The sequence below is a fragment of the Saimiri boliviensis genome, chromosome 19, assembly GCF_048565385.1.
Source record: "Saimiri boliviensis isolate mSaiBol1 chromosome 19, mSaiBol1.pri, whole genome shotgun sequence".
Taxonomy (NCBI): domain Eukaryota; kingdom Metazoa; phylum Chordata; class Mammalia; order Primates; family Cebidae; genus Saimiri; species Saimiri boliviensis.
The window spans coordinates 38,550,706-38,691,345 of record NC_133467.1 but is presented as its reverse complement, the minus strand read 5'-3'; the positions used below and the strand labels follow the sequence as shown (position 1 = coordinate 38,691,345).

The 140,640-nt window shown below is 47.4% G+C and overlaps 4 protein-coding genes and 2 non-coding genes across 10 annotated transcripts; 3 read left to right on the top strand and 3 right to left on the bottom strand.

Moving 5' to 3' along the window:
* Nucleotides 1-19,669: 19,669 nt before the first annotated feature.
* On the bottom strand, nt 19,670-21,376 carry LOC120360180 (spliceosome RNA helicase DDX39B-like). The gene is given in 3 exon segments (XM_039460195.2): nt 19,670-19,900; nt 20,210-20,675; nt 20,677-21,376. Coding segments are annotated over 3 exon segments (1,272 nt in total). The 5' UTR covers nt 21,285-21,376; the 3' UTR covers nt 19,670-19,702.
* Nucleotides 21,363-21,500, top strand: LOC120360302 (U4 spliceosomal RNA). The gene has a single exon (XR_005576858.1). It is a non-coding gene; the product is annotated as a U4 spliceosomal RNA (small nuclear RNA).
* A 17,527-nt stretch (nt 21,501-39,027) lies between these two features.
* CGN (cingulin) lies at nt 39,028-71,282 on the top strand. Of its 3 annotated transcripts, none has more exons than XM_074390202.1 (21): nt 39,028-39,226; nt 47,491-48,413; nt 49,812-49,912; nt 50,060-50,129; nt 50,241-50,336; nt 53,001-53,128; nt 54,701-54,833; nt 55,158-55,370; nt 56,105-56,253; nt 57,439-57,571; nt 61,162-61,371; nt 61,709-61,915; nt 62,301-62,558; nt 64,622-64,792; nt 66,006-66,167; nt 67,095-67,184; nt 67,635-67,718; nt 67,814-67,932; nt 68,833-68,941; nt 69,325-69,488; nt 69,802-71,282. In XM_074390202.1, the coding sequence occupies exons 2-21, from the start codon at nt 47,505-47,507 to the stop codon at nt 69,941-69,943; spliced, it is 3,648 nt and encodes a 1,215-aa protein (XP_074246303.1). In that variant the 5' UTR covers nt 39,028-39,226; nt 47,491-47,504; the 3' UTR covers nt 69,944-71,282. The 3 variants fall into 3 exon arrangements, with proteins under 3 accessions (XP_074246303.1, XP_039315999.2, XP_074246304.1); XM_039460065.2 differs by lacking the exon at nt 39,028-39,226 and adding an exon at nt 39,588-39,715; XM_074390203.1 differs by lacking the exon at nt 39,028-39,226 and adding an exon at nt 39,733-39,825.
* LOC120360250 (small nucleolar RNA SNORA44) lies at nt 59,392-59,516 on the bottom strand. The gene has a single exon (XR_005576823.1). It is a non-coding gene; the product is annotated as a small nucleolar RNA SNORA44 (small nucleolar RNA).
* Nucleotides 71,283-72,579: 1,297 nt separating the features above from the next.
* On the top strand, nt 72,580-114,535 carry TUFT1 (tuftelin 1). Of its 3 annotated transcripts, none has more exons than XM_003941926.4 (13): nt 72,580-72,697; nt 92,185-92,259; nt 92,650-92,751; nt 94,271-94,357; nt 94,889-94,978; nt 97,130-97,195; nt 100,936-101,049; nt 105,388-105,516; nt 106,032-106,126; nt 110,541-110,646; nt 111,439-111,522; nt 112,708-112,808; nt 113,609-114,535. In XM_003941926.4, exons 1-13 carry the CDS (start codon nt 72,638-72,640, stop codon nt 113,670-113,672), a joined length of 1,173 nt encoding a protein of 390 aa, XP_003941975.3. In that variant the 5' UTR covers nt 72,580-72,637; the 3' UTR covers nt 113,673-114,535. The 3 variants fall into 3 exon arrangements, with proteins under 3 accessions (XP_003941975.3, XP_003941976.3, XP_010327989.3); XM_010329687.3 differs by lacking the exon at nt 72,580-72,697 and adding an exon at nt 91,136-91,989 and having other exon boundaries at nt 113,609-113,688; XM_003941927.4 differs by lacking the exon at nt 92,185-92,259.
* Nucleotides 114,536-126,201: 11,666 nt separating this feature from the next.
* LOC101035751 (small ribosomal subunit protein uS9-like) lies at nt 126,202-126,785 on the bottom strand. The gene has a single exon (XM_039460037.2). The coding sequence runs from the start codon at nt 126,723-126,725 to the stop codon at nt 126,285-126,287; it is 441 nt and encodes a 146-aa protein (XP_039315971.2). The 5' UTR covers nt 126,726-126,785; the 3' UTR covers nt 126,202-126,284.
* Nucleotides 126,786-140,640: the final 13,855 nt, after the last annotated feature.

Here is a 140,640-nt window from a genome sequence, read left to right as displayed (position 1 = left end):
TGAGCCGAGATCACGCCATTGCACTCCAGCCTGGGTAACAAGAGTGAAACTCCGTCTCAAAAACAAAACAAAAAAAAAAATGCAAAAAATTAGCTGGGTGTAATGGCAGGTGCCTGTAATCCCAGCTACTCAGGAGGCTGAGGCAGGAGAATCGCTTGAAGCCAGGAGGCGGAGGTTGCAGTGAGCTGAGATTGCGCTGTGGTTCTCTAGCCCGGGAGACAGTGCAAGACTCTGTCTGAAAAAAAAAAAAAGAAGAAGAAGAAGAAGGTGTAAAATGTAGATAAGTGAGAGAAAAGAAGAAAGGCATTCCAGATGGGCAACAGATTGGTGAAGTTACTGATAAAACCCACCCACAAAGGGGCCAGGCACAGTAGCTCCCGCCTGTAATCCCAGCTGAGATGGGCAGATACATGTCTAGCACTTTTCCCTTTCTCCCTTTTTCTTTTCTTTTCTTTCTTTCTTTCTTTTTTTTTTTTTTTTTTTTTGAGATGGAGTTTCGCTCTTGTTACCCAGGCTGGAGTGCAATGGTGCGATCTCGGCTCACCGCAACCTCCACCTCCTGGGTTCAGGCAATTCTCCCGCCTCAGCCTCCTGAGTAGCTGGGATTACAGGCACGTGCCACCACGCCCAGCTAATTTTTTGTATTTTTAGTAGAGACGGGGTTTCACCATGTTGACCAGGATGGTCTCGATCTCTTGACTTCGTGATCCGCCCGCCTCGGCCTCCCAAAGTGCTGGGATTACAGGCTTGAGCCACCGCGCCCGGCCCCTTTCTCCCTTTTTCTCTTACCCCTTCAACTTCCCACTATCCCCCAGGCTCAGAAAACACAGACTTTCCCTCCTCTGCCTACCATGTTCCTCTACTGTTGAGTGACAGGCATCCTGGCAATCACATGTAGATAGCGTAACTTCTCTACCTTTTGGGAGAACTCAGTGAGAAATCCCATTTCTACTAAAAATACAAAAATTAGCCAGATGTGGTTGCAGACACCTATAATTCCAGCTACTCAGAAGTCTGAGACAGGAGAATAGCTTGAACCCTGGAGGCAGAGGTTGCAGTGAGCCAAGATTGCTCTGCTGGACTCCAGCCTGGGCGACAGAGAGAGACTCTATCTCAGAAAAAAAAAAAAAAAAAAAAAACAAAAAAACCTTCAGGTTTTCATATAACCTATGTGGGAGGATAAAATTTTAGAAATAAATAATAAGGCAGCCGGGCATGGTGGCTCACGCCTGTAATCCCAAAACTTTGGGAGGCCGCAGTGGGTGGGTCACTTGAGGCCAGGAGTTCCAGACCAGCTTGGCCAACATGGTGAAACCCTATCTCTATTAAAAAAAAAAAAAAAAAAAAAAAAAAAAAAAAAAAAAAAAAACAATAAAAAAAAAGGCCAGGTGTGGTAGCTCACACCTGTAATCCAGGCACTTTGGAGGCCAAGGCGGGCAGATCACCTCAGGTCGGGAGTTTAAGACCAGCCTGACCAACATGGTGAAACCCCGTCTTAAAAAAATAATAGTAATAAGGGAAAAAAAGATAAAGAAAAATTAAAAGTTTTAATTAAAGTAAAATAGATCCATGGGGATATCTAATGACATGATAGTCCAGCAACCCACATTTTTCTGAGACTGCACTGGAGGCAGATCTTTCAGGCACATTTGTAATATGTCCACTGTCCAGGGGACAGGATAGAAGAAGAGCCATAGAAAAAAGGGGAACTTGGCAGAATTGCCTTCATATTTCAAGTTATAGCTTTCTTTACTGAAATAATAGCTTTAAAGAGACAAATTAAGGCCGGGCGCGGTGGCTCAAGCCTGTAATCCCAGCACTTTGGGAGGCCGAGGCGGGTGGATCACGAGGTCGAAAGATCGAGACCATCCTGGTCAACATGGTGAAACACCGTCTCTACTAAAAATACAAAAAACTAGCTGGGCGTGGTGGTGCATGCCTGTAATCCCAGCTACTTAGGAGGCTGAGGCAGGAGAATTGCCTGAGCCCAGGAGGCGGAGGTTGCAGTGAGCCGAGATCGCGCCATTGCACTCCAGCCTGGGTAACAAGAGCGAAACTCCGTCTCAAAAAAAAAAAAAAAAAAAAAAAAAAGAGACAAATTATTCACAAATCATTAGTATCAAATGTTGAGATGGGAAGATGATAAGCAAGAAAGGTAATTAAAGTCTGTACTATTCTTAAAATGAAATCCTGTCTAAGCATAGATGAATAAATTAGATGACTTTTCAACCTTTCCAATGTAAGCATCCTTAAAAAAGTTCCACTGTCTAGCACAGTGGTTTTTAAACATATTTTGACAGCCACCCACAGTAAAAAGTATATTCTACAGATTGACTGGTTCACACACAAACACACAGTACTTTTTCATAATTCAGGTTTCATGAAAGACTGCCGATCCTCACTGTGTGATAGCTTTCTATTCTCCTTTATTATACTTTTTTTTTTTCTTTTTTTTTTTTTTGAGACAGTGTCTTCCTCCGTTGCCCAGGCTGAAGTGCAGTGGCTTAAACATGGCTCAGTGCAGCCTCGAACTCCTGGGCTCAAGCAATCCTCCTGCCTCAGCCTCTGGAGTAGCTGTAGCACAGAAGTGCAACACCATACCCGGCCTATTTTATTTTTTATTTGCAGAGATGGAATGTCCCTATGTTGCTCAGTCTGGTCTCCAACCTGGGGCCTCAAGTGATTCCCCCTGCCTCGACCTCCCAAAATGCTGGGATTACTGGAGTGGGCCACTATGCCCAGCCCTTTTTGCCTTCATTCCATCCTATTCCTTCCTAATATTCCTTGTCACACTAATTTTGCCACCCACAATTTGAAAAATATGGGTCTAGTGGATTATCCCAATCATTATTTCTGCGGGTTAGCTTCCTTTTACAGAATACAATAAAATTCAGCAAACTGCCTGAAAGAGCAGTTTCTAGATTTGACTTTTACCTCTAGGGTTTATGAAGTCATTCTCAGGTGACCTGAATTTCCCTATACGTGAACCTCAGGACGTGGGATCCCGGGGTGGGGAAGAATAGATAACATGAGAACAGAAAGAACTGCAGGGTCTGAAGACAAGAATCATTTGTCTAATGGAGTCTATTTCATATCCATTTTTTTAAAATCTCCATTTAAGAGATTTAGCTTCAACGTGCACTTTGACCGATTAATCCAACAAACCAAACTCTGGCTTGGGGGCCCAGTTAGTCATTCTCAGGGAAGGAGACCTCTGTTTGCAGAACCAGGGCTCTGGTGGGTCCCTCCCACGTCCCCAGCCTTCTCTGGCCTCGGGTAACTTTTCCCTCCAGTTTGGTGGAAGGTTACATTAGAAGAAAATAGTCCCTACCGTCTAGAAACTTTTCAGGGAGAAAGAGGGCGTTGGACGTGCGGGTGGGTGGGTCTACCGCGAAGGGACAGCAGGAGCCGCGAACGCGCTGGGCCCTCGGCGCGTGGGTGCGGAGGGCGCGGGGCGGCAGGGGGCACTGGGGAGCAGGGGGTGCAGAGCCCCGAAGTCCAGAAAAGGGCTGCGTCCGCCCTGCGCTCTTCTGCCAGCGCCCGCAGCCCGGGAGGGAGCGGCGAGGTGGGATCCGAGGTCTGCTGAACCCTCGAGCGGGCTTGGGTTTCCAGGAGCCGCCTTTTCTTACTGAGCATTTCTCTTTGTCATCATGATCTCTTGGCCTCAGACTGCGTTAAGGGAGCTATAGTAGGAGTGCAGAAATTAAAGTGACCTGGAGGAAAAAGAAAAAAAAAATGTGATGTTTAAAATACAGTTTTTTCCTACCTCCTTTTTCTATCTCAAATTAATTTAGATGTAAATAACCTTTTAACAGGCTGCAAGGTCAGGCTCCCAGGCCCTGTCTTCTGCTCTCAGTTGACACTAGAGTAAGATTTTGTTGTGGTAATTTTGCCAGATGGAGGCCTGCTCCCCAAAACATCATCCTGGTGAGTGATGAAGATTTCTGTAGGTGATGAATTTTGAGTTTTTGTTTTACTTCATTCTAATCTAATACACGTCCCTGCTTCAAGTGGATAAGATTATATACCTGGTCCAGTCCAGGTTTAATTCAGATTCTTTAAAAAATTTCAAAAAGAAAGAAACAAACAAACAAACAAAAATTGCAGTGGCAAGTCATTTACGAGCTTCTCTTTATTGAGATTTAGGAAATTTTGCTTTATTGTTCAAGCATTTTCAGTATTTTTTTGCTGTGTTCTTAGTGTAGATAGAAAACAACCTCTCACTGTCTACCAGTTGGCCCTGTCAACAAGCATTTGGGAAGTGCTTAGATCAGAATGATGTTGAGTACTACAAATTAAACAATCCGATGTACTTGTTAATTTCATTACAAACAGCAATTAGAATTTCATATACATATAGTTGGTACCATGCTGTCTACCAGAAATCTTTGTAAATATAAATTCCTTAAATGTAGGGACACAGTTGTATTCTTCAGTGAAAGGAAGCTAATCTCCTTTTGGTGCTGTGCATTTAAAAGGATCTGGGATGTAAGAGGCTCATCAAATGATAGCTGTTAGTGTTATTTATCTTGATATCTTCCAAAGGGCTTTGCACATAGGGAACACTAGTGAATATTGGTTGAATGAATGAAGGTGCCATGGCCCTTACGGCACTATACCGAGAGAAAAGACCAGGCCGGGGACTCTGGCACGGTGATTTCGTTTCATCAGTGAAGCTTTGTGTAGAGGTGTCCCTCCTGCAGCCCTTTTATCAGATGTAGGCTCCCTTGACCTTGGATTGTGGACCACTTAAATTTTTCAGGGGAAAAAAGTGTGCCTCATTAGCTAGTAGGGCCTAACCTCTTGTCAAGATGGAACTTGAGAAGTTTGTCTAAGTATGGAAAAGCTAAGCTCACTTGACACAGATCACGGGAGGAAAGATTTCTACATGTTATTCAAGTTATTCACGTCAAAAGCGATTAGGGGGCCCCAGCTTCCATTACATCATTCATTAGGAAAATGTGTGCTGGGAGCTCTACAAATCACGTGATTTGATGGAGGCATTAAGACTGCATTTCTTGTGTGTCTGCCCTTGGCCATATTCAGTTTTCAGTATGCCTGGAAAAGACTGAAGCAGGACATGGAAATCTAGTTTATTTTAATGCTGTCAGACGGCTAAATGGTGGAAACTTGTTGAAGAGATTTACTGAACTGTTTCCTTAGATTGAAGACTTTAGTGAATTAATTAACAGGGTTCTGAGAGATACAACATGCCAGACCCCTACTGACTCATGAGTGTACGTTCTCACTGATGCGATGTGACAGCTGAGCACGGTATATGTAAAGCTGCAGGGGAGTAATACAGGAGCAGTGCTGATGTGTTCTAAAGAGACATGCAGGTGTTCAGATGAGAACTGGCCGTGACAGCTGAATCAGCCAGGTACTGGACTCATTTCCTTTTGCTTAGGCACCGTGAGCTCAGTAGAAGCACAGACTTTGACAAGGTGCTGAACCGTTTGGTAAAAATGAAGTCACAATTTTGGAAGAGCTTCACTGATTTTGATGTGTAGGTATTGTTTCATGTTTTAGCTGTTGTGTTTAGAATGCTCACCTTAAGATGGTTCTCAGTTACCATGCTATATCTGTGCCACGCCATTTCTAGAGCAATTATCTTAGCTGAAAGTGAACTACACCTATAAGAAGACAAATATCCCTGTAGAGACATTTGTAGATGAATTGTGGAAGTATTTTAAAACTTTTGGCCAGATTTTGGAGAACGTTTGGGTCTAGCTGGTACAGAAAGCACATTCTGTTTTATGAAAATAGCAACACTGAAGTGAAATGATATCGTTAATATATACCTGTAGTCAGAAGCTCAATGTGCCCTGGCAGATTACAATTTATTTATTCACTCAATGCATGTTAGTTGAGTACTACGCCTTGGAGATTCCTCACTTCCTGTAGTCTGTAACAGTGCCTTCCATAGGAAGATAATGAGAGCCACATATGTAATTTAAAATTTTCTACTAGCCACATTAAAAAATTAAAAAGAAACTGATAAAATTAATGTTAATAATATTAATATATTTTATTTCACCAAATATATCTAAAATATTATCCTAATATGTAATCAATATAGATTTATTGTTGCTTTTTTTGTTTTGTTTCTTTTTTTTTTTTTTTTTTTTTGAGACGGAGTTTCGCTCTTGTTACCCAGGCTGGAGTGCAATGGCGCGATCTCGGCTCACCGCAGCCTCCGCCTCCTGGGTTCAGGCAATTCTCCTGCCTCAGCCTCCTGAGTAGCTGGGATTACAGGCACGCGCCACCATGCCCAGCTCATGTTTTGTATTTTTAGTAGAGACGGGGTTTCACCATGTTGACCAGGATGGTCTCGATCTCTTGACCTCATGATCCACCCGCCTCGGCCTCCCAAAGTGCTGGGATTACAGGCTTGAGCCACCGCGCCCAGCCTTTTTTTTTTTTTTGAGACAGAGTTTCGTTCTTGTTACCCAGGCTGGTGTGCAATGGCGTGATCTCGGCTCACTGCAACCTCCGCCTCCTGGGTTCAAGCAATTTTCCTGCGTCAGCCTCCTGAGTAGCTGGGATTACAGGCACACGCCACCATGCCTAATTTTTTTTTTTTTTTTTTGTATTTTTAGTAGAGATGGGGTTTCACCATGTTGACCAGGATGGTCTCGATCTCTTGACCTCATGATCCACCTGCCTCGGCCTCCCAAAGTACTGGGATTACAGGCACGTGCCACCATGCCCAGCTAATGTTTTGTATTTTTAGTAGAGACGGGGTTTCACCATGTTGACCAGGATGGTCTCGATCTCTCGACCTCGTGATCCACCCGCCTCAGCCTCCCAAAGTGCTGGGATTACAGGCTTGAGCCACCGCGCCCGGCTGATTCTCCCTTTCACTCTCTTCTTTCTGCCTCTTACTTTCCTCCCCAGCTCCTTCCTCTTATCACCGATCATTCGTTTATCTGAATTTCTTTTTTTTTCTTGCCTTTCATTTGCTTTCCATTTTCTTTTCTTCCATCTTTACTTTCTCTCCTTCCTGCTTTAGTTTATTTTAATATAGAATTAAAATAGATTTAAAAATTCATTCTTTAGTTATTTCCTTCTGAGTTCCAAGTTTTTCATTTAAAAATTAAAAGAGCTTGTCAGGAAATAGGTGTAAAACAAAACAAAACAAAATTAAAAGAACTTGGCCAGGCGTGGTGGCACACACCTAGAATTCCAGCACTTTGGGAGGCCAAGGTGACGGATCACTTGAGGTCAGGAGTTCGAGACCAGCCTGGCCAACATTGTGAAATGCTGTCTCTACTAAAAATACAAAAAATTAGCTGGGTGTGGTGGTGCACGCCTGTAGTCACAGCTACTGGGGAGGCTGAGGCAGGAGAATCGCTTGAACTTGGGAGGCCAAGGTAGCAGTGAGCTGAGATCACGCCAGTGGACTCCAGCCTGGGCGACAGAGTGAGACTCTCAAAAAAAAAAAAAAAAAAAAAATAAATAAATAAATAAATAAATAAAAAGAGCCTGACCTTTTATCAGGATTAAGTTGAGATGCTTTTTACTTCAGCATGGTCTTCAGTTAACTTTTTTTTGTAGTTTGGAGAGCTTCTTTGGAAAAATGTGTATAGTCTCCTAGAAGGAGGAAAACAATCCCCTTCACATTTTATAGGGGGAAAATGGTGCAGTCACCTCCAAAGGGTCATGTGATGATTTGAAACTAGTCAGGAGAACCCAGTCTCTCACCACAGCCCTTCCTCTCTTAGGCAAATTTCTACCTCCTGGCAGTAGAGCAGTGAGGCAAGTTAATTATTCAGTGTCTGTGGAGGTCAAAAAATAAATGAAATATCTAATTAAATAAACTTTTGGAGTGCTGAGAGCAGGCAGGTTCCTTAACTTTACACATTTCCCTTCAGAGGACCAGTTCTCTTCCTTGAAACAACAGCCAATCTAGCCATACGGGCTGTTTCCTTTAAGTTCTGAGAAGGTGGATTTATGACCCTCTGTGTACTCATCTTTCTGTTTCTGTCTCTGACATAGACAACTCTGCCAGGTGCCAGCACTCCTTCCACCTCCGCTGAAAGCAAGGAGACATCCTGAAATCACAGAAGGAAGAAAGGAAGCTACAATTCGAGGACCTCTTGCTGCCAAGGCACAGTAGACGCAAATACAAAACAAACGAGGGAGGATTTTAGCCTAGAAAATAAATCTCACGCTGGCACGGTACTCATGCCTCTAATCCCAGCACTTTGGGAGACCGAGGCCGGCGGATCATGATATCAAGAGTTCAAGACCAAGGCCGGGCGCGGTGGCTCAAGCCTGTAATCCCAGCACTTTGGGAGGCCGAGGCGGGTGGATCACAAGATCGAGAGATCGAGACCAACCTGGTCAACATGGTGAAACCCCGTCTCTACTAAAAATACAAAAAATTAGCTGGGCATGGTGGCGCGTGCCTGTAATCCCAGCTACTCAGGAGGCTGAGGCAGGAGAATTGCCTGAACTCAGGAGGCGGAGGTTGCGGTGAGCCGAGATCTTGCCATTGCACTCCAACCTGGGTAACAAGAGCGAAACTCCATCTCAAAACAAACAAACAAAAAAGAACAGCTTATCTCTAGGCTGGGCACAGTGGCTCATGCCTATAATCCTAGCACTTCGGGAGGCTGGGGCAGGAGGATCGCTTGAGCTCAGGCATTTGAGAGAAGCCTGGAAAACAAAGTAAGACCCTGTCTCTACCAAAAAAAAAAAAAAAAAAAGGTGAAAAAAAAAAGAAAGCCAGGCAAGGTGGTATATACCTGTTGTCCCAGCCACAGGGGAGGCCAAGGCAGAAGGATCCCTTGAGCCTAGGAGGTCGAAGCTGTTTGCACCACTTTACTCCAGCTTAGGTGACAGAGCCAGGCCAACCAAAAAAAAAAAAAAAAAGAATAGCTTTATCTCCAAGCAATCTATTTTTCACTGTTAAACGATGAGCTAAATGAGGCCTGAGAACATTTTTTTTTAATTTTTATTTTTTTTATAAGAAAAAGAATAATGAAGAGGAAGAAAGAGAAAGAGGAAGAGGGAGAGAGGTTGGGGGTATTGCTTTATTGCCCGGGCTAGAATGCAATCTAAATATGGGTATGCCTATAATTGTCCTTAATAATGGAGACATAAAAGAAAATGAGGGAAGAGAATAACAAACAAGGAGCCAACCAACATTTCGTTTAAACTTCTAAGTTGATATGATGTGGTACTGATCTATGTATTCCTGTTTTGGGTGCGTATATATTTAGGATCTTTAGCTCTTCTTGTTGTTGCATTGATACCCTTTTATCATTATATAATGTCTTTCTTTGCTTCTTTTGATCTTTGTTGCTTAATTGTAACTTCTGCTTTTCATTTATTTATTTTAGCTCTCTGTTTTGTTGGTAAATCCTTCTCCATCCCTTGTTTTGAGTCTTTGTGTATCGAATGTGAGATGGGTCTGGATGCAGCATACTGATGGGTTTTAGTTTTTTATTCAAATTGCCTGTCTGTCTTTGGATCGGGGGATTTAGTCAATTTAAATTTAGAATTAATAATAATATATATAAGTTTAATACTGCCATTTAATATTAGCTGGCTATTTTGCCCATTAGTTGATGTAAATTCTTCATTATATTGATGTTCTTTTTGGTATTTTTTTTAGAAAGGCTGATACTGTTTGTTCCTTTCTATGTGTAGTGGTTCTTTCAGAAGCTCTTGTAAAGCAGGCCTGGTGGTGATGAAATCTCTGAGTGCTTGCTTGTTCACAAAAAACTTTATTTTTCCTTCACTTGTGAAGCTTAGTTTGGCTGGATGTGAAATTCTGGGTTGAAAGTTCTTTTCTTTAAGGATGTTGAATATTGGTCCCCACTCTCTTCTGGCTTGTAGGGTTTCTGCTGAGAGATCTGCTGTAAGTCTGATAGGCTTCCCTTTGTGGGTAACCTGACCTTTCTCTCTGGTTGCCTTTAGTGTTTTCTCCTTCATTTCAACCCTGGTGAATCTGACGATTATGTGCCTTGGAGTTGCTCTTCTTGAGGAATATCTCTGTGGTGTTCTCTGGAGTTGAATGTTATCCTGCCTTACTAGGTTGGGAAAATTTTCCTGAATAATATCCTAAGCATATTTTCCAGCTTGGATTCATTCTCTCCATCACATTTGGGTACACCTATCAAGCGTAGATTAGGTCTTTTCACATAGTCCCATATTTCTTGGAGACTTTGCTCGTTCCTTTTTATCCTTTTTTCTCTGATCTTGTCTTCTTGTTTTATTTCATTGAGTTGGTCTTCGACCTCTGATATCCTTTCTTCTGCTTGATCGATTCGGCTGTTAAAACTTGTGCATACTTCACGAAGTTCTCGTATTGTGTTTTTCAGCTCCATCAATTCACTTATATTCCTCTCTAAATTGTGTATTCTTGTTAACATTTCGTCAAATCTTTTTTCAAAGTTCTTAGTTTCTTTAGATTGTGTTAGAACAAGTTCTTTTAATTCACAGAAGTTTCTCATTTTCCACATTTTGAAGCCTGCTTCTGTAATTGGAACACACTGGTTCTCCATCAAGCCTTGTTCCGTTGCTGATGAGGAACTGTGATCCCCCACTGAGGGAGAGGCGTTCTGATCTTGGGTATTCTCAGCCTTTTTTGGCTGTTTTCTTCCCTTCGTTATAAATTTATCCATCTGTGGTCTTTGTATTTACCGCCTTTGTAATTGGGTTTCTGAGTGGACGTCCAACTTATTGATTCTCAGCCCCGAAATCTGAGCAACCCACTGCGCCGACTCAATCAGCGGCGTTAAGATTGATGGTGCTTTTCTGACTGCATCAAGAACCGACGCTCTGAGGCGCTGGCAAAACTGCCTCGCCGGTCACAAGAGTCGCGCTGGCGACCCGTGGGGCTCCTCCGCTGGGAATCTCCTGGTAGGTGAGCAACAAAAATTCATGTGAAGGTGTGGCGTCCTCTCGTTCTTTGCACTTTCACTGGGAGCTACAATCCCGAGCTGCTAGTGATCAGCCATCTTGGATCTCTCCCGAGAACATTGTTTTCTGTTTTTTGGAGACAGAATCTCTGTTGCCCAGGCTGGAGTGGAATGGTGGTGCTATCACTGCAACCTCTGCTTCCCAGGTTCAAGAGATTCTTGTACCTCAGCCTCCCGAGTGGCTGGGATTACAGGCATGCACCACCACATTCAGCTAATTTTTTGCATTTTTAGTAGAGATAGGGTTTCGCCATGTTGAACAGGATGGTCTAGATCTCTGGACCCCATGATCTGCCTGCCTTGGCCTCCCAAAGTGCTGGAATTACAAGCGTGAGCGACGGCGCCCGGCCTAAGGACCTTTTTTTTTTTTTTTTTTTTTTTATTGTTGTGTCTCAGTGCCTCGTGTTTCTGGCCAATAACGGATACTCAGTGAATCATTGTCAGGTAATAAATGAATTGTTTTCAACTTTTGGACTGTCGAAAGAGTAGAGCCTCTCTTTCTTGTCTGTCCCCTGTCTAACAATAAAAGGTTTGAGAAAGAGAGGACAGGAGGTTGAGATGACAACAGGAGAAACTAAAGATTAGACTGAAAAAGGCTCTAGAGCCGGGCGCAGTGGCTCAAGCCTGTAATCCCAGCACTTTGGGAGGCCGAGGCGGGTGCATCACGAGGTCAAGAGATCGAGACCATCCTGGTCAACATGGTGAAACCCCGTCTCTACTAAAAATACAAAAAATTAGCTGGGCATGGTGGCACGTGCCTGTAATCCCAGCTACTCAGGAGGCTGAGGCAGGAGAATTGCCTGAACCCAGGAGGCGGAGGTTGCGGTGAGCCGAGATGGCGCCATTGCACTCCAGCCTGGGTAACAAGAGCGAAACTCCGTCTCAAAAAAAAAAAAAAAAAGAAAAAAAAAGAAAAAAGAAAAAAAGAAAAAGGCTCTAGAATGTAGGCGTGTCAGACAGACTGTGCCATCTCCGCGCCTAGAGAGGGGCGACTGCTAGCAGCCTACTCAGCATCCAATCTTTCATGCTTCCTTACTCACCGAACCTTAACTTATTAAGGGTGGCAATGGTCCCAGCTGAAAAACTGGACAGAGTCCTCCCTTATCCATAGTCTCGATTTCCATGGTTTCAATTACCCATGGTCAACCACGATCCAAAAATGTTAAATGGAAAATTTCAGAAATGAGCAATGCGTACGTTTTAAATGGCTGCCATTCTGAATAGTATGCTGAAGTCTCTTGCTGTCCTACTGTCTCCTGCAGGGACATGAGTCACTCCTTTGTCCTTCGCATCCACACCGTGTATACTACTCACCCATTCATCACTTAATAGCCATCTAGGTTACCAGCTGGATTGTCACAGTAGTGATATCACAGTGCTTGCACGCAAGTAACCTTTATCTTACTTAATAATGGCCCCAACATGCAAGAGTACTGATGCTGGCATATTGCCATAATTGTTCTATTTTATTGTTAGCTATTGTTAATCGCTTACTATGCCTAATTTATAAATTAAACTTTATCATAGGTATGTGTGTATAGGAAAATGAGTTTATATAGGGTTCAGTACTATCTGTGGTTTTAGGCATCCACTGGGGGTCTCGAAATGTATCCCTGTGGATAAAGGGACACTGTATCCTCAGAGTCCACTGTAGATAGGAGTAGCAATACAATGTAGATAGAAGTATTCAGGTGGAGCTTCTCGGACAGGTTTGAAATGGCTGGCTTAGCTGAGAGACCTCCCTTTTTACTTTTGTCTCTTCTTCATTCCTGCTTCCTGGAACCTGATGTGGCATCTAGAGTTTGCAAATCTTGCTACCAGGAAGCAATTCCAAGGATAGAAGCCATGAGTTTGGGATGGCAGAGAGTTAGCAGGAACTTGAGTCTTTCATGAGATGTAGCCATCCCATCAGCCCTGGATTGCCTATTTTGACCTTCGTCCACGTAAGAGTAAAATAAACTTTCAGTTTCTTTAAGCTGCTCTTAAATAGATTTTCTGTTTTTGTTTGTTTGCTTGTTTTTAAAACAGAGTCACACTCTGTTACCCAGGCTGGAGTACAGCGGTGCGATCTTGGCTCACTGCAATCCTCACCTCCTGGGCTCAAGTGATTCTCTTGCCCCAGCCTCCTAAGTAGTTGGGATTACAGGTGTCTACCACCACGCCTGTCTACTTCCTTGTGTGTGTGTGTGTGTGTGTGTGTGTGTGTGTGTGTGTGTATGTATATATGTGTACTTTTTTTTTTAGTAGAGATGGGGTTTCACCATGTTGGTCAGGCTGGTCTCGAAGTCCTGACCTCAAGTGATCCACCCACCATAGTCTCCCAAAGTGCTGGGATTACAGACAGAGCCCCCGCACCCAGCCAGATTTTCCGTTTTACGAAGCCAAACTGAATCCTAATACAACAGAATTTTTTTTTTTTTTTTTTTGAGACAGAGTTTTGCTCTTGTTACCCAGGCTGGAGTGCAATGGCGCGATCTCGGCTCACTGCAACCTCCTCTTCCTGGGTTCAGGCAATTCTCCTGCCTCAGCCTCCTGATTAGTTGGGATTACAGGCACGCGCCACCATACCCAGCTAATGTTTTGTATTTTTAGTAGAGACGGGGTTTCACCATGTTGACCAAGATGGTCTCGATCTCTTGACCTCATGATCCACCCGCCTCGGCCTCCCAAAGTGCTAAGATTACAGGCTTGAGCCACCGCGCCTGGCCCACAACAGAAATATTAGTAGCGTATCTCCATATGTTAGGTATTTTATGCGTATTACTTCTTTTTATCTTCATGAAAGTGCTACCAATGTTGGCCAGATTACACCTTGCTAGCTATGTGTCATTAGGTAAGTTACTTCACCTTTCTGTGCCTCAACTTCCCCATCTGTAAAATGAAGACGATATAGCACTTCCTCTAGAGCTGTGAAGATTGGACAATTCATGTAGGTAAAGTATTTAGAATTGTGTTTGGCACATAGTAAGTTCTCAGTGTTAGCCATTAGTGTATTTGCAATAACACAATCATATTCAGAGGCCTTTTATAGCTCAAAAAGCTTTAGTAATTTGTTTAAGCGGTGACATATAAGTGGTAGGGCCAAGATTCAAACTCAGAGCTGTCTGACTTTTAAAACCATGCATTTCCCCATTGTACCTGGGAAGGACCCAATGTGGGTGAGCTACAGCGTGGAGGGACTAGAGCAAGGATGGGTAAAGGAAATCCTGTCTTTTCCCCTTGTGAGTCTTCCCAATGGAGGTGCTGAAGTCCATTTCGCCCTCTCGTGGCCATAGGACTCACCGTGAGCTCCTGGCAATCAGTGAGGGAAGCCAGAGGGGAGGACTCAAGTCAGCAAAGGGTTTCGCTTGGCCCGTCTATGGAAGAAAGATGGGGAATTCAAATAGAAAGGAGACAGCTAGCAAGGTCAAAGGAACCCTGCTTAGCTTAATGCTCAGCATCCTAACTGCAAATCCATTCCCAGGGCTATAAATATCAGCCTCCCATAAAAATGAAACCTAGAAAACTCCAGGCAGTTGATAAGACTTTTTTTTTTGAAACAGAGTTTCGCTCTTGTTACCCAGGCTGGAGTGCAATGGCGCGATCTCGGCTCACCGCAACCTCCGCCTCCTGGGCTCAGGCAATTCTCCTGCCTCAGCCTCCTGAGTAGCTGGGATTACAGGCACACGTCACCATGCCCAGCTAATTTTTTGTATTTTCGGTAGAGACGGGGTTTCACCATGTTGACCAGGATGGTCTCGATCTCTTGACCTCGTGATTCACCTGCCTCGGCCTCCCAAAGTGCTGGGATTACAGGCTTGAGCCACCGCGCGGCGTGTGTGTGTATGTTCAATCATGATAGGACATGGTTGTCCATACTTTAATCACATCTATTCAATGAAGTCTTTGTAAAAGGCCCAAGAGGACAAGGTTGGGAGCCGAATGCGTGGTGGTTCCTGGAGGCTGGCTCACCCTGAAAGGACATGGAAGCGCTGCACCCCTCCCCTGACACCTTTGCCTATCCATCTCTCCATTCGTATCCTTTGTCATATCCTTTCTAACAAACTGGTAAACCTAAGTGTCTCCCTGAGTTCTGTGAGCCGCTGTAACAAATGAATTAAACCTAAAGAGTGGGCTGTAGGATCCCCAACTTGAAGCAGGTTGACCATAAGTTCTGGAGGCTTGGGTTTTTTGGTTTTTTTGTTGTTGTTGTTTTGGAGACAGAGTTTCATTCTCGTTCCCCAGGCTAGAGTGCAATGGCAAGATCTTGGCTCAGTGCAACCTCTACCTCCCAAGTTCAAGTGGTTCTCCTGTCTCAGCCTCCTGAGTAGCTGGGATTACAGTTGTCCACTACCACGCCCAGCTAATTTTTGTATTTTTAGTAGAGATGGGGTTTTACCATGTTTGAGAGGCTGGTCTCGAACTCCTGACCTCAGGTGATCCTCCCACTTCAGCCTCCCAAAGTACTGGGATTACAGGCGGGAGCACCCACTGCCGGCCTAGGCTTGGGTTTTGACTGGTGTCTGAACAAGGTGGGTGGAGGCAGTTTGGGGGCTTGAGCCCTCAACCTGTGGCCTCCCGGTAGATGGTGTCACAATCAAATTAGAGCACTGATTGTCTGTTTGCTCGTAGGGAGAAATCCTCCGTATTTGGTCACAGAAGTCTTCTCTCTGTGTTGATTGTTGCTGTTGAGTGAGATAACAAGAACAAACACTCTTGAGTGTGTGTGTTTTCCCACACACAAGATCCCTATCTCCATTCTTCCTCCTACTCCAATCTCCCTTCTCTGAGGCTCTTAGACGCCCTCCCTTGCCCATATCCCCTCGGTGTCCTGCATTCCCCTTCTTTGCCCTCTGGCTGGAACCTAACAATGCTAAGTCTTCTTTGAAGTCAGATGCTACTTCTTAGCCTTCCTTTCCGAAGCTTGAGATTACTCCACTTAACGGCCATAGACTTGCTTTGTATTTATTAATGTATTTAAATTTATTTCCTATTTAGGGTAGCTGGCAGGTTTTTTTTTTTTTTTTTTTTTTTTTTTTTTTTTTTTTGGTGACGGAGTTTCACTCTTGTTACCCAGGCTGGAGTGCAATGGCGCGATCTCGGCTCACCGCAACCTCCGCCTCCTGGGTTCAGGCAATTCTCCTGCCTCAGCCTCCTGAGTAGCTGGGACTACAGGCACGCGCCACCATGCCCAGCTAATTTTTTGTATTTTTAGTAGAGACGGGGTTTCACCATGTTGACCAGGATGGTCTCGATCTCTTGACCTCGTGATCCACCCGCCTCGGCCTCCCAAAGTGCTGGGATTACAGGCTTGAGCCACCGCACCCGGTGCCTTTTTTTTTTTTTTTTTTTTAAGACGGAGTTTCACCATGTTGGTCAGGCTGGTCATGAACTCCTGAACTCAGGTGATCCGCCCGCCTTGGCTTCCAAAGTGCTTGGATTACAGGCGTGAGCCACCGTGCCTGGCTGGCAGGTATTATTAGTACCAGGTCTCCAGTACAATTCTAAGTAAGAAGTTGCTCCTTCTAATATTGGGGGCTACAAAAAGTAAAGACAGGCAGGTTGAGAAGGAGTGTTGGTATACCGGGGAAGTTAATTTGCTTGGTTCGTCTGTGTCCTAAGTAAAGATGAGACGCACAAGTGTAGAAATTCTGAGAAAGCTGGAAATACTGATTCAGTACATGGATGAGAGGTCAGTGTTTAAAGTAGAGATTTGAAAGTTGTTTGCTTGCAGTGGCTCAAGTGTGTAATCTCAGCACTTTGGGAGACCGAGGTGGGCAGATCATCTGAGGTCGAGAGTTCAAGACCAACCTGACCAACACGGAGAAACCCCATCTCTACTAAAAATACAAAAATTGGCTGGGCTTGGTGGCACATGCCTGTAATCCCAGACAATTGCCTGAACTCAGGAGGCAGAGGTTGCGGTGAGCAGAGAGTGTGCCATTGCACTCCAGCCTGGGCAACAAGAGCAAAACTCTGTCTCAAAAAAAGAAAGAAAGAGAGAGAGAAAGGAAGGAAAGAAGGAGAAAAGGAAGAAAGGAAGAAGAAGAAAGAAAAAGAAAAGAAAAGAAACAACAAAGAAAGAAAAAGAAAAAGAAAGTTGTCTGTTTTTGGAGGTGGCAGGAGAAAGCATGAGAATTAATGAGCCACTGAGGGGGAAGTGTGCAGGGCAAAGGAAAGGACAGACCTTTTTCACAGCTATCCAGGATAGCTGGGAAAGGCAAGAAGTACCCACAGGGACACGGGAGGGCTAGAGCTGTAGAAGATAATAGACAGAGATAGAAATCCAAGGAAAAAGAGTGAACAAGTAGAGAGCAGAAGCACAAGAGACATCCAGTAGAAGGAAGACTCAGAAAAGCCTTCAGTTTCCAAAGGGGGTCTTGGAATTACTGGGTATACTTGGAGATGGTGAACAGAAAGCAAAGAAATATGGCTGGGTGCGGGGGCTCACGGCTGTAATTCCAGCACTTTGGGAGACTGAGGATCTCCTGAGGTCAGGAGTTTGAGACCAGCCTGGCCAACATGGTGAAACACCATCTTTACTAAAAATACAAAAATTAGCCAGGTGTGGTGGCACATGCCTGTAGTCCCAGTGCCTTGTACTTGGTAGGTGTTCAATAAATATTGCTGAATGATAGAGATCAGGAATTAAGTCTAGACACTAGGAAGAGAGGCTGGCTGCAGAATGAAGGATACACTGGGTGTGGTGGTTCGCACCTATAATCCTAGTGCTTTGGGAGGCCGAGGTGAGGTGAGAAGATCACTTGAGGACAGGAGTTCAGGATCAGCCTGGGCAACATCATGAGCCCCCATCTATACAAAACATTAAAAAAAGGCCAGGCACGGTGGCTCAAGACTGTAATCCCAGCACTTTGGGAGGCCAAGGCGGGTGGATCACAAGGTCGAGAGATCGAGACCATCCTGGTCAACATGGTGAAACCCCGTCTCTACTAAAAATACAAAAAATTAGCTGGGCATGGTGGCGCGTGCCTGTAATCCCAGCTACTCAGGAGGCTGAGGCAGGAGAATTGCCTGAACCCAGGAGGCGGAGGTTGCGGTGAGCCGAGATGGCGCCATTGCACTCCAGCCTGGGTAACAAGAGCGAAACTCCGTCTCAAAAAAAAATTATCTATATAATTTTTTTTTTTAACAGAGTCTCTCTCTGTTGCCCAGGCTGAAGTGCAGTGGTGCAGTCTCAGCTCACTGCAACCTCTGCCTCTGGGTTCAAGCAATTCTGCCACCTCAGCCTCCTGAGTGGCTGGGATTACAGGTGCCTGCCACCATGTCCGGCTAATTTTTGTATTTTTAGTAGACAGGGTTTCACCACGTTGGCCAGGCTGGTCTTGAACTCCTGACCTCAAATGATCCACCTGCCTCAGCCTCCAAAATTGCTGAGATTACAGACATGAGCCACCATGCCTGCAAATATAATTTTAAAAAATAGAATTAGGGATAAGTATCTCTTTCTGTTAGACCAGAGGGAAGATTTATGAGCTAGAGATAAGGAAGAAACTCAGGCCTGCTAGCCCTTGGCGGAATGCTATGGTACACAGTGAAGACAGACTGCTGGTGGGCAGGCCTGTTAGGGGACTGAGGGCAGAAATCCCCTCCTGCTTCCATATAGGCAGCCAAGAGCTGGCCTGGGACACCAGCTGGGAGCTTTTCCCAGCCCTTTGCATCCCAACTCAGCCCTGTATACAATGAAGAAAGACATGACAGTGTGGTGACATGATTTAGGTTAATGAGCTACTACTGATCACCTGCCAAGTGGGTGGGAATTTTTTTTTCCTGCCTACTTTTGTAGAAAAATTTTTTATGAATGACTCATCTTGTCTCATTACTGTGAAGTACAAATTTGTGAGCTGGTAATAAGAGGTCAAAACCTAGGGAGAACATATCCACCCCCGCTCCCCAACACCCAGTTTCTGGTGGGTGGATATGCTCATTATCTTGATTGTGGTAAAAATTTCATGAATGTATACATATGTCAAAACTGTCAAATTGCACACTTTACATTTGTGCAGTTTACTGTTTGTCAATTATACCTCCGTGAGGCTGTTTATGAAAAGGAAGAATCTTATAGGTAAACTTTTTATAATCACAGTTCGGATATTTAATTTACTAACTTCCATATACAAATTTATCTAATTCATCTTTGCAGTCAAAGAGAAAGTCATTTCTATTTTTTTTACTATCACTTTTTTTTTTTTTTTTTTTTTTTTTTTTGAGACGGAGTTTCGCCCTTGTTACCCAGGCTGGAGTGCAATGGCACGATCTCAGCTCACTGCAACCTCCGCCTCCTGGGTTCAGGCAATTCTCCTGCCTCAGCCTCCTGAGTAGCTGGGATTACAGGCACGCACCACCATGCCCAGCTAATTTTTGTATTTTAGTAGAGACGGGGTTTCACTATGTTGACCAGGATGGCCTTGATCTCTTGACCTCGTGATCCACCCGCCTCGGCCTCCCAAAGTGCTGGGATTACAGGCTTGAGCCATCGGGCCCGGCCCACTTTTTTTTTTTTAACGAGAAAGTCATTTCTAAAAAAACTGAACAGCTTTGCGCAGTGGCGGTATCATAGCCAATGAGTTTTTTTTGTTTTTTTTTTTTCATTTTTAGTTTTGTTAAAAAAAAATTCTGACAAATCAGAAATGGGGGTTCAGGAGTGGTGGTGATGCAAAAGATGGAAGCCATGGGGTGGGGGCTGTCAGGGATGGGGGCAGTAGTGTCTCCTTCACCCCCACCCTGATAATCCTCTCCTGAAGGCCAATCACATTCCAGAATTGGCGAGTCCTCTACCATGTCTGTTCAGTGTAGGAGGAGATGTCTATCTCATCAGGCAGCTCACTAATATTGACCTCAAAGTGATCCTGCACATCATTGAGAATCTTGGCCTCATTCTCATCAGACACAAATGTGATCGCCAAGCCCCTGATGCCAAACCGGCCTGCTCTGGCCACCCGATGCAGGTAAGTGTCAGAATCCTCAGGCATGTCATAATTTTTTTTTTTTTTTTGAGACGGGGTTTCGCTCTTGTTACCCAGGCTGGAGTGCAATGGCGCGATCTTGGCTCACCGCAACCTCCGCCTCCTGGGTTCAAGCAATTCTCCTGCCTCAGCCTCCCGAGTAGCTGGGACTACAGGCGTGCACCACCATGCCCAGCTAATTTTTGTATTTTTAGTAGAGACGGGGTTTCACCATGTTGACCAGGATGGTCTCGATCTCTTGACCTCATGATCCACCCGCCTCGGCCTCCCAAAGTGCTGGGATTACAGGCTTGAGCCACCGCGCCCGGCTGGCATGTCATAATTAAAAGCAATGTTCACCCGCTCAATGTCCATGCCTCGGCCAAATAGGTTGGTAGCCACAAGAATTCGTCGTTGAAAATCTTTAAACTGCTGATACCGAGAAAGCCTCTCCTCCTGAGGCATCCCACGGTGGATGGCTGGGAAGTTCTGCTCCACCAGTAGCTGGGCCAAGGCAATGCACCGCTGCACAGACTTCACAAAGATCACCACCTGGTTGAACTCAAGAACATCCAGAAGATCAAAGAGCTTCCGGTTCTTCTCGTTGTCCTTCAGTTTCACGTAGTACTGCTGCAATCCATGCAGCGTCAACTTCGTCTCATCATCCACGAAGATCTCCATTGGATCTTGCATGAACTTGCGGCAGACTGGTCGGATCTCTTTGCTCAAGGTAGCACTGAACATCATGACCTGCTTCTCGTGGGGGGTCATGCGAAAAATTTCCTGGACATCCCGACGCATGTTCAAGCATTTTATCTCATTCATCCAAAATAAAGTGTTTAATGTGTTTGAGGTTGAGGCTCTTATTTCGAGCCAGGGCGAGGATACGGCCTGGAGTCCCCACGACGATAGGCGGGCAGTTCTTCTTCAGCACCTCTTCATCCTTCTTGATAGACAGACCACCAAAAAACACAGCAACCTTGACATTGGGCATATATTTAGAGCAGCGCTCATATTCCTTGCTGATCTGAAAAGCCAACTCCCGAGTGTGACACATCACCAGCACAGACACCTGCCCAGTAACTGGCTCCAGCTGTTGCAGTGTGGCCAACACAAACACTGCTGTCTTTCCCATGCCCGACTTGGCCTGGCACAGGACGTCCATTCCCAGAATGGCCTGAAGGATGTACTCATGCTGGAATTCTGATGGATGCTCAAAGCCACAGTCGACAATGGCCCGGAGCAACTCTGGCTTGAGCAGGAAGTCACGAAAGCCAGAGCTGTGGATGGAGACATAGGAGCCCTTGACATCCTTCTTGGCAGGGGCCTCAGCCCCATCTCCCCCAGCTGCTGTCTCCGCCTCATCATCTTCATAGTCCCAGAGCTCATTGTCTACGTCGTTCTCTGCCATAACTGGGCCGGCAGGGGAAAAAGGGAAGGGGCCTCTGGATGGGTTCTAAGCAGGGAGAGCACGTATGGCGGCAGCAACAGCGACGAAGGAGGGAAATCTCGCCAATGAGGTTTATCCAAGGTGCGATTATTGCTAATTGAAAACTTTTCCCAATACCCCGCCATGATGACTTGAAATGCAGTTGGCATTGGCAATTTTTGACAGTCTCTATGGAGACTGAATAAAAAAATAAAATTAAATTAAAAAACTGAACAATGATTTGGGGGAGAACAAAGGACAGCCCAGGAGACTAAATACAGAGAGTGTCATTGTAGAATGTGTAACCACACACCGGATAAACTAGCCTCTCCCACTCCTGACGGGAGAAATGAGGAAAAAGCGTTTGCTTAGCTGGGGTGAGAATGTTGCATTCTTTTGTAAGCTTTTTGTAATTCTTTATCTGGTCGACTTTCTCGAGACCAGACTTTCCTTGTCCTCTTCAATCTACAGGAAATCCTCCCTTTCCTGTAGAGAGAAAGATAACTTTCTCCAACTGTTCTGCCACTCCGCTGGCCTCAGGGTTCTATTTCTTAGTCCCCCTGATGTGCTACAGAACTTGAGAGACACAAGTCTATCAAGTCTCTCAACCCCCTTATTATAAAAGGATACAGGCACACATCACCATGTGCGGCTACTTTTTGTAGAGAAGGGCTCTTGCTACGTTGCCCAGGCTGGTCTTGAACTCCTGATATCAAGCAATCCGCCCGACCTTGACTTCCCAAAGTACTGGGATTACAGGCTTGAGCCACTACACCCAGACATAAATTTGTGTTTTATAAGCCACTAAATTTGTGGTAATTTGTTATAGCAGCCGTAGAAACTAATGTAAATGGTACCTGACACACAGTAGAGGTTCAACAAGCATTTGTTACTTGACCGACTTCTACCTGGTACTTGAGCCAGTAATAAAAATAATACTTCACAATTTTTACTGTTGTACAATAGCAAAGTGTGTTCACAGTCTTAATCTTATTTTGTTGTCACACTTATTAGTCTTTATACTTTATAAAAATAAATATATATAGGCCGGGCGCGGTGGCTCAAGCCTGTAATCCCAGCACTTTGGGAGGCTGAGGCGGGTGGATCACGAGGTCAAGAGATCGAGACCATCCTGGTCAACACGGTGAAACCCCGTCTCTACTAAAAATACAAAAAATTAGCTGGGCATGGTGGCACGTGCCTGTAATCCCAGCTACTCAGGAGGCTGAGGCAGGAGAATTGCCTGAACCCAGGAGGCGGAGGTTGCGGTGAGCCGAGATTGCGCCATTGCACTCCAGCCTGGTTAACAAGAGCGAAACTCCATCTCAAAAAAAAAAAAAAAATAAATAAATAAATAAATATATAAATATGTATGTGGGACTTTGGGCTATTGGGCAAAAAAAATATATTTTATACATATATTTTGTCTATATATATAATTTATATATATTTATATATAATTTATATATATTTATATATTTTATATATATATATATATATATATATATAAATAAAATTTTGAGAAAGAGTCTTGCTGTGTTGCCCAGGCTGGAGTGAAGTGGTGAAATCTTGGAAGTGGCGTGATCTTGGCTCACTGCAACCTCTGCTTCCTGGGTTTAAGTGATTCTCCTGCCTCAGCCTGTGAAGTAGCTGGGATTACAGGTGTCAGCCACCACGCCCAACTACATTTTGTTATTTTCAGTAGAGACGGGGTTCCACCATGTTGCCCAGGCTGATCTCAATCTCCTGACCTCAGGTGATGCACCGGCCTCCCAAAGTGCTGGGATGATAGATGTGAGCCACCGCTCTCAGCCACCACTCCCAAGTCCCATATATTTTCAAGCAAAAAGTAGATTTAGAACCAATATCCTTGTTTTCTCTTTAAATGACATTGTGTCAACAATAAATGACATGTAAAAAAAATCATTCATAATCCTTTTACTCCACTTAGTAGATGAACCAGTTTTATTTTTCCATGTCTTCAAGGTCTCATCTATACAAATACACATTAAAAATATTTATAACTGTATTGTGTATGTGTAAATATGTGCATATATTAAAAACTATATATAAACTACATAAACCATGTATGTGCATATATGTGTAGTTTTTATTTTTTCTGTTCAATATTATTTTATCACCCAGTGCATTGGTTTGAATTCTCTGGGAAGGAAATGCTCCAAGTTAGGAGCAGAAGAGGTTTACTGTGGATAATGGCTGTGAAAGATAAAGGGAGAGGAAGCAGGATGGCTAGGGAGAGCCTCAAGTCAGGATGTACATCTGACAAAGTCTCAGCCAACTCTGTGGGGAGACCTGGGACAAAGCTGGGCAGAAATGGCCAGGCTTCGGGATGCGCACCATGCTCAGTCATCGCCTGAGGCTGCCTGGGAAGAGTGTGGTCTTAAGATGCGCCTGATCGTGAATCCTGAAGTTGCCGCGGCTGGAAGCTGTGTTCACTCCTACAGCTGAACAGAAAGTTCTTCTGTGAAAGGAATCCAAGTGGCGTATCTCCATGGCTGCTCCAGTCCGCCCCTTGTATCATGTGGATTCACTTCTCCAAACATAACTGGGAAGGGCTTCTCTTCCTGTGAAAAACGTAGATGAGCGTGATTAGTGGAATAATATACAGTCCCCATTGCTGCAGGTGTTCTTGAAGCTGCACTGGGTACTCATTGTTTCCTTCCTCTACTCTAAGTCCCTCCTCCCTCAGCTATCACTTCTACTAGTCTCAGTGGCTTACTGATGCTGTGGCCCAAACTAATCCCTCATGTGTCTGTGGCCCCCTTCTCAGGCCAGGGTTGCTGCATTTATTCATTCATAGTCACAACTAAGCAAAATAATACCAAGAAATGCCTATGCCAGTAATCCCAGCACTTTGGGAGGGTGAGTCGGGGTGGATCACCTGAGGTCAGGCGTTCAAGACCTGCCTGACCAACATGGTGAAACCCTGTCTCTACTAAATACAAAACATTAGCTGGATGTAGTAGCGCATGCCTGTAATCCCAGTTACTTGGGAGGCTGAGGCAGGAGAATCGTTTGAACCCGGGAGGAGGAGGTTGTAGTAAGCCGAGATCATGCCATTGCACTGAAGCCTGGGCAACAAGAGCAAAACTCCATTTAAAAAATTTTTAAAAAGAGGCCAGGCACTGTGGCTCACACCTGTAATCCTAGGACTTTGGGAGGCCAAGGTGGGTGGATCACCTGAGGTCAGGAGTTCAAGACCAGCTTGGCCATCATGGTGAAACCCCATCTTTAAAAAAAAAAGAAGAAATGCCCAAGTGAGTCACCACACATATTCTTCCCTGCCCTGATTGTGTAACAGCAGCCTCACCTCTTCCCTGATCCAGGTCAGTTACACTGGCAGTATGATAGTGATAATTTCTCTTCTTGGTGATTCCTGAATACAAGGAGTTCAAAGTGCCCAAGTGATAGCCATACCATGTAACGCAATGTGACCTTTGCAGGAAGAATATGGCCCTTTGGGGATCAGAATGTCTCACCCTGCAGACCCCAGAGCTGCAGGAATAGGAGGCATAAAGTCCCTCAGTGGGTCACTGAGGGTGATGATAAGCAAGGCTATTCTTTTTCTGCTCCAGGTGTCACTCAGAGCTGGCAGTCTTTTGTGCCATCTAGTATATCAGTCTGAGCAATGTTTCTAGTGTGGAAAGTGTTGCCTTCAGAACCTGAAGAGACATGCCAGGTACTCTGATTCCTTCTTTGTGGTAGGGGATGCAAATTGCGAAATTTGTCTTTTTTTTTTTTTTTTTTTTTTTGAGACGGAGTTTTGCTCTTGTTACCCAGGCTGGAGTGCAATGGCGCAATCTCGGCTCACTGCAACCTCCGCCTCCTGGGTTCAGGCAATTCTCCTGTCTCAGCCTCCTGAGTAGCTGGGATTACAGGCACGCAGAACCATGCCCAGCTAATTTTTTGTATTTTTTAGTAGAGACGGGGTTTCACCATGTTGACCAGGATGGTCTCGATCTCTTGACCTCATGATCCACCCACCTCGGCCTCCCAAAGTGCTGGGATTACAGGCTTGAGCCACCGCGCCCGGCGCAATTTGTCTTTTACTTTAGAAAAGATGTCCTGGCATATCCCTAAAACACCAGACTCCTAAAACACTAAATGAGGTGGTAGTCCTCTGAATCTTAGAGATATCTTCCATAATCTGGAGAACATGTGTCCTTTTTTTTTTTTTTTTTTTTTTTTTAGATGGAGTCTCTGTCACCCAGGCTGGAGTGCAGTGGCGCCATCTCGGCTCACTGCAACCTCCACCTCCAGAGTTCAAGTGATTCTCCTGCCTCAGCCTCCTGAGTAGCTGAGATTACAAGTGCTTGCCACCGCCTCTGGCTAATTTTTGTATTTTTAGTAGAGACAGGGTTTCACCATGTTGGTCAGGCTGGTCTCAGTCTCCTGTCCTCAGGTGATCCGCCCTCCCTGGCCTCCCAAAGTGTAGGGATTACAGGCGTGAGCCACCATGCCTGGCCGGACGCATGTCTTACCAAAGCCTCTATCTAGTATGCCAGCTACTCTTGCTCATCCTGACTAACCGGCATGATGTCATTGATGTAATGGATCAAAGTGATGTTCTGCAGGATGTCTGAACAATCTCGATTGCTTCTGACTAGATGGGATGGATCCACTGTAAGCTGGACTTTGGCTGGTACTTTTTTTTTTTTTTTTTTGAGACGGAGTTTGGCTCTTGTTACCCAGGCTGGAGTGCAATGGCGTGATCTTGGCTCACTGCAACCTCCGCCTCCTGGGTTCAAGCAATTCTCCTGCCTCAGCCTCCTGAGTGGCTGGGATTACAGGCACGCGTCACCATGCCCAGCTAATGTTTTGTATTTTTAGTAGAGACGGGGTTTCACCATGTTGACCAGGATGGTCTCGATCTCTCGACCTCGTGATCCACCCGCCTCGGCCTCTCAAAGTGCTGGGATTACAGGCGTGAGCCACCGCGCCCGGCCGGCTGGAACTTTTTTACCCAGCCTTTATAAGCTCCCACTCCAGTAGGGGAGCAAAGGTGTTACTTTGGGACTATGTGTCAATGTCAGTTAAGATGCTGTGTCCAACAGTCCTCTGTGCACAGTCACCTGAGTAAATACTTACAAGTCCCCTTTTGAAAGGGCTGGAGAATCATCACAGTATATACTTACCACGGTGTTGCCAAGTCTTGAGGGACCTGTGTATCTCTATAGTCAATGAGTTTGGGGTCTGAAAAGGGACTTAGATTCTGGAAGCGGACAAAGGAGCATGCTTTTTTACTGAGATCTCCATCCTCAGGTTCCTGCTCATCCATTCTTGCTCTCTGTTGATTACACATCTTCAGCAGGACCCTCGTTTTGCCCCGTAAGGATACCATGTCCTATTAACCAGCAATACAACTCTTAACGTCAAGCCCCTTGCCGGTCTCTCTGATAATTGTAAGCCTTATCCCCCGGCTTCTGGCAGTTAAGTGCTGCCACCAGCTTCTACCACTTCTGTACCCCCATCATCCTTGTCGCCATAAAAGAGCCAAGTTTGTGACATTGTTTCCTCCTTTTAGCGCTGGCTTGCAGAAGAAAACCACCACTAAACTTCTGTATGATGCTGGCACTTTCATCAGCACACTTTTGATGGCCTTGGTAAATGGGATTCCTGGCCAGTGCGGTGGCTCATGCCTGTAATCCCAGCACTTTGAAAGCCAAGGCAGGCAGATTACCTGAGGTCAGGAGTTTGAGTCCAGCCTGACCAACATGATGAAACCCCCTGTCTACTAAAAATACAAAATTAAGCTGAGTATGGTGGCTCATGCCGGTAATGCCAGCACTTTGGGAGGCCGAGGCAGGCAGATCACGAAGTCAGGAGATTGAGAGCATCCTGGCTAACATGGTGAAATCCCGTCTCTACTAAAAACACAAAAAATTAACCAGCTGGGGTGGCATGTGCCTCTAGTCCCAGCTTCCCAGAAGGCTGAAGTAGGAGAATCACTTGAACCTGGGAGGCAGAGGTTGCAGTGAGCCGAGATCGTGGCATTGCACTCCAGCCTGGGCAATAGAGTGAGACTCTGTCTCAGGAAAAAAAATATATAAAAATTAGCCGGGCATGGTGGTGTACATCTGTAATGCCAGCTACTGGGGAGGGTGAAGGAGGAGAATCGCTAGAACCCAGGAGGCGGAGGTTGCAGTAAGCTGAGATTGCACACTGCACTCCAGCCTGGGTGACAGAGCAAGACCCTATCTCAAAAAAAAAAAAAAAAAGGAAAAAAAAAGGGGATTATTCTGGGCCTTCTATGAAGCATCCTTTGCTGGGGCTCTGGCCTCTTAAAATTCACTCCATCATGCCTACTTTGCTGAGCCATTTAATCTTTTCGTCCCCCCGTTGCTATGGCAATACAGACATTTGACCTTCACTCAGCAGGAATTATCATTTCCTCCATGCTTCTAGGAGCCACTAGGGGCAGGTCCCTACCAGGAAGTTAAATTCTTCTTCTTCTTTTTTTTTTTGGAGACTTAGTCTTGTTCTTGTTGCCCAGGCTGGAGTGCAGTGGCACGATCTTGGCTCACTGCAACCTCTACCTCCCGGGTTCAAGCGATTCTCCTGCCTCAACCTCCCCAGTAGCTGGGATTACAGGCATGTGCAACCATGTGTGGTTAATTTTGTATTTTTAGTAGAGATGGGGTTTATCCATGTTGGTCAGGGTGGTCTCGATCTCCCAATCTCAGGTTATCCACCAGTCTTGGCCTCCCAAAGAGCTGGGATTACAGGTGTGAGCCACCATGCCTGGCCAGGAAGTTAAATTCTATCCCAAGAAAGTGGTCCCCAAGTAAAAAAACTCACTCTTGACCCACTTTTTTCTTCCGTTCTTCCTTCCTTCCTTCCTTTCTTTCTGGGAGAGTCCCACTCTGTTGCCCAGGCTGGAGTGCAATGGTGCCATCTCTGCTCACTGCACCCTCTGACTCCCAGGTTTAAGCAATTCTCTTGCCTCAGTCTCCCGAGTAGCTGGGATTACAGATAACTGCCACAATGCCTGGCTAATTTTTTTGCATTTTTAGTAGAGACGGGGTTTCTCCATGTCGGCCAGGCTGGTCTCGAACTCCTGACCTCAGGTGATCTGCCCACCTCGGCCTCCCGAAGTGCTGGGATTACAGGCATGAGCCACTGGGCCCAGCCCCCACTTTCATATTTCATCCCCTTGATTAAGCACCATCAAAATCCAATCCCACAGGTACTTCCCTACTCTTACCACTAAATGTTGGCCAGTTCTAGCAGGATGCTTTGGGTTATAGTCCCTTTCCTTCCTTATCAGGCCTAGCATGTTCTTGCCTACCAGACTGTGCTGTAACTTAACCCATGAGAGTTTAAGATTAAGATCTGGCCGGGCGCGGTGGCTCAAGCCTGTAATCCCAGCACTTTGGGAGGCCGAGGCGGGTGGATCACGAGGTCGAGAGATCGAGACCGTCCTGGTCAACATAGTGAAACCCCGTCTCTACTAAAAATACTAAAAAAAAATTAGCTGGGCATGGTGGCGCGTGCCTGTAATCCCACCCACTCAGGAGGCTGAGGCAGGAGAATTGCCTGAACCCAGGAGGCGGAGGTTGCGGTGAGCCGAGATCGCGCCATTGCACTCCAGCCTGGGTAACAAGAGCGAAACTCCGTCTCAAAAAAAAAAAAAAAAAAAAAAAAAAGATTAAGATCTTTATAGTCATGAGATTCTGGGAGGGGAGAGGCCTCTGCATTGTCTTCTCACACTGAGGGAGCTCCAGCTCTTAACAGGGAGGGGTGGGCTCCCTTTTAATGCTGTGAGGGTTCAGAGGAGTGCAGAAAGCCAGAATCTTTGGGGGGTACCCACCCAGTAATTTCCATTGCTTTTGTTAGGGTCCCAAGTTTTCCCAACCAGAGCCCTGACCTTGATTGCAAATCTGCCTCTGGGAGCTCCATTAAAGTCCTGGAGTTCTGTATTTAGATTTTTTTGCTCTCCCACTGCTGTAGATAAGGGCCTCTTTGTAAGCCATCAAAAAGGCCCTCTGACCTTCACAGTTAATTTTCAGTGTTTGTTAACTACTCTCAGCTTTTCATTATCTCTTGGCAAGGCCCAATGCAACTTAATAACAGCCAGCCAATTCCACTGTCCCTGTACTCACTGCTGTCCTGCCTGCCCACATGCCTGAACTGTTCCACCATAGGAACGTTCTCCCATTTCACCATCAGTGAAAATTTTAGCAACTTGGCTACCATCTTGTTCCAGGGACTATTTGTACCCCATACCATCCAGGAGGGGTTCTTGTTGCCAGCCAGGCAGTGAGTGCTGCAGTTGCCTAAACCTATCTCACTGCTCGCTTTTTCAGACCACTCCTGGGGTGGTCACCTGAGTCAATTCAGGTGGTCTGGGGAGCAGATGCTGAGGCAAAGGAGTGCGAGAGGCTTGGCTGGGCGCAGTGTCTCGTGCCTGTAATCCCAGCACTTTGGGAGACTGAGGTGGGCAGATCACGAGGTCATGAGATTGAGACTATCCTGGCTAACACTGTGAAACACCCTCTCTACTGAAAATACAAAAAAATTAGCTGGATGAGGTGGCACGTGCCTGTAATCCCAGCTACTCGGGAGGCTGAGGCAGGAGAATTGCTTGAACCTGGGAGGCGGAGGTTGCAGTGAGTTGAGATCACACCACTGTACTTCAGCTTGGGCTACAGAGTGAGACTCTTATCAAAAAATAAAAAAGGAGTGCAAGAGGCTTACTGGCTGGTAACACCTGTGATAGATAAAGAAGAAAGCAGGAATGGGCAGAGAAAGCCTTTGGATAGAGTTCCCTATCCTGATGACGTAAAGGAAGCCAGAAGCAAAATCGGGCAAGAAAAGCCTCAAGCCATGGTGCAAATCCTTCCAAGTTGCAGACTACTCAGGGCAAAGCTCCGGGGCAAAGGTTATCACATAGAGAAATCAACAGAGGGCAGGAATGGCCAGGCTCCAGTAACCACACGGACAGCCGTTGGCTTGGGGCTGTTCAGGAAGAGTGCAGGCTGAGCTCTGATAGGGTAGTGGATCCCAAAGGTGATGCAGCTGCAGGCCGACCGGGAATTGCTTTCTGGCAGTCTAAGGGGTGTGATGGCTGCCGTGTCAGGCATTTTGTCTTGGAGTTCAGTGCTATTCCCACATGTCACGTGGCCTCTGTATTATGAGACTTATACTTTGAAAAAGATTCAGATAGCCGGGCGCGGTGGCTCAAGCCTGTAATCCCAGCACTTTGGGAGGCCGAGGCGGGTGGATCACGAGGTCAAGAGATCGAGACCATCCTGGTCAACATGGTGAAACCCCGTCTCTACTAAAAATACAAAAAGTTAGCTGGGCATGGTGGCGCGTGCCTGTAATCCCAGCTACTCAGGAGGCTGAGGCAGGAGAATTGCCTGAACGCAGGAGGCAGAGGTTGCAGTGAGCCGAGATCACGCCATTGCACTCCAGCCTGGGTAACAAGAGGGAAACTCCGTCTCAAAAAAAAAAAATAATAATAATAATAATAATAAGATTCAGATAAAGAACCTGAGCAAATCAGGCAATAAGTGGGATTCTGCTAAAACTCTGTCACAATGGACTGGGAGAGAACTGGAGGAGTCTCAGGGCTTGCAGGATGTGTGTATAGGTTTGAGCTGCCAAGCTTCTGTCCCCTTCATTGACGAGAGGAGGAAAGCGAGATGGGAGGTAGAATCAGCTGTTGTTTGGGTGTGTGGAGGAAAACTGGCTCTCTCCTCAGAACAGCGTTTAACAACCCAGAAAAAGAATTATGCGGAAGGAATCTGTTCTTTTTAATTTCATGGGAATTGGAACTATGTGGCCTGTCTTGCTTTTTTTTTTTTTTTTTTTCTTTTAAATGATACTCTTATTTTGAATATACACTGAAGGCCTGGAGCGGTGGCTTACGCCTGTAATCCTAGCATTTTAGGAGGCCAAGGCGGGTGGATTGCTTGATGCCAGGAGTTCAAGAGCAGCCCGGGCAATGCAGGGAAACCCCATCTCTACTATTTAAAAATCAACAACACCTGTAATCCCAGCACTTTGGGAGGCCGAGGCAGGTGGATCACGAGGTCAAGAGATCGAGACCATCCTGGTCAACATGGTGAAACCCCGTCTCTACTAAAAATACAAAACATTAGCTGGGCATGGTGGCGCGTGCCTATAATCCCAGCTACTCAGGAGGCTGAGGCAGGAGAATTGCCTGAACCCAGGAGGCGGAGGTTGCGGTGAGCCGAGATCGCGCCATTGCACTCCAGCCTGGGTAACAAGAGCGAAAACTCTGTCTCAAAATAAATAAATAAATAAATAGATAGATAAAATAAAATAAAATAAAAATCAACAATAACAAAACAATGAATGTATGCTGGAGACTTTGAACCCACTGGAATTTAGCTGTTCAGAGCATGAGAGGTGGGCAGCTGGGACAAATAGTGGCCAGAGACTGTGGGGAGACGTGAGGAATCTGGAGATGAGTCTTTCCCATGTCGGGAGTGACTCTGATTAAGCTGAAAAAAGTTGCTTGGAATGCTTTGTCCCAAACAATCACCCTTTATGTACCAGATTTGGTTACACTTACTCACGTTCCCGACTGATAACAAAAGGAAAAGGTGGCAGGCAGAAGACGACTTTTTCCTCTTTGAGAAACCCAAAGGAAATAATACAGTTATGAAATCTGGGATCGGCAGGGCGTGGTGGCTCACGCCTGTAATCTAAGCACCTTGGAGGCCAAGGCGGGAGGATCACCTGAGGTCGGGAGTTCAAGACCAGCCTAACCAACATGGTGAAAACCCGTCTTTTTTTTTTTTTTTAATTTTAATTAATTAATTAATTTATTTATTTTTTGAGACGGAGTTTCGCTCTTGTTACCCAGGCTGGAGTGCAATGGCGCGATCTCGGCTCACCACAACCTCTGCCTCCTGGGTTCAAGCAATTCTCCTGCCTCAGCCTCCTGAGTAGCTGGGATTACAGGCACGCACCACCACGCTCAGCTAATTTTTGTATTTTCAGTAGAGACGGGGTTTCACCATGTTGACCAGGATGGTCTCCATCTCTTGACCTCATGATCCACCCGCTTTGGCCTCCCAAAGTGCTGGGATTATAGGCGTGAGCCACCGTGCCTGGTCCCCAGTCTTTATTTAAAAAAAAGAAAAGAAAAGAAAAGAAATCTGGGATAATCTTCACAATTCTCAGAGAAAAGAGAGTCCCAAATATTTCTGAAGACTTGGCTAGGAGTACAGCTTTCCCAGAAGTAAAATTAGAACACAGGTCTTTTGACTCCTGACTTGGTACTCTGCCTCAGTGACGTCCATTCATGAAATCTCTGCAACTCTGCCTCCCTAGTCAAACTGAGAGAAGAGTGCATGACATGGGTCAGAAAGAATGAAATATCTTTTGGAGACTCTTGGAAGTTGTGTACCCAATGACTGGACATGTATATAAAGTGAGTGTAAACAGTGACCATTTCTTATTATCTTCCTTAATCATAACCAGAATAGAAATTGTGCTCAGCCAGGAAAAGCCCCAAGTGTTAGTGTAATTACGTATTGTTGTTGAAAAGCAAAGTATTTGCAAACAAAGCTCAAGAGAGACATGAGTAATATGCTAAAGGAGCAACAGGGCGAGTGGTCCCTGATTTTCCCTCCTTTTGCTAACACTGTGGTTTTAGGGTTTACTTTGATCAAGCCTTACCATTGCATTGATCATACAGACCTAGATTAACCTTCTGAAGTGCTGCCTCTTTCCTGCTCAAGAACCTTTAATAGCTCTCCATTGCCTACCAATAAAGCCCACATTTCTTTTTCCTTGTTTTTAGAAATAGGGTCTAGCTCTGTCACTCAGGCTAGAATACCGTGGAAGCCCACATTTCTTATCCTGATATTCAAGGCCTTATAAAATCTACCCTATCTGTAAGTAAGCAACCATGTTGTGAGAAAAAAAAATCAGCCGGGCGCGGTGGCTCAAGCCTGTAATCCCAGCACTTTGGGAGGCCGAGGCGGGTGGATCACAAGGTCGAGAGATCGAGACCATCCTGGTCAACATGGTGAAACCCCGTCTCTACTAAAAATACAAAAAAATTAGCTGGGCATGGTGGCACGTGCCTGTAATCCCAGCTACTCAGGAGGCTGAGGCAGGAGAATTGCCTGAGCCCAGGAGGCGGAGGTTGCGGTGAGCCGAGATCGCGCCATTGCACTCCAGCCTGGGTAACAAAAGCGAAACTCCGTCTCAAAAAAAAAAAAAAAAAAAAAAAAAAAAAAAAAAATTAAAAAAAAAATCAACCTCAGAATTTCCTTTTCATCTTATTTACCGATATTCTCTGTCCCTTCGCTCTGCAAGCTAACCTTCCAGTTCACTCAACTGACATGATGCTTTTCTGCTCCTAGGGCCTTTTGCACATTTTCTCACTCTTTCTTCCTCCCTTTCCCCTGCCTGCTTTTCCAAGTGATTTATAAAATCACTCTATTCTAGTTGAAAGGGAGGCTTCCCGGTAACAACTTCATTTGTGCCACTGATCTGGCATTTATCATATTCTTCCTTAGGCTTGTAGCTAATACCAACAGTTCCAAAACCTTTTAACAAATTCTCCAGCCCTGAGAATCACTTCTCTTTGGCAGGTCCAGTAATCTGGTGAACTGAAGTTACCTGCTGCAACTTTCTCAACTCCCCACTCTTTCATATCTGTTCTTCCAGTTTAGGTTCCAGAACAGAGACTTAACCTTCTCCTCTAAGTTCCAGGCTTTGACTATTTGACTGTTCTCTTTTTCTCTTTTCCTGTCTCTCCCATCTAAACTTAGTTCTTGAATCTTGTCTCCTTTCCTAGCTTCTTTTTTTTTTTTCTTTTTTTTTTTGAGACGGAGTTTCGCACTTGTTACCCAGGCTGGACTGCAATGGCGCGATCTCAGCTCACCGCAACCTCCGCCTCCTGGGTTCCGGCAATTCTCCTGCCTCAGCCTCCTGAGTAGCTGGGATTACAGGCACGTGCCACCATGCCCAGCTCATGTTTTGTATTTTTAGTAGAGACACGTTGTTGTTTAGTAGAGTCACTTTGTTGACCAGGATGGTCTCAATCTCTTGACCTCGTGATCCACCCGCCTTGGCCTCCCAAAGTGCTGGAATTACAGGCTTGAGCCACCGCGCCCGGCTACCAGGCTGGTCTTGAACTCCTGACCTTGTGATCTACCCATCTCGGCCTCGCAAAGTGCTGGGATTACAGGGTTTAGCCACCGCGCCCGGCCTTCTAGCTTCTGATTAAAACATAACCAAGTTTTTTTTTTTTTTTTTTTTTTTTCCAGACAGAGTTTGGCTCTTGTCGCCCAGGCTGCAGTGCCATGGCACAATCCTGGCTCACTGCAACCTCCCAGGTTCAAGCGATTCTCCAGCCTCAGCCTCTCAAGTAGCTCGGATTACAGGCACGTGCCACCATACCTGCTAATTTCTGTATTTTTAATAGAGGCAGGGTTTCTCCATGTTGGACAGGCTCATCTCAAATTCTTACCTCACGTGATCCACCCATCTCAGCCTCCCAAAATGCTGGGATTACAGGCATGAGCCACTGTGCCCCACCAGTCTCTCCTTAAAAACAAAACCAGCTGAGCACAGTGACACACACCTGTAATCCCAAAACTTTGGAGGCTGAAGTGGGTGGATCACTTGAGCTTAGGAGTTTGAGACCAGCCTAGACAACATGGCAAAACCCTGTCTCTACAAAAAATACAAAAATTAGCTGGGCGTGATGATGTGCACCTGTAGTCCCTGCTACTCAGGAGGCTGAGGTGGGAGGATCCCTTCACTCTAAGGGGTTGAGGCTGCAGTGAGCCGTGATTGGGTGACAGTGAGACCCTGTCTCAAACAAACACCCCCCGCCACCCGGCTCCCATAAACCCCAAAACCAAATATAGCCTTTTATTTTACCCTGTTTTCCTTTAAGTTAAGGTACTCTCTTTTTTTTTTTTTTTGAGACAGGGTTTTCACTCTTGTTGCCCAGGCTGGAGTGCAATGGCGTGAACTTGGCTCACCCCAACCTCTGCTTCCTGGGTTCAAGTGATTCTCCTGCCTCAGCCTCCTGAGTAGCTGGGATTACAGGCATTCGCCACCAGGCCTGACTAATTTGTATTTTTTTGAGATGTACTCTTGTTCTGTCGCCAGGCTGGAATGCAGTGGTGCAAACTGGGCTCACTGAAACCTCCCCCTCCGGGTTTCAAGCGATCCTTCCGCCTCAGCCTCCTGTGTAGCTGGGACCGCAGGCGCGTGCCACCACGAGACTCGCTAATTTTAGTTTCTTTTTTTTTTTTTTTTTTGAGACGGAGTTTTTCGCTTGTTACCCAGGCTGGAGTGCAATTGTGCGATCTCAGCTCACTGCAACCTCCGCCTCCTGGGTTCAGGCAATTCTCCTGCCTTAGCCTCCTGAGTAGCTGGGATTACAAGCATGCATCACCATGTCCAGCTAATTTTTTGTATTTTGAGTAGAGACGGGGTTTCACCATGTTGACCAGGATGGTCTCGATCTCGTGATCTGCCTACCTCAGCCTCCCAAAGTGCTGGGATTACAGGCATGAGCCGCCATGCCCCGCCTCATTCCATTATTAACAGGTGGTCTTTGAGAGAACAATTCAGTACAGTTGTTAGTGGTATGAGTGAGTCTTGGAGAACTCAGGAAAAAACTGCAGGAGAGGAATCTGGTTCCAAATCCACTTCTGTGAAACCTCCGATTTACCCCAAACTTTCCCTATTATCCTATTTCACAAAATAAAACAACTCTCTTGAACATCTATCAGTGTTATTTAGTTCTGCTTTCTGGATATTATATTTGCTGTAATTTCTGCTTTTGCTGTATTTATAAACAGGCCAATTTTGCTATCTGTTTTTGGAAAACATTTTTTAAAATAGAGATGGGGCCTCAATCTGTTGCCCAGGCTGGTCTTGAATTACTGGGTTCAAGCAATTCAGCTACAGGGATAAAGTCATCCTCCTGTTTTGGCCTTCCAAAGTGCTGAGATTAGAGGTGTGAGTCATCACGACCAGCCCTGTAGCATTTCTTAAGGAGAAGGATCACCTCTCTTCTGAACTCTGGAAAAAGACCAGGGTGTTGCCTTTGTCACCTGTGCCTGGGTGTCCCTTTCAGACTGAGTGCTTCCTTGAGGAAGAGATGACGAAGGCAGTGACTCAGAGGCTCCCACTTACCCTTGTAATCCATGTTCATGGTGCCAGGAACCACCCAAGTTGGTATTTTTTTTTTTTTTTTTGAGACGGAGTTTCGCTCTTGTTACCCAGGCTGGAGTGCAATGGCGCGATCTCGGCTCACCGCAACCTCCGCCTCCTGGGTTCAGGCAATTCTCCTGCCTCAGCCTCCTGAGTAGCTGGGATTACAGGCATGCGCCACCACACCCAGCTAATTTTTTGTATTTTTAGTAGAGATGGGGTTTCACCATGTTGACCAGGATGGTCTCGATCTCTTGACCTCGTGATCCACCCGCCTCGGCCTCCCAAAGTGCTGGGATTACAGGCTTGAGCCACCGCGCCCGGCCCCAAGTTGGTATTTACTACAAATACACTAAGTATCCTAATTGCTAAGGTTTTATCTAGGAGAGTTTAGGAGCTTCCGCCTTTCCAATATCTGGGTCAATTAAACATCCCACATTAAAAGAAAAAAAAACTTACCAAAACTTGGGTGGGCATGGTGGCTAACGCCTGTAATCCCGGTATCTTGAGAGGTCGAGGCAGGCAGATGGCTTGAGGTCAGGAGTTCAATACCAGCCTGGGCAACACGGAAACCCATCTCTACTAAAAATACAAAAATTAGCCTGGTGTGGTGGTGTGTGTCTGAAGTCCCAGCCACTCAGGAGGCTGAGGTGGGAGGATTGCTCGAGCCTGTGAGACGGAGGCTGCAGTGAGCTGGGATTGTATCACTGGACTCCAGCCTGAGTGGCAGAGTGAGGCTCTTTCTCAATTAAAAAAAAAAAAAAAAGGCCAGGCGCGGTGGCTCAAGCCTGTAATCCCAGCGCTTTGGAAGGCCGAGGCAGGTGGATCACGAGGTCAAGAGATCGAGACCATCCTGGTCAACACGGTGAAACCCCGTCTCTACTAAAAATACAAAAACATTAGCTGGGCATGGTGGCACGTGCCTGTAATCCCAGCTACTCAGGAGGCTGAGGCAGGAGAATTGCCTGAACCCAGGAGGCGGAGGTTGCAGTGAGCCGAGATCGCGCCATTGCACGCCAGCCTGGGTAACGAGAATGAAACTCCGTCTCAAAAAAAAAAAAAAAAAGCAAAAACAAAAAACCCAAAACAGGCCAGGCCTGGTGGCTCACGCCTGAAATCCTAGTACTTTGTGAGGCCGAGGCAGGAGGATCACTGGAGGACAGGAGTTTGAGAGGAGACTGGTGAAACCCTGTCTCTACTTAAAAAAAAAAAAAAAAAAAATTAAAAAAAACAAAAAGCCGGAAATCGCTTGAACTTGGGAGGCTGAGGTTGCAGTGAGCTGAGATCACAACACTGCACTCCATACAATAAAAACAAACAAACAAAAATACTATGCCATGGGAGTGTCTCTGAACCTATTCTGGTTCAGGGGGATGCCCAATTAAAAAAAAATAGTATTTTGAAAGCCACCCCAGTGTTCAGGAGGTGCCATCCTCGAAGGACATTTCCTCTTCTGTCCCCACACCCACCACATTTTTTTTTCCCGTTCCTTCCCAGGGCAAGGGCTGGTTTGATGGCCCTAATCCTTATATACAGCTTCCTCTGGAATGCAGAGACTTTGCATCCCAGCTAAGGAGTTGGTAAGTGGACTTTACCCTGTAGGACCCCACCTAGCTTCTGAAGGCTGGGGGAGGGGCGGAAATGAGCTCCCGAGAACACACCGGACTTGGCGGCTGCCTGGAAGATTCCTCTTCTACTTCGAAACGGTACAGGGTAAATATTTGTTGTAACTAAATGAAAATAAAATCCCGAGCCCAGCAACGTAAACTAAGTTAATCTCTTTTTTACATATCTCAACGGTTAACAGCTAAGAAGCCAGCTTTCATGTTGTTTTAACTGCCGTTAAAACTATTGTTTTAACCCCTGCATGAGCGGGGTTCCTGAATTTTGCAGAGCCCCTAGGCTTTACTCTTCTCAGCAAACTGGGATCAGCATCCTGCTTCTCCAGGGGCTAACTCTAAGGTGGATTTACAATTCGGGGGTTGAGTCTTTTTCAGCTTAGAACGAAGGTCATTCTTATTCAGGTATAGTTTGCGTCCCCGGTTCCCATTCATTCAGTCAATAAATGTTTATGAAGCACGAAGTATGTGCCAGTCCCAGTTGCAGGCGTTTGGGAGGAAGCAGGGCACAGAACAAGAGATCCTTGCTCTGGTGGAGCTCATCGTAGGACGGGAGGCAAAATGATAAAAATGATTTTTAAAATTCTGTGTTATTAACCAGAAAGTGATAAATATTCATAGAAGAAGATGTCAGGCTGTTAAATGACTGTGGAGGCCATGAGATAAAAGAGAATCCAGGCCGGGCGCGGTGGCTGATACCTGTAATCCCAGCACTTTGGGAGGCCGAGGCGGTGGATCACATGAGGTCAGGAGTTCGAGACCAGCCTGGCCAAAAGAGTGAAACCCCGTCTCTACTAAAAATACGAAAATTAGCCGGACATGGTGGCTGCGAGCTTGTAATCCCAGCTACTAAGGAGGCTAAAGTGAGAGAATCGCTTGAACCCGGGAGGCGGAGGTTGCAGGGAGCCGAGATCGCGCCATTTGCACTCCAGCCTGGGTAACAAGGACGAAACTCAGTCTCAAAAAAAAAAAAAAAAAAAAAAAAAAAAAATCCAAAATCAGGGTTCTGGTGCAGGACAGATAAAAAGGAGACCAGCTGAGGTGCAGGAGGCTCTGATGTCGGCGAACAACGGAGATACTTTCTGCAGAAAGTGACGAAAGAACATTCTGGTTCCTGCAGAGGTAAGTGAAGGACAGAAAGGTCCCTGGGCGGCGATTGCCGTGGAGTAAACCCGGGGCTGGAGGCTGCTTTCCAGCAGAGCCCAGAAGATGCTCTGGCCCGCGACTCCGCGGTCTGGACCGGCGGTCACTGGCGGCCCACCGCGACGCCCCCAAAATGGCCTCCGCGCCCCTCACCGCCCGCGCGGGCCCTCCGCAGCCCGCCGCTCCACGTGACCCGGCCCGCCCCTCGCGGCTGGAGACCCCGGGTCCGGGTCCCCGCGGTTGAAGCCCCGCCCCCTGCGGGAAGCGGACCAACCGGAGCGGGGGAGGGCGGAGCAGCCGCTGACGGCCCGCGGGGGCGGAGCTCCGCAGCGGAGCAACAGGTTGGTGGGAGGGGGAGAAAGGAGGGAGCGCCGAGGACAAGGGGGAGGGCCGCAGCCGCGCGTGCTGTTCTGCCCGAGCTCGAGCCCGAGCCTGAGCGCAAGCCTGGGAGCGCCGAGCCCGGCCAGGGTGAGTGGGCCCGGCGGGGGCCAAGGCACCCGAAAGGAAAGCGGGCCTTCAGGGCTACCTGTGAGGGGCTGGCATCCAGGCGATGTGAGATGCCCCTCTCCAGGGCACAGGTGCCGAGTGGGAGACGGGAGGAGGGGAGGTTGGGGCGGGGTGGGGTACTACGAGCCGGCCCCTACCCTGAGGTTCCAGATGCAGGTGGCTGGGAAGATGCCAGGCGAGGGGCACCTAGGGCGAAGGCTGTTCCCAGGGCATGAAAGCGTTTCAGCGCCAGATCTCTCTGGAGGTCAGACGCCAGCCCTAGGGGCAGAATTTCTCTCGGAGACCGCGGGGCCTGGGGGAAGGAGTTAGTCCCAGCTGAGCCCGTGAACTGCTGCTGCCCGAGGTGCAGGCTCGTCGGGGCGGGCATCTGCAGGTGCTGTTTGCCTGAGGTTCTTTCCTGCGTCCTCCGGTCTCAGCTGGCCGCTGTCACCTTCCCGATGGCTTTCAGATGGCTCTGAGGTGTGGGATCTTTCCCCCAGCTCTTCACCTCCAGCCGTAGGCAGTTGCGAATCAGAGACACCGAGGGGCAGATGGGAGGGCACCCTCATCTCTTTGCCAGGTATACAACCATTAGGCTTTCGCTTTCTGTCCTTTGCTTTCGTGCCAGGGAGAATCGTTCCTTCTTCCTCTTCAGAGGGGGAGTACTCCCCAAGAGAGGGTTATGAGGAAGCATAGACCCCTGGGCCTGCGAAATGTTGAGAAATATTAATACTTCTTTCTCAGGAGGTCACTTTCTGGGGGCGGATGTCAAACCCTTCCTCCAAGTACTCATATTTTTCTGTGGTTCTAGATGGGGACCATTGGATGAGGGTTGGGAGCCCAATCACAATTTTCTTGATGTGTGGACGAATCTCCATTACTCCCCGAACGCCCCCAGGCATCCCTGAGTCCTGAATTGTGGCGGTCAGAAAGGCAGCAGGCACTAGGTGCAGGAAATAGGCAGGACTCATCAGGAGACCACCAGACTAGGGGAATTGTAACTCCAAATCCCCAGGACAGATGCAAGGTGCACCTTCGGGCCCAGACAAGACTGAAGGCAAATTTCTTTGCCTTAGGCAGGTAAGGGAACTAGAGTCAACCTTAGCTTGACCCCTTTGAAGCCCTGCCTGAGGAAGGTTGTTGTAATTGGGAAATAATTAGCAACCGCTATGTTCGTAGCCGGGCTGCCTACACATACCTCTGCATCTCTTCTTTCATCCTGGATGTTTGGGAGTCTGGGGGCTGGCTCTGGGGGACTGCTAATCCAGAGATTTGCCTGACTCTAAGAGGATTCTGGCTTCCTAGAACCCTTCCTGTGTTTCCCAGGCTGGCCTGCATGCCATTTCCCTTGTGGGAGGTGAGCGGGGTGTAGAGCTCTTCTCTTTGTGCCAGGGAGGGGCAAACTGAGGGCCAGGGAGGCGGCCAAGACAAGTGTGGGATCAGGAATGCAACTTTGGGAACTCGAAAGGGAGGGGTGGAGGGAGACAAAGTCTCCCTGTCACACACTGGCCTGTCACCAGGTTCTTGTTCATCTGCTCCTCCTGCCTGTTCCCTCCCCGCCCTCTGTCCTCTCCTTCAGGGCTTTGGCTTTGCCATCCAGGCCAGAGAGCCCCTGCCCATGGTCTTGCCCCTGTGCCTCCTCCGTGATACGGAATTTCTCTGGTCTGCTTTACAAGCGGCCAGTGTAGTCTCCCTGGGCCTCCCCTTTCCCTCGCCTCTCAAACCAGTCCAGCCAGTTTGCAGGGGCCCCGTTCCTCCTTGTGTTTTTTTCCTACTGGCCAAGCAGCTCTAGCCTGGCTCTCAGGTTTCTGCTTTTTCAGTGGACCTAGCCAGGAGTCCACCTGGGGGATTTTTTTTTTTTTTTGGATCTACAGGGAACCTTCGTGTCTCTGTGACTATGAGAAAAAGGGTACCGAGTGATCAAGGTCACTGAGCTGGCCTTTTCTATTTCGACCATTTGCTTTCCTTGTTTCCTCTGAGGGGATTCTAATCTCTATACCTCCAGTTCTCCCATTTTCTAAATCTGCCAGCATCTAGCCTATTGCCTGGCCCTGTGTGAATCAGTCCTTCCTCCAAACACCTGAAACCACCCCACCCCCACTTCCTGCTAGGAGTCCAGAGACCCTGTCACTCCTAGTTGGAAACCAGATGCGTATGGCTGGGCCAGAGGTGATGGAATTGGGGCAGGGCAGGCTAATGAGTAACTCAGGGAGAAGTGGCTATCTGGTACAGGTGGAGTGTTCTCCCTCTCCTTGCAGGCTGGAAAGACAGAGGCAGACAGATGCAGCTGAATTAGCTGGTGGTCTGGTCTCTTCCCGGAGTGCAGTTGGTGCAGAGAGCCCTGGGCATGTGATGGGAGAGAGAAAAGCAGGGTCAGGCATCTGGTGAGGGCGCAGGCCCTGGACTCCACGTTGCCTGGCCCTTGATCACTGTTTACCTGCCTGCCTCTGGGGCTTACGCAAGGCCTCAGAGCTGCCCTGCTGCCTTGGTCCCGCCCCACTGTCCTCTGTAACCGAAGGCGGGTAGGTTTCGGGTTTTCCATGTTGAATCATTTAGAGCCCTGCTTTCTGACCCACCCCGAAGATCCCTTTAGCCCTCCTGGTCCCTGATCCACATGTCCTTGGACTGAAGGTGATTGAGGCTGGGGAACTAACCTAACCTGGGACTTGGGAGTGCTCAACACTGCCTCTGAGCAATTTAATGCTGTTGTCCAAGGGGCTGTGCCCTCTGCTGGGCCTAGGCTGGAAACTCCTTGACCTGGATCTGGAAGATCAGTAGACGGACTGACAGGGTAGACTGCATCATGAATAAATCATGTGGCTTCTGAGAGCTGGCCATCTAGGCACATCTGGTTCTAAGATCACAACTACATAGGGCAGCAAGTCTGAATCAGGAGGAGGTCCTGTTACTAAGAGGTGCTGTTACTAAGGCAAAGTAGATTTGTCTTGGGCAAATCTCCCCACGGCTGCGCAAGTGGGCTTTAGTTCAGGATACAGCCTTTAACAAGTATCTGTTGGTATCTGCTACGTGCCCAAACACCCGGAGACACAGTGGTTAGCTGATAGCCATGGTCTTTGCCCTCCAGGAGCTTATTGCAAGTAGGGGAGACCGACAGGAAATAATTACTCCAGTAAATGTGTAAATATAAACTGGAGTAAATCTACTGAAGGACAACTGTATAGCGTGTAGCATGGATCCGACCTGGTTTGTGGGAGGCTGATTTGTGAGAAGTGACCTGGTTTGTGGGATGGGTGTTCAGGGAAGGCTTCTCTGAAGAAGTGACATCTTTCTTTCTTTTTTTTTTTTTTTTTTTTTTTTTGAGACAGGGTCTCTGTTGCCAGGCTGGAGTGCAGTGGTGCAATCTCGGCTCACTGCAACCTCTGCTTCCTAGGCAAACGCTTCTTCCTCAGCCTCCCAAGTAGCTGAGATTACAGGCATGAACCACCACACCCAGCTAATTTTTGTATTTTTAGTAGAGACGAGGTTTCACCATGTTGGCCAGGATGGTCTCAATCTCTCGACCTCGTGATCCACCTGTCCTGGCCTCCCAAAGTGCTGGGATTACAGGCGTGAGCCACCACGTCCGGCCGAAGTGACATCTTTCTGTGAACCAGATGAAGCCAGAAAGTGCCTGTTGGACGAAGTGCCATGTGTGAAGGATGCTATTTGTTGTCAGCCTTGTGACAGTCACACTGCTAGATGTTTTTATGCTTAATATCTTGTCTTTTATCTCCTTTTTATTAAATTAGAACCCAAGTTCAATAAAGTTTAAAAATTTTTTTTTTCTTTTTTTGAGATGGAGTCCTGCTCTGTCACCAGGCTGGAGTGCAGTGGCACAATCTCAGCTCACTGCAACCTCTGCCTCCTGGGTTCAAGCAATTCTCCTGCCTTGGCCTCCCCAGTAGCTGGGATTACAGGCATCTGCCACCATGCCCAGCTAATTTTTGTATTTTTGGTGGAGACGGGGTTTCACCATGTTGGCCAGGCTGTTGTCTAACTCCTGACTTCAGGTGATCTGCCTGCTTCCCATGGTCCTGGGATTACAGGCATGAGCCACCCTGCCTGGCCTAAATAAAGTACAAAGATCTTTTTTTTTTTTTTTTGAGACGGAGTTTCACTCTTGTTACCCAGGCTGGAGTGCAATAGCGTGATCTCGGCTCACCGCAACCTCCGCCTCCTGGGTTCAAGCAATTCTCCTGCCTCAGCCTCCTGAGTAGCTGGGATTACAGGCACGTGCCACCATGCCCAGCTCATTTTTTTGTATCTTTAGTAGAGACGGGGTTTCACCATGTTGACCAGGATGGTCTCGATCTCTTGACCTCGTGATCCACCCGCCTCAGCCTCCCAAAGTGCTGGGATTACAGGCTTGAGCCACCGCACCCGGCTGTTTTTTTTTTTTTTTGAGACGGAGTTTTGCTCTTGTTACCCAGGCTGGAGTGCAATGGCACGATCTCGGCTCACCGCAACCTCCGCCTCCTGGGTTCAGGCAATTCTCCTGCCTCAGCCTCATGAGTAGCTGGGATTACAGGCATGCACCACCACGCCCAGCTAATTTTTTATATTTTTAGTAGAGACGGGGTTTCACCATGTTGACCAGGATGGTCTCGATCTCTTGACCTCGTGATCCACCCGCCTTGGCCTCCCAAAGTGCTGGGATTACAGGCTTGAGCCACCGCGCCCGGCCCTAAGTACAAAGATCTTAAATGTATAACTTGATTAATTTTTTTATTGTTGTGTATACCCATATAATTGTTTATTATCTCATTTTTTTTTTTTTTAAAGACCCAGGGTTTCACCATGTTGGTCAGGCTGGTCTTGACCTCCTGACCTCAGGTGATCTGCTCACCTTGGCCTCCAAAGTGCTTGGATTACAGGCGTGAGCCACCACACCTGGCCTTATTATCTCAGTCTGACAGATAATAACCTTGCTGCGGTATTATATCTATTTTACAGATGAGGAAACTGAGGCACAGAAAAGTTGTGGGGTTTTTGTTGTCGTTGTGTTTGAGACAGGGTTTCACTCTGTCACCCCACCTGGAGTGCAGTGGTGTGATTACAGCTCACGGCAGCCTTGACTTCCTGGACTCAGGTGATCCTCCTGCTTCAGCCTCCCTTGTAGCTGGGACTACAGGTGTGTCCACCAAACCCTGCTAATTTTTTTGTATTTTTTGTAGAGCTGGGGTTTTGCCATGTTGCTCAGGCTGATCTCAAACCCCTGAGTTCAAGTGATCCGCCCACCTTGGCCTCCCAAATTGCTGGGATTACAGGCATGAGCCACCACACCAGAAAAGTTATGATTTGCCTGAGGTTGGATACGTCAAGTGAGGAACAGAGATAGGATTCCAAACCAGATCCTGACTCTAGTCCGTTGCATTTTCTACTGGATGAGTGGCTTGGAGAATTATTCTACCCTTCTGCCTTCACACACCTTTTAAGATGGGGTGGTAAAAGTTTGTGTGTGCTGTCTCCTGGGAGAGGGTGCATCACTTTCATCATTTTCTCATGGAGTTCTAGGGCCAAAAAGATGAAGAATTATTTCTAATAAAGGGATCTTCCCTCCCCATTCTTTTCTCTTGAAAATTGCTGGGAATTCTAAGAATGCTCTTTAGATAGGAGACCTTCCCCACCAAGCCCTTTGTCACCTGTAGCTCTGCCTCTCCCATCCCTTCCCCTCCCTTCTCATCTCACCCTGGTTTCCTGGCTTGCTAGCTCTTTACAGTCTCTGAAAGGGGCCTTGCCAAGTTTCCTTGGCCCAGAACTCCATGGGGAGGTTGGGGGAGGTTGAGTTGGGTATGTTTGTGTTTCTGTCTGGCACGTTAGAGGCTCCTCCTCCAGTTTGGTGCTAGGCTCTGGTAGAGCCTAGCGGAAGGGGTGGGGAAGCTGAATTTTTTTATTTGCTTGGAAGATAATCTCTCCCCTAACTTCCTGGAGCCAGAGCATACCTGGAATACATTCCATTTGCTGACTCTGAGCTTGAGCAATATGGACCTGGGAAGCTGGCCCATGGCTAGTGTTGGCTCTGGCTCTTAGCTGAGACAAGTTTACTTGACCTGCGGCTCCTTGGAGTGGCACAGTTTTTAAACCATATTTAAATCTTTTCTCGGCCGGGCGCGGTGGCTCAAGCCTGTAATCCCAGCACTTTGGGAGGCCGAGGCGGGTGGATCACGAGGTCAAGAGATCGAGACCATCCTGGTCAACATGGTGAAACCCCGTCTCTACTAAAAATACAAAAAATGAGCTGGGCATGGTGGTGCGTGCCTGTAATCCCAGCTACTCGGGAGGCTGAGGCAGGAGAATTGCCTGAACCCAGGAGGCGGAGGTTGCGGTGAGCCGAGATCGTGCCATTGCACTCCAGCCTGGGTAACAAGAGCGAAACTCCGTCTCAAAAAAAAAAAAAAAAAAAAAAAAATCTTTTCTTGAATAGATAATACATCCACATGGTTCCAAATTCAAAAGGGACAAAGAGATACACAGTAAGAAAGTCCACTCCTTTCTGTTCTTCCAGAGAATAGAAACTCTTCCGTCCCTGTTCCTAGTCCTTACTTCCTCCACCTCAAAGGTATCACTGCTGTCAGTTTTTTTAAGTCCCTTTCCAGAAGTGGGATGATAAACTTTGAGGTCTTCTATATTTTAAGTGAGCTCTGGGAGAGAAGGTCCCCATATGAGATGAAGGTATCTGTTCAGCAGGGTGTGGGTTCTGTCTTCACTTGAAGGGGAGGTGGGAAGGGAGGCACATGGTAGTGTTATTTGTACATATGGAGATCAAGCAAAATCTTTTTTGAGACAGTGTCTCACTGTGTCACCCAGGCTGGAGTGCAATGGCATAGTCACTGCTCACTGCAGCCTCTCCCAAATTCAAGTGATCCTCCCACCTCAGCCTCCCAAGTAGCTGGGATTACAGCAGCACGCCACCAGGCACGGCTAACTTTTGTATTTTGTGTAGAGATGCGGTTTCACCATGTTGCCCAAACTGGTCTTGAACTCCTGAGCTCAAGCAGTCTGCCTGCCTTGGCCTTCCAAACTGGTGAGATTACAGGTCACTGCTCCTGGCCATCAAGCAAAATCTTTTTTTTTTTTTTTTTTTTTGGAGACGGAGTTTCCGCTCATTACCCAGGCTGGAGTGCAATGGCGCGATCTTGGCTCACCGCAACCTCCGCCTCCTGGGTTCGGGCAATTCTCCTGCCTCAGCCTCCTGAGTAGCTGGGATTACAGGCACGCACCACCATGCCCAGCTAATTTTTTGTATTTTTAGTAGAGACAGAGTTTCACCATGTTGACCAGGCTGGTCTCGATCTCTTGACCTCGTGATCCACCCGCCTCAGCCTCCCAAAGTGCTGGGATTACAGGCTTGAGCCACCGCGCCCGGCTGCAAAATCTTTAAACTTTTAACAAAGCCTAGCTCCCCAGGGCTGTATCAGAGGAAATGGATTCTTTAGGTGAGTGAGTCTCAAAGTGTGGTATCTGGACCAGTAGCATCAGTATCACCTGGGGAACTTGGTTAGAAATGCAAATTCTTAGTTCCCAACCCAGTCCTACTGAATCAGAAGCTCTGGAAGTTAGGTCCAGCAACCTGCATGTTAAAAGGCTCTCCAGGGGCTTCCTGTCAGTCTGAGAATCAGTGGTTTATCCGGTAGGAACTGACAGGGCAGTCAGCCCCACTAAAGCTGGACAAACTAAAGTTTCTACTATGAGACAAGTAGAAGTTTCATAGTTTCTGGTTAAGTCTCTCAGCCTAAACTCATTTCTTCATCTTCTAGGACTCCTCCTATTCATGGAGCAGGCACCCAACATGGCTGAGCCCCGGGGCCCTGTAGATCATGGAGTGCAGATTCGCTTCATCACAGAGCCAGTGAGTGGTGCAGAGATGGGCACCCTACGTCGTGGTGGACGACGCCCAGCTAAGGATGCAAGAGCCAGTACCTACGGGGTTGCTGTGCGTGTCCAGGGCATCGCCGGACAGCCCTTTGTGGTTCTCAACAGTGGGGAGAAAGGTGGCGACTCCTTTGGGGTCCAAATTAAGGGGGCCAATGACCAAGGGGCCTCGGGAGCTCTGAGCTCAGATTCAGAACTCCCTGAGAACCCCTACTCTCAGGTCCGGGGATTTCCTGCCCCCTCGCAGAGCAGCACATCTGATGAGGATCCTGGGGCCCAGTGGAATGGAAAGCTACTCCGTTCCCAGTCTCAGGCCTCGCTGGCAGGCCCTGGCCCAATGGATCCTAGTAACAGAAGCACCAGCATGCTGGACCTAGCCCCGAAAGTGGCTTCCCCGGGCAGCACCATTGACACTGCTCCCCTGTCTTCAGTGGACTCGCTCATCAACAAGTTTGACAGTCAACTTGGGGGCCAGGCCCGGGGCCGGACCGGCCGCCGAACACGGATGCTACCCCCTGAACAGCGCAAACGGAGCAAGAGCCTGGACAGCCGCCTCCCACGGGACACCCTGGAGGAACGGGAGCGCCAGTCCACCAACCACTGGAACCCCAACACAAAATATGACAGCCACGTGGGCAGTTCCCAGCAGGCAGCCCAGAGCCCGAGCCCGAGCCTGAGCCCGAGCCCGAGCCCGAGCCCGAGCCCGAGCCCTCTCGGTGGCTTTAGCCGTGCCCGTCAGACTCAGGACTGGGTCCTTCAGAGTTTTGAGGAGCCTCGGGGGAGAGCACAGGACCCTACCATGCTGCAGGTCAGACCCGGCCCTTCCCTGGCTTCCACCTGTCAGCCTCTTCTCCCTTCTCATCAGCCTTTACCCACCAGCCAAAGGCCTCCTTGCTAGTGCAGGTAGCCTAGGCAGAAACTCTCCTTTTGTTCTCCACTGTATCTGTCCAAAAAATAGGTGATATTCACATGCACAAGATATTTCCATGGGTAAAATTCTAAAGAAAATGGAGCGAGCTAAAAAATCATTATTCACAAGTTTGGATGTAGTTGTCATTGCCACAACCATGAACTATGCTCAGTCTCCAGCATTTGCTAGGTCTGCGGTGTCCGTAAGGCAGGCTTGGAGGACGGGGCGGTTTCCTTGGTGCTCTGGCTAAAATTCCACACCTTTCTCTCCTACTCAGGAACGTAAGTGAGGGAGCCACTTTACTTTGAGAGAAATTTAAGTTCATTTTTTTTTTCCTGTTTGTTATTTTTATCTGCAGAGCTTGCACATAAAAAGTATGTTTTTCTTTTTCTTTCTTTTCTTTTCTTTTTTTTTTTTTTTTTTGAGGCGGAGTCTTGCTCTGTGGCCTGGCTGGAGTGCAGTGGCGCAATCTCGGCTCACTGCAACCTCTGCCTCCTGGGTTCAAGCGATTTTTGTGCCTCAGCCTCCCGAGTAGCTGGGACCACAGGTGCATGCCGCCACGCCGGCTAATTTTTGTATTTTTTTTTTTTTTTTTTTTTTTTTGAGACGGAGTTTCGCTCTTGTTACCCAGGCTGGAGTGCAATGGCGCGATCTCGGCTCACCGCAACCTCCGCCTCCTGGGTTCAGGCAATTCTCCTGCCTCAGCCTCCTGAGTAGCTGGGATTACAGGCACGCGCCACCATGCCCAGCTAATTTTTTGTATTTTTAATAGAGACGGGGTTTCACCATGTTGACCAGGTTGGTCTCGATCTCTCGACCTTGTGATCCGCCCGCCTCGGCCTCCCAAAGTGCTGGGATTACAGGCTTGAGCCACCGCGCCCGGCCTTAATTTTTGTATTTTTAATAGAGATGGTGTTTCACCATGTTGGCCAGGATGGTCTGGATCTCTTGACCTTGTGATCCACCCGCCTCAGCCTCCCGAGTAGCTGGGACCACAGGCGTGTGCCTAAGTTCATTTTAAGAGTAAATTATTTATGAGCTCTAGCATGCTAACTGCCATGAGTGACAAATCACTTGTGGCACAGCTGGTTGAAATGTTTGTTGGGGAGAATCTGGTTTGCAGCGATAGTGTGGAAGTGCATCTGCGCTGGCCTCTCTGCTGCACTTCAGAGTCGTTCATCATGCTTGAGGGGCCTTGACCCGACACTGCCACTTTACTGCATCTGAACCCCATGCATGTTTCTGGCCTGATCTTCCTGTTTCTTTCTTTCTTTCTTTCTTTTTTTTTTAAAACAGTTTAAATCAACTCCAGACCTCCTCCGGGACCAGCAGGAGGCAGCCCCACCAGGCAGCGTGGACCATATGAAGGCTACCATCTATGGCATCCTGAGGGAGGGGTGAGTGGGGCCCCCCCACCAGCAGCAGAGGCACATCCCTCCCTTTTTCTTCTAGCTTTGTTCCCCATCTTCCTTGATTTTACCCTTTCCCGATGTCTGCTACCTCTTCCCTCCCCTAAACCTTGCTTCTACCCTTTTATCCTCTAGAAGCTCAGAAAGTGAAGCCTCTGTGAGGAGGAAGGTTAGTTTGGTGCTGGAGAAGATGCAGCCTCTAGTGGTGAGTGGTCTTCTCTGGATGGGGGCAAGGGTCAAGGTTAGGGCTTTGAGGGCCTCAGGGGATCCGACTTGGACTCACTCCTTTCCCCCCCACCCCCCATATTTCTGGCAGATGATTTCTTCCGGTTCTTCGAAGGCCGTGGCAGGGCAGGGCGAGCTTATCCGAAAAGTGGAGGAGCTACAGCGAAAGCTGGATGAAGAGGTGAAGGTGAGGAAAGGTTAGAGGTGCCGGAGGTGAAGGAACCCGGGAAGAAAGCCTTGGCCTGGAGATGGGCTGGGCTGACTCTTCCAAGCAATGGAACAAGCGTGCTTATGTCTTATGAGACAAGAGACAAGAGTGTGTGCTAGTTCCAGCAAGGACTTCTGGGGTTCTCTGGGGCTTAGGGAGGTGGAGCACGTGAGGAGTCTACCCATCTTCCATTCCACTCCCCTTTGGGAGTTCCCATCCTGGCTCTGCCCCTTAGTAGCTGTATAAAACTTAAGAAAATTACTTAACCTTCTCTGTGCCTCATTTCTTTTTAATCATCATCAAAATAATGGCAATAGGAGTAGCTATCATTCATTGAGTATAACTTTGGTAGTATGTGTTGTCCTGGGTACTGTAATTATCTTAGTGACCCTGTGAATGCCTATTCTGGACCCTTTTCTGATGAGAAAACAGAAGATCAGAGAGGCTAAGTAAATTGCCTCAGTAAGTTGCAGAGAGGAATGAAAAAATCCAGGTCAGTTTTATTCTAAAGTTAGTGTACCCTTTTTAAAAACATGTCTTCTGCCTTTCACAGTATTGCTTTGTGTGTGGTCCTCAGTAAATGTTGGATTGTAACTTCCTTTGTCTCTTGGCAAGCACTGTAGTGTAATGGTTAAGTGGTTGGCTGTGGAGCGAAACTAACTGGGTTCAAATCCTGGTTCTGTTACTTATTGGCTGTGTAACCGACCTTGGGCAAGTTCTTTAAATGTTCTAAGCCTCTGTTCCTTAAAGTGGGGATTATGATAGTACTATATTAATTATCTATTGCTGTGTAACAAATTTCTTAAACATCTCCTGGCCAAGCGCGGTGGCTCATGGCTGTAATCCCAGCACTTTGGGAGGCCAAGGTGGGTGGATCACCTGAGGTGGGGAGTTCAAGACCAGCCTGACCAACATAGAGAAACCCCCGCCTCTACTAAAAATACAAAATTAGCCGGGTGTGGTGGCCCATGCCTGTAATCTCAGCTACTCAGGAACTGAGGCAGGATAATCGCTCGAACCCAAGAGGCGGAGGTTGCAGGGAGCCGAGATTGTGATACTGCACTCCAGCCTGGGCAACAAGGGCGAAACTCTGTCTGAAACAAACAAGCAAACAAGCAAACATTTCCCAGTGTCTGAGGACCAAGAACCAGGGATCAGCTTCATAGCGTAATTCTGGCTCTGAGTCTGTTATAAGGTTCCAGTCAAGTTTCTGGCTGTGGCCAAAAGAAGTAAATTGGAGGATCTGCTTCTAAAATGGCTTACTCAGGGCCAGGCATGGTGGCTCACGCCTATAATCTCAGCACCTTGGGAAGTCAAGGTGGGAGGACCACTTGAGCCCAGGAGTTTGGGACCAGGCTGGGCAACACAGTGAGACCCTGCCTCTACAAAAATAAAAAATTAGCCAGTTGTGATGGCATACATCTGTAGTTCCAGCTACTTGGGAGGCTGAGGTGGGAGGATTGCTTGAGCCGAGGAAGTTGACGCTGCAGTGAGCTATGATTGCCCTGCTGCCCTCCAGCCTGGGTGCCAGAGCAAGTCCCTGTCTCAAAACTGCACCCAGCATTTTGGGAGGCTGAGGCAGGCGGATCACCTGAGGTCAGGAGTTCAAGACCGTCCTGGCCAACATGGTAAAAACCCTTCTCTACTAAAAATACAAAAATCAGCCAGGCGTGGAGGCGGGTGTCTGTAATCCCAGCTACTTGGGAGGCTGAGGCAGGGAGAATTGCTTAAACCTGGGAGGCAGAGGTTGCAGCAAGCTGAGATAGTGCCACTGCATTCCAGCCTGGGCGACAGAGCTAGACTCTGTCTCAAAAAACAAACAAACAAACAAACAAACAGACAAACACTGGCTTAATCAAATGCTGTTGGTCATAGACCTCAGTTCCTGGCAGCTTGGCCTTCTTCACAGAGCTGCTTTTGAGTATTGTCACAATGTAACAGCTATTTTTTCCCAGAGTGAGGGATCCGAGAGAAAAGCTGCAATGTCTTTTTATGACCTAATGTCAGAACTTACGCATCATATCCTCCTTTTTCTGTTTGTTAGAAGGAAGTCTCTACATCAAGCCCATGCTTGAGGCAAACAGATTTAGGCTTTGTCTTTTGAAAGAAATGTCAGATAATTTGTGGGCATATTTTACATCATTACAAGTACCACGGCTAGTTATGAGGATTAAATGTGGCTAATATACATAAGGTCCCAAGTACAGTGTCTCTCATACAGCAAGTGTCCAATGAGTGTTAGATATTCCCATTATTCTGAGTCTTTTTTTTTCTTTTTTCTTTTTTCTTTTTTTTTTTTGAGACAATCTTGCCCTGTCGCCCAAGCTGGCATGCAGTGGGCGCGATCTCGGCTTACTGCAATCTCTGCCTCCTGCATTCAAGTGATTCTCCTGCCTCAGCCTCCTGAATAGCTGGGATTACAGGCATCTGCCACCTTGCCCAGCTAATTTTTGTATTTTTAGTAGAAGCAGTGTTTCATCACGTTGGCCAGGCTGGTCTCTAACTCCTGATATTGTTATCTGCCCGCCTTGGCTTCCCAAAGTGCTGGGATTACAGGCGTGAGCCACTGCCTGGTCCTATCCTGAGTCTTTCTGAGAGGCTTTCCCCACCCTCCACCTGCTATACTCTCATTCCCTTTTTCAGAAGCGGCAGAAGCTAGAGCCATCCCGAGCTGGGCTGGAGCGGCAGCTGGAGGAGAAAACAGAAGAGTGCAGCCAGTTGCAGGAGCTGTTGGAGAGGAGGAAGGGGGAGGCCCAGCAGAGCAACAAGGAGTGAGTGCAGCTGGTGGGGGCCTAGGCCCGGCTTAGAGGCCACTCCCACTTTGCCCTCAAGGTTGAAGGAGACAGAAGGAAATCTCCAGAAGCTCAAAGGGGCAGTGTTGGTTTAAGGACAGGATAGGACTTTTCTCTCTACCTTCTTTTTTATTTATTTATTTATTTTTTTTGAGACGGAGTTTTCACTCTTGTTACCCAGGCTGGAGTGCAATGGCGCAATCTCGGCGCAACCTCCGCCTCCTGGGTTCAGGCGATTCTCCTGCCTCAGCCTCCTGAGTAGCTGGGATGACAGGCACGCGCCACCATGCCCAGCTAATGTTTTGTATTTTTAGTAGAGACGGGGTTTTACCATGTTGACCAGGATGGTCTCGACCTCTTGACCTTGTGATCCACCCACCTCCGCCTCCCAAAGTGCTGGGATTCCAGGCATGAGCCACCGCGCCCGGCCTCTCTCTACCTTCTTTATCAGTAGTGGTAGCGCATGATTTAGAGTTAAGCTACCTGGGTTTGCCTGTGTCAGCTTTTTTTTTTTTCTTGAGACGGAGTTTCGCTCTTGTTACCCAGGCTGGAGTGCAATGGCGCGATCTCGGCTCACCGCAACCTCCGCCTCCTGGGTTCAGGCAATTCTCCTGCCTCACCCTCCTGAGTAGCTGGGATTACAGGCATGTGCCACCATGCCCAGCTAATTTTTTGTATTTTTAGTAGAGACGGGGTTTCACCATGTTGACCAGGATGGTCTCGATCTCTTGACCTTGTGATCCACCCGCCTTGGCCTCCCAAAGTGCTGGGATTATAGGCGTGAAACACCGCGCCCCGCCTTTTTTTTTTTTTTTTTTTTTTTTTTTGAGGGAGTTTCACTCTTGTTACCCAGGCTGGAGTGCAATGGCGCGATCTCGGCTCACCGCAACCTCCGCCTCCCGGGTTCAGGCAATTCTCCTGCCTCAGCCTCCTGAGTAGCTGGATTACAGGCATGCGCCACCATGCCCAGCTACTTTTTTTGTATTTTTTTTAGTAGAGAAGTGGTTTCACCATGTTGACCAGGATGGTCTCGATCTCTTGACCTCGTGATCCACCCGCCTCGGCCTCCCAAAGTGCTGGGATTACAGGCTTGAGCCACCGCGCCCGGCCTGTGTCAGCTTCTTAAACTGTAAAATAGAATTAATAATAGTACCTACCTCACAGGATCATTGTAAGGATTAATTCATCCATTCAGCAGATGTTTCATCAGGAAGGCTGTGACAGGCATTAATTTAGGTACCCAAGGCACATCAGTGAACCCTACAGATGAAGGGCTCGCTCTCCAGAAGTTTAGTTTCTGCTGAGAGGGAACAGACAGTAAACAAACATATCATGCAGGTAAATTTGTAACTGTGAGAAGGCAGGAAATACAGCAGGGTAAGGCAGAGCAGGAGGGCCAGGTTGTAGGGAGCAGGTTGTAAAGGTCAGGGGCAGCCTCTTCAAGACCTGAACAAAGCAAGTTTAGATGAATTAATAAATATGAATTAAAGCATATGATGTGCTTAGAAAGCTGCCTGACACATAGTGTGCAATCACGTTATCTATTATTAGGCTCCAGAACCTGAAGCGCCTCTTGGACCAGGGTGAAAGTTTACGACATGGACTGGAGACCCAGGTGGTGGAGCTGCAGAACAAGCTGAAACAGGTCCAGGGTCCTGAGCCTGCTAAGGAGGTGTTACTGAAGGTAACTGGGGTCCTGTGCCCCAGCCTCTGCTTTTTCTCAGCTGGATCATCCTCGAGTCTGCTCATCCGTGGTTTCCCCAAAGTGTGAGGAGCGGGTGGCTGATTGCAGGTACTCCTTAGTGTGCTTTCAGGCAGATTCGGGGGTGGGTTGGGAATAGAGTTGGGATAAAGGAAATCGATCATGCCGCGCTCTCGTACTGGTACTAGAGCCTCTGGTACTGTGCGTAACACAAAGGTGCTCAATAAATATTTTTGGCTCAGTGAATTGGTGAATAGATGGATCCTAATATAGTCACCCTTGCACTTCTGCCTTTACTTTCTCCAGGACCTGTTAGAGACCCGGGAACTTCTGGAAGAGGTCTTGGAGGGGAAACAGCGGGTAGAGGAGCAGCTGAGGCTGCGGGAGCGGGAGCTGACAGCCCTGAAGGGGGCCCTGAAAGAGGAGGTGGCCTCCCGTGACCAGGAGGTGGAACACGTGCGACAGCAGTGCCAGCGAGACACGGAGCAGCTCCGCAGGAGCATGCAGGACGCGACCCAGGCATGTGACCAGAGCAGGGTCTGAGAGAGAAGGGCGCTGCTGGGGAGCAAGGCTGCCTGGGGATCTGGTACTTTCGGACTTCTCATGGTTGCAACCGGAACCCCCTAAAGGACACGTGTGAGATCTGCTGAAAACCTTGGCCAGAAAAACTCTCAGGGCACAGTAAAGGAGTACAGGCCAGAATTACCAGGAGATTGTGTGACAAAAGTCCCGGGGAGGCTGGGGTGGTAGCTCACGCCTGTAATCCCAGCACTTTGGGAGGCGGATGAATTGCTTGACCTCAGAAAGTTAGAGAGCAGCCTGGGCAACACGGAGAAACCCCGACTCCACCAAAAATACGAAAACTTAGCTGGATGTAGTGCGTGCTTGTAGTCCCAGCTACTTGGGAGGCTGAGGCAGGAGAATCACTTGAAGCCGGGAGGTGGAGGTTGCAGTGAGCTGATTTTGTGCCATAGTACTCCAGCCTGGGCGACAGAGCAAGACTCTGTCCCCCCCAGAATAAAAAGTCTCAAGGGGAAATAACTGGGGGAGGTGTCCTGTAGATGATAGAAGGGGGACTGTGGCTTGAGGAGAGAACCTCTGCTAGCATTGTACCACGTGCCACAAAGGTGTCAGGGGGTGTAGCTGGCATGGTGCCCTCTGGGTCTACGCCTTTCCTTCTACACACCCACACTTCGCTTTGAAGTGACCACTTCCCTCTGAGCCTTCTGGTGTCCAACTCTCCCCTTCTCTAGGACCATGCAGTGCTGGAGGCTGAGAGGCAGAAGATGTCAGCCCTTGTGCGAGGGCTGCAGAGGGAGCTGGAGGAGACCTCAGAGGAGACGGGGCATTGGCAGAGCATGTTCCAGAAGAACAAGGAGGACCTTAGAGCCACCAAGCAGGAGTAAGGAGCTTGGTCCTCTCAGAAATACTTGCCCATGGTTCATATCCCACTTCCTTTCTCTTTTTAATGTTTAATTTTAATTGATTAATTAATTTGAGACAGAGTTTCACTATTGTGGTCCAGGCAGGAGTGCCATGGCACGATCTCGGCTCACTGCAACCTCTGTCTCCTGAGTTCAAGCAATTCTCCTGCCTCAGCCCACCAAGTAGCTGGGATTATAGGCGCATACTACCACGCCCAGCTAATTTTTGTATTTTAAGTAGAGATGGGATTTTTGCTATGTTGGCCAGGCTGGTCTTGAACTCCTGACCTCACCCACTTTGGCTTCTCAAAGTGCTAGGATTACAGGTGCCAGCCACTGTGCCCAGCCCTTTCTCTTTTTTTTTTTTTTTTTTTTTTTTTTTGAGACAAGGTCTGGCTTTCCAGGCTGGAGTGTAGTGGCATAGTCTGGGCTCACTGCTACCTCCACCTCCCAGGCTCAGGCCATCCTCCCACCTCAGCCTTCTGAGTAGCTGGGACTACAGACATGCGCCACCATACATGGCTAATTTTTGAATTTTTTTGTAGACAGGGTTTCATGATGTTGCCCAGACTGATCTTGAACTCCTGGGCTCAAGTGATCCATCTGCCTTGGCCTCCCAAAGTGCTAGGATTACAGGTGTGAGTCACCACACCCGGCTCACTTCCTTTGAATCCGCGCTATGCTCTTACTATCCCACTTCTCAGACTACTCTTTTCCGTGTTCACCTTCCTTCCTCTTAAGAGTGGGTGCTGGCCGGGCGCGGTGGCTCAAGCCTGTAATCCCAGCACTTTGGGAGGCCGAGGCGGGTGGATGACGAGGTCAAGAGATCGAGACCATCCCGGTCAACATGGTGAAACCCCGTCTCTCCTAAAAATACAAAAAAATTAGCTGGGCATGGTGGCGCGTGCCTGTCATCCCAGCTACTCAGGAGGCTGAGGCAGGAGAATTGCCTGAGCCCAGGAGGCGGAGGTTGCGGTGAGCCGAGATCGCGCCCTTGCACTCCAGCCTGGGTAACGAGCGAAACTCCATCTCAAAAAAAAAAAAAGAGTGGGTGCCCAGCATTTTCGCCTCCAGAGAGGTGGGTTTCATTGCCATGTTAACCTCCCCCAGGCATGTGGCCTCACTCTGTTCCCGTCCCCCTTTATTTTACCTTGCCCACTCAGACTCCTGCAGCTGCGAATGGAGAAGGAGGAGATGGAAGAGGAGCTTGCAGAGAAGATAGAGGTCTTGCAGAGGGAATTGGAGCAGGCCCGAGCTAGTGCTGGAGATACTCGCCAGGTTGAGGTGCTCAAGAAGGTATTTGGGAATTGGGGGGCAGAATGGGAGGTAGGGGTGATCAACACCTGCCTTACCTTTCCATGAAGGCCTCCACGCTAGTGGGGCCGTCTCCTGTGTTCTTGGTTTCCAGGCCTCTTCCTGCTTGCTCAGCTTGATCTCTTTCCAACACAGCAGCATAGGGTTTCTCCCATCCAAGTACTAACCAGGCCTGACCCTGCTTAGCTTCCAAGATCACATGAGATGAGGCGTGTTCAAGGTGGTATGGCCGTAGATTGAGCAAAGAGGTTTCTAATGGAAAGTGCTCTCAGAAGCCAGGTTGGGGTATAGCCAAAGGCGAGACGTCATGGGTAGCAGCATTTAGGTGGATTTGTGAAACTCCAGGGTCATTTTTGCAGGCTCAGAAATCTAATTTGGTCAGCATGGCAAACGCTGCTTTGTCTTTCAGAGGGGACTCTTACCTACATTTATGAAGAAATGTTTACCATTAGAATTTCAGTTTATTAATTTACACTGAGAAATCATCACATGGACTGGAATACTTGTGTTGGCATGGCCTGGTTGCTAATGTAACAAAACTTATTAGAAAGAAAAAGTGGCTGGGTGAGGTGGCTTATGCCTGTAATCCCAGCACTTTGGGAGGCTGAGGTGGGCGGTTCACCTGAGGCTGGGAGTTGGTGACCAGCCTGGCCAACGTGGAGAAACCCCTTCTCTACTAAAAATTCAAAAAATTAGCTGGGCATGGTGGTATGTGTCTGTAATCCTAGCTACTTGGGAGGCTGAGGCAGGAGAATTGCTTGAATCCAGGAAATGGAGGTTGTGATGAGCTGAGATCGTGCCACTGTACTCCAGCCTGGGCAGCAAGAGCGAAACTCCACCCCGCCCCCCAACCAAAAAAAAAAAAAAAAAAGAAAAGAAAGAAAGATAAATAGCAGAGTATACGGTCTTACATTGCCCAGGCTGGTCTCTAACTTTCTGAGGTCAGGTATATGGACCATATACCAGAGTATATGGTCTTTTTTTTTTTTTTGAGACGGAGTTTCGCTCTTGTTACCCAGGCTGGAGTGCAATGGCGCGATCTCGGCTCACCGCAACCTCCGCCTCCTGGGTTCAGGCAATTCTCCTGCCTCAGCTTCCTGAGTATCTGGGATTACAGGCACGTGCCACCATGCCCAGCTAATTTTTTGTATTTTTAGTAGAGACAGGGTTTCACCATGTTGACCAGGATGGTCTCGATCTCTTGACCTCGTGATCCACCCGCCTCAGCCTCCCAAAGTGCTGGGATTACAGGCTTGAGCCACCGCGCCCGGCTCCTTATGGTCTTACATATAAAGGTTACATATAACCCTTTAGCCTAATTATGGTACTTTCTGAATTTCAGAAGTAGCTAATAATTAGAACCAGAACTCATATTTTAATTTTCTTTTCTTTTTTTTTTTTTTTTTTCCTTTTTTTTGAGACGGAGTTTCGCCCTTGTTACCCAGGCTGGAGTGCAATGGCGCGATCTCGGCTCACCGCAACCTCCGCCTCCTGGGCTCAGGCAATTCTCCTGCCTCAGCCTCCTGAGTAGCTGGGATTACAGGCACGTGCCACCATGCCCAGCTAATTTTTTGCACTTTTAGTAGAGACGGGGTTTCACCATGTTGACCAGGATGGTCTCGATCTCTCGACCTTGTGATCCACCCGCCTCGGCCTCCCAAAGTGCTGGGATTACAGGCTTGAGCCACCGCGCCCGGCTAATTTTCTTTTTAAAAGAAATCAGTGCTGTGCCAGTATTTATTGTGTCACATATTTTGGTTTTATATTATATATGTGTATGTGTCTGTGTGTTTTTCCTGAAGCATTGTAGGAAAGGCGACAGGCAGCTGCAGGCATTGATCTGACCTGTGCTGTCAATGTCTCTCCAGGTTGCTCTTGCATGCAGCTGGAGATCCCACGGCCACACTATATTTTTTTAAACAACCAGTCTTACTAGCCATACCTTCATGTACTCTCCCTTCATGTTTTTTTTTTTTTTTTTTTTGAGATGGGGTCTTGCTCTTTTGCCCAGGCTGGAGTGCAATGGCACAATCTCGGTTCACTACAACCTCTACCTCCTGGATTCAAGTGATTCTACTGTCTTAGCCTCCCGAGTAGCTGGGACTATAGGCACATGCCACCATGCCCGGGTAATTTTTGTATTTTTAGTAGAGGTTAGGTTTCACTGTATTGGCCAGGATGGTCTCGATCGCCTGACCTCGTGATCTGCCCACCTTGGCCTCCCAAAATGCTGGGATTACAAGTGTGAGCCACCACGCTATGTTTTACATGGTATAAAAGTCATCTTTGCCCTGCGTGGTGGCTCAAGCCTGTAATCCCAGCACTTTGGGAGGCCGAGGTGGGTGGATCACGAGGTCGAGAGATCGAGACCATCCTGGTCAACAAGGTGAAATCCCGTCTCTACTAAAAATACAAAAAATTAGCTGGGCATGGTGGCACGTGCCTGTAATCCCAGCTACTCGGGAGGCTGAGGCAGGAGAATTGCCTGAACCCAGGAGGCGGAGGTTGCGGTGAGCCGAGATGATCACGCCATTGCACTGCAGCCTGGGTAACAAGAGTGAAACTCTGTCTCAAAAAAAAAAAAAAAAAAAAAAAAAAAAAAAAAAAAAAGTCATCTTTGTTTACAATCTAGTGGTTTTTATTATATTAACAAAGTTGTACAACCATCACCACTATTTAATTGCAGAACTTTTTTTTTAACCCGCAAAAGGCCCCATACCCATTAGCAATAATTCCTCCCACCCAATGGCAACCACTCATCTACTTTTTGTCTCTAGATTTACCTATTCTGGATATATCTTTTTCTTTCTTTTTTTCTTTGAGATGGAGTCTCACTCTGTTGGCCAGGCTGGAGTGCAATGGCAGCATCTCGGCTCACTGCAACCTCCACCTCCAAGGTTCAAGCAATTCTTCTGCCTCAGCCTCCCAAATAGCTGAGATTATAGGCACCCGCCACCATGCCCCACTAATTTTTTTTTTAATTTTTACTAGAGACAGGGTTTCACCATCTTGGCCAGGCTGGTCTTGAACTCCTGACCTCGGGATCCACCTGCCTTGGCCTCCCAAAGTGCTGAGATTACAGGCTTGAGCCACCGCACCCGGCTTATTCGGGATATTTCATGTAATAGATGGCCTTAGGGGTCTGGCTTCTTTTACCTAGCCTAGCGTTTTCAAGGTTTGTCCCTGTGGTAGCAAGTATGAGTACTTCTTTACTTTTTATGGCTGAATAACATTCTCCTCTGTGGTATAACATATTTAGTCCAGTCATCAATTCATTGACATCTGCGTTGTTTATACGTTTGGGCTGTAATGAATAATGCTAATATGAACATTCACTTTTAACTTTTTGTGTGAACACATTTTCAATTCTCTTGGGTTACCTAAGAGTGGAATTGCTGGTGATATAAACAGTAAATCCCTATTTAACTTTTTGAGAAACTGTCAAACTGCTTTCCAAAGTGGCCACGTCGTTTTTCATTCCCCCTGGCAATGTATGAGAGTTTCAGCTTCTCCACATTCAGGTATCCTGGTCTGGCTCTAGGTGCCCCATCACCATTCCCCTTTCCTTCCAGGAGCTGCGCCAGACACAGGAGGAGCTTAAGGAACTGCAAGCAGAACGGCAGAGCCAGGAGGTGGCTGGGCGACACCGGGACCGGGAGTTGGAGAAACAGCTGGCGGTCCTGAGGGTCGAGGCTGATCGAGGTCGGGAGCTGGAAGAACAGAACTTCCAGCTACAAAAGACCCTCCAGCAACTGCGACAGAACTGTGAAGAGGCTTCCAAGGCAAGGGGAGTGGGCCCAGGGCTTAGGAAGTGGAGGGTGTCTGGAGGGCTGAGGACCCAGAGGGTGTGGAGAGTTACCTGTCGTGGGTATGTACTGACCAGCTCCTGGGTCCTAGGCGTGTGGTTCAAAGCAGCCAGGATTTGGTAGGGGAGGCTGCTGTACCTGCTGAAACCCATTGCATCTCTGTAGGGGTGGGACCTCAGGGAAGCGTCTGGCTGGTGGCAGCCCCTCTCTTTAAGCCTCATTCTTATGGGCTGTCTTTGGGACGGCTTTCCTGGGTGCGGTCAATGGCCCCAAGCCCTGGGGTCTGAGCCGCCACCCCCGGAACCGTCCTTAGGCTAAGATGGTGGCCGAGGCAGAGGCAGCAGTGCTGGGGCAGCGGCGAGCCGCAATGGAGACAACGCTTCGGGAGACCCAGGAGGAAAATGACGAGTTCCGCCGGTGCATCCTGGGTTTGGAGCAGCAGCTGAAGGAGACTCGAGGCCTGGTGGATGGTGGGGAAGCGGTGGAGGCGCGGCTTCGGGACAAGCTGCAGCGGCTGGAGGTCGGTGCCTCCGCCCACCGGGTCGGCTTCCTCCCGGCCCTCTCTGCTCAGCCCTGGTGCAATACTCCTATGCTAAATACTCAGCCATCAGTTTTATTTTGCCGTAGCGGGCATCTGTTTTGCCTTCCCAAACCCTCTGTGAACCTTGGGTTTATTTCCTGGAGTATACTTTGGCGCCAATGTTCCCGTCTCTGCATTGGTAGTTTTGTCTCTTCTCTCCCACCCTTTGCTTGCCCTCTGTGTCCTGATTTCTTTGCTAGGAGCCTGTTTTCATTGCGCACCATTTTCATAAATACCTCATTTCTCCTGCCCAGCTATCTACCTCCAAACGACTGAACCCAAGTTTTGCCTTCTCTCAGTCCAACCCTGCTTCCCTACCTCTCAGGCAGAGAAGCAGCAGCTAGAGGAGGCCCTGAATGCATCCCAGGAAGAGGAGGGGAGTCTGGCAGCAGCCAAGCGGGCACTGGAGGCACGCCTCGAGGAGGCTCAGCGGGGGCTGGCCCGCCTGGGGCAGGAGCAGCAGACACTGAACCGGGCCCTGGAGGAGGAAGGGAAGCAGAGGGAGGCGCTCAGGCGCAGCAAGGCTGAGCTGGAGGAGCAGAAGCGTTTGCTGGACAGGACTGTGGACCGACTGAACAAGGAGGTGGGGCATGGGGTATTCTGGGCCTTTAGGAAGAGGCCCAGCTCATCCAGAAGCTGGCCTGAGGGGACAGGGGATTGTGAGAGGGGGATATATCAGAATATATGATGTTTACAGCTGGGCGCAGTGACTCACGCTTGTAATTCCAGCACTTTGGGACGCCGAGGTGGGCAGACACCTGAGGTCAGGAGTTCGAGACCAGCCTGACCAACATAGCAAAACCCTGTTTCTACTAAAAAAAAAAAAAAAAAAAAAAAAATTAGCTGGCCGTAGTAGCTCGTTCCTGTAGTCCCAGCTACTTGGGAGGCTGAGGCAGGAGAATCACTCGAGCCTGGAAGGCTGAGGTTGCAGTGAGCCGAGGTTGCACCCCTGTACTCTAGCCTGGGTGACAGAGCAAGACTCTGTCTCAAGGAAAAAAAAAATGTGTGATGTTTGCTTTCCTCAAGAACATTTTTGGGAAGACCAAGACCAAATCTTCTGGAAGGGGCATCCTTCCTATGGCCCCTCCATGTTTTTACCCTTTCCCTCACATCCTATTTCTTTATGGTCTTCATTCTTGGAGAGCATCTCCTGAGATTCTCCCTTTGGAGTCTACAAAACCTAAATACAGGAATCTTCATTGGCTAGTTTGTACAACATAATGAGGCTCTACCGCTACTTAGAAAAAAAAAAAAAAAAAAAAAAAAAAAAAAGCCGGGCACGATGGATCATGCCTATAATCCCAGCACTTTGGGAGGCCCAGGTGGGTGGATCACAAGGTCAGGAGATCAAGACCATCCTAGCCAACGTGATGAAACCCCGTCTCTACTAAAAATACAAAAATTAGCTGGGTGTAGTGGCGCACGTCTGTAGTCCCAGCTATTCAGAAGGCTGAGGCAGGAGATTCACTTGAACCTGGGAAGCAGAGGTTGCAGTGAGCCAAGATCGTGCCACTGCACTCCAGCCTGGGCAATAGAGCGAGACTGTCTAAAAAAAAAAAAAAAATTAGCCAGGTGTGGTGGCTTGTGCCTCAGTTTCTCTTTATATGTGGGGAATTGAGATCTAGAGAAGGTAAGTAACTTGCCTGTGGTTGCTAATTAGTGGTAGAGCCAGGATTTAAATGAGACATCTGTATTCCCAGCTACTTGTAAGGCTGAAGTAGAAGGATTGCTTGAGCCCAGGAGGTTGAGGCTGCAGTGAGCTGTGATTGCCCCACTACACTACAGCAAGACCCTGTCTTAAAAAAAAAAAAAAAACAAAAAAAAAAACTGCACTGGTAGAATTTTTTTTTTTTTTTTTTTTTTTTTTTTTTTTTTTTTGAGACGGAGTTTTGCTCTTGTTACCCAGGCTGGAGTGCAATGGCGCGATCTCGGCTCACCGCAACCTCCGCCTCCTGGGTTCAGGCAATTCTCCTGCCTCAGCCTCCTGAGTAGCTGGGATTACAGGCACGCGCCACCATGCCCAGCTAATTTTTTGTATTTTTAGTAGAGACGGGGTTTCACCTTGTTGACCAGGATGGTCTCGATCTCTTGTTCTCGTGATCCACCCGCCTCGGCCTCCCAAAGTGCTGGGATTACAGGCTTGAGCCACCGCGCCCGGCGCACATTTTACATTTCTGAAATTGAGTTGTGTCTTATAACTTACAGTATGTTATAGTTCACTTGGCAGATTTTTCTTACTGGTACATGTTATGATCATTGGTACCTTGAGTTGTGCTGAAATGGTCATTTAAGGCTTATTTTGTATCAGGCACTGTGGTAAATACAGAACTTCACATAATTAACTAACATTAATTCTCACAACACCTTGTGATATAGTTACTATTCTTACCCCATTTCACAGATGGGGAACTGAGACCCAGAGAAGGTAAGTAACTTGTGTATGATCACTAGTAAGTGATAGAGCCAGGATTTGAACCCAGACATCTGTATGTAACTATTAGCCATACTGGGAATCTAGGCCCAGGAAAGAGCAAGAGAGGGCTGCCTTGTCAGGAAGGAGATTCTTGGGGGAGAGTCTTCGGAGTCTGGGCCTGCAGAGGGACATTTATTAAAGAGGTGCTGAAGACCCTTTTCTCTTTGTTTTAGTTGGAGCAGATCGGGGGGTCCTCTAAGCAAGCCCTGCAGCAGCTCCAGGCCCAGCTGGAGGATTATAAGGAAAAGGCCCGGCGGGAGGTGGCAGATGCCCAGCGCCAAGCCAAGGATTGGGCCAGTGAGGCTGAGAAGACCTCTGGGGGACTGAACCGGCTTCAGGATGAGGTAGAAACCTAATATCCTTAGTTTGAAGGTCCTTGCCTTTTAAGTGAACCTGTGGCCAAGGGTCCCCGAGCCCCAGGTTTAGGTCTAATGACTTGCAGGGTGAAGGAACATATTGTCTGTAGAGCAGTGATTTTCAAATTTTGCTGTACCTTAGAGCCACCTGGGGGGGATTTTTAAAAATCCCAAAAACCCAAGCTGTATCCCATACCACTTAAATCATCATCTCTGGGGATGCGATCTAGGATCAGTATTTTTAAAACTCCGCAGATAATTCTAAGTTGTGTAGACTTTAAAAACAATAGGCCGAGTGCAGTGGCTCATGCCTGTGATCTCAGCATTTTGGGAGGCTGAGTCAGGTGGATCACCTGAGGCTAACAGTTCTAGACCAGCCTGGCCAACATAGTGAAAACCCATCTCTACTAAAAATATGAAAATTGCCAGTCGTGGTGGCTCACGCCTGTAATCCAAGCACTTTGGAGGCCAAAGCGGGCAGATCACCTTAGGTCAGGAGTTCAAGACCAGCCTGACCAACATGGTGAAACCCCATCTTTAAAGAAAAAAAAATACAAAAATTAGCTGGGTATGATGGCACACACCTGTAGTCCCAGCTACTTGGGAGGCTAAGGCAGGAGAATCACTTGAACCCAGGAAATGGAGGTTGCAGTGAGCTGAGATCACGCCACTGCACTCCAGCCTGGGCAACAGAGCAAGACTCTGTCTCAAAAATAAAGAAAGAAAATGCATAAAAGTCTGTCTGCTTCTTATTGTCACCATGCTACTGGTAATTCTTCTAAAGAGTGACAGTGATGGTGTGTTGCTCCCCACTGGGCTGCACTGCTCCTGCCCCTCAACCCTCACCTTCTTTTTTTTTTTTTTTTGAGACGGAGTTTCGCTCTTGTTACCCAGGCTGGAGTGCAATGGCGCGATATTGGCTCACCGCAACCTCCGCCTCCTGGGCTCAGGCAATTCTCCTGCCTCAGCCTCCTAAGTAGCTGGGATTACAGGCACGCGCCACCACGCCCAGCTAGTTTTTTGTATTTTTAGTAGAGACGGGGTTTCAAAATGTTGACCAGGATGGTCTCGATCTCTCGACCTCGTGATCCACCCGCCTCGGACTCCCAAAGTGCTGGGATTACAGGCTTGAGCCACTGCGCCTGGCCAACCCTCACCTTCTTACTACACTGAGCTGTGGCGTTTTTACCCCCGTGGCCAGATCCAGAGGCTGCGGCAGGCCCTGCAAGCGTGCCAGGCTGAGCGAGACACAGCCCGGCTGGACAAAGAGCTTCTGGCCCAGCGACTGCAGGGGCTGGAGCAGGAGGCAGAGAACAAGAAGCGCTCCCAGGACGACAGGGCCCGGCAGCTGAAGGGCCTCGAGGTGAGGGCACTGGGGGGGGTGACCTGTGGAACAGGATTTCGAAATCCTGGCATAGGTGGGACTTCCAAGCCTCTTTCTGTACTAGCAGCCAAAACCGGCAGCCCGCTGCGGATGGGTTTTGTCTGGCTGCCGTATTTTAAACAACTTTGAATCAATTGCTGTTGTTCTGAAATGTATAGATGTCACCTAAAAATCTGGATTTCTAGCTTCTTTTGTATTTGGCAGATATGGTCACACTGAGTGTCTTGTCCTGAATCTGCATGGCAACAATTGGCTGGGGCTGAGCGGTGGCTTTCCCCTTTAGAGTGAAGAGTGTTCTTTAGTTTGCTATATTTGGTAATAACAGCAGCAGCAAACATATATGGTGCTATGTGATAGGCACTTAAGACTTATTTAATCCTCAGAATAACCCTGTGGGGTAGGTAGTCTTGTTTTCTCCATTTTAAAGATGAGGGAAACTGAGGCACAGAGAGATGAACTTGTCCGTGGTCTACTGCTGGGAAGTGGTAGATCTGATTTTCAGACTGGGCAGTCTGGTCCCATGTACATACTCAGCCTCTGGAGGTTACTGCCTCCGGTGCCTCAGTTTCTTGAGTCTCCTCGTCTCAGTCTTGGCCCAGGTACTTGGGTTTCTCTCTGTTTTCCCATTAGAGAAATAGGGTTTTCCAATGAAGAGTGGATTCTGGGGTTCGCCTTTCTGTCATTGGGCTGTGACCAGAGCACGGTCCCAACCTGCCCGTGATGCCACACCTGGTCAGCAGAGGGCGCTGGCTCCATGGTGGCTCTGGGCCCTGGCAAGTACCTAAAGGTTCCTGGGATGTGCAAGAGAGAAGTCTGTGAAGGCTGGCGTTGGAGAGGCTCCTGGTCTGAGTTTGGCATTCTGGTGTCCAGCGTTTGGGACAGAATTAACCTGTTCTTCTGGTATAGGAAAAAGTCTCACGGCTGGAAGCAGAGTTAGATGAGGAGAAGAACACTGTGGAGCTGCTAACAGACCGGGTGAATCGTGGCCGGGACCAGGTAGCCTCCTTCACGCCCCAGCTCTGTACCATAGCACCTCTTGGTTCCCTCAGAAACAACTCTACCCTTCCATCTTTCATCATCTGCAGAGTTCTGCCTTCTGAATCTGTGCATGGCTGGGTTTACTTCAGGGTCTTGCCTGCCTCGGGAAGGGCTGGCCAGTTTCCTGGGGTGGAAAGAAGCCAATAATTTGCGTGGAGGAAGGGATCCTCGTGGCCTGGGCTGCTCTCTGACCTGAATTGGGGCTTCTTTACTTCACAAGGGAGACTAGTTCCTGGTGGGATGAAGGAGGCCCTGTTTACATTCTCTGGCTCCTCCCGTTTGAACAGGCTGTGATTTTTTAGTTGCCTGGGAATTTCTGGATTGAGGGTTCAGAGGCCTCACTTGGTTCAGCTTGCTAGAGCATCCTTAGCCCTCTCCAAGTCGGGTCCTTTCACCCCTCCCCACTAGGTGGATCAGCTGAGGACAGAGCTCATGCAGGAGAGGACTGCTCGGCAGGACCTAGAGTGTGACAAAATCTCCTTGGAGAGACAGGTGAGGGGGAAGGGAGGAGGCTCAGGGATGGACTCCAGGAGGTGGGTAAAATGGCCTGTGGGGTACTGACTGTGGAGGCTTCCTGTCCCTCTCAGAACAAGGACCTGAAGACCCGGTTGGCCAGCTCAGAAGGCTTCCAGAAACCCAGTGCCAGCATCTCTCAGCTTGAGTCTCAGAATCAGTTGTTGCAGGAGCGGCTGCAGGCTGAAGAGAGGTGACATAAGCCTGTCCTCCCTCCCTCCCGCCCTCCCTCCTTACTGTTCTCCTCTGCAGCTCCTTCCATCTTCCACCTCAGATATGGCCAACCTGGCCTGATGTTTAGGGAACCTTTTCTCCTGATAGAGCAGAGAGTTGTAGAAATTCTGAAATGTGAATGACCTCACTCTCCCTTATTCTTTGAATTTGCCCTAGATCCTGCCTAGTCTAATGGTGGGCTCATGATTAAGAGAAGTCCTCGGGGGCAGCACGGGGCCAAGTTAGGATTCCCTTAGAAATGGGGACTCTTAGGCCGGGCGCGGTGGCTCAAGCCTGTAATCCCAGCACTTTGGGAGGCCGAGGCGGGTGGATCACGAGGTCAAGAGATCGAGACCATCCTGGTCAACATGGTGAAACCCCGTCTCTACTAAACATACAAAAATTAGCTGGGCATGGTGGCGCACGCCTGTAGTCCCAGATACTAGGGAGGCTGAGGCAGGAGAATTGCTTGAACCCAGGGGGCGGAGGTTGCGGTGAGCCGAGATCGTGCCATTGCACTCCAGCCTGGGTAACAAGAGCGAAACTCCGTCTCAAAAAAAAAAAAAAAAAAAAGAAATGGGGACTCTTGGCCGGGCGTGGTGGCTTAAGCTTGTAATCCCAGCACTTTGGGATGTGGAGGTGGGCGGATCTTGAGGTCAGGAGTTTAAGACCAGCCTGGCCAATACAGTGAAACCCCCCATCTCTACTGAAAATACAAAAATTAGCTGGGCATGGTGGTGGGCACCTATAATCCCAGCTACTCAGAAGGCTGAGGCAGGAGAATCACTTGGACCCAGGAGGTGGAGGTTGCAGACAGAGCTCAACTCTGTAAAAAAAAAGAAATAGGGACACTCATAGACATTCTTCGGCCTCATCTTAGGGAGAAGACAGTTCTGCAGTCTACCAACAGAAAACTGGAGCGGAAAGTTAAAGAGCTATCCATCCAGATTGAAGACGAGCGGCAGCATGTCAATGATCAGAAAGACCAGGTGAGGACATGGCACCCTGGGGCCAAGCAACTGTGGGGCAAGTGTATATTGTGTTTTCCTGAAAGCCAAAGGAGGCCCTTGCCTCCCTTAGGCCTTCCAAACTTAGACTTTCCTTGTGTAAGGACAGAGATTAGATGGAGAGGATGATACTAGAGCAGTCATTGTGAGCCTATCTATTGAGTGCTTATGATGTGCTAGGTTCTGTAAGTATGACACATATGTAAATACATTTTATCCCTAAGACAACCCTGTGAGGCTAAGGAACTTGCCCATGGCCACATTTTTCCAGGGGCAATTATCTCTAGTCAAGATAGTTACAGGGGAGGGTCCCAGGCCATGGTAGTAGATGCCGTTCCAATGTGGGGACTTGCTATCCTGCCCAGCTAAGCCTGAGGGTGAAGGCTTTGAAGCGTCAGGTGGATGAAGCAGAGGAGGAAATTGAGCGACTGGATGGCCTGAGGAAGAAGGCCCAGCGTGAGCTGGAGGAGCAGCATGAGGTCAATGAACAGCTCCAGGCCCGGATCAAGTCTCTGGAGAAGGACTCCTGGTATGAGCTGCCCTTTTGCCCCTTGCTCCATAGGGACAGTAGAGCAGAGAGGGAATGGTCTCTCCTGAGCTGGATAAGGAGGAGAATATCTAAGATGGGACTGTGCAGTCACTTGTTTCTGGTTGGAAGCCAGTATATTTACTTGTTAATATCTCAGCCATCATCCTATACCTCATCTCCCTAAATCTGATTAGTTGGGGATCTTGTAACTTTAGGCCTTAGAGAAGAATTGGGGTTTCTTTAGCACAAAAAGGGTGGCTGTCTCAATATTTCTATTTCCCCTCCCTAACCAGTATTATTCTCTCTGAGTCAGGCGCAAAGCTTCCCGCTCAGCTGCTGAGTCAACTCTCAAACACGAAGGGCTGAGCTCAGATGAGGAATTTGACGGTGTCTACGATCCCTCATCCATTGCATCGCTGCTTACGGAGAGCAACCTACAGACCAGCTCTTGTTAGCTCGTGGTCCTCACGGGCCCAGAAACCAGGCTCAAGGCCTACCCCAGTCAGTGCTGCTCTGCTTTGCTCACCCTGGATTCTGCATTCCTGTGGGTGACCCAGTTGTTCAGACCTAAGACAGGGAGGGGTCTGAGTGATGGTGATAAAAGACATCAGCAATAAGGTGATGGATGGACTTTCCACTGGAGGAGTGGATATTTCAAGCCAACTGAGCCCTTTCCTCAAATGCTGACACCTCCCTAATCTCTCTCCTAACTGGAAGGATGATCAGCATCAGGCCGATGGGGACTGAGCATGATAGGAAGGAATAGAAATTGCCATGTGTATAAAGCTTTATTCTTTAGCCCGTAACCCTAAGGCTCAGGGAAATATCCTATGCTCTTGTGCTCCCTGGATTCCTGCAACTCATTTTCCTTCCACTCTGGAGCAGGGTGAGGGGAACGTTATGGGTAATGGACACGCAGGCGTGGCTCCACCCGTTTCTTTGCACAAGTATGGGGCTCATGTGGTAGTCCCCATACCCCTCCCGTTCCTATATTTTTGTCTTCTTCCCTTCCCCTCTTCGCCATTCTTCCTCGCATTTTTCCTCTCAGTGCCTTAGCCAGGGTAAGGAGATAAGGATGCTCTTCTTGCCTTTTATATCTGCACATTCATACCTCTCCAAAGACCAGCTTTTCCCCAGCCAGGGCCCTCAGCCTTCCCTGCTGCCCCAGTGATTGATGGAGAGAGCTGTTGGTTTTTCTGCCGATGAGCCCCTGGGAGAGGGACTTTGGGAGGACCATGATAAAGTGGCGGGGGTCTGGTGCTGCTCAGGGTTCCCATCCTTCCTCCTCTCTCTCCTCTGTGACTGTGGATATGGTTATAAGGTGGTTGCACCTGGGAGCCCTGACAACTGTCTGTACACGTTCCAAAGGTAAAGGTCTCAGTCCCTGTGACTTGGGGCTTCTCTGACCAGATGTGCCCAACTTCAATAAGAGAACCAAGGGACCCTCATTTTCTGAGGTGCTTGGTCTGGATTCAGGGCTTTGCAAGGGGTCAGAAGCTGACTGTAAAAATGGGAAGAGGCAACAGAAGACATTTATTTCTCCTTTGGATTTTAGGGAAAGCCATGTCCTGGTAGGGAAGAGGTAAGGGGAATGATTCACCTCTCATGTTTCCTAAGCAGGTTCTATAGGGAGCCGAAGGGAGGAAGAAGGCTCTTTTCACGAATGACTTGTAATGTCGCGATTAAAAAAAAAAAATTCCTATATTCTTCTGCAAATCAGACATCCTTTCCCAATCCAATTCAGCCTTGGTTTTATTTTAAATTAAATATTAAAATGATACATTTATATTGAAATCCTTGGTTTGTCTTCTCATTCTTTTTCCTGGCTTATTTGGAGGTCTAGGTTTTATGAAGTCATATTAACCGTATAGCTTAGGGGCCGAAGCTAGAGTTTTCTTCACTTGCATTTCAGAGGCCCTTTACAGCACAGATGGGACCTAGGAAACCTGGATATGTTTATAGCAGTCCCGTTCTCTCCTGAACAACCTCTGGGAAGAGCAAGGCCAGTAAATGCCTTTTTCAGAATTAGAGTAGAACAGACCAGAACTGGGTTTCATTCCCTTGGATCGTAGGGATAACCCCAGCATTCCTTTCCCAGATACAAAAATCCTCATTCATTCCTAACTGGCATAGGACCCAGTCCCTACCTGAGAAGTAGGGACATTTCTGCTGTTCCTGCCCTAATGTTGCCTTGAAAGGGAGCTGGTCCTTCACTAGAGCCTATTGCCAGGCATAGGGGTACTAAGCCACTCAGGAGTGGGTCAGACCTCCTCCTGAAGTTTTCTGTTTGCATTCTGTGTGAGCCATAGTCAAGCGGAGCAGCCATCTGCTAAGAGCAGCTGGGCAGGGAGGAGGCTCCAGGGTCCTGCTTGTCCAACCCTCTCTTCTAGGCCTTCAAGATCCCAGCCTAGGACTGGGGAGCAAATGCAACCGGAGACGGCAAGGCTCATCCTTTCTCACGAACACAAATTCCTTTTAAGGCAATGTGTCCCGCCTCTCCCAACCATATAAGGGCAGCATCAGTATAAGAGCTTCTGCAAAACAAGCCCCACCCAGAGCCCAGCTGGCTTTGACTGGGCCTCCTGGGCCTCTTGCCAAAGAAGTGCACCTGCCAGACTGGCTTGGGCCAGTCTGAGTGAGCTGGCCCTTGGTGCCTGCCTTTCTGCGGTGGAGGAAGGGTTTACTCAGCTCTATAAAGCCTACAGGCTGGCTTACGTATAGGGAGAAGAACATGTATGGAAGGAAGCTTTTGCAGCTTCCAAATTCTCATCGTCTAGGAGCAGGCAGGGTGATTCCCTCTGACCAACACTGATCTTGGAGAGATGGAAGGAGAAAAGATTAGTGACGACTGTTGAGCTGCAACCACATATGCTAAATACAGCTGTTCAGTTAAAGCAGCCCCATGTCGCTCCCAAGCCCTATCTTTGTGTGAATCTGTGCGAGCCCGGGTGAGGCAAGTCTCAACCCCCTCGGCCCCGCCCACCTCGCTTATCGCGCGTTCTCGGCGAAACCACGAGCTGGGGGCGTGGCCTATATTCAGCCCCGCCCCTAGCGAGCCTATACAAGGGGGCGGTTCCGCGCGCGCCCGCCTAGTTGGAGCGGGACCGCTGGGTGGAGAGGTGGTGCGTGTGCTGCGACCCCGCGGGAAGATGAACGGGACGCGGAACTGGTGTACCCTGGTGGACTTGCACCCAGAGGACCAGGCCGCGGTAAGAAAAAGCGCCCTCGCCGTCTTCCCGGTTTTGTATTCCCGGTTTCCAAGCCCGCCGCTCCCGTACCCTGCGCCGAGTTCGCTGACCTCACCTGGTGCCCGGCTGGCGCGGTCAGCCCTGCGCGGCGCTTCTCTCTTTTTATTCTGCTGCCTGCGACGGGCAGTAGGAGTCGCGGGGTGAAGACTCCTTTGAGGCTCCGAAGCTCGGGGCGTCCCTGCCCTTTGGTAGGACACTGCGGCTCCTGGCTGGAACTCGGCGCCGGCGAGCCCGAGCTTGCTCCGGCGTCCCGTGGGCAGCCAGACTGGGTCCCTGAGCGCTTTTGGACGTTGTGTCCCGCCGAGGAGGCTTAGGCTTTCCCGTGGGTTGCGGGTCCTGGTGACCTCAGAGGCCCTTCAAAGAATTTCATCGTGGTGCTTGGGATGTTCAGTAACAAGAAAAAGGGTAGAGTCAGTTCCAGGACAGGGTCAGGGGCGAGTGGGGGGGACGGTAGGACTCAGGCTGTAACGAGATTGTCCAGGGACTCTACCTTTCGCTAAAAGGGATATGGCTTTCCCGCCCGGGGGTCACCTCTCATCTTGGATTTCTCGTCTTCCCGCTTGTAGTTCTGTTTTCCTCCCCCTGTCGGCCTATCAGTCGCTTCCTGGGACGGTGTGTCGGTTTTGCTTCCGTCCCCAGCCGCCAGGCCCGGGGATGGTGGAGGAAGGGGATGCAGAGCCCGGGCTGAGAAGGGGAGAGAAGTGACCCAAGGAAGGGCTTTGCGACGGGGAGAGGGTTGAGGAGGTAGGAGGCGTTGTCCAGTGCAGGCTGGTCTACCTCGCTGTACTCTTTCTCTGGCTCCCAGTCCCTGTTCTCCCCACCCTAGCTTGACCATATGGTTTTTCCTCTCCAGAGGCTGAGGAGGGTAATTTGTGGCTGAGCGTTTCTAGGCTCTGTTGGGGAACTTAACCCAGATCAGGTGTGTACTATTACATCAGTTTCCAAGCTATTGTGAGTGAGAGTGAAATGAAAATCCAGGTGATGGGGAGTTTGTGTATCATCCCCAGTGCCCCATCTGATTCCCTTACTCCCTGCTTGCCTCAGCCTGCCCTTGAGGTAGAGATAACCCAACTGAAGCTAGATTATGGCTGTTCTTCAAGCCACATTTGTAAAATAGGTACTCATTTCAAGTTTAGAATACAGGTGGTCATTTAGTTCTGTTCCCAGCCCCTCCTCTCCGTTTCTGCCTGGGCTATGAGTGTTTTTGCCATAGTACAATACAGATGTTGTTATTGGCCAACCCCAGTTGCCCAAACCCCACTCTTCTCTAGCTTGTCACATCCGCAGTTGTGAGACTCTGAGGAGGTGGAAGAAATCCATCCATTTTGTGTCAGCTGCAAGTCCTACTCCATGCTCTTTGTTTTTAAATGAAGAGAGTCTTGCGATGTTGCCAAAGCTGGAGTACAGTGGCTCTTCGGGGGTGCAATCATAGCACAGCACAGCCTTGAACTCCTGGCTTCAAGCAATCCTCCTGCCTCAGCCTCCTGAGTAGCTTGGACTTCCGGTGCACACGACCAATAGCTTCTCCTCCATGCTCTTGCTCACACTTTTGGAATAGTTGAGGGAAAGGGTGTGAGATAAATAAAAGAGAGGGATTTTGGGGCTGCTTTTCGCTTGCCAAAGAATAGTGATAAGTTTAAGACAAAGGCATCGGCAGTATTAATGAAAAGTTAATCTCTACTGTTTCTTTTTGTTTTCTTTTTGGAGACAGGGACTTGCTCTGTCGCCCAGGCTGTAGTGCAATGGCACAGTCTCAGCTCACTGCAACCTCCACCTCCTGGTAGAGATGGGGTTTCACCGTGTTGCCCAGGCTAGTCTCAAACTCCTGGGCTCAAGCAGTCTGCCCACCTTGACCTCCCAAAGGTTTGGGATTACAGGCGTGAGCCACTACATCTGGCCCCTTATACTACTTCTCGATGTTTTTGCTGCTTGTCTGGTGGAGGGGAATAAATCATTAGGTGGACAAAGAATTCAGATGGTCCCTAGTTGTAGGTTAGTTTGAAGCTAACCAGACACCTTTAGAGCAAGGGAGAGACAGAAATTCCCTTTTTTTCCTTTTTTCTAGGCTGAACTTGAGACTTATTTTACTCCAGAGCTGAGAATGAAGTAATCATTGTCCAGATCTGATCTTGGAGACATTCCCGGGCCCTTAAGGGAGGGGAGGAGATGGTAAACAGTCAGGACACAGGCCTTGTCCTGGATTCCTCTTCTCTGAGCCAACTTGCAGATAGAGTTTATGGCTCTGGACACTCTCCAGGAATCTGTCATATATTCACACCACTGAATGGGTGCTCAATGAGTGTGCAAAGTGATTAAATAATCAAATGTTTTTTCCAGAGTCAGAGTGTAGACAGTTAAACTGATTAGAGTATCCTCATGGGAGTGTGGGCCCTGGGACTCTGTTGGTGTTTCCCCACTAGCCGGGCTGCATGCCTCAGTGTATCACATATGGACATGGACATAGGGCTAATACACCCTCTGGGATTTTTTATTGTTGGAGGCAGATGCAGCAGGTACAAGGAGCCAGAGGTTTTCAAAACTGCAGACCGTAACCGCTAGTGGATCTGAGATCAGACCAGCATTAAAAAAGAAATAGAATTAACACTCTTAAGAGTGTTAGTAAGTTAGACATTTTTGGTAGAGCTTTTATTTCAGTTTTGTATATATATGTGTGTATGTTATATATGTGTGTGTTAGTTTACTGGATCATGATGTGAAATATGTTTTCGAGATTGAAAAGCTTTGCAAGCCACTGTGGTAAGTTATATTGGCAAATAAAAGAACAAATAAACACCAAACTCCTTTTTATTAGATATTTCCATTAACTTCGTTTGGTTATAAACAACAGAGAATGACTCCTGCTAAGTTATGCAGATGAGGACATTATCAGAAGGAAATGGAGCAGTTCACAGAATTTAAGGGAAAGCTTAGAAAGTCCTAAACAAGGATGTCCTGGGACCTGAGGAAGTGGAAAGTTGGAGGCTTTGGTGAATTCGTTCCAACTCTTTTAGGTCCTTTCACCATTCTGCTCAGGATTCCAGGGAGAGAGTACCATCGTCTCTTGGCCTCCCAATTGTCCAGAGCAGGGCACGGTTCCTTGATTGATAGCCCCCCCAGATTAAAGTGATGGAAAGAGATTCTCCAAAGACCCAAGTGTGGAGGGGAATGGAAGCTGTGTGGCAAAAGAATAGCTGTCCATGCCATTAGACTTTCCCATGGATGATCTCTGATTTTATTTCCCTCCTTCAATCGCTTCCTTCCTTCCTTCTTTCCAGCCTTCTTAAATCATTTTTTTTTATAGGGTCTCACTCTGTTGCCCAGGCTGGAGTGCAGTGGTGTGATTATAGCTCACTGCAGCCTTGAACTCCTGGGCTCAAGGAATCCTTCCATTTCAGCCTCCCAGGTAACTAGGACTGCAGGCATACCCTAACATGCCTAGCTAATTTTTCATTTTTTGTAGATGTGGGGTCTCACTATGTTGCCCAGGCTAGTCTTGAACTTCTGGTTTCAAGTAATCTTTCTGCCTCGGCCTCCCAAAGTGCTGGGATTACAGGTGTGCACCACTGCACCTGACTTTAAATCACTTTTTTTTTTTTTTTTTGAGATGGGGTTTCACTCTGTCACCCAGGCTGGAGTGCAGTGGTGCATCTTGGCTCACTGCAACCTCCATCTCCCCTGTTCAAGCAATTCTTCTGCCTCAGCTCCTGAGTAGCTGGGATTACAGACATGGGCCACCATGCCCAGCTAACTTTTGTATTTTTACTAGAAATGGGATTTCATCATGTTGGCTGGGCTGGTCTCGAACTCCTGACCTCAAATATCTGCCCACCTCGGCCTCCCAAAGTGCTGGGATTACAAGCATGAGTCACCATGCCCGGTCTCTTAAAACACTTTTTGTCAAAGGAATATATGTACGTGATTTTAAGAAGATCTGATAATATCAGAAGGCTTTTAAAGAAAATAGCAATCCCCTCCTCCAAGTTCTGCTCCATGAAAGTAACCACTCTCTACTCTTTTAGCTGTCTTGTCTTGTGTTTACCTCCATGTTTCTAAATAATATGCTTACAATGATTTTTCTTGATGTATCGGTTTTAGACATCTATTGACTTCTGTTTTGGGAATTATAGGAAACTATATTCCCACGCTTCACAGGTGATAGGTCAGGGTTCATATCTTGGCATCTTTCTCTGGGCTTCTTTCCTCTTCTTTTTCAGACTTCATGACCAAGGCAGTTAGTGTCCCCTACTGCTCTGGGTTCTTTAAGTAATCTTTAAGTGTTATCTTTAGAATATTTGCATTTTTTTCATCCTCTCTGTTTTTCTTTTTCTTTCTTTCTTTTTTTTTTTTTTTTTTTTTTTTTTTGGTCGAGGTAGCAGGCAGGGGGGATTTGTCTTGGCCAGAAAGGTTCTCTCTCAACACCTGGATGGACTCGGAATTTTTGTATCAGCTGCGATCTGAACACTTGTCTTTACCATGGAATAGGTGGTGTTCCTTTAGGGCGTCAGAGACTGATGTAGTTTAATACCAAGTCTTTCCAGAGCCTCACTCTTTTTTATTTTTTTAAACTAGAACTGTGATTTATTGAAGCCTTACCATGAACTTCACATAATTTTTTAATAAACAGCTTTGTTGAGATATAATTCATATGCCCCATTTAAAGTATACAATTCAGTGGGTTTTAGTATATTCACAGAGTTGTGCAATCATCAGTAAATCAATTTTAGAACACTTTCATTGCCTTAGAATCCTGACCCCTTAGCAGTCCATCCCCATTTCCCCCCAGTCTCCCCCAGACCTAGGCAGCCACCCGTCTACTTTCTTTCTCTATGGATTCACCTATTCTGGATATTTTGCATAAATGTAATCATCAGTATATGATCTTTTGTGACTGGCTTCTTTTATTAGAATGATGTTTTCAAGGTTCCTTCATGTTGTCATGTAAATCAGTACTTCCTTTTTATGGTTGAGTAATATTCCATTATGTGGATGTATTATAGCCGTGTTCATCATAGAGAAATGTTGGTGGGCATTTGGGTTCTTCTACTTTTTGTCTATTATGTATAATGCTGCCATGAACTTTGGTGTACACGTTTTTGTGTGGAAATATATTTTCATTTCTCTTGGAGAGGAATACCTAGGAGTGGAATTGCTCGGTCAGAATATTTGCATTTTGAAAGAGGATTCATCTGGAGCCATTGCTGCTTACTCCAAAGGAATGAATGCATTCTAAAAGTGGAGGTCCTGGTACTGGGACATCTAAGTATGGGGGAAACTGCTGGGCAGAGGAGCCTTTCACATTTGGTAGCTGCCTGTTCCTTCTACTCATGAGACTTGTCCTAATCTCAGCCCATAAATCTCTCCTCACACCATCCCGTCTTTCCCATTTATTGCCAGGTTTTTACTTTCAGGAGCACTGCAGCTGATGTCACCAAGCCTGCCAGGAATTTGAGGAATGCTGGGCTTTGCCAGAGAAGGAAGGATCAAGGCGAGGATCTGAGTGAGGAGAGTTACCTCATCATCAGGCATTTGGTGCCCACATTTGCCCATAGTTCTCCAGGGTGGAGGGGGGCGTGCACCCAGATGGTTTCAGTTCCAGACACATGTGCTCAGAGAGGTGGGATGAGCTTCCTTGCCTGCTAGTAATTATGGTGCGTGCCTCTTTGGGTGAAGAGTCTTGTGAAATACCTTTGTTTTCTAGGGGTTGGGAAGGTTCAGTTGGGGAAATAGGTATGTACCAGCAAGGCTGGTAGCCCAGATTTAAGCCTAGCCAGCAGAGGCAGGAAGAAAAAGAGAGAATTTAAGGTAGGATGGGGATGAGTCAATGAAGGAAGAAAAGGAACATGGTTGGGTCTGGGGGCACAGAAGCAAAAATCACTAAGCAGGTAGTCAGAGACTAGAGGGCAGAGCCATTCCCTTTGATATGGAGCGGGCACTGAGGAACTTGCCCTTTCATTCCAGGTTTGCCAGTCTCTAGGCAGGTGTCCTGGAGAGAGACTGGCTCAGCAAGAGGGTGTCTCCTTCAGCATTGGGGTTCAGGAGCTCACTTCCCTCTACGGACACACTGTCACTGCGAGGCCCCAGTGTTTTCCTTTGTTAGGGCTCCAAGTAATGAGAAAGGCTGCCCCGTGTAGGGTGCCGCCCAAATCGTTTTTCTCATTTCACCTCACAGTAACCCTGGTCGGCCCTCTGCTTAGAGCTTGTCCAGCCCATGCCTCTGGGTAGGCAGCCACATAAAAAACAAACACCTGTTTTGCTGGCTAATCTGGGGAGGAAGAAAGGGAGTGATTCTTCGTGTCAGACTCCACAAGGGCCATCTCTGGCCTAGGCAGCGCTGCAGAAGGCAGGACCACGTACCCGAGACTGATGAGCTGAGTTGGGTGAGAGCCTCATTCAAAGAGAGGGTGGGTACCCACCCTTCCCATGCGGCTCTCTCCTTTGACTTGATGGGGCTTTCTTCATCCTCATCACGCGGGAGCCATTGTTACAAGGGGCTGGCTGTTCCCATTTTTCAAAGTGGGGAAACTGAGGCGACCATGTACACTTGGGGTGGAACAGTAGATGGGATTGAGGGACAAAGTGAGGGAAGAGGGGGATACAGGGTGAAGATGAACTAAGACTGCTGGTTTCCAGCTCCAGGGCAATCTCCACTTCCTTTACTTCCTCTGACGCTGACTCTCGCCCAGTCCCAGTGACCCCTGTCAAACCTGGGGAGTGAAGAGCTAGGGAATTGCAGGCTTTTTCCTGTTCCCAGGAGCCTGTGGTGTGAGAGCTCTACACCTCTTTCTTTATCTCCCTGGGGCCTCCCTGTTTATCTCCCGATCTCTGCTGTGGCGTCTCTAACCCCTCAGCTATGTGTTTACCCCCTCCCTGCTTTGAGAAGTGAGTCACAGCCGGAGATTTGTTTGAACAGAGTGGTGAGGCTGCCTGTAATTTGGAGGTAGCTGGGCTTCTCCCAAAAATGTTTATGAGGTTAAAGGCTGCTTACCTTGTGATTAGCACAGTTCCTTTTTCCCTAGAGAAGAAGGCTCCACTTCCCATCTTGCCTTTTAGAGTTCCCAGTGGGCCCCCCACCCCCGGCTAAGATATTTTTGGGGTGTTTCTAAAGCTCCCTGGAGCCTGCTCCGGAAGACAACTAAGTGCACCAAACAGAGAGGAGCCCCAGGATTTACTCCTTGACTCTGGGTTGGGGGTGCACGCTGAGGTCTGTGGCCTTGTTGACTAAGATGCATTCTCCGGTTCTAGAGGATGAGGTGCCAGAGAGAGCCCTAAGTTTTTCATTAGCTCCATTAGACAATTTACTGCATCCACCCTTTTCTCTTGCAGACTTTCCAGAGCTGCTTGGGAAAGTAATGCTGCTTCACCCTTGTGAAGAGATTTATGATTTGCAAATCACTTTTACATCATTCTCCCACATCTACCTGCCCTTCCTAAGATGTCGATGGGGTCGATACTATCACCCCCATTTTACAGACAGAAAACTGAGGCCGAGAGAGGTTAAGTGATTTGCTTAAGGATTAATGGTCGTCAGTCAGGACTCAGACATCCTGCCTGTGACCTTAAGTTTAGTGCTTTGTTTGTTTTGAGACAGAGTGTCACTCTGTCACCTAGGTTGGAGTACATTGGCTCAGCCTTGGCTCACTGCCTCCTTGACCTTGCAGGCTCGATTGATCCTCTCACCTCAGCTTCCCTAGTAGCTGGGACTACAGGTGTGGACCACCATGCCAGGCTAGTTTTTGTACTTTTTGTAGAGACAGGGTCTCATTAGGTTGCCCAGGCTGGTCTCAAACTCCTGGATTCAGGCGATCTGCCTGCCTGGGCCTCCCAAAGTGCTGGGATTACAGGTGTGAGCCACTGTGCCTGGGCAAATTTAGTACATTTTCTTTCTTTCTCTTTATTTATATGTTTTATTATAGGAGTGTCACAAATGCATTTTTGTGGCTGAAGTTTAAAACATTAGATGTATTTGGAACAAAAGTCCTTCACACACCTTCATGGTAGTTAGGAACCCAGACTGGAGCCACAGGGCTTGGGTTTGAATTCTGCCCCTGCCCCTTACTAGTTCTGTGACCTTGGACAAGATACTTCTGTGCCTCAGTTTTCTCATCTATAAAATGGGAATGTTGATTATAACACCTACTATATAGTATTGTTGTGAGAATGAAATAAGTTAGTACTACATGTAAAGCACTAAGAACAGGGCTCAGCAGTGCTCAACATAGTCATTGCTATGCATAGGATTTGGCAGTTAGCAATACCATATATATGGCCAGGCATTTGACTCACTCCTGTAATCCCAGCACTTTGTGAGGCTGAGGCGGACAGATCACTTGAGGTCAAGAGTTCGAGACCGGCCTGGCCAACATGGTGAAACTCTGTCTCAGCGGGGCATGGTGGCTCACACCTGTAATCCTAGCACTTTGGGAGGCTGAGGTGGGTGGATCATGTGAGGTCAGTAGTTCAAGACCAGCCTGGCCACCATGGAGAAACCCCATCTTAAAAAAAAATAAATAAATAAAGAAACTCTGTATCTACTAAAAATACAAAAATTAGCTGGGCATGGTGGCAGATACCTGTAATCCCAGCTACTTGGGAGGCTGAGGCAGGAGAATCATTGAGCCTGGGAGCTGAGATCGTGCCACTGCACTCCAGTCTGGGAGAAAGAGTGAGACTCTTGTCTCCAAAAAAAACTATCTATCTATATAAAACTGAGAAGTCCTGTTTTAGGAATTCATGTCTGATTTGCTTTTTTTTCCACTTATTATATCTTGGAGATGGTTTTTGCTCCTGCAGAGATGTTTATCAACAGTGTAATATTTCATGTTATGGATGTTACCATCCATATGTGGCTTTATTCACCTCTTTACCTACTAGAGAATATATTGTTTCCAGTTTTTAACTATTGTAAATAGTATTGCAGTCAGGTTTTTCATGCATGTCTTTGAGCAAACGTGCATGGATTTTCATAGTTCATAGTTTTAAAAGTGAATTTACTGGGTCAAAGGATTTATGAAATATGCAAACCCTTCTTATTAATGTTGCCAAATTAACTTCCCAAAATACCTTTATAAATTTACATTCTCCTCAGCAAAGTATGAAATTAGTCTTTTTCTCTCATTCTCATTGATCCCTGATAGGATTAGATATTCTCGCTTAGCATTTTTGTGAGATTTGCTGATACTGCATGTACAGTAGTTCATTCTTTTTCATTGTTATATACAAAGTTCCATTTTATTAATATTTGCCATTCTGTTGGTCTAAAAATGATATCTCTGCAGGATTTACATGAAAAAACATGCTTTACTGAAAAGCAGGAAAGAAGACTGGATATATGAGAAGTCTTTTTTTTTTTTTGAGACGGAGTTTCGCTCTTGTTACCCAGGCTGGAGTGCAATGGCGCGATCTCGGCTCACCGCAACCTCCGCCTCCTGGGTTCAAGCAATTCTCCTGCCTCAGCCTCCTGAGTAGCTGGGATTACAGGCACGTGCCACCATGCCCAGCTACTTTTTGTATTTTTAGTAGAGACGGGGTTTCACCATGTTGACCAGGATGGTCTCGATCTCTTGACCTCGTGATCCACCTGCCTCAGCCTCCCAAAGTGCTGGGATTATAGGCGTGAGCCACCGCGCCTGGCCTGAGAAGTCTTAAAGCATGGCAATAAAATGGACACCTGTGTACCAAACACCCGCCTTAAGAAATAGAACATTACCAGGCTGGGCGCAGTGGCTTATGCCTTGTAATCGCAGCACTTTGGGAGCCCAAAACAGGTGGATCACCTGAGGTCAGGAGTTCAAGACCAGCTTGGCCAACATGGTGAAATCCCATCTCTACTAAAAATACAAAAAATTTGCTGAGTGTGGTGGTGGGTGCCTGTAATCCCAGCTACTTGGGAGGTTGAGGCATGAGAATCACTTGAACCCGGGAGGCAGAGGTTGTGGTGAGCTGAGATCACACCGTTGCACCCCAGACTGGGCAACGAGAGCAAAACTCCATCCCCCCCGCCAAAAAAAAGAAAGAAAGAAATAGAACATTACCAATACTTTTGAAGCCCTAAAGCCCCTTCCAGATCATAACCCTCTGCTTCCTCCGCTGAAGTGATCGCTGTCTTGAATTTTGTGTTTATCTACTACAGGCTCAGATGATATATTTCCTAGTTTGGCATGTTTTGAGCTCTGTATACATATTTATATTGTACAACTTGCTTTTTTGTTAGTTTGTTTGAGATAGAGTCTCACTCTGTCACTTAGTCTGGAGTGCAGTGGCACGATAACGGCTCACTGCAGCCTCTGCCTCCTGGGTTCAAGTGATTCTCCTGCCTCAGCCTCCCAAGTAGCTGGGGTTACAGGGGACCATTACCACACCTGACCCGTGTTTTGTATTTTTAGTAGAGACGGGGTTTCACCATGTTGGCCAGGATGGTCTTGAACTCCTGACCTCAGGTGATCCATCCGCCTTGACTTCCCCAAAGTGCTAGGATTCTAGGCATGAGCCACCGTGCCTGACTCAAATTGATTTCCGTTTTTTTTTTTTTTTTTTTTTTCTTTTTTGAGGCAGTCTTACTCTGTTGCCCAGGCGGGAGTGCAGTGGCGGGATCTTGGGTCCCTGCAGCCTCCGTCTCCTGGGTTCAATCCATTCTCCCACCTCAGCTTCCCAAATAGCTGGGATTACAAGCATGCACCACCATGCCCAACTAATTTTTATTTTATTTTATTTTTTTATTTTTTATTTATTTTTTTTTGAGACAGAGTTTCGCTCTTGTTACCCAGGCTGGAGTGCAATGGCACAATCTCGGTTCACCGCAACCTCCGCCTCCTGGGTTCAGGCAATTCTACTGCCTCAGCCTCCTGAGTAGCTGGGATTATAGGCACGCACCACCATGCCCAGCTAATTTTTTGTATTTTTAGTAGAGATGGAGTTTCACCATGTTGACCAGGATGGTCTCAATCTCTTGACCTCGTGATCCACCTGCCTCAGCCTCCCAAAGTACTGGGATTACAGGCTTGAGCCACCGCACCCGGCCCTAATTTTTATATTTTTAGTGGAGATGGGGTTTCACCAGTTTGACCAGGTTGGTCTCAAACTCCAGACCTCCAGTGATCTGCCTGCCTTGGCCTTTCAAAGTGCTGGTATTACAGGCTTGAACCAATGCGCCTGGCGCCAGCTTGCTTTTTTACTTAACATTTATTTTTATATTTATTCGTGTCGATGCATGTTGCGTAGTTCATTTATTTTCAAAGCTGAGTAGTTCATTGTACTAATCTGCCAGGTTTTATTCATTCATTTTCTAATTAGCTAGGCATGGTGATGCACGCCTGTAGTCCCAGCTGCTCAGGAAGCTGAGGTGGGAAGATTAATTGAGCCTGGGAGGTCAAGGCTGCAGTGAGTGAGGTGTGATTATACCAGTGCACTCCAGCCTGGGTGACACAGTGAGACCCTGTCTCAAAAAAAATAATAATAATAGATAATTTAAAAGTTCATTTCCTTGCTAATGGCACATCTGGGTTGTTTCTGATGTTTTGCCATTGCATGCAGTACTGCTTTGAACATACTTTTACATGTCGTCTTCTTCTTCTTTTTTTTTTTTTTGAGACGGAATTTTGCTCTTGTTACCCAGGCTGGAGTGCAATGGCGCCATCTTGGCTCACTGTAACCTCCGCCTCCTGGGTTCAGGTGATTCTCCTGCCTCAGCCTCCTGAGTAGCTGGGATTACAGGCACGCGCCACCATGCCCAGCTAATTTTTTGTGTTTTTAGTAGAGACGGGGTTTCACCATGTTGACCAGGATGGTCTCGATCTCTTGACCTCGTGATCCACCCGCCTCGGCCTCCCAAAGTGCTGGGATTACAGGCTTGAGCCACCGCGCCCAGCCCGTCTTCTCTTTATATTTCTGTAAGTGTAATTAAATCCCCTCAAACTAGCTCATTATCATTTTAATTTGCGTTTTCCTCATTACTGGTGAGCATCTTTCCTATTTCATTAGCCACTTATATTTCTTTTTAGTGTTGCATTCTTAGTCTTTGCTCAGCTTTTCCTTGACCTTCCTCAGCTACTTTTCTGTGTCTGCTTTTTCTGGTATTCCATACCGCTCTGAACTGAAGAGCTGGGGTTTCCCAAAGGGAATTGGGAAAATCCCCGAACATATCACCTGGAACTCATGCAACACAAGGCCAGGTATTATGCTAAATCAGCTATCCATGTCTTCAAGGAGCTTATGATTTTACTGGGGGAGAGGAATGAATAGTTACAAAAGAATGGGCTCTGTGTTAGAGTGCAGGATATGTAGGGTGCAGCTCTGACAGAGGGAGGAGTGCTGGGATAGGACCCTCAGAGGAGAGATGCCTTGAAGGCTGAGCAGGAATTCTCCAAAGAGGCAAGGTGGAAGGTGGGAGAGGATACCCTGGTAGGAGAAAGCAACATTTGAACCTCTGGGGAGGTGGGAGCACGTATTGCACCGGAAGACTCGTTAGCAGAAACAGACTTGGATTTAGATGCCTTCCTACGACTGGATGGAGAAAGTTGGGGATAGTTAGAGTGCAGGGTACACTGGGGTACTGGAGGGAGTCAAAACTCCCTGTGTGGGATAGACTGTGTTGGTCCTGATCATAAGGGGACTCTCATACCATAGTAAGGAGTTTTAGATTTTTTTGTTTTTACAGACATTTAATAGTAGCATACATACAAAAAAGTATATACATCACAAATGTACAGTTAAGTAATTTTCACAAACTAGACACATTCCTGTAAGCAACACCTAGATCAAGAAACAAACCATTACAGGCACTACAGAAGCCCCCTCATGTACCCTTCTGATTACCACCTACCTCTACCCTCAAGGGTAACCACTATCCTGACTCCCAAAGTGTGTATTATATTAGTTGTGATTATTTTTGTGCTTTTTATATAAGTGGAATCATATAGTATACTTTTGTGTCCGGATTCTTTTGCTTAGCATTTTTGTGAGATTCACTGATGCTGCATGTATGGTACTTCGTTCTTTTTCATTGTTGAACAAAGTTCCATTGTATGAATATATTGCAATTTATTCTGCTCTTGATGAACATGTAGGTAATTTCTAGTTTGAGGCTATTATGAAAAATGCTACTGTGAACTTTCTAGAATACATGCTTTTATGGGAAACATATGTATGTGCCAGGGCAAAGGGGTAGCCTCCCCTTCACCCTTGAAGTTTTGCTGAAAATCACTGACAAAAGACATTAATAGGAAAAAAGGCATAAACATTTATTTGATCATAGTTTTAAGTGACATAGGAACCTTCAGATGGAAGACTCGAATATGTAGAGGACACTGTCCATTCTTTGAAGACTTTTATTATTATTATTATTATTATTTTTTTTTTTTTTTTTGAGACAGAGTTTCGCTCTTGTTACCCAGGCTGGAGTGCAATGGCGCGATCTCGGCTCACCGCAACCTCCGCCTCCTGGGCTCAGGCAATTCTCCTGCCTCAGCCTCCTAAGTAGCTGGGATTACAGGCACGCACCACCACGCCCAGCTAGTTTTTTGTATTTTTAGTAGAGACAGTGTTTCACTATGTTGACCAGGATGGTCTCGATCTCTCGACCTTGTGATCCACCCGCCTCGGCCTCCCAAAGTGCTGGGATTACAGGCTTGAGCCACCGCGCCCGGCCCTGACTTTTATTATTTTTAAAATCTGGCCTTACTGAATCAAACTGTCCATTCTTGATTCTTGATTTGACAAAGTAGAGACAGCTGTGTAGAAATACGATTGGACAAAAAGGGTATGGTCTAATGCTAAGAAACTGAGTGGGGAAACCCAGCAAGGCCTGTCTGTCTCGGTTCTTCGTGGCCTCTCTTAAGCATTCCTTCTGGGTATGAGGCAGGAGCCTGTCTGGAATGGGGGTCTTATGACTTCAAATCAAGCAAAGTGGGTCAGATAATTTTGTTATGGCCAGTTTTTAATAGAGAGGTGGAAAACTAGAGTAATATTTTTAGATTTTATGGCTGGCTTTGGGGAAAAGGAGTTCTGATTTCTGTGACCTGCCTGGAGAAGAGGGATTCTAGTTTCTGTGGGTAGCCTCGGGATAGGGAAGGAAGTCATGAAAGGCCAGAGATGAGGGCTGGAGAAAGTCAGAGAAAACCTCTTTCTTCTGAGGCCTTTATTTTGGGGGAGACCTTACATTTGCATTTCTGTTGAGTAATTAGTGGTATACATATAATGAATTTCTTCTGCTCTGTGGGTTGTCATGCACTCCTTTTTTTTTTTTTTCTGAGACAGAGTCTTGCTTTGTCGCCCAGGTTGGAGTGTAGTGGCACGATCTCAGCACCACTGCAGCCTCTGCCTCCCAGGTTCAAGTGATTCTCCTGCCTCAGCTTCCTCGGTACCTGGGATTATAGGTGAATGCCACCACGCCCAGCTAATATTTGTATTTTTAGTAGATATGGGGGAGGGGTTCACCATGTTGGCCAGCTAGTCTCAAACTCCTGACCTCTGGTGATCTGCCTACGTTGGCCTCCCAAAGTGCTGGGATTGTGAGCCACCATGCCTGGCCCTCTTTTTTTTTTTTTTTTTTTTTTTAAAGACAGAGTCTCCCTCCATTGCCCAGACTGGAGTGAGTGCAGTAGCACGATCTTGGCTCACTGCAACCTTTGCCTCTCAGGTTAAAGCAATCCTCCTGCCTCAGCCTGCCATTGTAGCTGGGACTACAGGCATGTGCCACCACATCCAGCTAATTTTTTTATTTTTAGTGGAGACAGGTTTTCAGCATGTTGGCCAGGTTGGTCTCGAACTCCTGACCTCAGGTGATCCACACACCTCAGCTTCCCAATGTGGTAGGATTACAGATGTGAGCCACCACACTGGTACTCTTAGCAGTGTCCTTTGACAAATAGAAGTTGTAAATTTTAAGGCCAGGCATGGTGGCCCACACCTGTAATCCCAGCACTTTGGGAGGCCAAAGCGGGGGCGGGGGGAATCACATGAGGTCAGGAGTTTGAGACCAGCCTGGGCAACTTGGTGAAACCCTGTCTCTATCAAAAATATAAAAACTGAGCCAGATGTGGTGGCTGCATGCCTGTAATCCCAGCTACTCAGGAGGCTGAGGCAGGAGGATTGCTTGAGCCCGGGAATCAGAGGGTGCAGTGAGCCAAGATCACGCCATTGCATTCCAGCCTGGGTAACAGAATGAGATTCGCTCTCAAAAAAAAAAAAAAAAAAAAAATTATAAGGCATACATTAACATTTTAATAGTGGCTGTTTCTGGGTGGCAGGATTATAAATGCTTATTTTCTTCATTATATTCTTTTTGTCCCTGAAAGTACTTCAAGGAATATTAGTTCCTTTAAAAAAAAAAAGATAATTATATATTCATTTGCAGTTACAAGAAATATTAGAAATCCCCTGTAGCCTTTATTTCCTTTTTTGCAGTGGTAACACCTTGCAAAACTATAGAACTCTATCGCAAGCAGGACAGTGGTGGTGATACAGTCAAGCTGTAGAACATTTCCATCACCTCAAGGACAGGATCCCTCATGTTGCCCTTTGAGAACCACACCCACTTCCCTTCTGCCCGACCTTCTTCTTAACTCCTGGTAACTGCCAGTCTTTTTCCCATTTCTATTACTTTGTTATTTTTAAAATGTTACACAAGTGAAATTATACAGCATGTAAACTTTTGTGATTGGCTTTTTTCGCTCAGCAAATTCTCTGGACGGTGTTGTTGCATGTATCAGTAGTTTGATCCTTTTTATTGCTGATAGTATTCCACAATAATGATGTGTCACAATTTGTTCAGCCGTTTCTCTGCTGGAGGCATCTGGGTCGTTTCTAGTTTTTGGCTGTTACAAGGAAAGGTGCTTTTTTCCTTTCCTTTCCCATTCCCTTCCCTTTTCTTTTCACTTCCTTCCTGTCCCCCCCCCCCCGCCACCAGTATTTCAAATTTCCTTTTTTTTTTTTTTTTTTTTGAGACGGAGTCTTGTTCTGTTGGCAGACACCATGCTGGAGTGCAGTGGCGCGATCTCGGCTCACTGCCATCTCCGCCTCCCGGGTTCAAACAATTCTCCTGCCTCAGCCTCCCGAGTAGCTGGGACTACAGGCACGCGCCACCACACCCAGCTAATTTTTGTATTTTTGGTAGAGACTGGGTTTCACCATGTTGGCCAGGATGGTCTCAATCTCTTGACCTCGTGATCTGCCCGCCTCGGCCTCCCAAAGTGCTGGGATTACAGGCGTGAGCCACCGCTCCCGGATCAGATTTCCTTTTTTTATCATTTCCTTTCTGTTTAGAGAACTTTTTTAGCCATTCTATTTGTGTAGGTCTGCTGGTGAGAAATTCTCTTAGTTTCCCTTCATCTGAGAATGTCTTCATTTCCCCCTCGTTACTGATGGATGTTTTCTTTGTGACAGGATTCTGAATTGACAGTTCTGTTCTTTCAGCATTTGGAAAATAGTATGCCACTTCCTTCTACCCTCTGTCATTTCTGATGAGAAATCTGCAGTTATTCACATTGTTTTCCCCTCATGGGTTATTTTTCTCTGTTTTCAAGATGTTTTCTTTTTTTTTTTTTGAGACAGAGTTTCGCTCTTGTTACCCAGGCTGGAGTGCAATGGCGCCATCTCGGCTCACCGCAACCTCCGCCTCCTGGGTTCAGGCAATTCTCCTGCCTCAGCCTCCTGAGTAGCTGGGATTACAGGCACACGCCACCATGCCCAGCTAATTTTTTGTATTTTTAGTAGAGACGGGGTTTCACCATGTTGACCAGGTTGGTCTCCATCTCTTGACCTCGTGATCCACCCGCCTCGGCCTCCCAAAGTGCTGGGATTACAGGTGTGAGCCACCGCGCCCGGCCTCAAGATGTTTTCTTTGTCTTTAGTTCATCAGAAGTTTAATTTTGATCTATCGTGGCATGAATTTCATGTTTATTCTGTTTGAGGTTTGCCTAGCTTCTTGAATCTATAGGTTTGTGTCTTTTGCCAAATTTTGAAAGTTTTTGGTCATTATTTCTTTGAGAACATTTCAGCTCACCCACTTTCTCCTCTCTGCCTGGAATTCTGATGACTGGATTGGAATCATCTCTCAGTGCCCAGTCCAGCCCAGTTGTTTATGCTCTTCTAATTGGAAAAGCCTGGGTGTATGAAACAGACCAGACTTGACCGTCATTAGCTAATAACTCTTTTGTTCTGACTGAAGGATGCCCTGTCTTTTCCCAGATGCCTCCAGGTATGGGAAGATAGTGGTTTTTTTGTTTTGTTTTGTTTTTGTTTTTGTTTTTTTAGATGGAGTCTTGCTCTGTTGCCCAAACTGGAGTGCAGTGGTGTGATTTTGGCTCTCTGGAACCTCTGCTTCCCAGATTGAAGTGATTCTCCTGCCTAAGCCTCCCCAGTAGCTGAGATTACAGGTGCCTGCCACCACACCTGGCTGAGTTTTGTATTTTTAGTAGAAATGGAGTTTCACCATGCTGGCCAGGCGGGTCTCGAACTCCTGACCTCAGGTGATCCACCCACCTTGGCCTCTCAAAGTCCTGGGATGGGTGTGACTCACCACACCCAGCAGAAATAATATTTTAATAAAAGTGCAAGTATGTCCTGGGAAGAAAGATTTGGCAGCCATTCTGGCTATTTTGAAATTATTTCCTCTTCTTTCTTTTGTAATATTCTCTTGACCTGGATGTCATGGAGCGTTCACTGTGCATTCAGAAAATACCTTTGCTAAGGGCTGTGGCATATAACAGCTCTCAAGGAGTTAACAGAATGGGTAAATCTTCACAGAACACAAATAACTGAGAAGCAGATGCCATGGGAGGCCTTGTGATGCTGTGGGAGTTCAGGGAGGGGAAGGCGTGTTTCCCACGGGAGGCAGGGTAGCATCATGCAAGATGCGGCATTTGAACATGAACTCTTGAGGAACTTGCAGATACCCTAGGTGAAAATGGGAAGAACGGATATTTAAGGCACAGCAAATGATGGGAGCAAATGCACTGAAGTTGGAAACCATGGAATGTATCAGCTGGGGCACTGAGAGACGGTAGAAAGAGGGGCGAGTTTCCCCAGACTGTGGAGAGCCTTGCATGCTACTTTAAGGATGTGGCTTTTATTTCATAGGAGTTCAATGTTTTTATGAAACCAGCTACTTTGCTAGGGTTGGGAAGATCTAAGGGCCATTGTGGCAGTGTCTTCTGTCTTTCTTACATTTGGATTCATTCCAAGAAGTGGGAGGAGGCTGGTGTTTCAGTGTGATCTCCTGTGGCAGAGAGGAACCTCCATACATTTTCTTTCTTTCTTTTTTTTGAGATGGAGTTTTGCTCTGTTGCCTAGGCTGGAGTACGATGACACGATCTCGGCTCACTGCAGCCTCTGCCTCCTGGGTTTAAGTGATTCTCCTACCTCAGCCTCCCTAGTAGCTGGGATTATAGGTGCCCACCACCACGCCTGGCCAATTTTTCTGTATTTTTAGTAGAGATGGGGTTTTACCATGTTGGCCAGGCTGGTCTTGAACTTCTGACCTCAGGTGATCTGCCCACCTCGGCCTCCCAAAGTGCTGGAATTACAGGCATGAGCCTGTAATCCTGATTTGGGGGCCGGGTGCGGTGGCTCATACCTGTTATCTCAGCACTTTGGGAGGCTGAGGTAGGCGGATCGTGAGGTCAGGAGTTCCAGACCATCCTGGCCAACATGGTAAAACCCCATCTCTACTAAAAATACAAAAATTAGCCAGGCGTGGTCGTGAGTGTCTATAATCCCGGCTGCTCTGGAGGCTGAGGCAGGGGAATCGCTTGAATCCAGGAGGCAGAGGCTGCAGTGAGCCGAGATTGCACCATTGCGCTCCAGCCTGGGCAACAGAGTGAGACTGTCTCAAAAGCACGCGCGCGCGCGCACACACACACACACACACACACACACACACACCCTTCTTTGACTTATGAAGGAAAACCAAACCTGCTTCATTCTTTGAGACTAGGTTGATCGCTAGATAAATACCTATTATCTTGCCTGCTTTCACTTAGATAATTTCTGTGTGGCTCATAGAAATGGGAGTTTGAATTCAGGTATTTTCCTATAGTTTGTTTCAGGAAGAATATGCTAGTCTTGTAAAGTGCATCAATAACTTGCTGTCTGGTTGTCAGGAGCAGAAATTTGGACTGAGGATGAGCAGTCCAGGAATGACCTCTCCACAGCTGGAGAAAGAAGAGTACATGCAGCGTGTTCCCTGTAGTCCAAGAACCAGGGTAGCCCCGCTGGAGCTGTACAGAGCAGTGTGTTGTGAAAGAAAGAACTGTCAGATGGTCCCAGAGTCACCCCAAACACCTGATCTTGGGCAACCTAAGCTACCTCCCTGGACTTCAGTTTTCCTTGTCTGTGAAATGGTGGTGATAAGGCTTGCTCCACAGGGCTGGCGGAAGCACCCGTGTCCTGTTAACACTTTGTATCTGTAGACTGTAAAGGTGACAGGTTATTGTTGCTGTCATTGTCATTATTAGGGCAGCGTGGACATTCTCAGGCTGACTCTCCAGGGTGAACTGACAGGAGATGAACTTGAACACATAGCCCAGAAGGTACTGCGGAATTCTGGTGGGTGTGGCTCCCTCCCCACACCAGTGCTTCCTTGCTGCTGGCCCCTTACCCAAGTGCTGCCTGGAGCATGGGAGCACCTCCTTTCAGCAACATCCAGCTTACCTCAGCCTTGTGCATTGCTTTGGGACAGGAGGAGTCCCCCACTAAAATTAAAACTAACCTGCTGTTTCTGCCAATTTTCCCCGGCCAGTGTTCTTGCTGCTGTGTGGCTTCTGTTGGAATTTCTGAAACGAATTTTTGCAGAGGAAAGTCAGACTAACCCTTCAAGTCTTTTGAGAATCAGGTCTTCTGCATTGGTTGAGGGGCAGGAATTCTGGGCTTGCCATGTGGTTTCTGAGCCATTTCTCTCTCTCTTATCTCTCTTGGGCCAGGCGGGCAGGAAGACCTACGCCATGGTGTCTGGCCGCTCAGCTGGTCATTCTCTGGCTTCGGAACTGGTGGAGTCCCATGATGGACGTGAGGAGATCATTAAGGTAAGCTTAGTTCACCTCCACCTTTTCTCCCTGCTCGCTTTCTTCCTGCACGTACATGAGAGGGAGCAGTTGATGTTGTTGCCAAAGGGAGCTTGTGGTTTGATAGAAGGAACCAGACCTGAGATGCTAGTTCCTGGCAATCTTCTGGAAATGTCTTAATTAATACCAGGAGACTACAGTTGGCCTGTGAGCAACTTTGGTGCAGCCTGGCCCCAGGCAAGGGGGCGGACTGGATGACTGTACGAGGGGCCTGTCCACGGTCCATGTTTTGCTGCTGGCGGTTGTGGAGGGAGGTGGGAGGTGTGTTAATGGAACTTACTATTTTCCTATAATGGGTTCATCCTGATGGAACTTATTTATTTATTTATATATTTTTGGTTTTGCAGAAGACAGTCTTCCTGTGTTGTCTGGGCTGGTCTCCAACTCCTGGGCTCACGCAATCCTCCTGCCTCAGCCTCCCAAAATGCTGGTATTATAGGCATGCACCACCCCAGCTGGCTGATGGAACTTACTTTTTAAAAACAAAATGATTTGGCCGGGTGCAGTGGGTCATGCCTGTAATCCCAACACTTTGGGAGGCTGAGGCAGGTGGATCACAAGGTCCGGAGTTCCAGACCAGCCTGGCCAATAATACTGAAACTCCATCTCTACTAAAAATAAAAAAATTAGCTGGGTGTGGTGGTGGGCACTTGTAATCCCAGCTACTTGGGAGGCTGAGGCAGGAGAATTTATTGAACCTGGGAGGTGGAGGTTGCAGTGAGCCGAGATTACGCCACTACACTCCAGCCTGGGTGACAGAGCAAGACTCTGTCTCAAAAATAAATAAATAAATAAATTTAAAAATTATTTTTCTTATTTCTCTTTATTAAATAAAACAGCTTTTTGAGGTATAATTTCCATATCATATGATTGATTCAGTTACAGTTCAGTTATGTGCTGTGTAACAACGTTTGGGTCCGTGACAGACTGCATATATAATAGTGGCCCCATAAGGTTATCATACTCCATTTTTATTGTATTTTTTTCTAGGTTTAGATACATAAGCAGTTACCATTGTGTGATAATCGCCTACAGTATTCAGTATAGTAGCATGCTGTGCAGGTTTGTAGCCTAGGAGCAGGAGGCTACACCATACAGCCTAGGGATGCAGGAGGCCATGGCATCTAAGTCGTGCGTGTACACTCTGTAATGTGTGTACAGGGGTGAAATTGCCTAATGCTGCATCCTTCAGAATGTATTCCTATGATTAAGTGATACATGATTGTGTATATGTGAGTGTTTATGCCAATATAGCTGTATAGCATTTAGCTAAATTTATCGCATTAGGGTAAATTTCCAGAAGTAGAGTTGATAGGCCAAAAAGTAAACATATTTTTAGGTCTTCTGATCTGAATCACCAAATTCCACCCAATAAATTGCTGGCAACAATTTGCCCTCTCACCAGCACCGTATGACGCTGCCTATTTTTGTATAGTTAATTTAATTTGAGGTTTCTTAACCAAATAGTGTTTTCTTTCAGGTGTACTTGAAGGGGAGGTCTGGAGACAAGATGACCCACGAGAAGAATATTAACCAGCTGAAGAGTGAGGCCCAGTACATCCAGGAGGTGGGCCCGCCTCCCCTCTCTCGCAGGGCCTGGGTCATATCTCTAACCCTCACATTTTTTTGGTTGCCTTCTTTTGTGGATTCTGGTTTTTCCCCTTCTTTTTCCTTTATGTCTCTGAAATGCCACCCTGCCCTCCCGTGTATTACATATCACTTTTGACCCCCCATACCTGATCCATGAATCCACAAATACAAGTACTGTGTGCCTAGCACTGTCCCCAGCCATCCTATCGAAAATTACGAGCCACCTTTCACAGCATTTCTTAACTCTCTTCCTGGCTCATGTTTCTCGTTGGCACTTATCCCCACATGACACATGACACATTTTGCTTCGTTGTCTTTTGTGTTATGTGTCTCCCCAACTAGAATGTCAGCCGCAGCCGCACTTGACCAGGGTTCCTCCCTCCATCCTTCAGCCAGTACTTAGGACAGTGCCTGACTTGTAGTGTGGGCCGGGGACGGGGCAGAGTTGTGTGAGTTGGTGTGCTCTTTCTCAACCCTAAAGCTCAAGTTTCTTGCCCTCCCCTCCCAGGCCAGGAACTGCCCGCAGAAGCTCCGGGAGGATATAAGTAGCAAGCTTGACAGGGACCTCGGAGATTCTCTCCATCGACGGGAGATACAGGTAATAGGAAATGGACCACGGTTGGGTTCCCACAGAGGAGGTGGGGTTGTGCCGGGCCATTTACCCCGTGTGTGCCGAACCTAGCACCCCTGCTGGGAATGGAGAATGTAGAGGTGATGCTGGCTCCTCTAACTCACAACCTAGTTAGGACTCTCCAGTCAATGAGCACTTAGATTTACACACGTCAGCTTAAGCATAAGTACACCTCCGGAAATACCGTACAGAAACTGAACTTAAATAAATTAAATATCATCAGTTGCGAGCAAAGCCTCTTATCTATAAGGATTCTGTGATCAAGCTTCTTATAGTAGTAGAGTTTTTTTTGTTTTTTTTTTTTGGTTTTTTTTTTTTTGTTTTTTTTTTGAGACAGAGTTTCGCTCTTGTTACCCAGGCTGGAGTGCAATGGCGCGATCTCAGCTCACCGCAACCTCCGCCTCCTGGGTTCAGGCGATTCTCCTGCCTCAGCCTCCTGAGTAGCTGGGATTACAGGCACGCGCCACCACGCCCAGCTAATTTTTTGTATTTTTAGTAGAGACGGGGTTTTACCATGTTGACCAGGATGGTCTCGATCTCTCGACCTCGTGATCCACCCGCCTCGGCCTCCCAAAGTGCTGGGATTACAGGCGTGAGCCACCGTGCCCGGCCAGTAGTAGAGTTTTATAAAGCAGACAATCACCTGTAAATCCACACTTCCATAAGCTGATCTTGCTTAGTTTGGGTGAAACCTGTAATGTAAATGGAAGTCCTTGCCCTAGCCTGTTATTAATCTTGTATATAGTTATGTCTAGCCTGGGACGGGAAGCTCCTCAAGGTTAGGAGTTCACCCACCCCGACCCTGTGTCTGTATCCTCACCTTTCCACTCCCTCCAGGTCTGGGGCGTAGAAGGCATCAATAAATATTTGTTAGACTGAACAAATTGGATAAGCCTTTTCTGGGATGGATAATCCTGGGATCCTGCTTTTCAGCTTTTCCAAAACTCGGGGACAGAAATGTCCTCAGGAGAGCAGAGCAGAGCTGCCTATCACAAAGAGTTGTGACTTTGCCCTCATTTTTTTTTTTTTTTTTTTTTTGAGATGGAATGTCGCTCTGTTGCCCAGGCTGGAGTGCAGTGGCGCAATCTCGGCTCACTGCAGCCTCACCTCCCAGGTTCCAGTGATTCTTCTGCCTCAGCCTCCTGAGCAGCTGGAACTACAGGCACAAGCCACCACGCCCAGCTAATTTTTTTGTATTTTTAGTAGAGATGGAGTTTGACCATATTGGCCAGGCTGGTCTTGAACTCCTGACCTTGTGATCTGCCCACCTAGGCCTCCCAAAGTGAGCCACCATGCTTGGCCTACTGAGTTGTATCCTTTATTTGCATTTTGGTTCTGGCAGGCTGTCTTGCACCAGCAGCAGCCCCTGCCTTCATTCCCTTGAAGGGAACAGTGGCCCAGCAGTGGTGAAAGGAAAGTTTTTTGTCTTGAGAATGCACTAGGCTTCTGTGGTGGAACATTCCCTCATTTATGCCTTGTCTGAAGGTAGGCCTTTTCGTGCCTGAGCTCACTTCTGCCTAGTGAGAGCGGCTTTTGTCAGGTGGAAGAACTTAATGTGCTCAGGGACTGGCCCAAAGTCTGGCCCCCTTGTTTGCAGGAACCAGCTGTCATATGGTAATTGTCAGGCTTTGGGTCAGAAAGAATTGAAAAAGCTGCTTCCCTTTGTGATTTTTGCTTTGTCAAACTTTGTCAGGATCCCTGGGGGCAGGAAAACCCTTTGTTCGTGGCAGGCAGCTGCTCGTATTCCCTGGCTAGGAGGAATGGGCTCCACCTATTTTTCCACCTGCTGAAAGGTTTTAGCCTGAGGTTTTTTTCATCCTCCCTGCAAGACTAGGGTATTCCCTCTCCAGGCCACAGACATCTCTCCATCCCCTCTTGTTTCTGTCTTCTCGTGGAACACTGTAAATCTCTTATTCTTTCCCTTCCTTCCCTCTTCTTCTCCTTTCCTTTCTTCATTCCTTCTTTTTTCTCCGTCCCTTTCTTTTTCTGTCTCCTTCCCTCCTGTCTCCTTCCTCTCACTCTCCAGGTCTTTCTAAGATTTGAGTGTTAGGAGAATAGTATTTCGAAGTTGGTTGCTTTCAGGTGTTTTAACTACCAATTTTATTTGTCTTTGAGCAGGTGGTGCTAGAAAAGCCCAATGGCTTTAGTCAGAGTCCCCCGGCCCTGTACAGCAGCTCACCTGAGGTAGGTAACAGAGGCCACCTCGGTGCTCTGCTTAGCCAGGGGCGGCATCGCCTCCTCCCCATCCCTTTGTTTATTGCTTTTTCTCTCTCATTAAATACAAGAGTAGTAGTTGACATAAAAATGGAAACAACAGAGAAATAAAAAGAGTGAAAATTCTCCTTCCCCAGTCTCACTCCTTCCAAGTATCCACTGTTAACAGATTGAAGTGGGTGGATCTTTCTAGGGCAGTGCTTCTCAGCCTCAGCTGCTCATTGGAATGGCCTTGCAAGCTTTAAAAGATATGATGCCTGGGTCCTCTCCCTAGAGCTTGTCATTTCATTGTTCTGATCAGTGGCCCAGGCATCAGGACATTTAAGAGCTCCTCAGGTGATACTAATGTTTAGCTGCAGTTGAGTGCCAGTATTCTAGAGTATTTTTATGTACCTAGACAATCATTTAAATACCATGTATATGTTATATATACACCATATGTACAGATAAATATACGTATATAACATACATGTACTTTTCTTAACTATAAGATCATAGTAAATTCATTATTCTTTGCTTTTTTTTTTTTAAACTAAAGAGTATATTGTAACTTTCTTTCCATGTCAGTACACATAGATGTACCTCATTCTTTTGAATAACTGCATAGTATTTCCTTCCATGGCTGTACTTGACTGATGGACTGACTGATTGACAGAGTCTCACTCTGTCACCCAGGCTGGAGTGCAGTGGCGATCATGGCTCACTGCAGCCTCGACCCTGGAGTTCGCGCAGTCCTCCCACCTCAGTAGCTGGGACTAGAGGGCATGCACCACGATGCCTGGCTAATTTTTGTAGAGATGGGGTTGCCCAGGATGGTCTTGAATCTTGGGCTCAAGTGATCTGCTTGCCTTGGCCTCCCACAGTGCTGGAATTATAGGCATGAGCTACTGCACCCGGCCTATTTTAAAATTTTTATTATTATTATTTTTTGAGACAGGGTCTCCTCATGTCATCTTAGCTGGAGTGCAGTGGTGCAAGCATGGCCCATTATAGCCTCGACCTCATGGCAGGCAGTCCTCCTGCCTCAGCCTCCTGAGTAGCTGGGACTATAGACATGTGCCACTACACCTGGCTAATTTTGTATTTTTTGTAAAGACAGGGTCTCACTATGTTTCCCAAGGCTCATCTCAAGCTCCTGAGCTTAAGTGATCCGCCCACCTTGTCCTCCCAAAGTTTTGGGATTACAGGGATGAGCTACTGTCCCTGGCCTCCGTGACTGTACTTTATTTTTTATTGTTTGAGTTGGAGTCTCACTCTGTCGCCCAGGCTAGAGTGCAGTGGTGTGGTCTTGGCTCACTGCAACCCGCCGCCTCCTGGATTCAAGTGATTCTCTTGCCTCAGCCTCCTAAGTAGCTGGGACTACAGGCATGAGCCATCATGCCTGGCTAATGTTTGTATTTTTAGTAGAGATGGGGTTTCACCATGTTGGCCAGGCTGGTCTCGAACTCCTGACCTCAGGTGATCCACCCACATTGGTCTCCCAAAGTGTTGAGATTACAGGCATGAGCCACTGTGCCCGGCCACCATGACTGTACTTAAAAAAAAAAAAGTTTGTCATTATCTTTTTTGTGATCATATACAAAACATGCATCTTGTAGAAAATTTGGAAAATTCAGAAACACAGAAAAGTGAAAGAAGAAACAAATGTCACTTGTAATCTACTCAGATAAAAGCCACAGTGAAATTTTGTCTTTCCCTGAATGCAAATACATGTTTACAATATTGATGTTGTACAGTATGTAGCATTTCTTTATAATTTTTTGTTTCTTTATTTGGGTATGTTTTTGCATTGGGTGTTTTTGGTCCTCAAGCATAGGTTGAATCAGATCCACCCATTAGTTCAGGGGGTCCTGTCAAGGCCTCTCCCTGGTTTTAGTTTTTTGGGGTTTTTTTTTTTTTTTTTTTGCCTCTCCACCTCCTGCAAGAGGCACTCACTCTAATGAATTCAATATATGGCTTTAAATGTGCCTGAAAACGTTTTCAATATACATGATGAATTTGTGCTATATCTTCTTTTCTCTTTGTTCTTTTTTTTCCCTGGCACCACATTTTTAGGATCTATCTATATTGCTCTATCAAAATCTAGTTCATTGCTTCTGCCTCCTACATACAGTTTTATAACCTAGTTTTTTTGCTTCATATTATATCATACGATGAAATAATGTTTTCATGAAAGTTTTCCGTGTCATTAAACAATCTTAAGAGAACACTCTTTGAAAAAAGTGCATAATAGTTGTGTTTCAGGAGCCTTTTTAAAACATTTTCACCTGGCCATTGGTTCAGGTGAGGATTTAGGGAAATCGGGTAACTTATGACACCTAGATTTGGAATGCTGTGATTCTAACCACTTGCTTTAGATGTGCAGTTTGGACTTTCTCCTTCCTTTGAATCACCATATTTGGCAAATACATTGTTGGCAACAAATTACAATAATACCTGGTAATATCTGTTTGGCCTCTTTCTTCTCACAAGCTCAAAGCTGTACCGGATGTTATCTTACCTAGTTTTGAGGCAGCCTGTAAGGCAGGGTGTGGTAGGGAGTATACTCACTGCTTCACAGATAAAGAAATGAAGACCTGATGATAATGCAGAAACTGGGACCTTGTCTCCCTCCTCCCAACCAAGAGCTCTGAGCTCTGGTTTGAAGGCATTGCTGCTTCCCACTGTGCAAGATGGGGAGAGATTTTTCTGTCAGACTCACAGGGAGCTTGTAATTGAAGTGTCTGGTGCCTGTGCAGCAGAGATGGGGGCGAGACCCTACATGTCTGCTCATCCCTAACCACCGGCCCACGATTGGGTGTGTCTGGGAGAGATTGAGCAGTTACCTCAATGAGACACCTTTTTCTACATTGAATCAGATTCCTGGACTCATTGCATGCTTTTGCCCTAAACCTGGCCATCCCTCAGTAACCATTTGTATGCTGCTTTCAGTGCCAGAAGCTGAGAATGGTAAAGGCTGTGCTTTTAGACCACTCCCTTTGTGATGGGTGTGACACAGTCCCTGTCCTGTGGGAACTGGAGTCCAAAGGGGAGCGTGGTGTCTGCTCTCAGAGAACTCTAGGCAGATAGAGGGAAGCAGGACGCATACCCCATAGATGGCATGCACACACTCGCCAAGAAATCGATTGGTGGATGCATACGTGAAATATTACTGAGCATGTCCTAAAATAATTGGGTGTTTTGAGGTTAACTTGGCTTTTTTGTTTTTGTTTTTGTTTTTTTTTAGACAGAGTTTTTGTTCTTGACGCCCAGGCTGGAGTGCAGTGGCGTGATCTTGGCTCACTGCAACCTCCGCTTCCTGGGTTCAAGTGATTCTCCTGCCTCAGCCTCCTCAGTAGCTGGTATTACAGGCATGTACCACCATACCTGGCTAATTTTTTGTATTTTTAGTGGAAACGGTTTCCCCATGTTGGTCAGGCTGGTCTCGAACTCCTGACCTCAGGAGATCCACCCACCTCAGCCTCCCAAAGTGCTGGGATTACAGGTGTGAGCCACCACGACCAGCCAGTTCTTTAGGGTATGAAGGGGTGTCATTGCGTAACTCAGAATTTTTGGTTGCCTAAGGTAACTCTCCCCTGGTGTGATGATAATTCTTTTGTGAGGGTGATCTGAATGAGATGATCCAAACCAGTGTGTGGCTGGGAGGGGACCTTTTCTTACCAAGTCAGAAACTTGATGGCTTCCCTTTCCCTTCCTTGCTCTGGCCGCAGGTGGACATCTGTATAAATGAGGATGTCGAGAGCTTGAGGAAGACTGTGAAGGACTTGCTGGCCAAGCTTCAGGAGGCTGAGCGGCAACACCAGTCAGACCGTGCGGCTTTTGAGGTGAGATCTGGGATTCGGGGAGAAGGTACCCTAAGGGATGGGCTACTGAATGCAGCTGCCAGTGATGTCTCAGCTTGGACTTCCTGTCTCTCTGGCTGAGTGCCACAAACTGGAAAGGCGAGGCTGTGAAGCCTGGAGCACTGGTCTGCTTTTCCCTCCCCTGGACATTGGTACTATTTACTGTCAAAGGCTGGCCCATAGTTCAAAGGTCAGCTTGGGATTCCCTGCTCTGATGAATTTGAGGGTGGTGCCCATCTGGGGCAGCAGGTAATTCAGAAGTCGTTTCCGTCTGTGCTGTGGTAAGAATCCCTGGCTCTAAGGCTCCATGCAGGCAAGGACTGCTGCTGGCGTGTCACCCCCCAAGTCCCCAGTGTCTGGTGCAATACCTGGTATTAGATGGGTGCTTCATAAATGTGGACTGGATGAGTGACTAAATCTGTGTTGTTGTAGAAAGAACTGCACCCAAAGAGTCAGAGGATTTGGGCTCTAGACTCAGCTTTGCTATGCAGAGTTTTGTGGTCTGAAATGAGTATCTTAAGTTTTCTTTCTCGTTGGAGACAGGGTCCTACTCTGTTGCCAGGTTTGAGTGCAGTGGCACGATCTTGGCCCACTGCAACCTCCACCTCCCAGACTCAAGCCATCTCCCACCTCAGCCTCCTAAGTAGCTGGAACAACAGGTGCCCACCACCACGCCTGGCTGATTTTTGTATTTTTTGTAGAGACAGGGTCTTTCCATGTCGCCCAGGCTGGTCGCAAACTCCTAGGCTCAAGTAGTCTGCATACCTCGGCCTCCCAAAGCTCGGGGATTATAGGCATGAGCCACCACACGAGGCCCATGGGCAGTTTTCTAACTGCTCTGTGTGAAGTTAACCATCTGTTACCTGCTTTTCTTTTTCCACAGTAAAGTATCCTTTGTGTCATAAATATGTTATGCTAGGGTTATATCCTGCCTAGGCATGCTGGGAGCCGGTAGAAAGAAAGGCCAGCCCGAACTCTTCTTTTTCATGGAACCGAGAAGGAGAATTTCTGAGAGGAGGGTTGGGGGTGAAGAAGAAGGGCACAGAGGATGCTAAACTGCTTCTGTGTTAGCTGAAGTCTTATTTAAGCAAGTAGTTTAATCTCTCTGAGCATCTGTTTCAACTTTTGGAAAAAGGGTGAATGAAATACACTTTACAAGTTTGTTGTGGAGATCGAGTGAGGTAATATATGTGAGGATACTTTATTATTCTGAAGGCTTTTAGCAATATAAAATAGTCTATGTTTTTCTTTCTTTTTTTTTGAGACGGAGTCTTACTCTGTCGCCCAGGCTGGAGTGCAGTGGTGTGATCTCGGCTCACTGCAACCTTGGCTGCCCGGATTCAAGCGATTCTCCTGCTTCAGCCTCACGAGTAGCTTGGATTACAGGTGTCTGCTACTGTGCCTGGCTAATTTTTTTGTATTTTTAGTAGAGACGGGGTTTCACCATCTTAGCCAGGCTGGTCTTGAACTTCTGACCTCGTGATCCACCCACCTTGGCCTCCTGAAGTGCTAGGATTACAGGCATGAGCCACCGCACCTCGCCTAAAATAGTCTACATTTTTCTTAGCAATCAGTTTAACAAGCAGATTTTCCTATTGTAAATAGCTTGGACTTAGGGTAATATTAAAATTAGTTTGTCGTCTCAGAACAAAGTAGCTGTGTGGTGAAGGGCTGTGTTGCATCTATTTCAGGTTCTACAATTTGTATAATTTCATTGATGATGTGTCAGTTGGTGACCAGCTGTTTCCTACCTTTTCCAAGCAAAACAGGAGGAAGGAAGGTTGAGGCTGTCGTACTGACCAGGTTGTGAATTTTGGAAAGAAAATTCTGCATTGAGAAGCATTATGAAGTTGTAGAAATTATAGAAATACTTGCTGGTTTTAATCACACATGGAGGAGTCTGCTACTCTGGATTTCAAAAGTGCCATGACAGCTGTAGCCCACTGCCCAGAGGTTAGAAGAGGTTATTTTTCTTAACCGCATAGTATGCAGCACCACCTGCAATAGGAGATGCTTCTTGCTGGACACTGTGGCTCACTCCTGTAATTGCTCAGGAGGCCGAGGCAGGAGGATCCTTGAGCCCAGGAGTTTGAGAACAGCCTAACCAACATAGACCTTGTCTCTACAAAAATGAAAAAATTAGCCCGGTGTGGTGGAGCATGCCTGTGGTTCCAGCTACTTGGAAGACTGACGTGGAAGGATCTTTGGAGCCCAGGAGGTAGAGGCTGCAGTGAGCTATGATTGTGCCACTGCACTCTAGCCTGGGCAACAGAATGAGGCCTTGTCTCAAAAATAATAAATATGATACATAAATAATTTTTTTTTAAAGGTGGTACTCCTCAGGTCATTCCTACTGTTGGGCTAAGTTGGCACATCTGCTTTTTTTTTTTTTTTTTTTTTTTTGAGACAGAATTTCACTCTTGTCGCCCAGGCTGGAGTGCAATGACGTGATCTCGGCTCACTGCAACCTCCACCTCCCAGGTTCAAGCGATTCTCCTGCCTCAGCCTTCTGAGGTAGCTGGGATTACACATGCCTGCCACCATGCCCAGCTAATTTTTTTTTTTTTTTTGTATTTTTAGTTGATATGGGGTTTCACCATGTTGGCCAGGCTAGTCTTGAACTCCTGACCTCGAGTGATCCACCCATCTCGGACTCCCAAAGTGCTGGAATTACAGGCATGAGCCACCATGCCCGGCCACCTTTTTATAATTAAGAGGTTACTTTGAGGGCAGGGTTGGCTGGAGCCACAGAGACAAATACGGAAGGAGAGTCTGTATTTTTTTTTAACCTTTTGCTCTGACAGTGGGGTGCAAGAATTGGCCCATGGCCTTGTTAACACTGTGCTCTGAGCTCACATCAACCTGGGCGTAGTGTTTATGTACAGAAATGAAAGGCCTTACTTTTAAGCTCCTGCCTATGGGGATGGGCTCTTTCAGGTTAATGCAGGTCATTTGAGGGCTTGTCTCAGTTTTTCCTACTGAATTGGACTCCCAATTTTCTGAACCTAGGGGTAGGAAGGGCCAGATGACCAATTACCCTGAAAATAACTTGCCATTAAGCATGGATTTCCTGTTCTACTGGCCGCTTGCTGTCAAGAAGGATTTGCAGTGAGAGTGAGTTTGCTCTGGACGGGGCTGGCGTGTAGCATGGACATGTCCCATCACACATCACCCTGTCCTATGCTTTCTCCGCCCTGGTTCCGACCTTGGGAGGGGCTGGACAAACTGGCTGCTGGTGTTCTGTTTTCCCAGGGCTGGCTGGCTAGGCTTTCCAGAAGTTACCTGGATTCTTTTTTAATAAATGATGAGCATTCAGTGTGAGGTACCTGGGAAGCACTGACATGGATGGTGAAGTATCTGGGTCCTAGCACTGGCTGTCATTCACTAGCTGGGTAACCTTGAATAGGTCAGTTGGCCTTTACTTGTGACGGGAGAGGGTTGGATTAGATGAATGTCAGTTCCGCTCCTGATTTCTTCGAGTCGTTACTGCATACCAAGTGCTGTGGGAGCTCAGGTCTATGCCATCATGATATTGACAGCCTGCTTTGGGTACACACGGTGGCTGGGCAAAGTCTGTTCAGTGCCATGGGAGGGAAGGCCATGTGTCCCTCGTGTGTCCTCTCCCTGGGCACAAAAAGGAAGGGCTTCTCCCCCAGGCTCGGAAGGCTCCCTGGAAGACGGGGTGAGACCTGAAGGATGAGTGGGAGTTGGGAAGATGCAGGTGGGAGGGAAGGAGGCAGGTTCCTTGCTTTCTTGTTCTAATGCTCTGCTTCTGTCCTCTCCCAATTGGTTTCTCACCTCCGATAAAAGTCAAGTTCTGCCTGATGTTGTAGTACCCCTTCCAGTTGTCACGTTGGCTGTTGCGTGTGGGCTCTGCAGTATTGCTGGAAGTGAGAATGGGGAGGCGTGGAGGGGACAGAGGGAAGGACCCGTAGGTATCCTCCCTGGGATTATTTGCTTTTGAATTCGTAGAAAGCCACAACATTGGGTTAAGCTTGGGTAATGGTGGAGGGTTCATAGGGATGATGAAGGAGTCACCTACCTGAAAAGTGGTGCTTATGGGTTCCAGGTGTCACTTTAAAGTAGACCTCAATCCACTGTGAGCCAGTTAACCCTGGAAATAGACTCACTCTGCCGGAGTACTGAGGTGGTCCTGCACAGCAAAGGGAAGGTGGTGCTATGCCCATCTGAGTCACCACCTTTATCCTGTCACAGCTCCAGAGCCACCCAGGTTCCTGGGTTCTTTTCTAAGGCTCCCCCCCCCACCATATTTGCTCTTTTTTCCCACACCATTTAACATATTCCTGCCCCATGTTTTAGGTCACACTCAGCCAATACCAGAGAGAAGCAGAACAGAGTGATGCGGCGCTTCAGAGGGAGGAGAACAGAGCGGAACAGAAAGAGGCAGAAGTCGGAGAGCTGCAGAGGCGCGTGTTAGGGATGGAGACGGTAATTGGGGTCTTGCTTGTCAGTGCCTGGCCTCCTGGGCTGAAGTGGGCTGCGGGTGGATGGAAAACGGGTGCTGAGACGCTTCTCTTCCGAGCGTCTCCGCAACAGCACACTTTGGCAGCTTCCTTTGGCAAATCCCTCGGAGTACCTTTTAGCCTTCAAGGAATTAGCCTCCCCCTAACTAGAGCTGAGCCCATTTCCCCGTTAGGCAGATTCCTGCACAGATGCCCCTTTTGAAGACCTGGTTTCTCAGGGACTGGCAGCCATAGCTGGCGAGTGGGCCTGCGTGACGCAAATCTGGCTTCTGCCTCCGGGCCTCTGGGTGAGGCTGAGTGAGAGTGGGAAGGGTTCTCCCCAGCAAGGGAGGGCGCCCCATCAAACCAGCTCATCTTGCTGCTCTTTGGCAGCCGTCCAGGCCCAGCAGGGGCTAAGTCCCAGCCTGGTGCCCATCTCACCCCAGACGCAGAAACTCTTGCCATCTTCTCATCCCAGATTTTCTTTTGTGGCCCCCACAGGAGCATCAGGCCTTATTGGCGAAAGTCAGGGAAGGGGAGATGGCCCTAGAGGAACTTCGGAGCAGCAATGCTGACGGCCAAGCAGAACGAGAAAAGTAAGGGCTCGGCTCTTGTTCACTGTGAAGTTGGGTTGCAGGGAAGGGAGGGCGGGCGGTGCAGCCTGTAGCTCCTGTGGTGGCTGGGTCTGGGGAGGAAGCTGGTGCTGATGTCAGATCTTCCAGCTCTGACTCACCGCGAGCTTGCTCAGGGTGGAGCCCCACCCAAGAGATACCGTTTGGAAGGCCGCCATCTCCAGGCAGTTCATTTTCCATGGGGTAATAACCTAAAGAAAAGGCTTTCACAGTTTGAGAGCCAAAGGCAAGTGAGAGCTGGCGGAGCCTCTGCTGTTGCTGTGCGTCATTCCACAGATTAAGGCAGGGGATATGTTATGCCTTCGTTTCTTCTCCACCAAAACAAAAACTGACTGTGAACGATTTGAGGGTAAAAATTGAATAATGAGTCATGCTGATGAAAAATGGAATGAGCAGCTTCACGAGGAGATACTGAGCTTCCTGTTACTTGAAGCAATTCGGGTAGAAACTAAGAACCACCTGTGAGCCGGGTCCCATAGGTGATCACTGAGATCCTTTCTACCTCCAAGGTGAGATGGTTTGCGAATTCCCTCTTATCAGAGGAAATCGGAGGCCCCGGGCAACCAACGAAACCCACAGAACAAAGATTGTGCCTTCTAGTTCTTCAGGAAGTTGGAAATTATGCTGTTGGCGGTTAATAAATAATACCTCAAATGGCAAATCACGTTTAACATCAGCATTTGGGTTTGATCTTCATTGGATAATTTCGACCTTTTTTGGTTCAACAAGACATTATCCAAAGGGCCTTTTAAGGAATTCCAAGATGAACAGACACAATCCTTGCCCTTCAGGGCCCCTCAGTCTTCTGGAAGCATTTTCTCTCCTTTAGGATAACTTAGATTTGACCTTCCTGGCATGGAAAAACACATGCGTCATCTTGTAGCCTCCTTTCTGACTGGACTTCATATCAGAATTAATATCAGAATTAGTCAGCACTCCGTCCTCAGTGGGGAGGTGCACATGGGCAGAGCAAGACAGACAAAAAGGATTAGATAATCGAAAGCCAGGACCTGGGAATGGCAGTGACAGGTGTGCTGTGTACGTGCCGCTTTTCTAAATAAAAGGAGACTGAAAGTAGGACATTGGAGAGCTGAGGATGGAAATTCAGAGTGTTTGGAGTGTAGGAAGGTTATGGGGTGGCTCAGGTCGCATCGTACCCCAGGCAACGTGCACTCGTCAGCTTCCTCAGGCAGAACTGGGGAGTGATGGATTCTTCAGGGACCCGAACCCCAGGACACCCTCCCTAGTAGCCTGACTAAAAGAAGACTGCTCCCCTACTCATAACACTTCTTACACCAAATATGTGGGTTTTCCTTACCGAGCACTTCTCCAATTCTCAGTTGATACCAGCTGGGCGCCCTGCACTTTAATTCAATTCTGAGACCAGCCAGAGTTAGTGCAGAACCACAGGTTAAGGGCCAGTCCTGTACGACTGCTCCTACTTCAGATGCAGGTAATGGGGTCTAGGGTACCTACACTTCTGTCCAACTTGGGCTTGGTTATAAATTGGGGGGTTTCCATATCCTTTTTCCAGGTTTAATAAGTTGCTATGATGCGTGTGCTGTCATAGAACTCAGGGAAACATTTTACTTATTCATTTATTTGTGGGTTTATTTATTTATTTATTTTGAGATGAAGTCTCGCTCTGTCACCCAGGCTGGATTGCAGTGGTGTGATCTTGGCTCACTGCAACCTCTGCCTCCCGAGTTCAAGCGATTCTCCTGCCTCAGCCTCCTGAATAGCTAGGACTACAGGCGTGTGCCACCATGCCCGGCTAATTTTTTGTATTTTTAGTAGAAATATGGTTTCACCATGTTGGCCAGGCTGGTCTCAAACTCCTGATCTCAAGCAATCCACCTGCCTTGGCCTCCCAAAGTGCTGAGTTTACAGGTGTGAGCCACTGCGCCTGGCCAGCTTTCTTTTTTATTTAAAATTTTATTCACTGAGACAGGGTTTGTTGTTGTTGTTGTTGTTGTTGTTGTTGTTGTTGTTTTCTTTGAGACGGAGTTTCGCTCTTGTTACCCAGGCTGGAGTGCAATGGCGCGATCTCGGCTCACCGCAACCTCCGCCTCCTGGGCTCAGGCAATTCTCCTGCCTCAGCCTCCTGAGTAGCTGGGATTACAGGCACGCGCCACCATGCCCAGCTAATTTTTTGTATTTTTAGTAGAGACGGAGTTTCACCATGTTGACCAGGATGGTCTTGATCTCTCGACCTCGTGATCCACCCGCCTCGGCCTCCCAAAGTGCTGGGATTACAGGCTTGAGCCACCACGCCCGGCCTGAGACAGGGTTTTGCCATGTTGCCCAGGCTGGTCTTGAATTCTTGGGCTCAAGCAATCCTCCCACCTCTCCTTCTCAAAGTGCTAGGGTTATATTCGTGAGCCACTGTTCCTGGCCAACATTTCACTTATTATTACTGGCTTATGATAAAGGATAACATAAAGGATTCAAATGAACAGATAGGTGAGGTATGTAGGGCAAGGTCAGCATGTGCATGCATTAACCAGGCTGGAAGCTCTGAACCCCTTTGTTTAGGGTTGTTATGGAGGTTCATGACATAGGCATGGTTGATTAAATTATTGGCCATTGGTGATTGGTCTCTAGTTCCTATCCCCTGTTCCTTTCCTAGAGGTTAGGAGGAGTTGTGGGGCTAAAAGTTTCAACCCTTTAATCGTGCTTGTTCTTTTTTTTTTTTTTTTTTGAGACAGAGTTTCACTCCATCACCAGGCACCAGGCTGGAGTGCAGTGGCGCAACCTCGGCTCACTGCAACCTCAGCCTCCCGGGTTCAAGCAATTCTCCTGCCTCAGCCTCCCGAGTAGCTGGGACTACAGGCACATGCCACCACGCCCAGCTAATTTTTTTTTGTATTTTTTTTAGTAGAGACGGGGTTTCACCATGTTGGCCAGAATGGTCTCAATCTCTTGACCCATGATCCGCCTGCCTCGGCCTCCCAAAGTGCTGGGATTAGAGGTGTGAGCCACCGTGCCCGGCCCATGCTTGTTCTTTTGGCTAGCCCCATCCTGAAGCTATCTATATGGACCCAAGCCACCAGTCATCATTAGCATATAAAAAGACACTCATCATTCTTGAAGATTCCAAGGCTCAGGAACCAGGGACTGTGCCCAAATATTATAACAAAACATGCTCCTATCACCCCATCCTCAGGAAATTACAAAGGTTTTAGGAGCTCTCTGTCAGGAACCGGGACAGAGACCCATTATATATTTCTTATTATTTTACACTGCCCTTTGGGGGATCTTGGCTGTTTGCTTAGAAGATGCAAAGGAAGCGACAGTGGTTTGGGAATCAGGAGACCTAGAAACAGAACTGTGTGAAGAGGCTTTAAGGAGCCTCAAATCCTACCTCCCTCCTGATATAAAATCCCTGCCAACAGCTTGATGCTGTTGAGTATAATAATCCCTGCTCCAACTGGGCATGGTGGCTTACACCTGTAATCCAAGCACTTTGGGAGGCTGAGGTGGGAGGATTGCTTGAGTTTAAGAGTTTGAGGTCAGCCTGGCCAACATGGTGAGACCCTGTCTCTACAGAAAAAAAATTTTTTAATTGGCCAGGTGTGATGGTGTGTGCCTGTAGTCCCAGCTGCATGGGAGACTAAGGTAGGAGGATTGCTTGAGCCCAGGAGGTCAAGCTGACAGTGAGCCACATTTGTAGTACTGCACTCCAGCCTGGGCTACAGAGTAAGACCTTGTCTCGGAAAAAAAAAAGAAAAAGTAAATCCTAGCTTTTACTCGAATCTTTCCAGTAATGAAGAGTTCATTACACATGAGACTGTCCACTTTCTGAGAGATTTAATGCTAAGAAAGTCTTTCCTGTGTTAAAAACGGCTTCCCTGGAATCATCTACCTATTGCTTCTAGATTTACCCTCCAGAGTTATCCAGAATGACTGGTATCCCTTCTACCCTTTCCGAGCCTCAGTTTCCTCACTTGGACTAGGTGATCCCTGATGATGCTTCCAATGTGATATTCTTTTTTGTGTGTATGTGAGACAAAGTCTTTGCTCTGTCACCCAGACTAGAGTGCAGTGGTGGGTACCAGCTCAGCTCACCGCAACCTCCGCCTCCCGGGTTCAAGCGATTCTCGTGCCTCAGCCTCCTGAGTAGCTGGGACTACAGGCGTGCACCACCATGCTGGCTAATTTTTGTATTTTTAGTAGAGACGGGGTTTCACCTTGTTGGCCAGGCTGGTCTCGAACTCCTGACCTCAGTGCTTCCAATGTGATGTTCTAAGGTGCCCACCACCTATTCTTGGAATCGGGCAAAGGGGATCCTATCTGATGGGCACCTCCCAAGCTCAGGGCTCTTCTTATGACTGGGTAAATAAGTCTTCTGCCTCAGCCTTCTGGCCTTCATCCCCAGGGCTGCTACCCTGGAAAAGGAAGTGGCCGGGTTGCGGGAGAAGATCCACCACTTGGATGACATGCTCAAGAGCCAGCAGCGGAAAGTCCGGCAGATGATAGAGCAGGTAAGCCGGGCTGGTTTGTGACCTGCCCTGGGAGTCACCCCAAGTCTGTGCTCTTATTAGGTTCCTAGGGAGCTTGACTTACATTCACGTACTTCCTGTCAGACATTTATAGCTACCAGTTACCAGGGTTTGGGTTGTTAGGATCTGCTTTTCTACCATCTTTCCCCTACTGTTTTCTCTGTTTGCCATTTGGCCTCTGCTTTCCAGTAGGAAAGGAAGGAACAGGTTAGTTTCTCTTATACTCTGTGAAGAGTGTGGGTCAGTGAGTGCCTGAATCCTAAGAAACTCTGTTATCTTTCAGATTATCAGTCTTTGAGCCTCAAGACTGATTTCCTGCCTTACTCTACCTGAGCTTGAGGGTAGTATACTTAGGATTTGTCGGTTTGCAGAATTGTTTTGAGAGCCTAAGATGTGCTTCATGTCAGCTCCATTAGCATCTGTTTTATTTACTGCTGTTTTCCATTGTCTAGAACAGAGTCTGTCATATAGTAAGTACCGAATAAATAAATCGCGAATGAAAAATAATTTGTATTTTCCAAAGCCAAATGGAATGGGTTTTGAATCATTCATTATTTTGGATTCTCAGGGTGGTCTTCCCCTCACGCATTCCTCACTGCCACCCCTGGGATAATCAAGTTTAATACTGACTGAAATGAAACCTTTGTAGAAAAGCTAATGAAGTCATATGGAGTTGCAGGGCTCTTCTGGCTTCCCCAGCAGCTGGGGTGAAGGCTGGTGAGTGTGTCATGAGTCATTGCAAAATGAGCTCCAGTGTCTCCTACACCTTTGCAGCTCCAGAATTCAAAAGCTGTGATCCAGTCAAAGGACGCCACCATCCAGGAGCTCAAGGAAAAAATTGCTTACCTGGAGGCAGAGGTGTGTGTGCTGGGCAGCCCAGCAGGGGCACGGGGCTCTTGAAGAGAAGGTGGACGTAAGAGGTTATGGAGGGGTCTTTGTCAGGCCTCGCTGCTGCTCTGAAACGAACACCTGGGGTGGTTGCTTGACCTTCAGTTCAGTTGAGAAGACATTTTCTGAGAACCTTCAGGGAGCTGCTAACAATGATGAGAATGATGAGACCCCCCCTCCCCACCCCCCACCTTCAAGGGACATGTCATTCATCATGGTGCAAGCCACAAGCCATGGCTGCAGGGAGGCTAATTCTGACCCTCCAGGCTTTGCAGAGGAGCTGGCAGTGGGGCTGGGCTTTGAAGGAGGAAGAGGAGGCATCCATATCCGTGGAGTCTTTTCTGGGGCTAGATTAGCTAACGAGTTGCCTCCCTAGTCTAATTTCCACTTTGCCACAGGACCCTGAAGATCCCTTGTAGTGGGGGAGATAAATGGGAGCAAGGGTTATTTTCAGGGAGTTTGCAGTCTAAAGTCAGAGGTAAAATGTATGTTTTTAAGAAGACCAGAGAATGCTTTAAAGCATAGCATATCAACCAAGGCAAGTGAATATCTCAACTGAGAACAAAAAATTATATATAGGGGCCGAGTGCAGTGGCTCATGCCTGTAATCCCCAGCATTTAGGGAGGTTGAAGCAGGAGGATTGCTTGAGGCCACGAGCTCAAGACCAGCCTGGGCAACATAATGAGACTTTGTCTCTGAAAAAGAAATTTTTTAAAAAATTAGCCAGATGTGGTAGCATGCATCTGTAGTCCCCGTTACTTTGGAGACTTAGGGGAGAGGATCAGTTGAACCCAGGAGGTTGAGGCTGCAGTGAGCTATATATAATCACGCCACTGCAACTCCAGCCTGGGCAGCAGAGCAAGACCCTATCTCAAAAACAACAACAACAACAACAAAAAAACTGTATGTCGAGGATATATAGGAAACCATCACTATCAGTGTTATACAGAGTTCTGGAGGAGCAGGTATTGGAGGATAAGCACAATCTGTGGTAACGAAGGCGAGGCAAGAAGGTATCCAGGTGGTGGCCCACATGGTGCGGGTGGGGACGACAGCAGCACAAGCACAGCCGGAGAGACCAGAATGCACTACCTGAATGTGACACCCGGAAAGCCAGGACAAGGCCAGCTCTAACCCCTAAGCTTGTGTTACAGAATTTGGAGATGCACGAACGGATGGAACACCTGATAGAAAAACAAATCAGTCACGGCAACTTCAGCACCCAGGCCCGGGCCAAGACAGAGAACCCGGGCAGGTGAGTGAGCGCGCGTAGAGTGGGCCCAGGGAGGAGGGAGGCAGGAGGGACGAAGCTGTGTGGAACCTTTAGTGCTGAGGCAAGAACAGGCCTCTTAAATCCAGCTTTCCTCCCTCCATCTCTAACCAGAACCATCTTCTTTTGTTGTTGTTGTTTTTTGGTTTTTTGGTTTTTTTGCTAATTTTTTTTTTCTTTTTTTCGTGAGACGGAGTTTTTGCTCTTGTTACCCAGGCTGGAGTGCAATGGCGCGATCTCGGCTCACCGCAACCTCCGCCTCCTGGGTTCAGGCAATTCTCCTGCCTCAGCCTCCTGAGCAGCTGGGATTACAGGCACGCGCCACCATGCCCACCTAATACCAGAACCATTTTCTAACCCAGTTAGAGTAGAACTTGTTACCACAAGCCAAAGGCGGTCCGTGAGTGTATGGACCCCCTGAAATGGCGTACAAAATGTCTTTATAACGTTTGCCTATTTCTAGGGAGAGGGTATTTTGCCTCTAAGAGATTCAGAAAAGGACCCATGAACTTGACAAACTCAAAAATCACAGCCATATCCACTTCTCAGTTGTTTAACTGCCCGTCTCGTTTTCATCACCTTTGCTACAAGACACATGTATCATGTCCCAAAGCTTCTCTTAGATGTCACTGATAATTTCTGTTTCAAAGCACTTGGGACCCAAGTGATCAGCCAGCACCGTAGTGTAAGCTTCCAGAGGCAAATGTGGGGCGGAGGCTCTGCGAAGGGTGAGCCACAACACAGCCGTTCCCAGCACAACTCATTGTTTCCAACCTTCTTTTCAGCATTAGGATATCCAAGCCCCCCAGCCCAAAGCCCATGCCTCTCATCCGAGTGGTGGAAACCTGAGCTGCCTGCCTGGAGATGGATGCTGCCATTGCCGCTGCCTCTGCCTCCAGAGAAGCCCACCGCCCCTGTTGGCTGTTAGCACTGACTTTGACTTCCTGACTGTCTCCTGGCTGCACCCAGGACTTAGGGCTCCTGTGTCTCACCATTCCCGAGCTCCTTGCCACCATATGCTGGGCAGGTGGAGCACGAGCACTTCAAGGCACTGCAGCCCTTTGGAAGACATTGTCCTGTGAGCAGGAGCCAGGGCACTGTCTTATTCCTATAGTGACTATTTTTCCTCTGTAGAGAGCCTCCCTTCTGTTGTAGACTGGACTCTGGCTGCCCCAGAAGCCAGGCCTTGATCTGGTTGGCAAAGGTGACAAGATTTGCCTCAGCTTTTAAGCTGGAGACGCAGATATCCAGTGATTGGAGAATGTCCTGGGGGAATGAAGTTCCTTCCACAAACACAGCTCGGTTCTTAGCAACAAACTGTTTTTCTACTTGCTCCACCTGCAGCCTATGCTGGCCTGGCCTCCTGCAGACAGACAGTGGGGCTACCTGGTAAGGCCTGGACAGAGCCAGTGAAGCTAAGCTTTGGGTGGCCTTGTGTTTCTGGGGAGTAGCTTTTTGCAGAAAGATTCTCCAGGACTACAGACAGTTATGTGTGACTTCTCTCTGCTGTGAAAACTCCCAGCGTCTCTTTAGGGATTTTCCCTAAGGACCCACCACAAGGCACACCCCGGTCTTCTCGGCCCAGAGCCTAAAAACTGTTTTCACTGGATTCCACCAGTCCCAGCAAAACCATCGTTGTATGTATTTTGCTAAGTTATTGGTGGTTTTGCTTACATCTCATGACTGATACAATACCAACGTTCTGTAGCCTTCTCTTGCAGTGTTTGGAGTTGCTTGAAACCAGGAAAACTGTTCCCATTAAGGTTGTTAATGCCAGAGTGACACTGTTCTAAATCTTTCTCTCCTTCCTCTACCTGTTTCTTCTCTCTTTCTCCTACAAACTTGATCTGCAGCTCAGGAAGGTAAGTATACTTTCCCTGAGGCTTTGGGGTCAGAGCGTGTGTTGTTTGGAGAAAGAGGCCCATCAGGACTCTTGTGGGGCCCAGATGAGTTCTTCACTAGCTCTTCTGAACCCCTTGCTCCATAATCGGAATCGGTCTTTTATCCTGGATCTGAATGACCCTACAGGTCATCATGTTTGTTTGGTGGTTTTTCTTTTGAGACGGAGTCTGTCTCTGTCACCCAGGCTGGAGTTCAGTGGTGCGATGATCTCAGCTCACTGCAACCTCCGCCTCCCGGATTGAAGCGATTCTCCTGCCTCAGCCTTCCGAGTAGCTGGGATTACAGGCGCGTGCCACCACACCTGGCTAATTTTTGTATTTTTAGTAGAGATGGGGGTTTCACCATGTTGGCCAGGCTGGTCTCGAACTCCTGACCTCAGGTGATCTGCCCACCTTGGCCTTCCAAAGTGCTGGAATTACAGGCTTGAGCCGCTGCGCCTGGCCCATCATGGTTTTCTTTAGGGCTCTTCCTACAGCCTTGAGAAGTAGATAAGCATCAGGGTATGGTATTATAGGAATCAGAAAAATTCAAAACAAATGTGGATTAAGTGTTTAGGCTCTGTGTGGCTCACAACCAGAAGCCTTAAGTATGTGTGTTTCTGTGTCTCAGGACTGGGCTCACATTCTGGCTTTGTCCCTAACAATGCTCTGGGACTTCAGGCAGTTCCTCATTTATAAAATGAGGAGGTCGGAGCAGGTGATCTCCATGTTTCTTCCCTTTCTGATATGTTTGCCTATGGCATATTCTTTGTATGGTGAGTTTAATAAATTATGTTAATGTGTCTCTTGGACCTCCTGGTGTGGTTTGCTTTCACTTTTCAGGGAGGATGAAAAAAAAAATTTTAGTGCCTCTTGAAGATGGGCGCCCTGTTAGCCACGTGTGGGAGTTGTGGTCCAGACATCTCAAATGCCATCATAGAAGGACTTTGTGGCGTTTATAGAGGTATTAGAAGCAGCTCAGCTCCGTAGTCCGAATCCTGATTGTTGGAGGCAGCCCCTAACTTTAGCTTTGACCCTCTCTGGAGCAGTGGCCTTTGTAGGGTCCCTAAGCTCGGCTACATTGTGTCTCATTTGGAAAAGAAAGAGGCAGAGTCCTGTGGTTACAGAGGTAGACCAGCAGCATTCCTCTGCTGAGGTAGACGAGTTAACTGCATGTCCTTTGCAGAAATGGAAAGCACTCTGGAAATGCTGACCACAGCTGTTCAGGGGGGTTCATTTCTGGCTGTCTCTGGGCATCATTCACTTAGTCCCATGATTTTTTTTTTTTTTTTTTTCCTTTCTGCCAAGAAGGCAGTTGACTGCAGGGCCAAATGGGGACATAGCTGAATTTATGTGAATCTTCTCCGGGCCAAAGAAACCAGAAACGCAACACACCCTCATCCCTGGCCTGTTTCCTTTCTCGCTCCTGTTTCTCTCCTTCAGTTGAAAGAGTACGTTTTTCTCTTTTCTTCCTCCTCCTGCTTCTCAGCCAGTTCACACTGCAGGTTTCAGATGCATTGGAAACCTCTTTCCTTTCCAGACCCGGATTTGTCTTCTGACGCCCGTGGCTCTCTTCTGTCCTGGCAGTCTTGTTTGGCATGGGTAGATCTAGACTGTACTTGCTCTCAGAATATTAACAGGGTGGAAGCAGGGTGGGGTTGACCAAGGAGACTGCCAAGGGGTTGCCAAGAAGACTCACAGGGCTGGAGGAATACCACAGTGAGTGTGCTGCCGTACACGAAAGGGAGGCTCCCCGCCGGCCTCCTGTGCTCAGTGGGAGGAACTGAGATTTGAGTTGCAGCTAATGGAGTGGTCTGGAGGCATTCCAGGGACTTGATCCAGGGGTCTAAGACAGTCCTTGGACAAAAATGTGCCTGTGGTGGATATTTCCTGGAGTTCAGTTACGCTACTGTCAAAGGGAGGAGGCGCATGCCACGGGGACGTGGCGGGGAGGGTCTTTGGGAAGGGAATGTCGTCAGGGAAAGATAGTTTGTATCTTGGCGATCTTGTCAATTAGAGGTGGAAAATGGGAGACCCACAGAGAATGAGATAGCGCTCAGGGCCTGAGGACGGGTGTGGTGAGTCAGGCTCTCCCGGCTTCAGTGGCCTGTTTATTGCCTATGCTTTGTAATTTTTAAGCCAACTCCTCTGTGCCGCCTTAATATTTTGTGGAGGGAGGATAGAGTCTGATTCCCTGGGACCTCTGCCATGAAAGGCCTGTTTCTTTGAGCTGGGTGTTGAGAGCTGCTCAGACATGCAGCCGTCATCAACAGCCTCCTGTAAAGCTGGAGCGTCAGCCCAACGTGGGAGAAGCAGCAGGAGCACCCTGCCCCCTGCACAACTGCCCATGTCTTCCCCGTCTTCGTCTGTTCCTTCCCCTGAACAGAAAAGAGCCTGGCGGTGACACAGCATTTCAAGCAAATGGTGCATTGGAACTTTTTTCAAACTTAAGTTTCTAAGGCCAAGAATTGATTGGCTCATTTTCATCTCTATTTAGAAGTACCTTTTGCTATGAAACGTCCCACTAGGAAGTGTTTCCACCTTGGAAAGGTGCTCTGACATGACATGAGTTAAAGCAACTTAATTTGGCTGGGGGCGCGGTGGCTCACGCCTGTCATCCCAACACTTTGGGAGGGTGAGGCGGGTTGATCACTTGAGGCCAGGAGTTTGAAACCAGTCTGGCCAACATTGCGAAACCCCATCTCCACTAAAAAATACAAAAATCAGCCGGGTGTGGTAGCCGGCCCCTGTAATCCCAGCTACTCAGGAGGCTGAGGCAGGAGAATTGCTTGAACCCCGGAGGCGGAGGTTGCAGTGAGCCGAGATTGCGCCACTGCGCTCCAGCCTGGTGACAGAGTGAGACTCCACCAAAAAAAAAAAAAAAAAAAAGGCAACTTAATTTGACTGAGGAGAGTAATAACCCTTGGGTTGGAAAAGCAAGCAGCTTTCCCTCTTTAACCAGCTCTGCGGTGTGTGTTGCTGTTTTCTGCGGGGCCTCTCATGATCCCCTGGGCTTCCTTACTCCTCAGTGCCAAGCATCACGGAGCTTGCGCCTGATCTCCTTCAGGCTGTGACCCAAGAGACCCGAACCAGGGGTCTAAGAGAGTCCTTGGACAGAAATGCGCCAAAAAATCAGCCTAGGGCCCTTGGCCTCTTTTTTCACACTTCAATTTAGGACTTCAGCTTTGCAAGAAATTGTTTCCTGTCTTCAAATTCTAAGCATGATGGCCTTGAAATCCCAAAGTTGGAGACCTAAATATTCTCTATTACTTCTTTCTCCAAGGAAAATCCATACCCAGGCTGAAGATAAAGTGGTTTTTTTTTTCCCCCCAATAAAGATGTTTCTTAAAGGTAATTTCCAGCACAGCATGCTCTATGGCAGTGAGACTGACTTTAAACACTAAAATGTGTGTATGTGGCCTTTCTGCTGGAATTTCTCTTCTCCTGGAGGCCCCTGGGACATAGAACTGAGGGTGGATAGTGGCAGAATAATTAATTTCCTAAAAGGTATTGGCCACCAAGTCTTAGACCACAGACCTCAGACAGCTGAGGGAAAGGAAGTCATTAGTACTCATGACCAATTCAGTGCTGATTACACACCCAGCGCTTCCTCTCACTAGAATTTCAGGCACGAACTTGTATATATCTGCAGGAGTTTTATGACCTTATGTCTGTTTTGTTTTAATTTATTTTTTTTAGATGAAGTCTCGCTCTGTCGCCCAGGCTGGAGTGCAGTGGCGCAATCTCAGCTCACTGCAACCTCCGCCTCCTGGGTTCAAGCAATTTTTCTACCTCAGCCTCCCGAGTAGCTGGGATTACAGGCACATGCCATCAGGCTCAGCTAATTTTTGTGTGTGTTTTTTTTTTTTTTTTTTTTTTTTTGAGACGGAGTTTCGCTCTTGTTACCCAGGCTGGAGTGCAATGGCGCGATCTTGGCTCACCACAACCTCCGCCTCCTGGGTTCAAGCAATTCTCCTGCCTCAGCCTCCTGAGTAACTGGGATTACAGGCACACACCACCATGCCCAGCTAATATTTTGTATTTTTAGTAGAGGCGGGGTTTCACCATGTTGACCAGGATGGTCTCGATCTCTCGACCTTGTGATCCACCCGCCTCGGCCTCCCAAAGTGCTGGGATTACAGGCTTGAGCCACCGCGCCCGGCCTAATTTTTGTATTTTTAGTAGAGATGGGGGTTTCTCCATGTTGGCCAGACTGGTCTCGAACTCCTGACCTCAGGTTAGCCGCCCTCAGCCTTCCAAAGTGTTGGGATTACAGGCCTGAGCCACCACGCCTGGCCTTGTGTCTGTTTTACATCTGTCCATACGTGCTTGTGTGTGAACTGGCCTGCTATGTACAATATATTTCTTACTATAGGAATAAATCTGAAGAACACTGGCTTAGAGGACAGAACGTTGTCCTTGGCTGTATTGTCCTTTCAGGGTTCAGGTCCAAAATGGACTTACTTCCAAACTGCCCGCTGTCCCTTTATCCCTTACATACAGTTTGTCAACAGGTCCTTGCATTTTCTCTGTTGAAATCTCTCTCTGGCTGGATGTGGTGGCTCATGTCTGTAATCCCAGCACTTTGGGAGGCCACGGTGGGCGGATCACCTGAGGTCAGGAGTTCTAGACCAGCCTGACCAACATAGTAAAACCCCATCTGTACTAAAAATACAAAAATTAGCTGGATGTGGTGGCAGGCACCTGTAATCCCAGCTACTCAGGGGAGGCTGAGGTAGGAGAATCACTTGAACCTGGAAGGTGGAGGTTGCAGTGAGTCGAGATTGTAATATGCACCCCAGCCACCCTGAGCGAGAATCTTTTCAAAAAAAAAAAAAAAAAAAAAAAAAAAAAGGACTATCTCTCAGAAGTACCCCTTCCTATGTTCACAGTCTCAACCCGTCTCTTGAAGCCTAGGTGACCACTGAAGTTAGTCCTTGCTGATCTCCACCTCTAGCCCCTTACCTGCCCCAAATCCACCATCCCTACCACTGTCATTTGAATCTTCCCCAAATGCAGTGTTCTTTCTCAGTCAGGGATATTTAGCCAGGACGAAAGAAGGATGATAGCAGTTTCCAAAGAGGTGAAGGTCTGTCCCTTGGGAGGAGGAGCAGCAGTTTTGCTCCAGAGGGCAGAATCTGGATGGCGTGTGGTAGTTGCAGGGAGACAGCTAAGAAACGAAAGAATGCATTGACGATTAGAGCAGGGTGGACTGTCTTGGCAAGTAGCAAGTTTTCCTGCACACGCCAGCAATATCTCAATTAGAAAACAACATAAAATATAACAACGGATAGAAAATGCCAAGGCATATTCTTTATTTGAAATGTCATTGACCTATGTGAAGAAAATGACCAGATTTCATGGAGAAAGATGGGAAAACAAGAATTTTCCTGGATGGAAAATAAAAATTGTAAAGATGTCAATTATTTTTAGGCGTTGTGTAATTACAGTGAGTTACATTGTAATTCAATCGAGTCTTTTTAGAACTGGATATAATTATTTTAAAATTCCATCTGGAAGAATAAATGGGAAAATGGCAAAGAAAATTTTGAAGGCAGAGCTAATTTGGGAGGATTATTAGCCTTGGCGAATAGCAAAACATTATATAGCTTATACATCAATTTAGGAGACTAGGCAGAAATAGACCCAATTATACAGGATAAGCATTTAAAAAGGATAAAAGAAGCATCGAAACCTAATGAGGAAAAAGGCATTGGAACAGTTGGTTAAAGATTTGGGAGAAAGAGACTGAACAGCATACCTAAATTCTAGACAAAGTAATTAAACTTTACAAATTGTAGAAAAACTGGAAGAAAATGCAATTGAATATCAAATCGGAGAGAAGATACCCTCAGGATGTTAGTATTGAAGGCCATGAAGGAAAATATTTTTAGTTCATAAAAATGCAAAATTTCTGAATTAAACTAAAGGCCCAAAAAATGAGACGCTATAAGTGACAAATGTGAATAGGCAGCATGTTTATCGATCAGCTCAAACAAATTGATGCAAATACTAAGGTTCTACCAGATCAGTGGTGAGGATAAGAATTTTAAAAAATTAAAGATTTGTATTCTGTCCAGGCTCAGTGGCTCACACCTATAATCCCAGCACTTTGGGAGGCTGAGGTGGGCAGATCACCTGAGAGGTCAGATGTTCGAGACCAGCCTGGCCAACATGGTGAAATCCCGTCTCTACTAAAAACACAAGAAAATTATCTGGGCATGATGAGACGTGCCCATAGTCCCAGCTACTTGGAAGGCTGAGGCAGGAGAATCGCTTGAACCTGGGAGGCAGAGGTTGCAGCAAGCCAAGATCATGCCACTGCACTCTAGCCTGGGCAGCCAAGTGAGACTCTGCCTCAAAAATGAATAAATAAATAATAAATTTGTATTCTTTTTTTATGCACATAAGCTCCTGCTCTCTGCAGGCCACCGTGTAGACCAAGGATTCAGGTAGGAACACAGCAGTGAACAGTAGAAGTTTGCCGTTGCCCTCAGAATTTGTGTTCGGGAGGATAATATGGGGTACGAATCTGAGAAAATGTGACTGCAATTGGTTTAAACAACAAAGGACCGGTCTTACTGATGGAGGCGACAGAAAAGTCCAGACATTTCAGACTCAAGTGAGCCTGCCTAGAGAAGCTTGAGGTCTCATCAAAGATCCAGTTTCTTCTCTTCTCTTTGCAGAAGAGGTTTGTTGCAGTGCTTATTATAATCGTGTAAAAGGGGAAGCAACACGGGTCCAACAATAGAGAAACGGGTAAGGAAATGATGCATTCACCCTGGGATATTATGCATTCGCTGCAAATGGCTGTTATGAAGACTGTCGCATCAGGGAGCAGTGCTTAGAATGTTAAGTGAAAAAAGTAGGACACAAAATTGCATGGACATTTATTACAGCTTTACAAAACAAAATGTTTCTGTAAAGGCTAGAAATAAATACACCTAAACGCTAATCATGTTAGCGGGGTGGGGTTTGCCTTTTTTTTTTTTTTTCTATTACCTTTATTTTATCATCTAAAATTTCTAGAGTGTTTTATTCTCTCTCTAGCTAGGCGGAGTTCTCACTGCCTTCTGCACATACTGGGATCATTCCTGTCTTTATACAATTACTGGTGTTCTTTCTTTCTTTCTTTCTTTCTTTCTTTTTTTTTTTTTTGAGACGGAGTTTCACTCTTGTTACCCAGGCTGGAGTGCAATGGCGCGATCTCAGCTCACCGCAACCTCCGCCTCCTGGGTTCAGGCAATTCTCCTGCCTCGGCCTCCTGAGTAGCTGGGATTACAGGCACACGCCACCATGCCCAGCTAATTTTTTGTATTTTTAGTGGAGACGGGGTTTCACCATGTTGACCAGGATGGTCTCGATCTGTTGACCTTGTGATCCACCCACCTCGGCCTCCCAAAGTGCTGGGATTACAGACTTCTACCAGCAGTGCCTTCCTCTTTTGACCTCTTAATCCATTAAATATTTAGTGATAATTGAATCCAGGGTATCGTGTAGCTCATGGTAGATAACGTACTTGAAAACACTTCATAAAGTGCTTTACGGATGTTGTTAGGTGGAAAAAGAGGAGTAGGAGGAACAGAAAGAAGCTATTATTTGCATAATGATTGAGCCGGGTACCGTAGGGGTTGTGAGGATGGAAAATATGGAACAGGGTGTAGCCTTCCAGAAGTCTGCACTCTCATGAGATGGATGGGAGAAAAGCAGCAGCATGGGAGATAGGTGAAATAGTCATGGCACATGTGAAATGCTGACATGAGAGAAGGCTGGGAGGCTGTGGAGCTGGAACTGGGCTCTGGAGGATCCGGGCAGGCAGACTGGCCGGAAGGAAGCTTGCGTTGGAAGTGAATATGGCATGTGTCGGGGATGGTGAGCCCAACTGAAGAGGCCTTGGGGAAAGTGGCAAGAGGAAGGCCAGGAGAGACAAGTGGAGTGGGCCTTCTGGGGAGAGTCTGGACCCTAAATTTTTTTGTTGTTTTTTTGAGACGGAGTCTCACACTGTGGCTGGGGCTAGAGTGCAGTGGGGCGATCTTAGCTCACTGCAACCTTTGCCTCCCAGGTTCAAATGATTCTTCTTGCCTCAGCCTCCCAAGTAGCTGGGATCACAGGCGCCCGCCACCACCCCTGGCTAATTTTTTTTTACGTATTTTTAATAGAAACGGGGTTTTACTATGTTGGCCAGGCTGGTCTCAAACTCCTGACCGCATGATCTGCCCACCTTGGCCTCCCAAAGTGCTGAGATTACAGGGGTGAGCTACTGTGCCTGGCCTCTAGTCTTGATTATTATTATTATTTTTTTAGTAGAGACAGCGTTTCACCATGTTAGCCGGGATGGTCTCCACCTCCTGACCTTGTCATCTGCCCATCCCAGCCTCCCAAAGTGCTGGGATTACAGGCGTGAGCCACCGCACCTGGCCTATTTTATTTGATTTTTTTAGATGGAGTCTTGCTCTGTCGTCCAGGCTGGAGTGCAGTGGTGTGATCTCAGCTCACTGCAACCTCTGCCTCCCAGGTTCAAGCAATTCTTTTGTCTCAGCCTCCCAAGTAGCTGGAATTACAGCGCACCACCATGCCTGGCTAATTTTTGTATTTTTAGTAGAGATGGGGTTTCACCATGTTGGCCAGGCTGATCTTGAACTCCTGACCTTGTGATTTGCCCTCCTCAGCCTTCCAAAGTGCTGGAATTATAGGCGGCATTAGTCACGGCACCCGGTCTGGACTCTAATCTTCAAAGTGAAAGGTCTCCATTAGAGGTTTTTTTGTTTTTGTTTTTTGTTTAACCTAGTATGTAGGTTTTAGCAAGTCAGGGATTTTTCTTGCCTGTCTTGTTCAATGCTGAATCCCCAGTAGCTAGAAGAATGGTGCCTGGCACACAGTAGATGCACAATAACTAGTAGTTGAAGAGGAGTTGGAATGAATGAATTACTGGAGTGACGTAAAACAAGAAAGCTAATCCCAAAGAGGCAGACAGCATGAATTAAAAAGGTAAAGGCTGGCAGCAAGGAAACAAGTAATAGATGTTAGGGCACTTCCAGGCATGAAGCGATGGGGGGCTGAACTGGGATAATGGCCACTGGACTGGAAAGAAAGGGATTGGTGGTGAGAGTCACTGGGAAACGACTGGTAGCCCTTGGTGACTGACCAACTGGTTGTAGGAGACAAAGGAGAGAAAATAATCAAAGATAACATCAAAGAAAATTCCTCATTCTTCAAGACAGCCTGTGTTCTCTTTCATGAAGCTTTCCCAGGATTCTCAAGCCTGTGCTGTGTTCCTTTTCTGCTCAACACAGATCATCTGTATTACCTTGTCGGAGGATGTCATAACGTACTGTCTTGCATTACAACTCAGACTTTGCGTGTGTTTGTTTCTCCTGAGAGACTGCAAGCTTTAAAGGTCAGGGATATCTCTAGTCCCACAGCGCCCAGCCCTAATAGTGCCACAAAGTAGATGGTTAATAAGTACTCACTGATTTAGGACAAGTTTGTCCAATGATGCTGTCCTGGGTCATGTCCAGGGCCCAGGACAGCTTTGAATGTGGCCCAACACAAATTCGTAAATTTTCTTAAAACATTGAGATTCTTTTGCAGCTTTTTTTTTTTTTTTTTTTTAAAGATCATCATCTATCATTAGTGTATTTTATGTGTGGCCCAAGACAATTCTTCTTCCAATGTGTCCCAGGGAAGCCAAAAGGTTGAACACTCCTGATTTAGAAGAAACCTGTATTTTTTTCCATCATAAAGAGGCACTTTGTTTTGTTTTTTTGTTTTTCGTTTGTAATTGTTTCCATTTTCTTTTCTTTTTTTTTTTTTAAGATGGGGTTTCTCCGTGTTGGTCAGGCTAGTCTTGAACTCCTGACCTCCAGTGATCCACCCACCTTGGCCTCCCAAAGTGCTGGGATTATAGGCGTAAGCCACCGTACCCAGCTTCATTTCTTTCTTAGTTGGTCCTAGGGAATGAGGAAGAGACATATTCTGGTACCAATATCCTCCTTATGGAAGAGTCAAATGCCAGCTATTATCATTGCCATCAGTAATAAATAATCTAATTCACTCATTCATTCACTTGTTCTTGTATTCAGTCATTCAACAATAGGGGACTAGTGTAGCATAGAGTTTAAGGAGTCAACATGGGCTTTGGATCTTGCTCATAATCTTAGATGTGTTACTTATTGGCCATGCTGGTTTGGAAAAGTTATTTAAACTCTCTAAGTCTTAATTTTTTCATCTATAAAACCAAAATAATAATGTCTATCTAATAAGAACATTTACCAAGTGCTTACAGGCACTGTCGTTTAATCCCCATCTTATAGTTGAGGGAATTGAGACACAGTATGTTACTTGTCCAAGGAGGCACAGGTAAAAAGTGTTGAACCAGTTCTAGGTCACAGGTGTGTGGCAGTGGCCAGCACAAAGCCATATGAGGGGATCCTATGTGGCACATTTGGCACACAACACACGCTAAATATGTTAATAATTGTCAATAAACCTTTTTTGGCCGGGCGCAGTCGCTCACGCCTGTAATCCCAACACTTTGAGAGGCTGAGGTGGGCATATTACCTGAGGTCAGGAGTTCAAGACCAGTCTGGCCAACATGGTGAAACCCCATCTCTACTAAAAATACAAAAATTAGCTGGGTGTGGTGGCATGCACCTGTAATCCCAGCTACTTAGGAGGCTGAGACAGGAGAATAACTCGAACCTGCCTCAGGGAGGCGGAGGTTGCAGTGAGCCGAGATCGCGCCACCATACTAAAATATTTTTTAGCATTCAGTGTCAGAGAAGATATAGGGCATGGCTTTGAGGAAAAGATACACAGACTCTGCCCTCAAGTTGCCACCAGTTGAGTGCCACCAGACACTTGTATAAACCAAAAATAAAATCCCAAGCACCCCCCACCCAACTATCTGAATGGATCCCTCCTCTCAGCCAAGGGCACTCCAGTTAACCTGAAAAACTGGTTCTGGTCCTGATGGGAAGCAAGAGCCCAACATGCCTCACCATACCCTCATCCTTTTGGAATTACTGATGAAAAGACTTTAAGTCTGATAAGAAACATTTACAATCTATTTTCTCTCAAGCCTATACCTTGAGGCTTCACCTGTGTAATAGAAGCTTGGTCTCCACAATCCCTTATCTTGACTCAGATATTTCTTTCTATTGATTCCAAGCCTTTTTAAAAAATACTTTTTGAGACAGAGTCTTGCTCTGTTGCCCAGGCTGGAGTGCAGTGGCACAATCTCAGCTTACTGCAGCCTGCGCCTTCTGGGTTCAAGCAATTCTCCCACTTCAGCCTCCCAAGTAGCTGGGATTACAGGCACCCGCCACCATGCCTGGCTAATTTTTGCATTTTTAGTAGAGATGGGGTTTCACCATGTTAGCCAGACTGGTCTTGAATTCCTTACCTCAGGTGATCTACCTGCCTCGGCTTCCCAAAGTGCAGGAATTACAGGTGTGAGCCACTGCACCTGGCTGATTACAAGTCTTTAGACAACAACTTAAATCTTTTTTTTTTTTTCTTGAAACAGTAAAATCCCTCAAGAACTTTATTATACAGGTGATCTTTGATCATCAGGATGCGCTTATCGGTAGGATTTCAGGTAGCGAGCACGGGCACCAGGGCCTCCAAACTTTTTGGATTCACAGCGCCGGGGATCAGCTACCAGCAGGGTACGGTCATACTGGATGAGGATGTCTTTGATCTCCTTCTTGGAAGCCTCATCCACATGTTTCTGGTAATAGGCCACCAGGGCTCTGGAGATGGACTGACGGATAGCATAAATCTGGGCCACGTGACCACCACCCTTCACACGGACCCGGATATCCACACCAGCAAATCGCTGCTTGCCAAGAAGCAGAACTGGCTCCAGCAGCTTGTATCGGAGGGTACGCGGCTCGATCATCTCCAGGGGCCGCCCGTTCACCTTGATGAGGCCATTGCCACGTTTGCAGTGCGCAACAGCTGTAGCTGTCTTCTTGCGTCCGAAGACCTGCACGGACTGCAGCGGACCCTTGGACGGCATGGCTGTGAACGTGGACTAAAGCAGCTTACCGCGCGACGCCGCAACCGGAAAAGCCAACTTAGTTCTTTCAACCAATTCCCAATCAGAAAATCTTTGAATCTACCTATGACCTGGAAGGTCCGCTAACCCCCTTCCACGTGTCCCACCTTTCCAGAATAAACCAATGTACATCCTTACATGTACTGACTGATGCCTTATGTCGCCCTAAAATGTATAAAACCAAGTTACGGCCCCGCCGTCTTGGGCACATGTCTCACGGGCCATCGGTCCCTCGTATTTGACTCAGAATAAATCTCTTCAAATATTTTATAATTTGACTGTCTTCGTCAACACTTGTATGCCAAGAGGCAAACAATCATAAACTATCGCTGCTAAAAAAAAAAACCTTAGAAAGCATCTGACCCAACTCCCTCATTTGACAGATGAGGAAACTGAGGCCCAATGGTGGGAGTGGGACAGTGAATTAATTTAGGTTGAAATTTGGACAAAAATCTAGATCTACACTGGAGTGCAGTGTCCTTGACCTAAGGGAAGTGTTCAGAAAACGGCAGAGAGATGGTCCCTATCCGACGCCTGTGTGCACTTAGAAAGTAGCTTCCTGTGGAAGCAGAAACAGGTTGGGGAGGGGCTGGGCCAGGGGAGTGGCTGATGGGGGAAGCTCAGCCTTCAGCTACATCCTCTGAGCTCCCCTGGGCTCACTTAGCTCACTAGAGTACACAACTCTTCTGCGTCTTGTGTATATCTAAGTTTCCAGTGGTGACTTCCTCTCCCTTCCCTGTCTTTTAATAAGGGTGTGGGGAAGTGGGGAAGTTCGATTCCTGTCGACTTCTCTAAGGACTGTTGCAGGTCCTTAGCTGAAAGACCCAATCTCTCTGATCATAGGGCTCTTTCTAAACAAAACAAAACGAGAAACCAGAAGTAGGGGATGGACTAAGGTCCTTTTTTTTTTTTTTTTTTTTTTTTTTTTTTTTTTTTTTTTGAGACGGAGTTTCGCTCTTGTTACCCAGGCTGGAGTGCAATGGCGCGATCTAGGCTCACCGCAACCTCCGCCTCCTGGGTTCAGGCAATTCTCCTGCCTCAGCCTCCTGAGTAGCTGGGATTACAGGCACACGCCACCATGCCCAGCTAATTTTTTGTATTTTTAGTAGAGACGGGGTTTCACCATGTTGACCAGGATGGTCTCGATCTCTCGACCTCGTGATCCACCCGCCTCGGCCTCCCAAAGTGCTGGGATTACAGGCTTGAGCCACCGCGCCCGGCGGACTAAGGTCCTTTTTAAGCTCTAAAATCCCATGGGTCTTCAGAGGGGAAGACAATGCTTTCAGATCATGTTTAGCTGGTGAACGCGAAAACAAGAGGATTTTTTTTTTTTTTTTTTTTTTTTTTCATTTGCGAAGTGGAGGTACTCCTGCACGCAGGATGCAGCCACTAGAGGGCAGCATGTCTTCAAGCACCTGGGCAGGTGGCCGCCGCGGGGCCCCGCAGGAAGACAAGCGAGCATCTATCTCCTCAGACCTGCCTGAGTCTCTGTAGCATTTTCATGTTGTAAATCCCAAACTCAGTTCTTTAGCAAAGGGCAGCCAGCCAAGTTAGGGTAAGATGAGGGAGGAATTTTGCACATTAGTTCTAGCACCAGAAGGATTAAAAAAAGGCCTAAAACAGACACTGGATTCTAGGAAAGCAAATATTTTATGAAAAATTGAAAATGCGTCCCTGTCCTAGTTTAGTCTGTCTTACAGTTCACGTCATCCGGCAGACTTTTGAGAAGAACTGGGAGCATTTTAGGCCAGCCCGGTGGCTCACGCCTGTAATCCCTGCACTTTGGGAGGCCGACGCAGGCAGATCACTTGAGGTCAGGAGTTCAAGACCAGCCTGGGCAACATGGCAAAACCCTGTCTCTACTGTAAATAGAAAAAAATTAGCTGGGCATGGTGGTGCTGTAGTCCCAGCTACTTAGGGGCCTGAGGTGGGAGAATCGGTTGAGCCCAGGAGGTCGAGGCTGCAGTGAGCTGACATCATGCCACAGCACTATAGCCTGAGTGACAAAGTGAGACCCTGTCTCAAAACAAACAAAGAACTGGGAGCATTTTAAGGCTGATAAAATTTTTGGTAGACTGAAAGGTGATTGAAAAAGCCTTATTTATAAAGCTCATGTGTTAGACCAGATTTTCCTAGAGTTCCTCGAGAAGTTTCAGTTCAGTTTGCTCATGTTATTTATTTATTTATTTATTTTTGAGACAGAGTCTCACTCTGTCATCCAGGCTGGAGTGCAGCGGTGCGATCTCGGCTCACTACAACCTCCGCCTCCCAGGTTCAAGAGATTCTTCTGCCTCAGCCTCCTGAGTAGCTGGGATTACAGGTGCGTGCCACCACACCCGGCTAATTTTTGTATTTTTGTAGAGACAAGATTTCACCATGTTGGTCAGGCTGGTCTTGAACTCCTGACCTCACATGATCTGCCTACCTCGGCCTCCCAAAGTGTAGGGATTACAGGCATGAGCCACTGCACCCAGCCTGCTCATGTTTAATAAGCCCTTACTCAGGAAGAATTGGTTCTGGAAGTTTACAGAAAGTCCACCAAACCACACACTAATTTTTTTTTTTTTTTCTGGAGAGGATGAAATAACCAGAATTATTACATATCCACTGAATAAAAGAGCACCATCCTGGGCACCTTAAGGGGATTAAAGGAATGACTGGCTGGGCTTGGCGGCTCACACCTGTAATCCCAGCACTTTTGGAGGCTGAGGCAGGCAGATCACTTGAGGTCAGGAGTTCAAGACCAGCCTGGCCAAAATGATGAAACCTTGTCTCTACTAAAAATACAAAAATTAGCCAGGTGTGGTGGTACATGCCTGTAATTCCAGGTACTCAGGAGGCTGAAGCAGGCGAATCGCTTGAACCTGGGAGCCAGAGTTTGCAGTGAGCTAAGATGGCACCACTGTACTCCAGCCTGAGCGACAGAGGAGACTCTGTCTCAAAAAAAAAAAAAAAAAAAAAAAAAGGAAGCCGGGCGCGGTGGCTCAAGCCTGTAATCCCAGCACTTTGGGAGGCCGAGGCGGGTGGATCACGAGGTCGAAAGATCGAGACCATCCTGGTCAACATGGTGAAACCCCGTCTCTACTAAAAGTGCAAAAAATTAGCTGGGCATGGTGGCGCGTGCCTGTAATCCCAGCTACTCAGGAGGCTGAGGCGGGAGAATTGCCTGAGCCCAGGAGGCGGAGGTTGCGGTGAGCCGAGATTGTGCCATTGCACTCCAGCCTGGGTAACAAGGGCGAAACTCCGTCTCAAAAAAAAAAAAAAAAGGAAAGACAGGAAGTTCAGTGAGAGTGGCAAGGAGGGCTGGGTGCTGGTGTGGCTCATCCTACCATGATGGGGTTTGGTGGCCCCGTCACCTCCCTGAGCCCTGGTTCCCTCCTCTGTCGAATGGCAGTTTCTTCAGAGCTCTAATCAGCAATAATCACATCTCAAATCAACATAGCTTTCCAAAAGATTCCAGATGAGCTGTCCAATGGCCTTTCCAAAGATAAAAGGCCTGGATCCCTTGAGAAGGCAGTTCTCACTAGTAGATTATAATCTCGCAGAAGACCTAGAACACTCATGGAGCAAAGACTTAAGGATGTCATCTTTATCTAGAAAAATACCATTGCTTACTCAGCACCAACAGGGCTAGACCTTGTTTTTGTCTTCTTTCTCCCTGGGCCGTGGACTGGTGATGGTTGGGATCAAGCTGGCCGCGGCTTTATGCGTCCCGCCTCATTTCTGGACCTCTGTTCCCTTGCCAGTTGCTTCTGAGATGCACCATGTCCTTCTTCACCTCTCTGCCTTTGGATGTGTGGTTCCTTCTGCCTGAAATTCTTTTCCCTGCCTTATCCTTCTGAGAAGCTCCTAGTCATCCTTCAAAACCCCACTCGAATGACATCTGTTTGGTGAAGTCTTCTCCGACTCCCAAGAGAATTCCAAGGCAGAGTTAATGATTCCTCACCAGGGCTTCCATGGCAGCTGGCAGGAAACTCATCACAGTGTACAGTACGTGTTTGTTTTCTTTTTTTTTTTTTAAAGATGGGGTTTCACCTCAGGTGATCCACCCACCTTGGCCTCCCAAAGTGCTGGGATTACAGGCGTGAGCCGCGCCTGGCCACGCACGTGTTTGTTTTCTTGTCTGCCCTGCCCCCAGGCCTGAGAATCCCTAAGGGAAGGGGCTGATTATTCATCCTGGGTCTGCAGCCCTGGCTCAGTGCCTGGCAGGTAGTAGGGACTCGGTCAGTGCTGGCAGACCTGAAGCAAGTTCTCCTTTCTGTAACCAGCAGAGTGTTTTTCCAGATGGCTGACCAGGATCACTGAACAAAAGACAGTCACTCCCTGAGGCAGCCCTGGGGCACTTGCCTGGCATAGGGAGCTCAACGCAGAGTACTGAATGCTAACATTTAATGTTTGTGCACTGGAGGGCACACGTCATTCAAAACTGGATGGAGGCTGTTTAGAATCTATTTTAATCCCAGAAGATGACACGTAAGGAGAAATTTTCTAATAGTGTGATGAAGCTCTGAGACGTGAGTTAAACGGGTGGTGGGTGTTGCACATTGAAGGTCTTTTTCTGTTTTGAGGCAGAGTTTCACTCTTGTTGCCCAAGCTGGAGAGCAATGGTGCGATCTGGGCTCACTGCAACCTCAGTCTCTTGGGCTCAAGTGAATCTCCTGCCTCAGCCTCTTGAGTAGGTGGGATTATAGGCATGCGCCACCACACCTGGGCAATTTTGTATTTTTAGTAGAGACAGGGTTTCTCCACGTTGGTCAGGCTGGTCTTGAACTCCCGACCTCAGGTGACCTGCCTGTCTCAGCCTCCCAAAGTACTGAGATTACAGGCATGAGCCACCGCATCCAGCTGAAAGTCTTTATAATCTCTGTTGTTTTTTTTTTCGGAAAAGACTGTCTGAAGTGAGTAGCTGAAATGTGAACAGATTAGCTCTGATTTTAACGTTATATAATGGGATCGGTTAGGTCTCTTGCTCACTCTGGGTGTTGGACAAGGTGTGGGGGCTTTGGTAGCTTCAGGTGGCATGACCTGGCCCTCCATGAATGGGTGTTGAGGTTGGGCACACGGCTGCCACTTTGCACAGCTCCTCACAGCTTTGCCTCATCTGCAAGCATCGGAGGGATCGGTACCTATAAGTATGTATGTGTTGTCAGTAAACAGACTTTTCCAGAGCTGCAGTATCGGCCGGTGCTCTTTGCCTGCGCTTCTCTCTGGCTTTGACTCTCCCCCTCTGTCCCCTGGTCCCAAAGGCTCTTAGCGTGGATATGGGGAGAGCCAGCTGTATTGAAAGCGGACACATGACGAAAGAAGAAAGATGAGGGTCACCTTCAGGGGGAAAGGTAAGCGGGTGTTGTGGTGGATTCCATTCTGTGCTGGAACTCCCTTGCAGGGAGTTTTTTGGAGGTGGAATTTTTTGACTTGTCCTTCAGTCAAAATGACCATGGGTCTGAGGAAAGAGGAGAGGAGGGCACATGAGTAGGACAGAAGTGATTGCTGAGGCTGGGAAATGGCTGTCACTCACATATTAAAATAGCCCAAGCCGGGTGCGGTGGTTCACGCCAGTAATCCTAGCACTTTGGGAGGCCAAGGTGGGTGGATCACCTGAGGTCAGGAGTTCAAGACCAGCCTGGCCAACATGGTGAAACCCCATCTTTTTTTTTTTTTTTTTTTTTAAGTAAAGTGACTTGTCCATTTTTTTTCCTTTTTTTTGGAGACGGAGTTTCGCTCTTGTTACCCAGGCTGGAGTGCAATGGCACGATCTCGGCTCACCGCAACCTCCGCCTCCTGGGTTCAGGCAATTTTCCTGCCTCAGCCTCCTGAGTAGCTGGGATTACAGGCACACGCCACCATGCCCAGCTAATTTTTTGTATTTTTAGTAGAGACGGGGTTTCACCATGTTTGACCAGGATGGTCTCGATCTCTGGACCTCGTGATCCACCCGCCTCGGCCTCCCAAAGTGCTGGGATTACAGGCTTGAGCCACCGCACCTGGCCTGAAACCCCATCTTAATAAAACAAACAAAAAAAATAGCTCAAAAGTTCAACATTAGGGTTATTAGTGAAATTTTTTTTCACATTTAGCACAATTTATTTGTTCTGTATCTTAAACAGCCTCACCATTGTATTAAACATTTTTTATCATAGAAAAACATCCATAACATAAAATTTACTGTTTTAGCCTTTTTTTTTTTTTTTTTTTTTTTTTGAGACAGCGTTTTTGCTCTTGTTGCCCAGGCTAGAGTGCAGTGGCTCAATCTCAGCTCACCACAACCTCCACCTCCCAGGTTCAAGTGATTCTCCTGCCTCAGCCTCCTGAGTAGCTGGGATTACAGGCATGCACCACCATGCCTGGCTAATTTTTGTGTTTTTAGTAGAGATGGGGTTTCTCCATGTTAGTCAGGCTGGCCTCGAACTCCTGAACTCCGGTGATCTGCCCGCCTCGGCCTCCCAAAGTGCTGGGATTACAGGCATGAGCCACCACTCCTGGCCTATTTTAGTCACTTTTAAGCATACAGTTCTGTGGCATTAAGTACATTCACATTGTTGTGTAACCATCACCACCATCCATTTCCAGAACGTTCTCATCTCCCCAACTGAAACTCTTAACCGCTTAAATAATAACTCTCCATTGCCCACTCCTCCTTCCCCCAGAAACAGCCATTCTACTTTCTGTCTGTACAAATTTGGCTATTCTAGGAACTTTGCATAAAAGGAATCATACACTATTTCAATATTTGTTCTTCCGTGACTTATTTCATTGACTATAATGTCTTCAAGGTTCATCCATGTCGTAGCCTGTGTCTCACTCTTTTTGTTTGTTTGTTTTTTTCTCTCTGTCACCCAGGCTGAAGTGCAGTGGTGTGATCTCGCGTCACTGCAACCACCGTCTCCCAGGTTCAAGTGATTCTCCCGCCTCAGCCTCCAGAGTAATTGGGATTACACACACCTGACATTATGCCCAGCTAATTTTTGTATTTCTATAGAGATTGGGTTTCACCATGCTGATCAGGCTGGTCTTGAAATCCTGACCTCAGGTGATCCACCCGCCTTGGCCTCCCAAAGTGCTGGGATTACAAGCGTGAGCCACCGTGCCCAGCCTGTCTCACTGTTTTTTAATTAAACAACTTTGATAAGTGTGTCCTGCGAAATCTTATTTCATGAACTGTCTCCATCCGTAGTTTTTTTTTTTTTTTTTTTTTTTTTTTGAGATGGAGTTTCGCTCTTGTTACCCAGGCTGGAGTGCAATGGCGCGATCTTGGCTCACCGCAACCTCCACCTCCTGGGTTCAGGCAATTCTCCAGCCTCAGCCTCCTGAGTAGCTGGGATTACAGGCATGCGCCACCATGCCCAGCTAATTTTTTGTATTTTTAGTAGAGACGGGGTTTCACCATGTTGACCAGGATGGTCTCGATCTCTCGACCTCATGATCCACCCGCCTCGGCCTCCCAAAGTGCTGGGATTACAGGCTTGAGCCACCGCGCCCGGCCCCATCCGTAGTTTTATAGTCGGAGGAGAAGTGCACTGAACACAAGTGGCTGCTTGTCCCAATCCGTCCTCCCCTGTCCTCCTCGCTCCTGTCCTTCTTGACCCCTGGTTTTGTTCTGGTACTTACTGGCAAGCTCCTCACACTGGAACAGGTCTGCTCTTAGACCCAGGAGTAAGTCTTGATTCGTTTAAGCCAATCATGGTATTTTGGTTTCTTTGCCAGTAGCTGGTTTCGAGGATTATCATGCAATATACTCCTGTCTCATGAGACATGAGAGGATGCTGATGCAAGGCTACTGGAAAGGTTTCCTTGCTTTTCCAATAGGCAAGGTGAAATTTCCTATTTTCTGCTTCTCAAGATTGTGGACACGTGTGTTGGTGGTGCATGGAGTTCGGCAGCCACCATCATGAGAGGAGTTGGCCAAATGGCCCAGATGATACACCAAAGATGTCAGAGGGGAGAAATGAAAAGGAATCTTCTATGTGAATGAGTCACTAAATTACACCACTCTGGGGGTGGGGGTGGTGGCTCACACCTGTAATCCTAGCACTTTGGGAGGCCAAAACAGGTGGATTGCTTGTGTCCAGGTGTTCGAGACCAGCCTTGGCAATACAGCGAAACCCCGGTCTCTACAAAAAATACAAAATTAGTGGGGCATGGTGGTATGTGCCTGTGATTCCAGCTACTGGGGAGGCTGAGGTGGGAGGATCACTTGAGCCCAGGAGGTCGAGGATGCAAGCCAAGATCGCCCCACTCCACTCCAGCCTAGGCGACAGAGAGATACCCTGTCTCTCTGTCTCAGCAAGACAAAATAAATAAATAAATAACCAACCAACTCTGGAACTCTCCACCTTTAATCTTCACACTTACGTGGGATCATACAGTTCTTTATCATTTAAACTTTTGAATATTCTGCACTTGTAGCCAAAAGCATTCTAATGACTTATTAAAAATGAAAGCTAAACAGGAATCAAAGTAGAGGATCAAGACTCACACAGTTTCCCATTGGATGATGCTAACACTGCAGAAACCTCATTGGTCTATTTGTCATGAGATCTCATGATCTTGTATTATTTCTTTTTTTTTTTTTTTTTTTTTTCTGAGATGGAGTTTCACTCTTGTTACCCAGGCTGGAGTGCAATGGCGTGATCTCGGCTCACCGCAACTTCCGCCTCCTGGGCTCAGGCAATTCTCCTGCCTCAGCCTCCTGAGTAGCTGGGATTACAGGCATGCGCCACTATGCCCAGCTAATTTTTTGTATTTTTAGTAGAGACGGGGTTTCACTATGTTGACCAGGATGGTCTCAATCTCTCGACCTCGTGATCCACCCGCCTCGGCCTCCCAAAGTGCTGGGATTACAGGCTTGAGCCACCGTGCCCGGCATCTTGTATTATTTCTGTAGTGTTGGCCCTGGGAGGTAATTTCTAGGAAAAGGGACCCTTGGGAAATTGAGTTTGATTTTGAGAAAAAAAAAATGGGGAAGCACTGGGAAAGATGGAGAGAGACACAGTTAATCGAGTGACAATTGCCTAGGTCGTTGCTGCTAGAAGGATGGTGACAAATGATAACGATATTTGGGAGTGGCTCTTTTGTTTTTGTTTTTTTTTTTTGAGACGGAGTTTCGCTCTTGTTACCCAGGCTGGAGTGCAATGGCGCGATCTCGGCTCACCGCAACTTCTGGCTCCTGGGTTCAGGCAATTCTCCTGCCTCAGCCTCCTGAGTAGCTGGGATTACAGGCAGGCGCCACCATGCCCAGCTAATTTTTTTGTATTTTAGTAGAGACGGGGTTTCACCATGTTGACCAGGATGGTCTCGATCTCTTGACTTCGTGATCCACCCGCCTCGGCCTCCCAAAGTGCTGGGATTACAGGCTTGAGCCACCGCGCCCAGCCGGGAGCGGCTCTTTGAAGCATGACAGTCAGATGCAGTGAGAGGGACTGACAGGAGAAAAAAAAAAAAAAAAAATTCAGCCTGTGTGGTGTAAGAGCCAGGGAGCTTTTCTTTCCAGTGGGAAATCCAGCCAACCTCAGAGGGGTAATGTCATGGCAAAGTGGAAGGCAGGGACATGATATGAAGATGACCAGTGAAAGGGAACCGACGACTACAGAACGCTGAGAGCCAATGGAATGACAGCCACATGCTAAGCTGACATCGGTTCTCCCTCCAGTTAACCTGTGCTGATTGTACTCGCTGTTTTTTTGTTTTTGTTGTTTCTGTTTTTGTTTTTGTTTTTGTTTTTTGGTGATGGAGTCTCACTCCGTCACCCAGGCTGGAGTGCAATGGTGAGATCTTGGCTTACTGCAAATTCTGCCTCCTGGGTTCAAGTGATTTTCCTGCCTCAGCCTCTCAAGTAGCTAGGATTACAGGTGTGTGCCACCATGCCCAGCTAATTTTTGTATTTTTAGTAGAGATGGGATTTCACCATGTTGGCCATGCTGGTCTTGAACTCCTGACCTCAAGTGATCTGCCTGCATCGGCCTCCCGAAGTGCTGGGGTTACAGGTGTGAGCCACTGTGCCCGGTGACTCTGTTTCTGAAAATAAAAATAAAAATAAAAAAATCAGAGTGGTACTGACCTAAATGCAGTAAGAGTTACATTCAGTTACCCATTGCTGTGTCACACGGTACCGCAGACTTAGCAGCTTAAAGCAACAAGTATAAACTATCTCACAGCTTCTGCTGGTGTTAGGAGTCTGGGCTGGGCTTAACTGGGTCCTGGGCTGATGGCATCACAAGACTGCAGTCAAGGTGCCAGCCGGGCTGCCTTTCTTCGTGGAGCCCGGGATCCTCTTCCAAGTTCATGTGGTTGCTGGCAGAATTTCATGAGGGTGTAGGACTGAGGACCCCATTTTCTTGCTGTGATCCAGGAGCCAACTCAGCACCTAGAGAGGACCCTGCCGTTCCTGGCCATGTGGCCCTCTCCACGGTTCACAAAGTGGCCACTTGCTTCCTCAAGGCTGGCACAAGTCTCCTGCTCTAGTCCGCTAAGAAGTGTTACATAATGTCATATAATCATGGGAATGGCACATCCTCACCTTTGGCATATTCTATTGCCTAGAAGCAAGTTACAGGTTCTACCCACACTCAAGAGGAGGGGATTACACAAGAGCATGATTCACTGAGGGGGTCACCTGAAGGTGTATTTGTCGCAGGAATTTAGAAAAGAGAGATGTCAGAGTGATCTGACGTCCCTGGGGGAGGCTTTATGGAAGGACTCCAGCCAGGTCTTAAAGGATGAGTAGAATTTATTTCAGCAAAGGGAAGTAGAAGAGGCGGAACATCTAGGACCAAAGAACTCCACGAGCACAAGTATGGAGGAGGGATTCTCACCTAAGTAATTCCTACACAAAAAGGTAACAGAAACCTGACGACTTTGCAGATCACAAGGGGTAGGAGGAACTTTTTCTTATTTAACCAAAAGGAAGCTGGGTAGGGGAAGGAGAATGTCCTGGCTTGATGTCAGAAAATGTGGGTTCAAGGTTCAGGTCCGGTATTAACTAGCAGTGTGACTGGAACCTGCGGGTTCTCTGAGCCTAGCTTCTTGTGACTACTTTGACTGACTTTGTTATTGTGAGAATGAATCAAGCTCTTGGATGCGAAGTGCTCTGTCATGGCACAGGTCCTGTTTCTGAAAGCAGCGTAATTGACTCCCACTCTCTCTGGGTCACCCGGGCCCCTGGCTCCTCTTTCACTGGCTCCTCTCCCTCTTTGAGTCTCCTACATGGAGTGGCGGTGGGAGGAGATTCTCCCAGTTCTGGCCTTGGCACTCCTCTCATCTCACCACATAATGTGTTTCTCACCCACCACCACCCAGGGCTGATGGCGCCCAAATCTAACTTCTGGCCCAGATTCCTTTCCCCAGGGCTCCGCTCATGTGTTTAGCCAGTTGCTGGACAATTTCTCTTGGTTTTCCCATAAGCCCCTCAAATCCAACAGGTCCCAGATTAAACTAATCTTCTTGTTTAAATCAAACAAATTTAAACAAATTAAACTAATCTTCCCTGAAGACCTCTTCCTCTTGTTTTATGCCCCGTCTTGGGGAATCACACCACCATGTCAGGAATCACACCACCATGTCAGGAATCACACCACCATGTCATTCCTTCCTCCCTATATTTGCACCGGAGATCCTAGTGCAATCTCCCCTGCAAACCTCTTCCTCTTCCTCTTCCTTCTTGCGCCATGTCTTGGGGAATCTTATGTCATTCCTTCCTCACCTACCTTAGCACGCAAGATCCTAGTGGTCACCAAGTCCTTCTCCTGCGCATCCGCCTCCTTTTATTCCCACCACTGCTGCCCTAGTGGCATCTCATTAATTCACACTGGAATCACTGCAAATGCTTCCTAACTGATCTTTCTGTCTGAATTCATTCTCCACATGTCCCGCAGCATGAACTTTTTGAAGCACAGATTTGTGAATGCCCATGCTCTGCTTAAAGGCATTCAGAAGCCCCTCAAGACTAAGGAATGCAATTCAAACTCCTGGGCATGATATTTGGTATTTTCAGCCCTCCTGGATCTGACTCTTGCCCACCTCCCCTGTCTGCATCCTGTCTCCTCTGCTCCAGTCCTGCTGAACTGCAGGGTCTCACACTGCACTGTGTTCTTTCAAATCTCTGTGGGTTTGAATACGCTGTTTCCTTTGTCAGAAATGCCCTTCCACCACTATCCTTCGCTGCAATTGCTAACTCTTCTCATCTGGAATCACTCAGCTCAGCACTCCCATTTCGTGCGTCATCTTCCCTAACTCCTCCCTCTGGATGTGTGGAAGTCCCTCCTGTGTGCACTCCTAGCAGCTTGTGCAGGACTCTCATCACGCTGTATTGCAACAGCTTTTTCTTTTGTTTTCTCTCTTGCTAGACTGCGAATTCCCACCAGCAGTAATGGTGTCTTATTTTCTTTTCTTATTTTGATGCTCTGATCACCTTTTCTTCCAGTCTGATCCTTTCTAATTTTTTTTTTTTTTTTTTTAAGATGGGGTTTCACCATGATGGCCAGGCTGGTCTTGAACTCCTGACCTCAGGTGATCCACCCACCTCAGCCTCCCGAAGTGCTAGGATTACAGGCTTGAGCCACCATGCCTCTTTCTAAATATTTTTGAATTTATTTTTTGAATAGGCAACACACTCATCTGACTGAAAATTCAGAAACTACATAAAGGTATAAAGTGAAAAGTCTCTCTCCTACCCCGTCTCTGCCTCTGACACTTTAGCCATCCAGTCTCCCTCCCCAGCAGCAATCAATGTTACCAATTTCTTGTGAATTCTTCTAGAGATATAAAAATATATATGGTTCCCCTTTTATTTTGATTCTATTTTCTGAGATGGAGTATCACTCTTTCACCCAGGCTGGAGTGTAGTGGCACGATCTCGGCTCACTGCAACCTCCACCTCCCAGGTTCAAGTGATTCTCCTGCCTCAGCCTCCTGAGTAGCTGGGATTACAGGTGCAAGCCACCACGCCCGGCTAATTTTTGTATTTTTAGTAGAGATGGGGTTTCGCCATGTTGGCCAGGCTGGTCTCGAATGCCTGATCTCAGGCGATCCACCCGCCTAAGCCTCCTAAAGTGCCGGGATTACAGGCATGAGCCACTGTACCTGACCTATGGTTCCCCTTTTATATGCAACTGGTATCATGTTGTATAGATTGCACTGCACCTTGTTTTCACTGAATCATATACAGTATTGAGGATATGATCATTCCATGTAAGTGGATAAAGTGCTTCCTGATTCTGTGTTTACATTGATTTAGTTTTCCATTGTGCATGTATTATGACTTAATGAATAAACATTAGGTTGTTTTGAGTCCTTTGTGAATACAAATAATGCTGCAATGACTTAACTTCATAAAACACATCACTTCACACAGGTGCAAGTGTAACAGTAGAATGGACTCCTGGAAGTGGAACTGCCTCCAGATCGAGGAATATGTGTATTTGTAAGTTTGACTATATCCTATTGCCCTTCAGGAAGTTTGTAGATATTATTGTATTTATCTCTGCATCCCTAGCCACCATTACAGAGTATAGAACACAGTAGGCATTCCGTGTATGTTTATCTAATAAACGGATGAAAAAATAACTTTTAGGGGAGGCTCCCTTCTTCCTCCTTTCTCTGATGCCTTGCTTTAGTAGACAAGGGCCTTCCTATCCAGTGCTGAGTTCAAACCAAATGATTCATGTTCAACCCAAATGCCACTATTATTTTGGAGCAAAACTCTTATTTCAACTTTATTATGTAACTAATCAAGATCCTTCTTCATTAGCTTGGTTGTAAAATGAAGTCACATTAATTTTTTTTTTTTTTTTTTTTTTTTTTTTTTTTTTGAGATGGAGTTACCCAGGCTGGAGTGCAATGGCACGATCTCGGCTCACCGCAACCTCCGCCTCCTGGGTTC

What these genes read in the sequence shown, in the direction of transcription:
- CGN (XM_074390202.1), top strand. Translation starts at nt 47,505, where the DNA reads ATGGAGCAGGCACCCAACATGGCTGAGCCCCGGGGCCCTGTAGATCAT. An exon ending in TATGGCATCCTGAGGGAGGG is followed by an intron (nt 49,913 to 50,059) that starts GTGAGTGGGGCC and finishes TTTATCCTCTAG; the next exon opens with AAGCTCAGAAAGTGAAGCCT. An exon ending in CTAAGGAGGTGTTACTGAAG is followed by an intron (nt 54,834 to 55,157) that starts GTAACTGGGGTC and finishes TACTTTCTCCAG; the next exon opens with GACCTGTTAGAGACCCGGGA.
- TUFT1 (XM_010329687.3), top strand. Translation starts at nt 91,852, where the DNA reads ATGAGCAGTCCAGGAATGACCTCTCCACAGCTGGAGAAAGAAGAGTAC. An exon ending in TTGAACACATAGCCCAGAAG is followed by an intron (nt 92,260 to 92,649) that starts GTACTGCGGAAT and finishes CTCTTGGGCCAG; the next exon opens with GCGGGCAGGAAGACCTACGC. An exon ending in TCCGGCAGATGATAGAGCAG is followed by an intron (nt 110,647 to 111,438) that starts GTAAGCCGGGCT and finishes ACACCTTTGCAG; the next exon opens with CTCCAGAATTCAAAAGCTGT.
- LOC101035751 (XM_039460037.2), bottom strand. Translation starts at nt 126,725, where the DNA reads ATGCCGTCCAAGGGTCCGCTGCAGTCCGTGCAGGTCTTCGGACGCAAG.